This window comes from Schistocerca nitens, chromosome 2 (genome assembly GCF_023898315.1).
Source record: "Schistocerca nitens isolate TAMUIC-IGC-003100 chromosome 2, iqSchNite1.1, whole genome shotgun sequence".
Classification (NCBI taxonomy): domain Eukaryota; kingdom Metazoa; phylum Arthropoda; class Insecta; order Orthoptera; family Acrididae; genus Schistocerca; species Schistocerca nitens.
The window spans coordinates 1,120,474,979-1,120,619,157 of NC_064615.1; the positions used below are offsets into that span (position 1 = coordinate 1,120,474,979).

The 144,179-nt window shown below is 43.6% G+C and overlaps 1 protein-coding gene across 1 annotated transcript; it reads right to left on the minus strand.

The window, feature by feature from the left end:
• Positions 1–22,314: 22,314 nt before the first annotated feature.
• Positions 22,315–95,974, minus strand: LOC126235591 (uro-adherence factor A-like). The gene is made up of 3 exons (XM_049944305.1): positions 95,797–95,974; positions 26,200–28,118; positions 22,315–22,323 (listed from the first exon to the last, which is right to left on the minus strand). The coding sequence occupies exons 1-3, from the start codon at positions 95,972–95,974 to the stop codon at positions 22,315–22,317; spliced, it is 2,106 nt and encodes a 701-aa protein (XP_049800262.1).
• Between the last annotated feature and the right edge of the window lie 48,205 nt (positions 95,975–144,179).

Consider the following 144,179-nt stretch of genomic DNA (forward strand, 5'->3'; position numbering starts at 1 on the left):
CGGTCGTAGGATGGCGATCACGTATCCTACAGCCGTTAAGGCGAATTCCTTTACCATCAGCGGTGTACTTCTGCCCCATATAATGCCACCCCAAAACAGCAGGGAACCTCCACCTTCCTGCACTCGTCTGGACAGTTTGTCAAAGGCGTTTAGCCTGACCGGGCTGCCTCCAAAAAAGTCTCTGATGATTGTCTGGTTCGAGGCATATGCGACACTCATCAGTGAAGAGAACGTGGTGCCAATCCTGAGCGGTCCATTCGGCATCATGTTCGGCCCATCTGCACCGCGCTGCATGGTGTCGTGGTTGCAAAGATAGACCTCGCCATGGCCGTCGGGAGTGAAGTTGCGCACCATGCCGCCTATTGGACACAGTTGGAGTGGTGACACGATGTCGTGTGGCCGCACTAAAAGCATTATTCAGCAAAGTGGCGTTGCTGTCAGGGTTCCTTCGAGCTATAATCCGTCGGTAGCTGTCATCCACTGCAGTAAGAGCCCTTCGGGTGCGTGAGCGAGGCATGTCATCGGCAGTTACTGTCCCTCTTATATCCTTCATGTCCGAACATCGCTTTGGATCACTCGGAGGTCCGTGACACTTCCCTTGTTGAGAGCCCTTCCTGGCACAAAGTAAGAATGTAGACGCGATCGAACCCCAGTATTGACTGTCTAGGCATGGTTGAACTACAGAAAACACAAGCCCTGTACCTGCTTCCTGGTGGAATGACTGGAACTGATCGGCTGTCGGACCCCCTCCATCTAATAGGCGCTGCTCATTAACGGTTGTGTACATCTTTGGCCTGGTTTAGTAACACCTCTGAACAGTCAAAGGACTGCCTTTTGTTGTGTGGTGTTTTAGGGCGCTCAACTACTAAGGTTATTAGCTCCCAGTCACAGATGTAAGTGCACATATAATCTGGTGAAACTCAAGGGAGGGGTTGGATGACACCATAAAGTTCCCCCAAATACGCAGATAAAATAATTAAGAGTTAGATGTCTTTGGACAAGTCCGTCAAAGTAATAAAACGAAGAACATAAGCAGCTGCTCGAGCGTCATCAGCTAAAATTTCCTGTAAGGTGGATGGCAGAGACAGGACAACACGAGATTGATTAAAACAGGGTCATGACAATAAAACATGGCGCACTGTCAAAGCATGGCCGCCAGGGCAATGCGGGGCGGGGTCACCTGATATCAGGTAGCGTTGGTGAACCGGCAATGCCCAATCCGCAACCTGGCCAAAATGACCTCCTTTCGTCGAGATGGTCGGAGGAGTTTGTTCAAGCTGTTGGGAATGGTTTTATGGGCCGGAGCTTATTTTCTTGAAGGGACGACCAAGTATCCGACCATAATGACACAAGCCTCTTACAAAGAACCGCACTACTGTCAGACGATGGGACACAAAGGGAGGCTGGCCGAGGCAGGAGGACTGCAGCCTTGGCAACAGCATCAGCAGCCTCATTCCCAGGCACCCCCGCATGGCTCTCCTGTTAGCTTTATATGGGTTCCAGGCCATCATCAGCAAAAGAATGGAGGGATTGCAGGATCCGTTGCACCAAGGGATGGACCAGATATGGAGCTCCAGGACTGTCTGTGATATGATATCCACAGTCAACTATCTTCAGGAGATCTGGGAACCGGGGTGATGTAAAACGTTTTTTTGACGTGTGTTAATTTACTGAATACGTATACGCATAGTTTTTAGTCAGAGTTAGAAATGATACCAACGTGTACATAGATAATACAGAATTCTCATCGCAGTACACGTGAAAGATTGTCGGTGAAACTGGACGAACAGGACAGGGCACAGCCCATACGCTAGTTCGGGAACTACGAATTGAGGATGGGCAGGAAGCCGGGACATTTCTCCGATTGACGAGAGCGAAGTGAGGTTTCTTTTACACTCCCTTCATAAAGAGACAAAAGTGAGACGAGCAGTACGATTGCATCACAGCGATTGTTGCCTTCCGCTTCACTGCAAAAGCTGGGACAACCTTACCTTAAAATATTTCATTTCACAAAAACGGTACATTTAAATTTACTGCGCTCCAATAACAATCAGCATTTTTCATGTGATTCGTGCGGCAGCCTACAGTATCCCTTTCGCGACTCTGTTGGCAGAATCGGCAGGATCATTAAAGAAGCAGCTACGGTGCTCTGAAAGCTAAGAATCTGTTTGCTTAGATGTTCACATTCCTACATGCAATCTGACTGGAAAAGAAATAAAGATCATTATTAATTATGAATTTCAACGCTGGTAATTTTTCTTGATATTTTTGAAAGCTGCGGTTATATATTTGCTTTGTCGTGTAATACGTGTTCATATTTTTTTCAAATATGCTCGAAATACAAAGAAATTCCGGCTACACATGTATAACAGATTGCTGAGAACGCAGTTATACTACGTAGAATTTCTGCAAATAGTTAAATCTTACTGACAACTCTTTCTCATCCACGTATATTTTTATTGCAAGGTAAATAATTTGATCAAAAAGCTACAAAACTGCTTTTACCTCACTCAGTGACAAAAATAAATTACATTCCGAGAAGACTGCATCTTTGTGCATCACCAGCTATACTATTCGACGAAATGATGCGTTACGCACCAAATTATGTGGTGAGAGTCTTTCACGAATGTAAACAAAGTTTGTTTCGCTGCAGTGCAGTAAAAATAAGGCGTTCATAACGTGTGCATTATTAAAAGGAAATTTGTGCTCCCTGTTTTTACGATGAGTATCACTACAGCAAGTGTAAATCTCTAACTGTACAGTAATGAAGAATTCAGTTTTTTACACGCAGTTCTCGTGTATGCCTTACAGTCCTTTCCTGGAAATTTGTTCGCAGTGCCACATTGTCCTCTGCGTTCCCTTTTCACCCCTTTTATGAAAATATTAACAAATACAATATATTGACCTATACTTCGGTCTATTTGCAGTGCAAGTGACGTAAAATTTGAAGAAAGTTGTTGCACATACGAACGCAACCCCACGAGCCTCTGATTACCGTTCTGCACTACATGGCTAGCATAACGACTCAGGAGGACAGCTCGCCGATTGGACAGCGGAGGTTCAGCAGTCTCAGCCTAAAGCCTTTCCACAGGGCTGGCGTAAAATGCTCCAGACACTAAACGTAATCCACGGTGGAGGATAGTCGAGACGCCGAAGCATAGACGACCGAGCAGAGGAGTAAACTATGCTTCCATAGTCCAATTTGGCGATAGACGCGGAGAAGGACCACGCGGTCCGCTCCCCAGGAGGTACCATTCAGGACACGGAGGGTGTTGAGGGATCGCAGACAGCGAGCAGAAAGTTACGAAATGTGGGAGGACCAGCACAGTTTCTTGTCAAACATAAGACCCAAGAATGTAGCGACGTCTGAAAACGGAAGGTTGACAGGTCCTAGATGTAAGGAAGGTGGAAGGAAAATGGAAGAAACTGCGTACGACGCCAAAAATTAACACAAACTGTCTTACTGGGAGAAGAGCGGACTCGAAAACCCCAATAGAGCAGTGTGCGGAGGATGCGTGTCCTCCAACACAAATCGTATGCTCTCTCCAGATCAAAAATTATTGCTACTGTTTGGCGTTTCCGGAGAAAATTGTTCATGATGTAAGTGGAGAGAGCAACAAGATGGTCAACTGCGGAACGATGCTTTGGGAAATCGCATTGGGCAGGTGTTAAGACTGCGGGACTCCAGCCACCAAGCTAAACGGCAATTCACCATAGTCTCACAAACCTTACATACACTACTCGTGAGAGAAATGGGACGATAGCTAGAGGGGAGAAGTTTGTCCTTTCCAGGTTTCGGAACAGGAACGACGATAGCTACCCGCCATCGTCTGGGAAAAGTACTGTCGGTCCAAATTCGATTATAAAGGCGAAGGAGGTAACGCAGACTATGATTTGATAAATGCAGCAACATTTGGATGTGGATACCATCTGTTCCTGGGGCGGAGGAACGAGAAGAGGAGAGTGCATGTTGGAGTTCCCGCAAGGAGCAAACAGTATTACAGCTTTCGCGATTTTGAGAGGAGAAAGCAAGAGGTCGTACTTCCGCTGCACGTTTCTTCGGAAGAAACGCTGGCGGGTAATTTGAAGAGCTCGAAATCTCAGCAAAGTGTTGACCGAGTGAGTTAGAAATTGCGACGGGGTCCACTAATGTGTCATGCGCGATAGTGAGCCCAGAGACCGGGGAGAAACTAGGCGCGTAAGATAACCGTCGAATCCGACTCCAAACTTCCGAGGAGGGAGTGAAGGTATTAAATGAGCTAGTAAAGAAGTCCCAGCTTGCCTTCTCGCTATCGCGGATGACGCGACGGCATCGCGCACGGAACTCGTTATAGCGGATACAGTTGGCCAAAGTAGGATGGTGCCTGAAAACGCGAAGAGCGCTTCACCGCTCACGTATTGCGTCACGGCACGCCTCGTTCCACCAATGAACTGGGGGCGCTGGGGCAATTCGGAGGTGCGAGGTATTGAACGTTCCGCAGCTGTAAGAATAATGTCTGTAATATGTGTGACCTCATCGTCGACGCTAGGAAAGTGACGATCATAGAATGTTGCTTGAGATGAAAAGTGTCCAATCGGCTTGGGCCAACTTCCAGCGTCTCGGGCGCATATATGGCAATTGTGGCTGCAATCGAAGGACATATGGAAAATGGTCACTCGAGTGTGTATCAGCAAGAGCGATCCATTGGAAGCGCCGAGCTAGCGGAACAGTACCGACCGAAAGGTCTACATGAGAGAAATTTGTCGTGAAGGCAGATAAAAATGTAGGGTCCCCAGTGTTGAGGAAAACTAGATCCGCTTGGTGGAAGACTTCTATCAACAGTGAGCCACGCCGACAAGAATGCAGAGATCCCCAAAGTGGGTGGTGTGCATTGAAGTCCCGAACCAGCAAATAGGGGGGCGGAAGCTGACCAGGAAGATGGAGATCAGCACGTGCCATTGGTGTGGACGATGGAATGTATACAGTACAAACAGAGAAGGTGTATCCAGAAAGGGAAAGACGGACAGCAACAGCTTGGAAAGAAGTGTTTAAGGGGATTGGATGATAATGGAGAGTATTATGGAGAAGAATCAGGAGTCCTCCATGTGCTGGAGTGCCTTCAACACAGGGGAGATAAAATCGGACTGACTGAAAATGGGGGAAAACAAAGGGGACATGGGGACGCTGCTTTGTTTCCTGAAGACAGAAGATGACCGGCGAGTAAGATCCCAATTGGCTCGAATGCCGCGGATATTCCAATGGATAATGGACGTAGGGTAGACAGAAAATGGAAGAATGTGACCAAGGTTGCCTTCAACTCAATGACTTCTCAGAGCTTGCCACCCACAGCGTTGAACGGCATTCAGCCGAAGGCAGAAAATCCTGATCCATGGGTTGTTCAGGAGCAGCTCCTGCCACCAGCAATCGGCCGGTTGATCGGCCACCAGCACTACGCCTCGGCGACACAGAAGACGGCTGAGGGAGGGCTACCGCCAGGTGGTGCTGTAGATGAGACACGCTGAGGCGGAGAAGGAGAGGAACTGGGTTTCTTATTAGCCTTCTTGGAAACAGGATGTTTAGATTGAGGAGGAACCGATGGTTGTGAAGTTTTGGTATGTAACAAATCTCCACAAGTAGGCTCTTTTTTGGAAGTCTGGGTGCCTGACTTGTGGGCTTGAGATTTAGCAGAACTCGATGAAGTTTGAGCCATAGAGTGAGCAGGCGAAAGTGGGGAGGATCAACGGGCGATCTTTGCGCTGGCCGATCTGACGACTGTAGCACTAAAGTGAGATCACAAGTCTGCATGGCCGCTTTCCTTTGTTGGCCGAGGAGAGGCAAGGACAGTGCTGTATTTACCTGTGTGAGGCACAGTAGGCTTTTGACTGGCGAATAATTTTAGAGCAGCAATGGTCGACACCTTTTCCTTCACTGATTACCTGAATGAGCTTTTCGTCTTAAGAAATGGGGCAATCTCGAGAGGAAGCAGCGTTGATGCAACGAGGGGATGGAGGTGGACAAGCACCCTCATGGGCATCCTTGTCACATGTAACACATTTGGCCGGATTGGAACAGGACTGGGTGGTATGATTGAACCGCTGACACCGATAGCAACACGTTGGGTTTGGGATGTAAGGGCGAACGGAAATTATCGCACAGCCCGCTTTGATGATGTTCGATGGAAGTTGAACTGTCAAATGTCAAGAAGACAGTACGGGTTGGAACGATGTTCGTGTCAACCCTTTTCATGACTCGATGAACAGCCGTGACGCCTTGGTCAGACAGGTAGTTATGAATTTCCTTGTCAGACAATCCATCGAGGGAGCGTGTATAAACGACCCCATGTGATGAATGTAAAGTGCGGTGCGCTTCCACCTGGACAGGGAACGTGTGTAGCAGTGAAGTACGCAGCAATTTTTGTGCCTGGAGGGCACTGACTGTTTCTAACAACAAGGTGCCATTCCGTAATCTGGAACAAGACTTTACAGGACCTGCAACTGCATCGACACCTTCCTGAATAATGAAAGGGTTGACCGTGGAGAAGTCCTGACCTTCGTCAGACCGAGGAACAACAAGGAACTGTGGCTGAGATTCATGGAACTTACACTTGAGAGCAGACATAGTGGAAGATGAGAAAACCATTGCGGAAGAATCCCCCATGATTACTGGCGTCTCCGATGGCGCGCTCCTCCCTTGTGGGGGCCCTCTGAGGGCACTCCCGCCTTAGGCGATTGTTCACACCTCAGGTCACACCTCCCGACAAACGGACGGAGGGACCAATCTGCACTTTCGGAAGGTATCAGCTCGGGTAATCACCCCTCCCTGGGCCTGGCCGTTACCAGGGGGTACGTACGTGTCCTACATGTCTACCCGGGGTGAGGAATTATGCATTACCCCATCACCCACTATGCATGAAAATGCGTGGGTCGGCCTTCAGAGGGAGGAGGGAAAAACAAAGGGAAAGGAAAGAAGGGAGGTCTCAAACGCCACAGTGGAGGAAAGGGTAAAGAGGATAGGTAAGGAAAGGAGAAGTTGAAGACGTGCAAGCAGAGAAAGCGAAGATTGTGTTTGATTTTCGAGCGTCTGTCTCCGCACGTAGGCACAAAAGATACACCCAGAGGGGGAGAAAGGGAAGGAAAGAGACGGTGGTGCGGGGGGGGGGGGGCGAAAATGGGGGATGCAGAAGAATGCAGAAAAGGAAGGTATGCAGCCGGGCATGGACGGGGGCCACATTAGCTCGAGGTCCGTGCTCGCTATGTGCGTATCCACAAAAGAGTTGCAGACCCCTTGGGGGGTTATTTACATCTGTTATGACATCGTACAAATAAAGAGGGTATGCGTTAAAAATAAAGGACATAAATTTCTCTGGAACACCCTAATGGGCAGTTTCGGAAAATTCTTCAACCGTCTGCCCACCCACGCCGTTGCATTACAACTCTGTAATTCTCATATGAACATTGCAGTACCCTACAGGCGTCGCTCAGATGACAGGCTAAATTAATAACACAGTGCGCAGATGCTATATGGAATTTCGGCACCACGCTCTGCTTTGTGAACCAGTTATTTCGAGTTCCTCTTTCTTAAGCCTACTGCAACTTGAAAAGCTCTTCAAAACAAACGCTTTCCGCTTGTACTGACAAAGCATAAAAAGTAGTACTACTGTAATTATATGAGCATTTTCATTCTTTCGGTATTTATATACGAAATAAGTTTTGCTTAAGAATGTCTTATTCTATACGTTTGAGTCAATGTGCTGTGTTCCTTGTTTAATTTCTGCTGACGACTGCTTCTCTTTTCGTATAACTAATTCAGTTTTCTCCATTCGTTTTCGAGACCGCTGGTTTGGACATGGCCATGGTTTTCGTGAACAGTAGACCACTTCTGCAACTTAGTTAGCCATAGCTTGAAGTCTGTGTTTCAGTTCACGTTCTGCAATCAATTCTGTGTTATATTTTCAAATGAATTAATCTGTTTTGGAGATAGTGCCAATGTAAGTGATCTTTAGAAAATATTTTGAAAGTAAATAATGTTAAAGAAAGCTGCGAGAGGGCTGTACAAGCAATGATCACACGCACGGCACAGCGGACACACCAGGAACCGCGGTGTTGGCCGTCGAATGGCGCTAGCTGCGCAGCATTTGTGCACCGCCGCCGTCAGTGTCAGCCAGTTTGCCGTGGCATACGGAGCTCCATCGCAGTCTTCAACACTGGTAGCATGCCGCGACAGCGTGGACGTGAACCGTATGTGCAGTTGACGGACTTTGAGCGAGGGCGTATAGTGGGCATGCGGGAGGCCGGGTGGACGTACCGCCGAATTGCTCAACACCTGGGGCGTGAGGTCTCCACAGTACATCGATGTTGTCGCCAGTGGTCGGCGGAAGGTGCACGTGCCCGTCGACCTGGGACCGGACCGCAGCGACGCACGGATGCACGCCAAGACCGTAGGATCCTACGCAGTGCCGTAGGGGACCGCACCGCCACTTCCCAGCAAATTAGGGACACTGTTGCTCCTGGGGTATCGGCGAGGACCATTCGCAACCGTCTCCATGAAGCTGGGCTACGGTCCCGCACACCGTTAGGCCGTCTTCCGCTCACGCCCCAACATCGTGCCGCCCGCCTCCAGTGGTGTCGCGACAGGCGTGAATGGAGGGGCGAATGGAGACGTGTCGTCTTCAGCGATGAGAGTCGCTTCTGCCTTGGTGCCAATGATGGTCGTATGCGTGTTTGGCGCCGTGCAGGTGAGCGCCACAATCAGGACTGCATACGACCGAGGCACACAGGGCCAACACTCGGCATCATGGTGTGGGGAGCGATCTCCTACACTGGCCGTACACCACTGGTGATCGTCGAGGGGACACTGAATAGTGCACGGTACATCCAAACCGTCATCGAACCCATCGTTCAACCATTCCTAGACCGGCAAAGGAACTTGCTGTTCCAACAGGACAATGCACGTCCGCATGTATCCCGTGCCACCCAACGTGCTCTAGAAGGTGTAAGTCAACTACCCTGGCCAGCAAGATCTCCGGATCTGTCCCCCATTGAGCATGTTTGGGACTGGATGAAGCGTCGTCTCACGCGGTCTGCACGTCCAGCACGAACGCTGGTCCAACTGAGGCGCCAGGTGGAAATGGCATGGCAGTCCGTTCCACAGGACTACATCCAGCATCTCTACGATCGTCTCCATGGGAGAATAGCAGCCTGCATTGCTGCGAAAGGTGGATATACACTGTACTAGTGCCGACATTGTGCATGCTCTGTTGCCTGTGTCTATGTGCCTGTGGTTCTGTCAGTGTGACCATGTGATGTATCTGACCCCAGGAATGTGTCAATAAAGTTTCCCCTTCCTGGGACAATGAATTCACGGTGTTCTTATTTCAATTTCCAGGAGTGTATTTGTGTCATCAGGTCACCCCGTCGGAGGTTAAACAACTGTTATATTTATTTAATGCGTTTAATTTCTGTTGGTGCACTTAAGTATTATAAATAAATACGCTACTTGGAAATTACAAAATTGATGGACATATGCTTTTGATATTGAGACCACAGGGAGCGACGTCTTTGAGATGCGAGCTGTGATCACTTCTGAAATTCCTTAAGGCACACATCAGCTGGTATTTTTCCTGCTGGAAGTATAAACGAATCTTGGGGACAACATACAAGAAGCACATAAGTAGTTTGGGAACTGTGAGCGACGAGTTACTTTCTGGTCGACAGAGAACTATACCGCTAAATTCACTTTATTTAATGGTAATGACACGTGAAATAATCATTGAGATTTTCACATAAGGTTATCGACCATGGTTTTCAGCCCAGGAAGGTCATTCCAGGTGGAGATTGTAATTAATATCTTCTTTCACAATGCGATATACCTCTCCTAGCCACAACATTATTTCAAACTATCTGACAATGCTGAGGTACTTTACCAATTCCACGCCTGTAGAGACCTACTGGTTCTAACTTAAGGATGTTGTCAAACCAGGTCCGAAGCGCATTTTAGTCTGGAAACGAATTTTCTTATCGGTTGTTTGATAAAGAGTGGGAAAGATAAACATTTGACGGTATAAAAACAGAAAAATAAGTGCGTGAGGTATGATTTTCCAAACAACCTCCTGGATAGTTTTGTTTTTCAAATCAGCAGTATGCGTTATGTTGTAGCAAAAGTGTAAGTAAGCTGTTTAGGTTTTTATATTGGTAACGCCATGTAGCGCTCTATATGAAAATCACTGTCTGTGCTGTGTGCAGTCTGCGGCTGGGTGGCATTGTTGTAATATTCGCCATTGTAGTGTTGGGCTGTTGTCTGTTAACAGCGCATAGCGTTGGCAGTTGGAGGTGAGCCGCCAGCAGTGGTGGATGTGAGGAGAGAAATTGCGGAGTTTTGAAATTTGTAAGACTGGATATCATGAACTGCTATTTATATTATGATTTTTCAACACTAGTAAGGTTTGTTCTCCATCAAAATCTTTCATTTGCTAACTACGCCTGTTAGTAGTTAGTGCCTTCAGTACTTTGAATCTTCTATTTAGCTGGCAGTAGTGGCGCTCGCGATATTGCAGTAGTTCGAGTAACGAAGATTTTTGTGAGGTAAGTGATTTATGAAAGTTACAGGTTAATGTTAGTCAGGGCCATTCTTTTGTAGGGATTATTGAAAGTCAGATTGCGTTGCGCTAAAAATATTGTGTGACAGTTTAAGCACAGTCATGAATAATTTTTATAAGGGGACTTTGCAAAAGTTACGTAATTCTGTCTGTGGTTTTTCTTACACTGAGACCGAAAGGTGTCTGTTATTGGAAACTAATACACGCTGCGATGGGAAGGAGCTCCTAGTGCACAGCACTCCCCCCCCCCCGCCCACCCACCCACAATAGATACAAAATATGTTGACAGTACTCTGTAAGAATGCTGAATGTATTTATCGATTGCGTTCGGGTAAAAGAATTGCTTTCAATTTGAACATGCACTAATCCTATGCCAAGCATTTGATCCTGTGGGAAATCTTTGACAGAAAATCCTTTTCTGGTATCTTTTGCCCAAAGATAGCCGGCCAAACGCGATACAATGATTCAGTGCTGTCCATGCTGCATTCATCCCTCTGTTAAATCCAAAGTGAATAATGTGTCGCAAATGTTCGAACGTTTTCCACTTCATAATATTTTACAACTCTCGAACAACATTCTCAACCCATTTTTAGTACTCAAATATTATATTTATTTCTACATAATCAATGAAACTTTCAGCCTTGGTTGCTCTATAATAGCTGAACACTGAAACAATAAACCTTTCCTTTCTGGAAAGAGATTAGTTTTCCTATTATTCAGTTTCGCACTTGACTGAACTGTATGCTTGCTGGTAGTTTCTGCACAACAATCAAGTGTGATTTAGTTGCCCGGGTATGTTATGGATGCCCTTCTAACATTCCGCATATTCCAGATTTCCTGAGGTAACTGCAATATCGGTTCATCTTACCAGCCTAATAATAGAACGAAGTGTTACATTAGCATTACTAGGTTGATGTGGCGTACACATGTCTTACACAGAAAAATTAGAAAATGAGGGATGTCCTGAGGTCGATATGAAAAAAGGTGAAGGAAAATGAGATCTATAGCTACACGCCTGACAAAGAGAATGAAGTTATGAGAGTGAGATTTTTGGATACAAACCGGTATGTGTATTCACAAACTACAGTACTGCTTTTGCTTTGAGCTCTGCTGCAAGATACTAACGGGCAAAGAGAAAGGAATCATCTGTTGCAATGCCACATCTCTTTGAAGAATAAAACGCCTGTATGTGTGGTACTGATCTACTGGAAAAGCAGATTCCACTTTACAGGACGATAAGATAAAAAAAAGGTGGTGGCCACTATGCACTGAAATGACAGATTTGGTATGTGCACCGTGTGTTTACCATGCAGATATCAAAGCCAAATGAAAAGGTCTCACTGAAGGGGAGTAGTGGTGTTGCGCATTTTAAACAACATATCATCAACACCGAAATGGAGAGGACCACATGGACGAAAATGGACGAGAGGACAGGTGAGCACAGATGTGAAACTAGAGCCGGGAAATTACTTTAGCTGCTAAGTAAAACATAGATGTTCATACTGCAAGAAGATGGCATGTACACCAACAGAGTAGCTGTGACACAGTTGTCAAGTGTTTTGTTTCATTACACACTGAATAGACACAGCGTAATATTACAGTGTGTATATTTAGTTCATGGTGTTTCTTGTTTTCTGCTTTGGCGGTAATATCGCACCTTTTGATGGCTAATTTTGCCAACGTCCCAGAAATGGGACGGCCTAGAGTTTGTTCTATTCTCATCTATTAAATATTTTCATAACAGGTTTTTCTATCATTTATCACGAAGGTGTCACTTTAATGTGAAAAAAATTGAAGAATAAAAACATTTTGGCATTATGGGTCAAGTTTCAAACATGCAAAATTCAATACATAACTTCAAGAGAAACACTAGAACTTCAAGTAAGGAAGTGGCAGTTGATAAATACACTCGCAGCCTCGCGCAGCGTTAACCTGGCGGGCGGCGCCTGGAACGCGTCCGGTAGTCGATATAGGGCCGAAAGTCTAGAGTGATCTGTTCCGACGTTGACGCAGCCAGCAGCTGTTTGGGACGAATTGTTTCTGCTGTCACCAGAGTTTTGACTGTGCTATTACTGGTTGGTTATGTAGTAAAGCGAATTATCTTCGAGTCTCCATCAGACGTAACATCAGCAGACGCGAATATTATTTCAAAGTAAAACATCGAGGAGTCTATCTCGCGACATTGTATCTACATTGCGCGACGTTTACTACTAGACGACGAACACACACACCCCTGGAACGGCTGGCGAAGAATGATAGAAATTACTCCATACACTTCCGCATCCGGCAGTATTGCCAGACTGTGCATACGGCCATATAGGATTCTAAGGTTCTGTGGGTTTTACTGGGCACCTTCAGTGAACGACTCCGACTAACTCTCTACGGCAGCCGCCCGGCCGCCGGGTTTTATGTCTGACTGTACTGTTACCCACTCAAAATCCATTCCACCTAGGACGAGAATGTAACACGTGGTACTGTATACGAAATTTAACAACTTAAATGGCAATAAAATTTACAATATGTCATTTCTAAAAGATTTCCAGTTTCTCTTAATTGCAATGGCCATAAACAAACATGGTCTGCTCTACCTTACTTTCGTCACTTCTTGTCCTCTCCCCTAAATGTACATTTGTTTCCATTCCAGGCTAATTATCGTGAGACCAGAGAAATTATGGGGATTTAAAAACGGGTCGAGATAAAAGAGCATCAGGAACTACAGCACACGTACATACATAACCCTATTTTCCGAAATGGAAGTACGCCTGTATACATTAGTCGCCCTTACCGGTACCCGTACAAACGAAACGATACAAGAACAGACGAAGAGATCACGCGAGGGTGGTCTGCGAGCTGCTACGCCGCACCGCGCTGCGTTGAATCTTCCGGAAAATGGCGCACACATGTTTAACTCGTATGCAGGTATCAATGTAATCCAGATTTTCCGCTTTATACTGAACTATTCTTTTTTCCGCAGTCGGTGAATTGCTACTGTAAAATATCGGAGGTAGGTAAACTCTCGCCAACTCGGATGGCATGGCTTTTCTTTCGTGTGCCAAGAGGCTCACACAGCCCTCGACCCCAAATCTGTGGTACGGAGAAACCCCTATATTATTTTAAACCATAACTGTATTAACAAATTTTCTTTGCTATTCTGGAAGGTAATAACATAACTTTCCATTTTTCAGTTTTTGTCTTCTCTCAGTTCGTTTATTATCTTAGCATTTTTTCCCTTGTTAATATCTCTAATTCCGAAGAAAGTGCGTGCCCTTACGAAACATTACAGGAAAGATCTGAGAAAAGGTAACGCTTTATAAGATAGGCAACGTAAATTCGCATCCTATGCAATATATTCAAGTGACTAGTTAGTACGCTGTCCTTCCATAAACAGTTGTTGATGCAGAAATAATCCTGAATCACCTTTTTAACATGTTCCAATTTCCGTACCTCAGTGCTATATCCTGTATTCTTATGTCTGAAGATCCTTTGTTTCTATTTTCATAATTTCCAACTGTTTACATAGACACGCATTGACAGCACTGCGTTTTCGTGGTTAACGTTTTGTCTAGAAGCAATTTCCTCGTTAGTCGTTCATTTACTTCTATTTTCCTGTAAAATATTTTCTACTTCCTTGCGATAGCTCTATTTTCGTGCCCGAATATCTCTCTCATTATTACGCTCATTACTACGGCCTGAATCAGCAGTGGATAGATTTAGAATTCGAACAGCATCACTCTACCAGCATTTAGAACGAGTAGTCAACAGTTCTTTTCAAATCTCTTTCGTAATCGCAGCCCATAAGAACATTTTCAACTGGAAGCGAATCTGCAAGTTTCAAGCAGTTATCCTTTTTCTTTTGTCTCAGCGCTTCTAGGGAGCGTAGCAAACCATTATTTTTCACTTAAGAACTTACTCTAAAAATCCCTCAACACACCGATAGTTACGCCGTAACTCTGTATTCAATCACCAGTCAGTAATAAAAATTCACAGTGACGCAAGCAACCTTGTTTCCGCTCGGAAACGCAACTACAACACAGTGCACTATGGCGGTCCCGGGCTGCTGAGCGCTGTCCGGGTCCGCTTCGACGCCGGCGGTGATGCTCGCTACTGTGAACACACCTCGTGATCCCTGCCGTGCATTCTGGTATCCATGCATTCACCCTACTGACAGCGAAATATTAATAGGTAATTAATATTCGCCGTTTCACCTACATATTCCCCAAGACGTTTTGCAACTTCAGAACCCTTTAAAAGAACACGAAGCTGCGGGAATATCAGCGCCTATTTTGTTGCCACATCAACCAACAATTTTCTTTCCATGCGTAAGTGAAACCTCAGTCTGCTCCACAAATTTGGTTAAAAATAATATCATTTACTCCTACTAATAAGATTATAGCAACAATGTAACAGTCGAGCCTCTGAAGGGAATCCAGTTGTCACACTTTTCCAGAAAACGTATGAACAGACAAATGAAAAATTCTGCATTAAATGTCGATGCTTCTGCAGCTCGTTCCAAATTTTATGCCTGAATGTTCAGAGTTCAACAGTCTACTCAAAACCATTTTTTTTTTTGTGGTTTTAGGGCGCACAACGTCAACGGTCATTAGCGCCCAGACTACTTTAGGAATGCACCGCGGGTCACAAGTTTAAAACAGCAACGAAACGGAAAACACGATGAAGGACATACTGACAGGCATAGGATTGAAAAAGAAAACAGCAGAATCAAATGTCCTTTGAGAGGGTTGTCAAATTGATAAAATGAAGAACGCGAGCAGCTGCTCGTGGGTCATCCGCTAAAATGGCTTCTACAGTACATGGCAGGCCAATATCGAGACGCAGGGTGTTAAAATTCGGACACGACGTTAAAATGTGGCGGACCGTCAGCAATTGTCCACATGGGCAGAACGGCGCCGGCGCAGCCGTCAGCAGATGGCGATGGCTGAACCGGCAGTGGCCAATTCGCAACCGGGCCAAAACTACCTCCTCCCGCCGACAAGGGCGTGAGGAGGACGTCCAAGCCACGGGTAGAGCTTTCAAGGCCCGAAGCTTGTTGTCTGGAAGTGCAGCCCAATCGGCATGCCACAGCGAGACAATGCGCCGACAAATTACCCTGCTACCATCTGACGAAGGGACACAACAAGAAGCTGTCCGAGGCTGGAGGACCGCAGCCTTGGCCGCGGCATCTGCAGCTTCGTTCCCAGGGATACCGACATGGCCAGGAACCCACATAAAGCTAACCGGAGAACCGACGTCCACCAGCTGCTGAAGAGAGCGTTGGATCCGGTGCACGAAAGGGTGAACCGGGTACGGATCACCGAGGCTCTGGATAGCGCTCAGGGAATCGGAGCAGATGACATATGCAGAATGTCGGTGGCGGCAGATGTAAAGGACAGCCTGGTAGAGGGCAAAGAGCTCAGCTGTGAAGACCGAACAATGGCCATGGAGCCGATATTGGAAACTTTGTGCCCCAACAATAAACGAACACCCGACCCCGTCATTGGTCTTTGAGCCATCTGTATAAATGAAGGTCGTATTAATGAACTTCGAACGAAGTTCGACAAAACGGGAGTGGTAGACTGAATCGGGGGTAACCTCCTTCGGGAGCGAGCAGAGGTCAAGGTGGACGCGAACCTGAGCCTGGAGCCAAGGTGGCGTGTGGCTCTCGCCCACTCGAAAGGTGGCAGGGAGTGAAAAATGAAGGTGTTGAAGGAGGCGACGAAAGCGAACTCCAGGGGGTAGCAGGGCGGAGACATACAACCCGTATTGACTGTCGAGAGAGTCATCAAAAAAGGAACGATAAGATGGGTGGTCGGGCAATGCCAGTAGCCGACAGGCATACCGACAAAGCAGTATATCGCGCCGGTAGGTGAGTGGCAACTCACCAGCGTCAGCATGAAGACTCTCGACGGGACTACGATAAAACGCTCCGATCGCAAGTCGTAAACCCCGATGTTGTATGGAGTTGAGGCGGCGTATGATGGATGGCCGTGCAGAGGAGTATACGAAGCTCCCATAATCCAGCTTGGAGCGGACGATCGACCGATACAGGCGAAGTAGGACGGTTCGATCCGCTCCCCACGACATACCACTGAGAACACGGAGGACATTGAGAGAACGGGTACAACGGGCAGCCAAATAAGACACATGTGGAGACCAACTAAGTTTCCTGTCAAATGTAAGACCTAAAAATTTTGTTGTCTCCACGAATGGGAGAGCAACGGGACCGAGTCGTAAGGACGGTGGGAGAAATTCTTTGTAGCGCCAGAAGTTAATACAGACCGTCTTCTCGGCAGAAAAACAGAAGCCATTGGCGACACTCCACGACTAAAGACGGTCAAGAGAACGCTGAAGACAGCGCTCCAGGAAACACGTACGCTGCGCGCTGCAATAGATGGTTAAATCGTCCACGAAAAGGGAGCCTGATACATCAGCTGGGAGGCAATCCATTATTGGGTTGATCGCTATGGCGAAGAGAGCGACGCTCAAAACTGAGCCCTGTGGCACCCCATTCTCCTGGCGAAAGGTGTCTGACAGGACAGAACCCACACGTACCCTGAACTGTCGATCCGTTAAAAAGGAACGAATAAAAAGAGGGAGGCGACCGCGAAGGCCCCATGTATGCATGGTGCGGAGAATGCCCGCCCTCCAACAGATGTCGTAAGCCTTCTCCAAATCAAAGAACACAGCCGCGGTCGGGCGCTTCCGCAAGAAGTTATTCATAATGAAGGTCGACAAGGTAACCAGATGGTCAACAGCAGACCGGCGCCTACGAAATCCACATTGTACATTGGTAAGGAGGCGTCGAGACTCAAGCAGCCAAACCAATCGAGAGTTAACCATTCGCTACATCACTTTACAGACACAGCTGGTAAGTGAGATGGGTCGATAACTGGAAGGCAAGTGCTTGTCCTTCCCCGGCTTAGGAATCGGGACAACAATAGACTCGCGCCAGCATGCGGGAACATGTCCCTCAATCCAGATGCGATTGTAAGTACGAAGAAGAAAACCTTTACCCGCAGGAGAAAGGTTCTTCAGCATCTGAATATGAATAGAATCCGGCCCTGGAGCAGAGGACCGTGATCGGCCAAGTGCGTTTTCGAGTTCCCGCATGGTGAATGGGGCATTATAACTTTCACAATTCGAGGAGCGGAAGTTAGGTGGCCTAGCCTCCTCTGCCTGTTTGCGGGGGAGGAAGGCAGGGTGGTAATGAGCGGAGCCCGAAACCTCTGCGAAAAAGCGGCCGAAGGCATTGGAGACAGCCTCAGGGGCCACAAGGACGTCATTCCCGACCGTCAAGCCAGAAACTGGTGAGTGGACCGTAGTGCCAGATAGCCGGCGCAGGCTACCCCAGACAACAGAAGGAGTAAAACTGTTGAAGGTGCTTGTGAAAGCAGCCCAGCTGGCTTTCTTGCTTTCTTTAATAATACGACGACACTGTGCACGTAGTCGTTTATAATTGATACAATTCGCCACTGTAGGGTGGCGGTGAAAGGTGCGTAAAGCACGTCGACGAGCACGTAAAGCGTCTCTACATGCTGCGGTCCACCAGGGGACCGGTACGCGACATGGAGAAGAAGTAGGGTGAGGGATGGAATATTCAGCAGCAGTGAGAATGACTTCCGTGAGGTGTGCGACCTGATTATCGCAGCTTGTGAATGTTTGATCGTGAAAGGTCGCCCTGGAAGAGAAGAGCCCCCAGTCTGCTTTGGAGATGTTCCAACTAGATGAGCACGGAGAGGGGGTATGCTGCAGGAGATGGATAACACACGGGAAGTGGTCGCTCGAATATGTATCAGAAAGTGCATACCACTCGAACCGGCGTGCAAGTTGGGGAGTACATATAGAGAGATCTAAATGGGAATAGGTGTGAGATGTGTCCGAAAGAAAAGTAGGGGCGCCAGTATTGAGGCAGACGAGATTGAGCTGGTTCAAAAGGTCTGCTAACAGGGAGCCCCTCGGGCAGGATGCTGGAGAGCCCCAAAGGGGATGGTGGGCATTGAAGTTCAGTTAACAAAAATGGTGCAGGTAGCTGAGCAATAAGTTGCATCATGTCTGCCCTGGTAACGGCAGACGACGATGGAGTGTAAACGGTACAAATGGAAAATGTAAAAGTGGGGAGAGTAATTCGGATGGCAACTGCCTGCAGGCGGGTGTGCAACGTGATGGGATCGTAGTAAATATCATCCCGGACCAGCAACATAACCCCTTCATGAGCTGGGATACCTACCACAGGGGTTAGGTAAAAACGCACAGAGGTGTAGTGTGCCAAGGCAATTTGATCGCAAGGGCGTAACTTATTTTCCTGGAGGGCTACGACGAGCGGACGGTGCAAGCGGAGCAGCAACGTAAAGTCCTCTCGGTAGGAGCGAATGCTGAGAATATTCCAGTGAATAAGTGCCATCGTAAGAAAAGAAAAAGGAAGATGAAAGAAGGGGTCACCTCGAAGGCCGCTGAGGGCCTGGCTTCGAGCGAGCACTGCCGCCGCTATCAGTAGGCGGACAGTCATCGTCCATTGGGTCTATAAGTTCATCGGCCATCTTGGAAAGATGGCCGGGAGGGGGAGCTTCCTCCGCCGGTGAACGGCCAGATGTTCGGCCACCAGCGGTGCGGCCAGGCAAAATGGATGACGGCCTGGGGCGGCAACCGCTGGGTGGCGCAGGAGAAGAAATGCGCCGTGGCGGAGAAGGAGAACTGTGCTTCCTATTAGCCTTCTTGGAAGGTCGTTTGGTGGAAGTACCGGACGAAGGCTGGGAGGTCGAGGTACGTAGGAAGTCTGCACGGGACGGTTCCTTCTTGAAGGCCCGTGCATCTGACTTCTGGGTCTTCGTCTTAGGAGAAGCTGATGCAGGGGCTGGTGTCTGTGGGGTGATGGGACGAAGAGGAGACGTCGACCGCGCGATCTTAGCACTGGCCGAATGGACGACCGTGGTGCTGAAGGTCAGATCGCATGTCTGGGTTGCCACCTCCCTGGTAGTCCGAGGAGAGGCGAGGACAGTACTGTATTTCCCCGCTGGGAGCAGCGTGGGCTTCCTACTAGCCAATAGCTTGCGAGCAGCCGAGGTGGACACTTTCTCTTTGACCCGAATTTCTTGGATACAGCGTTCTTCCTTATAGACAGGACAGTCGCGGGAGGATGCGGCATGGTCACCCTGACAGTTCACACAACGAGGAGACGGAGGTGGACAGTCACCCTCATGGGCATCCCTGCCACAAGTGACACATTTAGCCGCATTGGAACAAGACTGTCGAGTGTGATTGAAACGCTGACACTGGTAGCAGCGCGTAGGTGTCGGGACATAGGGGCGAACAGAAATAACCTCGTAGCCCGCTTTGATGCGCGATGGCAGCTGAACACTATCGAAGGTCAAGAAAAGTGTCCGGGTCGGTACAAGGTCATTGTTGACCTTTTTCATGACCCTATGGACAGCCGTCACGCCCTGCTCAGCGAGGAAAGATTGAATCTCCTCGCCAGTTAAACCGTCGAGGGATCTAGTATTGACCACACCACGAGACGAATTCAAAGTTCGGTGAGCCTCCACCCGGACAGGGAATGTGTACAGGAGTGTGGCCCGAAGCAGTTTTTGTGCCTGAAAGGCGCTCTCAGTTTCGAGTAATAAGGTACCGTTACGCAACCTGGTACAGGATTTGACAGATCCGGCTATGGCATCAATGGCCTTCTGGATAACGAAAGGGTTGATAGAGGAAAAATCCTTTCCGTCCTCAGATCGAGAAACGACGAGGAACTGTGGGGCAGGCGGTAGTACTTTTGTCACTGGTAGCTGGTCACGTTTCCGTTTTTGGGCAGAAGTCGAGAGAGATGGAGTGAAATCCATTGCGGAGGAATCCCCCATGATTGCCAGCGTCTTCGATGGCGCGCTCCTTCCTTGTGGGGACCCTCTCAGAGGGCACTCCCGCCTTAGGTGAATGTTTACACCTCAGGTCACACCTCCCGAGAAACAGACGGAGGGACCAATCGGCATGGTCAGAAGGTATCAGCTCAGGCAATCACCCCTCCCCGGGCCTGGCCTTTACCAGGGGCTACGCGCGTGCCTTACATGCCTACCCAGGGCAGGGAATTACACGTTACCCCGTCACCGGCTACGCGTGCGAACGCGTGGGTCGGCCTTCAGGCGCGCACAGGGAGGAAGGAAGAAGAGGAAAAAGGAGAGAGAGAGAGAGAGAGAGGGGGAGAGAGGGGAGAGAGAGAGAGAGAGAGAGAGAGAGAGAGAGAGAGAGAGAGAGAAGACAGTGTCTCAAACGCCGAGGCGGAGACCAGAGAAGGCAAGGAGAAGAAGGCAATGAGAAGGCAAGGAGATTATGCAGGGGAAAGAGTAAGGAAGACAGTGAGGTGGAGAAGAGCAAAGAAAGGAACCAACCAAAGGAAGGAAGAAACGAGAAGTGAAAAAGCAAAATGACCGCAAATAGAGGTCGTGGAACCGTCCGTCTCCGGACGCAGGCGCTAACTACCCCCTTGAGGGGGAGGGACTCCTTTTAGTCGCCTCTTACGACAGGCAGGAATACCTCGGGCCTATTCTTACACCGGACCCGCAGGGGAAAACTATTTCGTGAACCATACTGACAGACTTATTTAGTGTCACTTTCTACGTTGTATTTCAGAAATCTACATTCTCATTTGTGAATCAAAAATTAAATGCCCTGCCGAATCACTCGTAAAAACAGTACTGCAGTGTCAAATATCTATAGCCGACTTAGTCTCGGTATGCTGACACGTAGAGGGATTAAGTTATGGTTCATACATAGGGCAGGGAGGGCTCCAGAGGCGCTGTGCACCCAGCTTCCCAAGCCAGACAACCCCGACAGAAAATCAAGCAAGAGGTGGCAGCCCCATCACCTGACTTAACGTGCGCAGATTGTCTTTGGCAATGTGGAATGTTAGAGGACTGACCACAAGAGAAAAGGAGTTGATCCAAGTATGCAAGGAGATGGAAAAACTAAGAAAAACAAAAGATCTGACTGACTACTCGGTAGCTTATAGTTGTCTCACAAAGAAATCGAGCTGGTGTTGGTGTGGCAATTTCAGTCAATGTAAATGGAGAGGACAGATTCGTGAATTCAACCTCATAAATAAAGAATGACAGATGATCTCTTGGAATTTGATATCTAACAGTAAAAGCTGTTTACGGCCCATGAGGAGGAAAGGAAGAGTGATCCTGATACCTTTTACGATGACCATCAGAAAGTGAATAAAAATCAACAAGACTGACCATGTTGTCATCGCTGGTGATTTTAATGCAAGAGTTGGAAATCTACCAACACCTGTAATATCAGGCTTATTTGGAGGAAAGACCCTCGATAATAATGGAAATGAACTATGCACAGTTGTCTCCAACAATTTTAAATTTATTACCACATTTTACCGACAAAGACAGTAACAAGTTTACATGGATTGCACGAAGATTAATGTCTTTGATTGACTACACACTCATTAATGATAAAATGAAGAATCTTATGAAGATATACATGTTTGTAGAGGAAGAGACATAGGTAGTGACCACTTCCTTCTACGCAGTAAGGTAAGGCTAAAGAAACCACAATAAGAATAGTTAAAAATACATCTTCTGCCGGAATACAGTATTAGGAAACTTCATCAATACTGACTCCAAGGAAAGTTTGCTTTATTACCAGTCAATACACACATCGATAGAGAATGTTATATCAAACCCGGGATCACTAAAGAAGCCCTAGAAGCACTTGGTAGAAGGAAGAAAACCTATGGGGAAAACTACTCAATCTGGAACACAGAAATTAAAGATACAGTTAAAGAACAACACAGAGCTTGTCTGAAGTTTCTACACGTGAAAACGTCAGAAAGTTTGCAGACGTACGAAATAAAGCGGAATACTGCCCAACAATTACTGTGCAAAGCACACCAACAGTCATGGGACCCATTAATAAGCGTCTTAGAACACGATGTACATGGCAGACAGCAATGTGCAGCCGGCCGCGGTGGTCTCGCGGTTCTAGGCGCGCAGTCCGGAACCGCGGGACTGCTACGGTTGCAGCTTCGAATCCTGCCTCGGGCATGGATGTGTGTGATGTCTTTAGGTTAGTTAGGTTTAACTAGTTCTAAGTTCTAGGGGACTGATGACCACAGCAGTTAAGTCCCATAGTGCTCAGAGCCATTTGAACCCAGCAATGTGCATACGAGGTCATGAAAGCCCTCAACAAGGAAGAAAGACGCTGAGACACTGAACATGATACTCAATAAGCAATGGATAAATTATACAGATCTGTGGTGTACACTGAAGGCTGGAAATTACACTCGAGAAAGTATGTACAATGAATCAGTAGAAGCAATGACTACGGACGAACTACAGCACGGCTTGAAAGGCATGAAATATAGGGAAAAAAATGAATAGATGGAATACATACAGAGCTAATTAAATATGGAGGGTTGCCACTAAATAAGACTTTACAATTAATAAATGAATTTTGGTTGAAACGCAAGATCCCCAGACCATTGGTATATAGCAGAAGTGATACCTCTCCAGGTAAGGGAATCACAGTGATTGTAGGAGCTATCGCGGCATAAGTCTTCGGAACACTGGCTACAAGCTAGACACACAGATCAATAACCGCATGCACAATATTACAGAAACCACTATTTCTGAAGAACATAATGGATTAGGTCGTTTATGCAAAATCATTGTGGTTGTAGGTAAAGACGTCATAGGAAAAACACACTGAATTTAATGTAGAAACCCATATTGCCTTATCGATGTGCAGAAGGCCTTTGAACGTGTGAGCCGTGATGGACTGTGGAAGATTGTCTCAACAGTGATACACGTACCACGTAACAGAGGTAGTGAAAAGTCTTCACAATAGCACATGCATTGCAATAAACACAGGTAGGAAACTGCTAGAAAAAATTGTTAACCAAGGCGTTAGGTAAGGATGTGGACTATCACCTACCCTTTTTAATACTACAATGAGATTATCACAAATGTCCAAAGTAAACAAAGGAATTAACATAACGAATGAGGAATATCTAAATGTACTTCTGACTGACCTCCACAGATCAGTGTACCAGCTAACAAAAATCAATATACCAGCTGAACGGAAGTAAATCTTCAGAATTTCTAGTGACAGAACAAAAATAATGGCAGTCTGAGGAAAACCTCCAGTCAGGTCAAAAACTGTTTAGGATAATTCAGTTTTAGAAAAAGTGTCAACTCTTATTTAGGCTGCACTGTAAGTTTTGATTTGAACGCTGATATTGAAAATAAAATGCAGAAATTTCAAGCGGTCTGTGGCATCGCTAGCACAACACTGTGCTATAAAGCACAAAAAGAAACAATCATGATATTCTGTAAAGTAACGGCGGTTCCGGTGTTATCCTAAACAATCTAAAGTTTGTTTACCACAAAAAACATGAAAATAAAATTCAAACAGCAGAGATGGGATTCCTAAGAAAGACAAAGTGCTGCACAAGAAGGTATTATTAAAAACGAAGAATTAGAAGAAAAATATTTTCAGCATGAATGAAAAAGTTAATAAAATATCGTGAAGATCGGAAGCAAACACCTCATGAGAATTCCAGGTCACAGAATTCCTCAGACGATCGTGACTACAAGCAAAATGGGAGATATTTGAAGGCCTGCAAAAAGATGTGTATGATTTTGCTTGAGAGGTCGTAAACAGGCAACAGCCTAATCACTCTTAAGTGCATCTCCATCCTGTGATTGTGCAACAAATTTAAATTACGTTTGGTGGTTTTTACTTAATGTAGACCGACGAAGAATAAGCGACCAAGTTTTTACAGGTTCGAAGCCTAGGAACATTTTGTATACGTTACTACCTAAATAGCACCGAATGACTATTTTCTCTGTTTTCGAAAATCCTTTTGACTCTTCAAATATTAGAACAAAGTACTGAGCTTTCATTTCATGTGAGACATTCTAGCATATTGCTACGGTTCTAAGAATTTTATTTGGTGTATCGTGAGGTGTTTATTTTTCCCATTTAGTTTCACCTTTTTCCCAAGACAGATCTTTCCTTGAAAGTTTCCAATGAAAGGAAAAAATGATTTGCACTATCTTTCTACTCATTATGAACTCTTCGAACAAGTCCCTTGAGAGCTGTGTATCGAAGTGAATCGGCAGTCGCTTCCATCCCTCCTCCGTTTTCTTGAACGTCTAGAACATATCTTTGATCTAGTGGAGCAGCAACCGTTTACATTCACTCCAACCTATTACTTGCAAGTTATAGAACACAATAGCGTATAATCCCTGATCTACAATTGCAAACCTTGTGCTTAGAGTAACAGGATGTAAACATATTCTGCCACGTACCAGTATAGTTTTACTGTTCATTACAACGGAATCAGAATGGAAGCAATTCATTGAGTTCAGTACATGACAAAATGCATAGCACTGTTTACAGGATTACCGAAAGTTTGCGATTCCCATCTGTCTGGTTTGACTCGTGACGTTATGAAGGTATCGGAAATCCGGCTTTCAAGCATAAAGAATACGTCCCTCATAGTGCCTCTCATTGCATCCGCGAACAAACTTACGTAACATGCGCGATAATGACTACTAAAAAGTCAAATTAATGGGCCAACCAGGAGTAGTAGAAATTCACAGTGGGGGGGCAAGAGACTAAGTATAACAACACCTTTCCAGACAATTATTAACCCAAAAATCAAGCACACGAAAATCTGCATAGTAAGCACAATCCGAATACGAAAAACCAAAACCAATGGCATTGTAACTTAGCTTGACCTGTATTGCTTGAACGAAACCCTCGATACCAGATACCCACACACATTTCCGAAAACCGATACCGCATATTTCACTTGGCCTATATAGCAGAAAAACGAAAGCCCATAATGACGAAAAAAAAGGACTAAAGCGTCAAACCAGTTACGTAAACCTTCACTTACCACATCTAACACGAAGACCAAAGTAAAACAAATGAAAACTCTCCAGACATAGTACAAAAAATATGACCAACAATGGTAAACCGATGTCGACAACACCTACCAACCACTGTCAAACAACTGCCAAATACTAACTAAAAAATGGAAAAGCTTCCGCTATTGGTCGAAACAGTTGCTGGAAGCTAATCACAGACCATTTCTTTTCCCACTGCAGTAAGCAATACTCGTAAATTTCCGTATCACAGAAAACTTATTTTATATGCATTCCCTGTCCTCTTCCCGAAAATTCTGAAAACGTATTATGTAACGATTGGTGGGTTTTCAAACTTTTTCTTTTCACAGCTTTCACCCAGAACTTATCGAGTTGAATGGGTACGAAATCGGAAGTCAGATGACGGAAGGAAAACCTCTAATGGGAAAATAAACAGTGCAGCCACTGTTGGAAAAAAAGAATAAACAATCTATCGAACCGAAACAGGCAAAATGATAATGTAAAACATCTGTTTTTGGTGTTCACTGGAAAAAACAATATTCACAGTGAGCAAGCTGTTATACAAGCATTCTCAGAGGGAAGATTTAATGAGTGAACGATATCTAAATATCGTCTATTTTCATTTTACATGCAAAACATGGTTACAAGAACATCAACTAAAAGATGAACACTGTCGTTTCCTTAAAACTTAATATACCTTTAAATACAATTTACAGGAAATAGATTTCACTTACCATGGCTCTTAACTTGGTGAAGAACAAATACTGACTCTCTGGAACAAAACACTCCGCTCCTCGCCCAACAGCGGAAACGCTCTCACTCCCAGCAGCGGAGACGCTCTCACTCCCAGCAGCGGAGACGCTCTCACTCCCAGCAGCGGAGACGCTCTCACTCCCAGCAGCGGAGACGCTCTCACTCCCAGCAGCGGAGACGCTCTCACTCCCAGCAGCGGAGACGCTCTCACTCCCAGCAGCGGAGACGCTCTCACTCCCAGCAGCGGAGACGCTCTCACTCCCAGCAGCGGAGACGCTCTCACTCCCAGCAGCGGAGACGCTCTCACTCCCAGCAGCGGAGACGCTCTCACTCCCAGCAGCGGAGACGCTCTCACTCCCAGCAGCGGAGACGCTCTCACTCCCAGCAGCGGAGACGCTCTCACTCCCAGCAGCGGAGACGCTCTCACTCCCAGCAGCGGAGACGCTCTCACTCCCAGCAGCGGAGACGCTCTCACTCCCAGCAGCGGAGACGCTCTCACTCCCAGCAGCGGAGACGCTCTCACTCCCAGCAGCGGAGACGCTCTCACTCCCAGCAGCGGAGACGCTCTCACTCCCAGCAGCGGAGACGCTCTCACTCCCAGCAGCGGAGACGCTCTCACTCCCAGCAGCGGAGACGCTCTCACTCCCAGCAGCGGAGACGCTCTCACTCCCAGCAGCGGAGACGCTCTCACTCCCAGCAGCGGAGACGCTCTCACTCCCAGCAGCGGAGACGCTCTCACTCCCAGCAGCGGAGACGCTCTCACTCCCAGCAGCGGAGACGCTCTCACTCCCAGCAGCGGAGACGCTCTCACTCCCAGCAGCGGAGACGCTCTCACTCCCAGCAGCGGAGACGCTCTCACTCCCAGCAGCGGAGACGCTCTCACTCCCAGCAGCGGAGACGCTCTCACTCCCAGCAGCGGAGACGCTCTCACTCCCAGCAGCGGAGACGCTCTCACTCCCAGCAGCGGAGACGCTCTCACTCCCAGCAGCGGAGACGCTCTCACTCCCAGCAGCGGAGACGCTCTCACTCCCAGCAGCGGAGACGCTCTCACTCCCAGCAGCGGAGACGCTCTCACTCCCAGCAGCGGAGACGCTCTCACTCCCAGCAGCGGAGACGCTCTCACTCCCAGCAGCGGAGACGCTCTCACTCCCAGCAGCGGAGACGCTCTCACTCCCAGCAGCGGAGACGCTCTCACTCCCAGCAGCGGAGACGCTCTCACTCCCAGCAGCGGAGACGCTCTCACTCCCAGCAGCGGAGACGCTCTCACTCCCAGCAGCGGAGACGCTCTCACTCCCAGCAGCGGAGACGCTCTCACTCCCAGCAGCGGAGACGCTCTCACTCCCAGCAGCGGAGACGCTCTCACTCCCAGCAGCGGAGACGCTCTCACTCCCAGCAGCGGAGACGCTCTCACTCCCAGCAGCGGAGACGCTCTCACTCCCAGCAGCGGAGACGCTCTCACTCCCAGCAGCGGAGACGCTCTCACTCCCAGCAGCGGAGACGCTCTCACTCCCAGCAGCGGAGACGCTCTCACTCCCAGCAGCGGAGACGCTCTCACTCCCAGCAGCGGAGACGCTCTCACTCCCAGCAGCGGAGACGCTCTCACTCCCAGCAGCGGAGACGCTCTCACTCCCAGCAGCGGAGACGCTCTCACTCCCAGCAGCGGAGACGCTCTCACTCCCAGCAGCGGAGACGCTCTCACTCCCAGCAGCGGAGACGCTCTCACTCCCAGCAGCGGAGACGCTCTCACTCCCAGCAGCGGAGACGCTCTCACTCCCAGCAGCGGAGACGCTCTCACTCCCAGCAGCGGAGACGCTCTCACTCCCAGCAGCGGAGACGCTCTCACTCCCAGCAGCGGAGAGGCTCTCACTCCCAGCAGTAAAACAGCAAAATAACTCTCCCTCTCCAAAAAGCAAAAGACTCCCAACAGCAAGAAAACTCCACTCCTAACTCTCTGCAAACAACTCTGGAATATCCGATCTTCACCAGCGTAACCAAGTAAGACGAATAACCCACAGCTGTTCGTGTCGTCCGCTGCAGCCGTCAGGCAGATCACGTGACTCGGCAGCAGCGCCTCTCGTGGCGCCCCACCAACCGACCGTCTGACAAATTGTCTGTGTGTCAGTGTTTTGATTGACCGACCGCCGAACTTTCATTGTCGGGACGTCGGGCGTGTGCGACCAGTAGACAGCCGAACCAAGAAACTGTGTCGTGTGTAGCGTGATCGTGCCAACCGCCTGCGTAAAACTCCTGTTTTGACACAGCTCCCAGAATTAAACACTATTATAATACACATTTTGACGTCCGAGGCGGATGAAACTTTAAGGACAGAGTTTTTAGAGAAATTCAAATACTGCAGATGTTTTCGCGACACGTCGTGCGAGGAGTATAACAATAGAGATGCAAAAAATGAGGCACTTATTTAATTTTGTAACGAATCCATAATGGTTTCTCTATGTGCAACACGAGATTAAGTCTGCCGATCTTCTTTATTTCTGTTCTTAGATTTTATTTCCACGTAAAGAAAAGTTGCTAAATGTTTCATTTCTTACGTATGTGTTGTTTACTAGATGATGAGCGCCGCCCTCTTGTTCAAATATGAAATGAGTTTTTGGAATTTACAGGTCATCTTTTGTACTACATCCATAAATAAATTAATAACGTTTTCATGAAAGTCTTTTGTTTTGTTTATTTTACTTTGTCATGATTTATTTCCTCTGTCAATTATAGATCACGTTGCACGTTTCAGGAATAATTTTAGTTAATAATTGTAGCGGAATGACAGTATTGAATTTTAGGTCTGCTGCCAATGGTGAGAAATCGTAATACAGCTAACAACCTCTCCTCAGAGTTTAACACCTCTCTCAGGACTGCATTACTTTTACTGTAAGAATGGTTCTATTACGTCCAGCATCTTTGAAATGCATGATTCACCCCTTCTTAAATAATCAGGAAAATTATAAGCTCCCAGCCTGAACATGGGTGAAGTTCTTCCCCTGAATTTGCCATTTCTTTGCCCACAGCTTTGTCTCTGCTTTTTTTCACTTCTTACCTTCTTCCTGAAAAACCAGGCGCGATCTCGTAGAACAAAAACGAAATAAACTTAAGATAAAACAAACAGGGCGGCACTATAATCACCGAGTACAGTCGGTTCAGACGTGTGTAGGCTGCGACCAAGTTGGTCATTCTGCATCCGATAAATTGGTGTGTGTAGGAGCCTTATATACGCAAATATTGTTCATTTAGATCCTAAACGGATGACAAATCCGTATTTCCTGCTTCCCGACGCTGAGCTGCCTCTGTTTCCTTTGCCTGGTCTTTGATGCTAGCCAGCGCAGCTGGATAAATGGTTTCGTTCTGGCGCAAATTTTAGTTACTTCCGGATGAAAAGTGGAGAATCGTTTCTAAGGTATGGCGCACAGGTTCTTAGTGACAACAATTTCCGTGGACAAATTGTGGTTCCATAGATCTGGGCAAAAATTAATTCCAATTTCGTAGCTGGAGGAGGGGGGGGGGGGGGAGGAGGTTAGTTCAACGTGCTCTAGACAGCGAGGCCATTAGAGACGGAGCACAAGCTCGGACTACGGAAGTGTGGACTAGGAAGTCGGCCGTGCCCTTTCACAGAACCCATCCCGGCAGTTTCAGTAAGCAATTTAGGGACACCACGGAAATCCTATACCTAAATGGCCGGACGCACGTTTGCACTGTCAACCTCCCGATTGCGAGTCTGGTGTGCTAACCACTGCGTTACCTCACTCGATAATTTCATAGTAGTTTGAAGGAACGATTCTGAGGTTACAAGGAAACCTCCGCCTGAAATTGTGGTCAGCCACCCAACGGAACTTTCCTCAAGCATTTCCAGTAACTCCCCAACGTGTGTCGCCAGTGATGTGTCGTAATGTTTGCATCGGTATACTACATAGCTGGCAAGGTGTAGTATTGAAATCCTTCAACACTAAAGTCAGAAGCCTGTTATGAGACATCGGAATCTGCTACTGCGAAATCTAGATTTTCGAGCTCCATCTCTCCTTCAGTTACTGTCAGTCTCACTGTCAGTAAAGGACCCTACCCTACACATGCGCCGCTTTATCGACCGGCCGATATATTGTGCGTGTGTAGCCTGTTGACCGACCGACCGACTAACAGCAGGCCTGTAGGTTTGTTGGCCGAAAGACCGATTTTTCTTTGCGGTGGCTTGGTTAGGTAAGACTAGCAAACAGCCGCACCCTATTCGCCGTACAAATTGTGTAGACTGTCCTGCAAGCCGCCCGACAACAGTTCCTTTTGAGTCACTACGCGCGGGGTTCAATGCACTCCAAATTTGGCTAACATGGCAGTGTGCGAGGTAGACAAAATTTTGAGGACGGAGTTTCTGGAAAGTTTTCGAGTCTTCAGATGTCTGTGGGACATGCCGTGCGAGCAGTACAGCAATAGAGGGGTAAGAAATGAAATGATTCTTTCATTTTTAACGAATCTATAGTAGTATCGTGTGGCAAACAGAGAAAATAAAAGACACACTTTTGTGAATAACTGTTATTCATCTGTCTGTTTCTCGGTTTTATTTGCAATACTCATCGGAAATGAAGTCAGATAACCTTAGAGACAGATTGGATTTTATTTCATTTCCGATACGTATCGAAAATAAGAACTAAAAACCGAATTATAGACAGTAGTTGGACTTTTATTCATGAAATACATTTAGTTCATTATTAGAAGTGTTACAAAAATTCAACCTATCGGCACCCCTTCTGCTATGAAGAGCAAAGTGAAGAGCCTTTCTTAAATTCTAACAACTGTTACGTGCTTCTTTTCTTATGAATATGTTGCTGAATTTATTACATAATACGCGCCGCCGCCATTTTCAGTCATCCTTCTAATCTGAAATCAGTTTCTTGAACTTACAGGGGATATTATTATTACATACGAACATAAATTCATACAGTTACATTAATGTAATTTAATATTAGTTTCGCTTCTGCTTTATCACGAATATTTCCTCAAGCAGCTATGAATCATCTTGCAGATTTCAAGAATCATTTTAGATAATAATATTGGGGATTAATTGCGCTGAATCTGAGGTCCTCGTAAATTCCGCCAGTGGCTAGAACCTACGAAAAGCAATTTTCATCAATTCTTAAATAATTCCGAAAATCTTCGGGTCTCAGCTCCGTAAGTAACAAAGCGTAGGTGCATTTGATCCATTGCATTAGCCATTTCTTCACCCACAGCTTTATCACGGCTTTTTCTGGCCTTGTTAGTTCGAACAGCCAAGCCAAATCCCAGTTCGTTTCCTTTGGAACGCTAAATGATATCTCGTCGAACACATCGTCACAACAAGCTCTAGGAGCAGGGCGGCGCTGAAGTTTGTCGGTGGGTCAATAAATTGTGTGTGTGTGTGTGTGTGTGTGTGTGTGTGTGTGTGTGTGTGTGTGTGTGTGTGTAAGGTCCTTGACGAAATGGCTCTGGAGGAAAACGTGAAGTACTGTGGCTCGTGTTTAAAAGAAAAGTTGAGCATGCATTTGACAGATAGGTACATAGTAGAGGATTTGATGTTGGGGTGGGCTAGTCCTCCATGACGGAGTAATCGAGCACAACATGCGAGGTGTCCTGAGCACAGCCTATATGGACAGCCTGCCCGCTCCAGTCAACAGTGGCCGAGCGTGGAGGCCATGGCCGAGTCCTGGGTAATGTTTGACTCCAAAAACGTTGAACGTGCCTTCATCCCTGCGCAACTACATCCAGCACAGGCTTCTCATTCGTGGTGTATTTGTAATTACGCCGAGTGAGGAAGCATTTGCAGTAACAAGTAAAACTGAAACCAATGCGTAAACGTAGAGGAAACGGGAGAGTCCAAAAAGCGAAGTAAGGAATAAATATTTGTTGTAAACTAAAACAAATTCTGCAGCATTTGCGTCACTCGTAAACTGATCGTTAGTGTGTTTCCAGTCGGGAATAACTAATTTAAAGAAATAGAGTTGTAAGAAATCCCATACTGATACCACCTTCAGAAATGTAGGTTGTAATAAAAAAAAACGAAGTTTGTTGCAATGTGTGCTGAAGAGGTGACACCTTTTAACGGTGGAGGTGTTTCTGATGACAGTGTCAAAAAAAGGCTAAGAATTAATTTATCTAGGTGCAAATTATCGAGAAGTTAGCGTTTCAGATGTTATCTCAAATATTTCTACTGTAATTAGGCATGTCAAAGAAGAGGCTTCTTGCAGTCCGAAACCGTATAAGACCTTCTGTTACTAAGTAAGTTATTAATAAAAAATTATCTAAGACATTTGACATACGTGGACTGATTCGTATAAAAGGTGCATTATCTGACACAGCACATTACATAAGCACAGACTGGTGTCTTGTGAATAACGTTCTATTTCAGGGTGTATACACGGACAAGGAAAAAAAATGCCCAGTTTTTTCCCCGGATCTCTCGGTTAAAATTTTCTTCCGGGTGAAAATACACTTGTGTGTAAAGTGACAGTATACTTTCCCTCGGAACTGTAAAACGTATCCCGCAATGGATATGGTTTTATACAGCAGCGTAGAATTTCCCTGCACTTTAGAAAGCGAAACTCGGAGTGAAAAAAACGCGTTTTGGAAAGATTTGTGATGTGCAGCAACATTTACGCTGCGTATTTTCGTATCACGAAAGTATAATTTTGAATTCCAACAACAGGAAAATTTAATGGTTTAAATTAATATACATAGTGTTGCAACAAGAAAAGCAAAGCTTTAGCATATAATTTTTTTGTATCGAAGACTAATAAGCGACAAGAGAAACTAAACTTTCACATGTAATGTTGATTTGTTTAGCGCATGTTACACTTTGATACATCACACAAATACGCCAGTAAAATTTTTAATACCGACATAAATCTCTGATCTTCTGGGCTAGAAATTCTTCTAAATCGCTCGTCATCAAAGAGCTGATTTTTAAAAGAGAGCAAACGTTCTATTATATAGGAAATTCATAGTACATTTTCGCACATAGTTCATCTTCCGTAAAAGGAAATTTACTTTAAAAACAACGCTTTTCGAATAACTGTTCGCAATATTGTCCCGCAACTTGTTAGAAATATTCATTTCAGCAGTTGCCAGACAGCGCAGCTATAGTGACGTAGGAAGCCCTTAAGTTCGTACGTGTGAAACATTAAAAGATCTTACTTCTTGTCATAAAAGAAACAAGACGTGAGAGGATACTCCAAGAGCGTCGGAACTTCGTGAATCGTACTAAAATCCATAGTTCGCCTTACAGTGCACATTCGTATGTCCACATTCCCAATGACTTAGGCCTCGACCTGATATGAAGCTACTCAGTGTGGTTTTCGGGACGTAAATTTTCTTAGAGTGCCAGTACTGTATTATCTCATGCTTGGTTCTTTGTTATGGTATAATGCAATAAGCGCTTGAAGATGAAGACGTGCACGTGCACGTGCGAACAGTTCAAACCAGCCGATAGTGTGGAGTTAAACATTCCGTTCGAATGCCTTCAATGCCTCAGCAGGAAACCCTAATAAAAGCCAATTTCTTTAACTAACCGACAAAAATAACTATTGTTCTGCAAGGCGATTAATGCTTCACTGTAAGAAAGGTGGAAATAAAATAAAATCTGATACTAGTAACATGTTTTAGCCTTCCGTAATTTCGTGAATATATTTTAATTCACTTAATAGCTCCCAGCCACAGGAACCCGTCTTGTTTCCATTTGACGTGAGAGCAGTAAACGAAGGGCAAACAGAAAAATCACTAAATGTAAACACGAGTCACGTGGAGACTACCCTCTTCCCCCTATAACTCAGACTGCTCTGCGCACCAGAACGACAAAAATTAAAAAAAAAGAATTTTCAAAACTAAGTTTATTTTGTAGCGCACAACTTCCTGAAGAGTGTGATACATAAAACATATATCTTCGAGGAAATGTAAGAGACGTTATTTGGTATTAAGTGTGCAGTGCAGTGCCACGCCTCTTCAAACAACATTTCTATAGCGCACGCCACTGTATTTCGCTCTGTGGAACTCAAACGTATATGTTTTGTAATGGATGCCATCAAACTATTTCAGGACAGTGGAAATAGAAATGTCCTGAGTGCCTATTCTGCTCCCAGTCGGCCGGTTTGACATTCTGCACAACCCCTCGCAATTAATACTGGATAGGATTATTTGTAACCAGGAGAACAAGATCACAAAATCTCGACTCTTCATTGCCTATTAGCTAATAACTTGCTGTTCTGTGTAACATAATATTAAATATAGGATACCTAAGACCAGTGAAGACAAGAGACAGGCAAGACAGTACACATTTCTTCAATTCTTATGTCCTAGCGATTTTTATCTCTGATAAGGTAATAGTTCTTTCGCAGAAATGAAAGAACGCGATGTAAAGTTATACCAAGATTAAAGTTCGTTAAACATTCTGCTACATGAAAAATGTAAATGTCGTTGTCTAATACTGAAAAAGCATTTAATACAATTAGTACCCAAGACTGGTGTGGTTTCTCGATCTGATTACGTCTATTTTGTCACTGTGTTCCGGATGAAACACAATAGGCCTTTCTAATATTGCAGCAGTTGTAACACACACCAAATAAGCGACACTGTTTTGGCAATAATGATATTTTTATAATACGACAATAAATTCACGAAGTACCAATACGAAATACCTATTTGGCCTACTACAAGCAAAAAGCTTTACGTTAGGAAATACTTTGACATTTCATTCATGCGCTCCAGTTTCTCATGCACGAGACCGAAAAGTAGTAGAATGAAATTTTTGTGTAAATTTGGAATTCTTCCATAATTTATGTGATGTCCCCGTTTCTTCTCCTTCCTCGTTATAACAAAGTCTTGTTGTTGTGGTGGTGGTGGTGGTTGTGGTGGTGGTGGTTGTGGTGGTGGTAGTCTTCAGTCCTGAGACTGGTTTGATGCAGCTCTCCATCCTACTCTATCCTGTACAAGCCTCTTCATCTCCCAGTACCTACTGCAACCTACATCCTTCTGAATCTGCTTAGTGCAGGGGCGGGCAAACGTTGCACGCGGCTCATGAGCACACAGCGCGGCAGTGTAGTGCCAGGCTAAGCTGCGGACGTTGATACGAAGCGACCGCTAAGTAGTGAACGTTGTATTTCAAGAACCGGAAAATGCAGAGTGAAACAAGGAAACGGAGAAGTGGAGATTTGCTATCTTTTAAAAAGTAAAGGGAGAATAATTTGTTATTTGGGCAAAAAGGTGAAAATTCGGAATGTTTAGTATGTGGCAGTATTCTCGCTGGTCAGCGGAAGTTTAGTATAGAAGGCCATTATAACAAATTTCACAAGGGCGAGTACAGTTTATTGTCGGATTCAGAGCGGATGGGGAAACTGACTGAGCTTAAGAAGAGCGATGTTACGATACTAAATGAATCTGTCGTAGTTGCTGTGGTCACGAGAGATCTGCAACTTTCTTTCGTCATGTCTCTCATCTGATTTAACATTTTATGGAGCACTAATTTTTCAGGACGACAACAATAATAGCCCAGCAGTGCGTGCAAGTTACTAGATTGCGCTTAATATAGCGAGAGCTCGAAAACCATTTGCTGAATTAGTAAGTCTCTGTTAAGAGCAGATATCAGTCATGAAAATTTAACTGTTTGCGTTTGTCTGTATGTAGAAAATTTGTTCCACTCCACCTACGATAATTAAATAAAACGTATCGTGGGTAATAGGTACTCCTTCAAACCACGATATCTTCAAAGCACTCCTACTAACCTTATTCCTTCATTCAATAAAGCAAGATAGGAAACAAAACGCATTGCAGACGAAGGGGCGGACAGAAGTTATGGTGGGGAGGGGAGATAAGCGGGTGGCCAGCTTGCCCCTGTGTGCACGCAGAACACCTGTTAACTGCACGCCTGCAAGTGCACCGCACACGTGCAGGATTACTGCCCGCCCCTGGCTTAGTGTATTCATCTCTTGGTCTCCCTCTACGATTTTTACCCTCCACGCTGCCCTCCAATACTAAATTGGTGATCCCTCGATGTCTCAGAACATGTCCTACCAACCGATCCCTTCTTCTAGTCAAGTTGTGCCACAAGTTCCTCTTCTCCCCAATTCTATTCCATACCGCCTCATTAGTTATGTGATCAACCCATCTAATCTTCAGCATTCTTCTGTAGCACCACATTTCGAAAGCTTCTATTCTCTTCTTGTCTAACCTATTTATCGTCCACGTTTCACTTTCACACATGGCTACACTCCATACAAATACTTTGAGAAACGACATCCTGACAATTAAATCAATACTCGATGTTAACAAATTTCTCTTCTTCAGAAACACTTTTCTTGCCATTGCCAGTCTACTTTTTATATCCTCTCTACTTCGACCATCATCAGTTATTTTGCTCCCCAAATAGCATAACTCCTTTACTACTTTAAGTGTCTCATTTCCTAATCTAATACCCTGAGCATCTCCCGACTTAATTAGACTACATTCCATTATCCTCATTTTGCTTTTGTTGATGTTCAACTTACATCCTCCTTTCAAGACACTATCCATTCCGTTCAACTGCTCTTCCAAGTCCTTAGCTGTCTCTGACAGAATTAAATGTCATCGGCGAACCTCAATGTTTTTATTTCTTCTCCATAGATTTTAATACCTACTCCGAACTTTTCTTTTGTTTCCTTTATTGCTTGCTCAATATACAGATTGAATAACATTGGGGATAGGCTTCAACCCTGTCTCACTTCCTTACCAACCACTGCTTCCCTTTCATACCCCTCGACTTTTACAACTGCCATCTGGTTTCTCTACAAATTTTAAATAGCCTTTCGATCTCTGCATTTTTCCCCTGCCACCTTCAGAATTTGAAAGAGAGTATTCCAATCAACATTGTCAAAACCTTTCTCTAAGTCTACAAATGCTAGAAACGTAGGTTTGCCTTTCCTTAATCTTTCTTCTAAGACAATTCGTAGGGTCAGTATTGCCTCACGTGTTCCAACATTTCTACTGAATCCAAACTGATCTTCCCCGAGGTCGGCTTCTATCAGTTTTTCCATTCGGCTGTAAAGAATTCGCGTTAGTATTTTGCAGCTGTGACTTATTAAACTGATAGTTCCGTAATTTTCACATCTGTCAACACCTGCTTTCTTTGGGATTGGGATTATTATATTCTTCTTGAAGTCTGAGGGTATTTCGCCTGTCTCATACGTCTTGCTCACCAGATGGTAGAGTTTTGTCCGCACTGGCTGCCCCAAGGCCGTCAGTAGTTCTAATGGAATGTTGTCTACTCCCGGTGCCTTGTTTCGAATTAGGTCTTTCAGTGCTCTGTCAAACTCTTCACGCAGTATCATATCTCCCATTTCATCTTCATCTACATCCTCTTCCATTTCCATAATATTGTCCTCCAGTACATCACCCTTGTATAGACCCTCTATATACTCCTTCCACCTTTCTGCTTTCCCTTCTTTGCTTAGAACTGCGTTTCCATCTGAACTCTTGATATTCATACAAGTGGTTCCCTTTTCTCCAAAGGTCTCTTTAATTTTCCTGTAGGCAGTATCTATCTTACCCCTAGTGAGATGTCTCTACATCCTTACATTTGTCCTCTAGCCATCCCTGCTTAGCCATTTTGCACTTCCTGTCGATCTCGTTTGTATTCGTTTTTGCCTGCTTTATTTACTGCATTTTTATATTTTCTCCTTTCATCAATTAAATTTAATATTTCTTCTGTTCTACTAGCCCTCGTCTTTTTACCTACTTGATACTCTGCTGCCTTCACTACTTCATCCCTCAAAGCTACCCATTCTTCGTCTTCTTCTGTATTTCTTTCCCCCATTCCTGTCAATTGTTCCTTTATGCTCTCCCTAAAACTCTGTACAACCTCTGGTTCCTTCAGCTTATCCAGGTCCCATCTCCTTAAATTCCCACCTTTTTGCAGTTTCTTCAGTTTTAATCTACCGTTCATAACCAATAGATTGTGGTCAGAGTCCACATCTGCCCCTGGAAATGTCTTACAATTTAAAATCTGGTTCCTAAATCTCTGTCTTACAAGCTGACCGGAGTAAATACTATGAAAGACGCACAGGAGAGGATGACTGATACAAAAATTTCGCCGGACATGTTGCATAATTTTGTCTCTGACCGGGGTTTCCAATAAAATTACATTTTTGGAATATCGCGAAAGCCTTCTCTGTGGTGATAATTGTATAACAGCTCTTGGGACGTTTGAAGAAAAGTGGCTTCTGTTCATGCTTCGAGCCGAAGTTCTGCACATGCTGGAACAGTTCGTGCACTATGCAAAACTATAAACTGTGCAACGAATTTGTTGCTTCAGTGAAGGAGGATAGTACCAGTTAAAAATTACAGAGGTATTAGAATGAAGTTGCAGGAAGAACAGTAGATTTCCTGAAGGGGGTACATATGAAAAAGAACCTACAATCCAATTAATTCTTCTTTGGTTTTACAAACTGCAGAAAATATGCAGCATCAAAGAAATGACTGTGAGGTAGCTCAATTACTGCAGTTACATGTTACGTTTCATCACGATACGAGGGAATAATACTCGCAATTAACTATTGTAGCTGATGTTTTTTGGCAGATTTGTATTTCTTAACATGAGGAACAAGGGATTAAAAGTACCGTCCTGACTTTTTACTTCCAAACATGAAATTTCTAGGTTCGTTTTGTGGTCTTTCCGTTATCCCAATATGTTTAACACAAATGAGAATGTGTTAGGCATGTGTGGAAGCAGTTCAGGTACAACAAGCAACAATTAACGTAGTCGTTTTTGTGTAGTTAGTATATTGTGTCTCATAGCAAAACGAAGTACTGGGCGCAAATTAAAGTGCAGGTAGTCACAGAGGTCCAGTGTGGGCTGCAATTATTGTATGGCAGCGAAACTTGAAACATATTCTAATGAGATAATACGGAACCGAATAACGCTGGAAAAAATTAGTACTAGGTTTGGCCACCAGGTGAAAATCTGTGTCTGTGAATGCAAGAAAGGCGTATGGAATTGCTTCTGTACGAAACGGATTAGAAACTGGACATGGGCTTAAATGTCAGACAAGTGGAGAGGCACAATCTTCATTTTATTACTAACCGCCACCTACACAATGTGTTCAATGTGAGCGCCAGAAACGTCGACAAGATGTTTCAATTTTATTGTAATTTCAACATTGACCAAGGACGCGGCAGCGTGCTTAGCAATTTCTGTATCATCACTAAACTGCCCCTCCACTACTTTGCAAGGACCATATACTTGATTCCAAATGTAGGTAAATATATTCGTTGTTAGTTCTCAAACATTTACACCGAAGTGTACCAGACAGCGATCTACATATTTCTAGCACTTCGCTCATAGTGCGTAATTTACGATCTTCCCCTATACAGATGGAGGTCACAGAGCATTCCCACATTCTTAGGATAAAGTTAGAGACTGAAAGATCTCCTCACATTGTCTTTAACCGACCCTCCCTGCAGCACTGTCACTGATTTAACATGCAGCTGAACAGAAGTAGACCGCTACATTCCGCGTGCTGTGAAGGAATAGAGCGGCCCGGGCCCATAACTATAGTTCCGCACCAATCTCGCTTACAGTACTGACAAAAGTGCACAAGATTCTTCCAGATGCACCCATGTCGAGGACGTTAGCACCCCTTATTGGTGTATGCTAGTAGATCTGAAAGCGTTGTGATGTAATAGATATGAAGGACGAAAAACTTTTGGTTTTTACGCATGATGAAACTCAAGACGTACAGATTTTGAAGCATTTTATCTAAATCAACGGAGCTATCAAATGTACTTCATTCTAGTGTCTAGCGTCAGTACCAAGAAGGTATTTGTTGTGTTGGCAGAAGAGCCAACACCGTGTTACTACAGGAGGCCGAAATGCACGCGTTTTAGCTCACGCAGGCTGGCGTGAGGAGGGAAGAACTATACTGACGTAGGTCTAGAACATGACAAGGAATTAGAATTCAGAAAGCTGATAACTAGTTTGACACTTAACTTTAATCCATTAATGATGAACGTCGCTCATGACGGTACATGATTCACAATACTGTCTGTTCAGAATTCATTCTAATTACTGAATATGGCACCTTGCTAGGTCGTAGCAAATGACGTAGCTGAAGACTATGCTAAACTGTCGTCTCTGTAAATGAGGGCGTATATAGACAGTGAACCATCGCTAGCAAAGTCGGCTATACATCTGGGGCGAGTGCTATGGAGTCTCTCTAGACGAGACCTGCCGCCTGGCGGCGCTCGGTCTGCAATCACTGATAGTGGCGACACGCGGGTCCGACGTATACTAACGGACCACGGCCAATTTAAAGGCTACCACCTAGCAAGTGTGGTGTCTGTCCGTGACACCACATTCCTCTCCCGCAAATCGGCGGACGGTTGTGGTATAAGGCCTCCGCCCTCCGTGGGGAGGACTCCATGTTGACGTATGCGACGAGGGGGTATCCCAACAACAGGCGAGGCTGTGCCACCCGCACCCTGCCATTCAGACCACGGGGAGCTAGGGAACGCCTGAAAACCTATTCCAGGGTGCACGCCAACATGCGGTGTATGCGCCGGTAGAGAGACAGGAGGGGCCGAAGGGTCGAGCTCCATTGGGCCGGAGCACCCGTCGGGCGAAGACGACATATGGTCCGGAGCGGGCAAGAGTTCCATATCGAAGGACAACTGGTCCCGGGGAGCGATCGGCGGCGCCTGAACCAGGGAGGTGCCAGACTTTTGCAGCGTCGCGTCCACTGCGGCAGCGGCGGCGCCGGCGGCGCCGGCGGCGCGGCGCCATGGGGCAAAATGGAAGGCAGCGTCGGTAACACCAGGGGCTGAGACGAGCCAGTAGATGGGGCCCCGTGGCGCTGATTGTCGTCGCACGGGATCTGCCGCTCGCCGTCTGCTTTCAGCGACGGTGCCGTCTGGAGGCGCAGCTGATTGAGATGCCGGCGCACCTCACCAGAGGCCCTCAAAACCAGATACATAGCGCGTCCGAAGCAGCGAAGAATGCGCCCTTGGAGCCAACGCCGTGAAGCTCGATAGTGGCGGTAGCAGACAACGTCGCTTGGGGCAAAAGCAGGTGTCTGCCGCTGCACAGGAACCAGATGCGGCGGATGTAGCCAAGACATAAAGGTCCGATGATGGCGACCGTGGAGCAACTCAGCCGGTGAGCGACCATCCCGGGGCTGAGAGTGATAAGAGGACAAAAAGAGCAATAACGCCTCCTCCCGAGAATGCGACTCTTTCAACTTCAACATCGGTGACTTGAAAGTCCTGAATACCATTGGCCTCGCAGAATGACTGAAATTCTGTGGACATGAATTGTGGGCCATTGGCGGAAACAATTGTCTGTGGAAGACCTTCAATGCAAAAGATAGCAGATAACGCTTGGATGGTGGCAGTGATGTCTTGGAAGACATCTGGACAACAAAAGGAAAATTACTGAATGAATCTATCACAACCAACCATCGAGCATTCCAGAATGGACCAGCAAAATCGACGTGTAAGCGTTGCCAAGGGAAAGTGGCTTTTGGCCATGCAAAGAATTTCCGCGGTGGTGCTGATTATTGTTCGGCACACACCACGCAAGAAGAGCACATATTCGTAATCGCGGCATCGATTCCGAACCAAGTACAGTGCTGAGGAGCAAGTAGTTTCGTTCTCACTGTACCCCAATGCCCTTGGTGGAGAAGCTTTAAGACAGAGGACTGTAACGAACGTGGTACCACGACCCTGGACTGATCATTGTCAGAACGCAACAGCAAAACATCAAGGCGAACAAAGTCTCTCCTTGGAAGCAAAAAATCGGCTAACAAACGGGTCCCCGATCCGTGACTTTGACAAGGGCATTTGCGTAGCAACAAAACGCAGAACGGTACCAAGAACAGGGTCGGCAGTTGTGGTTGTAGCTACGCGACGAAAATCAATCGGAAACGATTCGACCACGTCATCGGTTTCCGAATCAATGAATATGCAAGCAAGTTCGGAGGAATCGAATGCCCTATCCTCAGCAGCAGGCAAACGGGACAGCGCATCGGCGTTTCCGTGCATAGCAGTGGACCGATACAAGATATCGTAGCGGTACTGCGAGAGGAAAATAGACCAGCGAATGAATTTCTGTGCTTTACGTGGGGATACAGCCTTGTTCGGATGAAAACTTGGTTTGTGGTCTGTGATTATGGTAAAGTGACGACCATACAAGAAGTTATGAAACTTTGTAACACCAAATACGAGAGCCAATGCTTCTTTCTCGATCTGTGAATAATTTCTCTGCGCAGATGAGAGCAATTTGGACGCAAAGGCAATAGGGCGATCGTGCGATCTATCATTGTGCGCAAGCACAGCACCGATCCCGAAATCCGATTCATCCACCATCAACAAAACGGGTTTCCGGGGATCGAATGGCGTATGGCAAGTACTGGAAAGCAACGCTGATTTCAACCGGCGAAAGGCGCGTTCGCATTCTGTCGTTCAGACGAACGGAACACCTTTACGGCGTAAGCGATGAAGCGGAGCTGAAATGGAAGAGGCATGCATTATGTGTGATAATACTTGATTTTTTTTCCCAGCACACTCTCTGTAGCTGCTTCAAATTCTGCGGCGAAGGCAAGTCTTGTATGGCACGGAGGTGCGTGGGACTAGGATGTATGCCTTGGGCGTTGAGTACATGGCCCAGGTATGGCAAGTCACGAGCAAAAAACACACATTCGTCCTTCCGCAAGGGAAGACCATTATGTCACAAGACCTGAAATAATGTTCTGAGAGTGGCTAAATGTTCTTCTTCCGTCTTTCCGGAGATCACAATATCGTCCAGATAGTTTTCTGCAGTAGGGACCGACGCACAAAAAGTTTGTAGATATTGCTGAAACAATGCAGGGGCGGATGCACACCCGAATGGCAGTGGTTTGAATTGATACAAACCAAGATGCGTGTTAACCACCAAAACGCGCTGGGATACTTCGTCCACTGGTATTTGCAAGTACGCATCTGCTAGGTCCAACTTCGAAACATATTTGCCCGGGCACAGTTTGTCGAAAAGATCTTCCGGGCGGGGTAAAGGAAAATCTGCAATCACTAGTTGTGGATTCACTGTTGCCTTGAATACCACACAAAGTCTAAATTTTCCCGAAGGTTTTTGCAAAATTACTAAGGGTGATGCCCTAGAGAAGCCTGCACACGTTCAATTACTCCTTGTGATTCCAAATCGTGTAATGATTTTGCAACCTCATCACGCAATGCGTGGGGAACATTGCGCGCTCTGAAAAATTTCAGTTCCAAATGTGTGTTATATTTCTTAGCGCAACCGAGGCCCGCTGCAAAAATGTCTGCAAATTCTTCACATAGACGAGAAACACTGTCTGAAGGCACAGTCTGGTTCGTTGATAGGACCTGATTTACTATAGACAAGTTAAACAACTGAAATGAATCGAAAGAAAACAAGTTCACTGCAGATGAAGAAAGAAGGACGTAAAATGACACAAGTTTTGTTTGTCCTTTGTATGTTGCAAGAAGGCTGCACTGTCCTAACACAGGAATTTCTTGACCTGAACAGGTAGTTAACGTAACATGTGCGGCACGCAACGGAGGTGTGCCCAGCAGTTTGTGTCTTGATTGATCAATGAAACTGCAGCTCCGGTATCGAGCTGGAATGGTATCACTTTGCCGTTAATGTCCAAGTCTACAAAAAGTTTATTGTCCTGCTGACAAGAACGACCGTCTCGTGGAACGTGAACTGACACTGGTACAAAATCACTTGCGACTTGAAGGGAGTTCCGGCGATGTCGACGCACACTATTTGTGGGACGAACAGTCACTGTTAGTGGCACTGGGCGGCGTGGCATGAACTATATGAATTTCCATGGGAGAAGTGTCGCGTGCCTGAGTATCCTTGGTTCGATTTCGGCGCGAAGCAAAGGGCTAGAATGGTTGTGAGTGTCCGATCTGAGATTTTTCTGGCAAACACTCTGAACATGGCCTTTCTTATTACAGTAAAAGCAAATAGCTTGTCGTATCGAGGTAGTCCCAGCGGACTGAATTTCTTTAAGGTATTGTTTGTTTTATTGTAAATAATTTCAGTGTTGTACGTTAGCAAGAGCATTTGAAATTTCTTTAATGTTTGAATATTATTACTATCACTAACGCGTGTAGCTCGGAGGATGCTGTGCGCTTCATGACGTGTTTCTGACGTGAGAGATAGCTTTGTGGGGGCTTTGCAGAGTAGAGTGAGTGTGTTTACACTTCGTGGCATGCGGTCGCAACTGTAGTGGTTCTAAAGTACTGACAAACTTGTCTGTGAACTGTATTATGTTACTAAATTTAGTACTTCTCAACGGTGTCTCGTGCTGTTTCTCGAGAAATAAAGGATGAATAAACTTTCGGAAACATTCGATTCGCTGTGTTTAGTTTCGTTGAGTGTTGAATTTTAGTTTCTTCCTGATTTTGCTGTTAGTAGTGGTTTAGTATTAATAAGTTTTCTTTCTTAGCAGAGTGCAAAATTCGAAGTAACTTGTATTACTACTGCAGTAACTGAACTTAGGTAACATAGTAAAATTTTTACAGATACTGAAAAAAACTAAACGCCTAAGAGTTAAAAGAGTGGACTTTGTCGTAGGTTTGAAAGTAGTGGGTTCCGGTAACAGAGTTGATTAAAATATTTTACTTGGGGTGGGGGGAGGGGGAAACAGCGGGCATTCTAGCGATATGCACTCCCGGAAACGTAGACTTTGTAGCAGAAATAAATTAATGGAGAAGCAGTAGAGTAAGGTCGGTACTCTTGAGGTGCAGTTACAAAACGCAAAGGAGGAACTAGGTAGGATTAGGGAGGAGAATGGTGTTTGGGTATGGGAGCTGGCAGTTGATAAGAAGGCCGCTAGGAGGAGGAGATATTCAGACAGTTGTATTTCGGCTATCGCCAATAGATTTTATGAACCGTCGGAGTTTAATGGGAAGGAGCCTCTTGTAGCTGTATGTGTAGGAAATGTGCAGCACACTCAGTAGCTAAGGTCGCTAACACAGCTGCAGTTTCAAATAGGAGGTTCTGCTACTAGGGAGCTCACATGGCAGATGTATAGACCAGCAGGAAATGTTGGGGAGTGAGTACCAGGTCACCAGCATTGCGAAACCTAGTGCAGGATTGTCTCAACTGACAGTTAACTTAGGGAAGTTATGAAGAACTTTGTGAAAGATGAGAAGTTGGTGAATCGTGTGAGGGGGTTGGGGATAGTCTTGGTATGGAGGGGGAGTATGATTCAGGTGGTGACCTGGAAAAAGAATGTCGTTGTTAGGCGTGTCAACATGGGGCTCGAGAAGGCACTGATGCTGGAGAGCACTGTTCAGATTGTACAGGTGCCTGCAGACCCTATCGATAGATTGGGTTTCCCTAGGCGTGTTCTGCACCTCAGTAGATATGGGAAGGGGAGGTTGGCAAAGCTTATAGGTGACAGTGTAGTGGGTGGTAGTGGGATTGCTCTTGAGAAAACTACTGCAGTAGTTGGTGTTAGAGCTGCACCTGTTTTAGACTGAAGTTAAATGAGGTATCCTCTGCTTAAAGGAAGGCTCTCTGACAAAGAAACTACCTTCGAAGGTCAGTCATCTAAGTAGTGAACGAATCAACATATTTTATGAAAATATAAGAGGTATTAGAGATACAGTGAACTGCTTATACATGTGGACTCTGAAATATTGGTACATCGGAGCACCACTTAAATAGTGTGACAATTCAGAGGCTTCCTTTACCAGGATACAGATTAGCTGGCTCTTTTTCAAGGATTTCTTTGTGGAGTGGGGCCGTGGTCATGTATTCCATTTGAGTCCATAGATGTATCAAAACACTACACTGAAAGGGTATTTGAATGTTGTGCTGGAGTAATTGAATTTAGTGAAACTAAGATTTTAATTATAGTTATTTATAGGCCCCATTAACTCTGACTTCACAATATTTCTGCTCAATCTAGAGAGGTTTCATGGTCCACTTTATAGGAAGTATCCTCCATGAAATTAGTTCATGTGGTGACTTCGATATGAGTTTTGCGTATTACTGTGCAAGAAAAAGGTTATTGCGAATCTCCTACATTAATATGATCTGATGCAACCTGTATTTCTTCCAACCAGGGTGCAGGTGAACAGTAGCACAATCATAGTGAAATACACCGAAGCCGGATACCAGTGTAGGAAAGGAGGACAATTTATTTATTTGATTGATCACACGTGCACACCCACAACATAAATCCCTACATCCATTTTGGTGAGATCTGTGAAATGAATGAATGTATGGTCGTCTGCTAACTGCAGATTGTGAATGTGCAATATATGATCATCTTTGAGACGGTCCTTTGGTCACCTTTGGTCGAACCAGAGAGATGAAATTTACCTGAGCTTTGAGCGCCTGAAATGTGGCTGGCCAATATGGTAGCATGGTGCTCCCCTACCTGGACGGAGGTGCGAGCTGACCTGAAGAACGGCCATGTTTCAGGACTCGGGCGCTGGATCTTGTGTTTGTAAGACCTGTCTTAAGTGTGCTCTGTAAAGACAAAAGAGTGGAGAGAATGGTATGGATGTGAAATACTCAAGAGTGTCTCGGAATAATAATTTCTCTATTTCAGGAACTTTTGGGGGGAGAATTAAATGAGAGGCAGGTAATATTAAGGGGATCGTAGTAATCTTCGGAAGTGACCAACAGTCTCAATGAAACCACGTGTAGCAATAAGTTGAAATACTTGCGAGTGCTAGTACTAAGTTGAAATATTTCAGTGCTAAAGTTAAGCTGAGTTACTGGCGTGTGCACTAAAAGTTGGAAATATTTAAGAAATGGCGTATGGGGGACTTGAAATTAGAGATGAGTACTTCCACGTGGTGAGAACTGTGTGTGTCTCAATCTGTGTATGAGACAAAGGATAAAGAGAAGTACTCGTCCGTGGTATCAGTTGAGGACTCGCGTGTGTGACGCACATGTTCTTAATATTACTTTGCGTGATACGTTTCCGTGTGATGCTTGATTCAAACTCTAATACTCTGAGAGAGAAGCAAGGTGAGTCAGCCGTCTATCCAGCAACGCCACTTGGCTTGCATTGCACAGGGAGACGTGCGTATATCCTCGAGAGTTCGTAGTAGGAAAGAAAAGTTACGAAGTGGGGCAGTGTCGTGTGAAACTGGGATGAATACTAATTGAAGTGGGAAAGCTGAAAGTGAAGTGATTCTAACATTGTGACTATTCTTTGTGATGTATTGTATGTTGCCAGTGTGATGTACTTCATGTAATTTATGTATGTGTGATTTGCATGGGAGTGTAGCAAGATAGGTTCAGAGGCAGTGGGTTATGCATGTTCCTTTTTGTACCGCTCGGTCTGGAGTAAATTTTCGTGATGATGGGTGTGAGAGTCGAAGTGTGAGATATAACAAAACACCCACCATCCTATCCAGAAAGTGCACTGTAGTGTTAGATAATTACGAGAACATAAGATCGAGAATCACCAATGTAAAGCCATGAGCACTGGGCGGAGTTTCTCATGTGTAATTGATGTATAAAATGTAATGGTGTGTTTAGGTTATCTCTGAATCATAATAGAATTTATCGAAATAAAAAAGATAGTGAAAAGAAAAAGACTGGTGGCCTTGTTCTTCGAATAGTGTGTAGTCATGACACCCAGAATTTATGTGTGCGCCATTCATATTCAGTGCGATGGCCACGTGTTGATCAAAGCCGATGGGTAAGAAAGAAAATGTGGCATTGCCAGAGCGTGGTGAACAATCATAGTTGTGTATATTACCAATAGTCAGATGTGCGTTATCAGTTTCCGTTGCGTAAATAATTTGTAGTTTAATTGTGGGTACTAGAGCTCATAATCAGTCAGTGATGTTTCTCGATAGATAAAAATAAATCGACTCGCTTGGCAGACCACTCATCTTGCAGGCCTGACTGCTTGATGCCACAGTATGAGCAAGGCATGTGGGTGCCTCTCAATAGATATTTTTATTTATTCTTTATTACTAGATACGCGTTCTATCAATAAAATGCTGAATGGCCTTTCAGACCACTATGCACAAATTTTTGTACTCAGACAAATGTTTTATATAATTACGAACTACACAGAAAAAGTAATCTGACGATAGAAGAATATTTTAAATCTCATTAAGGAATACGAGTGACAGGACAGATACAATGTTTCCCTTCATCTATATGGCTACTCTGCAATTCACACTCCAGTGCCTGGCAAAGGGTTCATCGAACCATTTTCATACTAATTCTCTACCATTCCACTCTCGAATGGCGCGAGGGAAAAAGGAACACCAAAATCTTTCCGTTCGAGTTCTGATTTCTCTTATTTTATTATGATGATAACTTCTTCCTACGTAGGTGGGTGTCAACAAAATATTTACGTATTCGGAAGAGAAAGTTTGTGGTAAAAATTTCATAAATAGATCTCGCCACAAAGAAAACCGACTTTGTTTCGTGACTGCCACCCCCAACTCGCGTGTCATATCAGTGATACTCTCATGCCTATTGCGCGACATCACGAAACGAGCTGCCGTTCTTTGCACTTTCTCGATTTCCTCCGTCAATCCTATCTGGTAAGGATCCCATACCGCGCAGCAATATTCCAGCAGAGGACGGACAAGGGTAATGTAGGCTTTCTCTTTAATGGGGGATTTTCGCATCTTCTAAGTGTTCAGCCAACAAAGCGCAGTCTTTGTTTCGCCTTCCCCACAATATTATCAACGTGGTCTTTCCAATTTAAACTGCTTGCAATTGTAATTCCTAGGTATTTGGTCGATTTGACAGCATTTAGATTTGTGCGATTTATCGTATATCCAAAATTTATCGGCTTTCTTTTAGACCCATGTGGATGAACTCGCACTTTCCTTTGTTAAGTGTTAATTTCCACTTTTCACACCATACAGAAATTCTCTCTAGATAATTTTGTAATTGGAATTGATCGTCTGATGATTTTACTAAACGGTAAATTACAGCGTCATCTGCAAACAATGTAAGGGGGCTGCTCAGATTATCACCTAGATCATTTATATAAACCAGGAATAGCAGAGGGTCTATGTCCCTACCTTGCGGAACGCCAGATATCACTTCTGTTCTCCTCGATGAAATACTGTCCATCACTACGAACTGTGACCTCTCCGAGAGGAAATCACGAATCCACTCACTCAACTCAGACGATACTTCATATGCACGCAATTTGATTAATAGTCGCTTGTGAGGAACAGTATCAGAAGTGTTGGTTATTTATCAATAAGTCATTTTCTTCAAGGTGATTCATAATGTTCGGTACAATATATGCTCCAAAATTCTACTGCAAGTTGGTCACTGATATGGGTCTGTAATTCATAGGTTACTCCTATTTCCATTCTTGAATATTGGTGTGACCTGTGCTACTTTCCAGTCCTTAGGTACAGACCTTTCGTCAAGTGAGCGGTTGTATATGATTGCTAAGAAAAGCGCTACTGTGCCTGCATACTCTGAAAGAAACCTGATTGGTATACCATCTGGACCGGAAGACTTGCCTTTCTTAAGCGATTTGAGTTATTTCGCAACATCTAAGATATCAACTTTTGTGTCACTCATGCTAACAGCTGTTCTGGTTTCGAATTTTGGAATATTTATTTCGTCTTCGTTCGTGAAGGAATTACAGAAAACTGTATTTAGTAACTCCGCTTTAGTGGCACCATCATCGGTAACATTTCCATTGCTATCGCGCAGTGACGGTATGGATTGTTTTTTGCCACTTACGTACTTTACATACGACCAGAATCTGTTGGGGTTTATACCATATTTTGAGACAATTTCATTGCGGAAACTATTAAAAGCATCTCGCATTGACGTCCGTACTAAATTTCGAGCCTCCGTGAAACTTTGTTGCCGAAGCAACGAAAAAAGCATGTCAAATTCAGGAGAACGCAAAATCCCCAAGACTGGCAGAGTTCCGACGTGTTTTGTGTACCATGGTGGATCAGTCCCGTCTCTTATTAACTTATGCGCTGTGAATATATCTATTGCTGTCGATACTGTATCTTTGAATTTCTAGTCTATACTTACATAATTAACTTGGAAGGAATGGAGACTCTCTCTCTTAGGAAGTCATCAAGCGAATTTTTATCTGCTCTTTTAAATAGATATATGTTGCGTTTATTTTTAGTAGTTTTGGTTGATATGGTTTTGAGCCTCGCTACAATGACCTTGTGTTCACTAATCCCTGTATCCGACAAGACCTCTTAGCCACAAGTAATCCTGATCTAACAGAGAACGTCAAGTGTGCTTCCGCAACCATTTACAATCCGTGTGGGCTCATGAACTAATTGTTTAAAGTAATTTTCAGAGAAAGCATTTAGTACAATTTCAGAAGATGTTTTCTGTCTACCACCGGCTCTGAACATGTATTTTCGCCAACACATTTATCATTCTCTTTGAATGTTGCTTTCCATTAGAACGTTCAAAACTGGTTACTAGCAGTAAAAGGCAGCCTCAGTGGCTGACTAGTGGGATAAGAATATGATACAGAACAAAGAGGGAATTGCATCAAAATGTAATAAGTAGTCGGAATCGAGCGCATTACAAACAATACTGTAGGTGCTTAAAAATGTTGTCAGGAAGGCAAAGAGTACGTGGTACGCAAAAAGAATAGCTAATTCAAAGGGAAAAATTAAAACCATACGGTCAGTCGTGAAGGAAGCGTGTGTTCAGCAGCATAAAGTGGAGGATATGAAGTCAGTACGTAGTAAAAATGTTTTTATTACTGATAAGTCAGGTATAGCTACAGTATTTACCAGTCAGTTTCTGAACATAGTTGACGAATTAAATAAAAACTTAATTTCCACAGAGAATCATACAAATCTTTTGGAAAATGGCTTTCCGAGACTGATATCTGAAATACTCCTCCGTGATACTGACGATGGTGATACTGAGTCAATAATTAAGTCACTGAAGACCAAGGACTTCAATGGGCATGACGAAGTATCTAGCAGAATACCGAAGTATTGTGCTGCACACGCTAGCCTTGTACTAAGCCATATTTGTAATTTTTCCTTTAGGAATGGCCAGTTGCCTGAACGATTAAAGTACTCAGTAGTAAGGCCGCCTTATAAAAAGGGAGGAAGAGATAATGTAGGACAATCTTAGACCTGTTTATATGCCACTAGTGTTCGCTGAAGTTATTGAAAAGGCTGTGTGTATAAAGATATTTCATCATTTATTTTCACATAATTTGCTGCCAAATGTTCAGTTTGGGGTTAGAAGTGGTTCAACAACTGTGAATGCTATATTCTCGTTTCTTTGCGAGGTACTGGATGGATTAAACAAACGGAGAGGAGTGGCTCACAATAGCGTCACATCTTACTGTAAGAACAGACAGCAACAGGTCATTCTCCACAGTACTGAGAATGGCTGTGATGTGGGGTCTGAGAGGGGCATGGCTAAATGTGGGGTGCCCCAGGGATCAGTGGATGCGCCACTCCTGTTCCTCATTTCTATAAATGATGCACCTTCTAAAATATTTCTGTTTGCTGATGGCACAACTTGGTAGTAACGGATGTTGTGGGCAACATAGTTTATTTTCTACGAACCTTGAACTTTTATCTCGAACTGTACTATTTGAAAAAGTGCCTAACACTGAATGACAATAAGACTCATTATTGCACTTTCTAACACACAATTCAACAAATCTCGACGTCCTAATTACACAGTGAGAAAGAACTGTCGTGCATCTTGTTCAAAGATTTAATGCTGCCTTTCTTACTATCAGAACAGTATCTGAAGTAAGTGTAGTTCGGCACTCACAGTAGTCTACTTCAGTTACTTCCACTCACGATGTATGGTATTATATTTTGGGATAACTTTTCCCATTCTCAAAGGGTATTTTTTGGCTCAGAAACGGGCGGTTCGGACAAAAAGTGGTGCAAGTTCGCGAACTTCTTGCCGACTCCTTTTCATTATGTTGGATATTCTGACACTGTTGTCTCAGTATACACTGAAGAGCCGAAATACTTTGACCAATTCCCACCGCGACGCTGGATGTAGCCTAATGCCGTTGTGGGCATGTGAAGTGGTAACAAAAGTACCTAAGGGGAACGGACGCGAACGGGAGATGACGCTAGCAAAGATACGGGCAGCAAATAGGGAAATCCATTGAGGTAAGTGACAAACGTCAGATTATCATTACACAAAGGCTGTGAACGAGTGTTTGGAAAATGGCGAAGCTGGTCGAATGTTCAGGTGCTACTGTAGTGAACATCTACGGAACGAGTTAAGACAGTGAACCTACCAGTAGGCACTAAATGATTGGACGTCCACGACACTTCATAGGCGGTGGGTTTCGGAGGCTTGTGTTATCTGTAAAGTAGATAGAGGGTGACCTGTGGCATCTCTGTCGGAAGACCAGAGTGCTGGTGCACGCACAAGTGTTTCGGAGCACACTGTTCATCGTTGAACACAGCGCACCGCATCAGACCACCCTGCGTGATCATATGTTAACCAAATGACATTGTCAATTACGACTGCAGTTGGCACGGGACAATCGGGATTCGACCGTCGGAAATGGAACGTGTCGGCTCTTCTGGTGAATCATATATGTGCTACACTACGTCGATGGTCGCTTCCACAAACACAGTCATCGAGGTGAACGGCAACTCGAAATGCGCGGCGCGGACACTTGCCGGTGGGAGCAGTATTATGCTATGGAAGACATTCTCCAGCGCTTGCATGCGACCTTTGGTAGTAACCGAAGACACGCTGACAGCTGCGAACAACCTGCATCCCTTCATGCTTAACGTCATCCCCGACGGCGATGCAATCTTTCTATAACTGTCCGTCTCGGAAGCAGAACCGTGCTACGGTGTTTTGAGAAGCATTATAACGAATTTACGTTGATGTCTCGGTGATCAAATTCGCCTGATGTATTCCTATGGAACGCATCTGGGTCGCTATCGGGTGCCATCACAGCGTACGCAAATCAGTGGCCCGTTATTCACGCGAATTACATGACCTGTGCTTAGATATCCAATGCCACACACCTCCACCAACCTACCAACAAACTGTCGGATCTCTGATACGCACAATCAGTGATTTATCATAAAGACGGACAGACAAGCTATTAAGCAGGTGGTCATAATGTTTTGGCTCACTAATTATATTCTTAAATGTCGTTTCTTGTTAACAGTATCAACCTACTCCCAAGAGCTAGCAGCTTTCATTCAAGTAATACTAGCAGAAATTCAATCTTCATTTGAATCGCAACTCCTTGATCTTGTGCAGAAAGGCGTACAATATTCTGCTACATCCATTTTGAAAACGCTATCTCAAGAATTCGAAATCGTAGCAGTAATCCACGCTCTTTCAAATTTAAACTTAAGAGCTTCCTAATGGGTCACTACTCCTGTTCTATCGAGGAGTTCCTTGAAAAGTGAATTCTGTGTTACATTGTTGACTGTGTTTATATCAACTTACAGCTTACCGTCTTTTCAGAAATAATATTTATTTTGGGTCATCTATTTCCTTTGTAATTTCATATACTGAAGCGTTTCATGAGCATGGAGATTCGCTTCTAAGTTTCGTCCTGGCGAAGTACACGTGTAGACACCATAGATAGACCTTTCTCTAGCCTACCGTAAATTGTGCAGAAGGAATGACTGCTACCATGTCCAGCCCATCTAATGGAGAGAGAGAATAACATAACAGAATACATTTTACTCTTCTGACAGTTGATGCAACCTATACGGAAATTTACAAATCCTTTGATATATCACACAGGTCGATAGGGTTAATACTCAACGACGATGAAATTAATCCTCGATTAAGCCACATGAAACTAATTTTCCCCTGCAGTCGAATATCATCGTAGGCTTGCCTAACCAGAGGAGATATTCCTAATAACTTGAAATATGGTGAACAGCCACAAAGGTTGTTCCGGCCGTTATTCTCAATTAGAGACCACGGCTACTTCTTGGCGGATGGACAGCATTCTGTCCCCTTTCGACGAGTGCCCGCCACTCCAGGGAACCCATGCAGCCCAGAACAAATCTTAAGCGTCACTTCGGTTAGTTTGGATACGGGTACTTCTTTCTGCCGGTGGGTGCTTAGTGTGTTGCGATTCAAAACTGACGGGGGAGGCCCCGTCTTCCTCAATTGCTTCCAGTGGTTAATTGGAGCAGTCCGTGGAGTTCAGTAGCACAGAAGCTGCCCAGTTTTGTACGTCTTCGAGCTTGCCTACTGTTCTCAGTAGCAGCCGTGGACCTTAAAACACCGGTTCCAAATATTTCGCATTAAAGGTAACGCAGCCTCGATTATTTGTGATGCGTACCATCACAAAAATGCTTAAGAATTATGACGATCCTGGGAAATGAACAGCTCCTCTATAAAAATCAACATGGATTCCGCAAACAGAGATGCTATGAAACTCTGCTCGCTCTGTTCCTCCATGAGATCCGCAGCGCAGTGGACAACGGCGCTCAGGTTGATAAAGTGTTCCTTGATTTCGGTAAGGCATTTCACACCGTCCCGCATTGCCGTTAAATGAAAAGAAATACGAGGTTATGGAGTATCGGAGCAGACCTGCGATTGGATTCAAGACTTTCTTGCAGATACAACACAACACGTCGCTCCTAATGGAACTAAATCGACAGATGTAAAGATAACATCTGGAGTACCACAGGGAAGTGTGATACAACCTTTGTTGTTCATAATATAAATAAATGCTCTAGCAGAGAGCGTCGGATGCTCTTTAAGGCTACTCGCAGATGATGCAGTTCTTTAGGCCGAAGTAGCAACGCCAGAAGATAGTAAGAATTTGCAGAACGACCTGCAGAGAATTGATGAATGGCGCAGACGGTGGCAGGTGGCCATGATAATGTAACATATTGCGCATACATACGAAAAGAAATCCACTACTGTACAGCTGCACTGTTGATGACAAACAGCTGGAGACAGCGTCTGCTGTAAAATATCTAGGCGTAACTATCCAGAGCGATCATAAGTTGAATGACCATACAAAACAGTTAGTGTATAAAGAAGACACACGACTAAGATTCATCAAAAGACTTCAGGAAATGTAACTTACTCACGAAGGAAGTGGCTTATAAGCCGCTTGTTCGCCCGATTCTTGAGTATTGGTCATGTCTTTGAGATCCCTATCAGGTAAGACAGACACAGGAGATAGAGAGGATCCAAAGAAGGGTGGGGAGTTCCATCACGGGATCGTTCACCTGGCGAGAGAGCGTTTCGGGGATGATAAACTCCACTGGCAAATGTTACGAGAAACACGTTAGTAGTAGAGCAAGGTATGTGTCACCTCACTTTCCTTTGTTGCCAAATTTATTCAAGATGACGTTGCTGACATCATCCAAGGTGGCTGCCTTTGGCAGGAAGATTGGTCAATTGAGCTATGTCCACTAACCTAACCTCCAGAAAAAATGGCGGGTATTTTGAATTCTGGCGGGAAAGTAGGTCAACTGGGCTATGACCACGAACCTAGCCCTCAAGAGAAAATTGGTGCCAAATTCAAATTCCAACACGATAATGCATGGAAAACCGTACTTGTCTTTCTTATTATTATTCATTATTATTGATTATTATTTATTATTATTTATTGTTACTTATGACATGCTCATGTGTATACATTCCAACTGTGTTTGTTCATACCACTGCCACCAGAGAGCGCCGCCGTGACGTCATTCAAGATGGCGGCTTTTGGCGGAAAGATAGGTCAATTCGGCTATGACCACTAACCTAAGCCTCCAGAAAAAATTGCCATAAATTTGAATTTGCCAGCTAGGCAGCGACCAGCCCCCGGCTACCAGCATCCCAGAGCCCGCCTTACCACTCGCCTTAAGTAAACTTGTTTTGGCGAGCACTTAACGCTGCACAGGATGGAACCTGTATGTGGCTACATCACAATGGTCGGCCGTTCAATCCAGCATGCGGTGGTCAGGGAATGCACGCTCTAACTTTTGGCGCAAAGTTGTTTTTCTGGACGGGTATGAACAGGTGCATATTCACGTCAGACACCCACTGATTGGTCCGCGTTCCACCACGTGTCTCAGTTGCGGACGAAAGAACACCTTTCGCGGTAAAGTTTTTTTCGGGACACTGGATTCTTCCCTGACATCACCCAATGGCCCGAGATGTTTGCTACAAAGTTCTATCACGTGACCAGCTAAAAGCAATTCTTTATTATTATTCATTATCATTTATTATTCATTATCATTTATTATTCATTATCATTTATTATTCATTATCATTTATTATTCATTATCATTTATTATTCATTATCATTTATTATTCATTATCATTTATTATTCATTATCATTCATTATCATTTATTATTTTTATTACTATGCCACCGAGAACGCCGTGCTACATTTTGGCGCTAAAGTTTGCTCAACGGTTGAATGAGCCATGACTGTACAAGAGCACGTTTTGTCGGCACGAGACCTCTCGCTAAGCTTGCTGACTGTCCCTCTCCCACCCCTCTCGCACGCGCACGTTGAAACCTGACCCGCGCCCCGCGGACTTCAGACGGCTTATATCACACACCCTTGATCGCCCCCTCCATACACGCAACGAACATAGTCTTCTGTAAATATGCTAACACCTACATCGCGCATCTAACCTATTAATTACCTAAGTACTTAATTCAATTTCAATTTTAATCATATGAAGTAATTCAATTTACAATTTCATATGCGTAATCAAAGGTGTTAAACTACCTACTTTCAAATACTTTTAGAGGGCCACACTGCCACCTCTTCCTACGAACCCCCGCTGAGTTTGAATTCTGTCAGTAAAGAAACGTCGATTGCACTTTCCTTGCCAACGTACGAAAATTGCGCTTAAAGAAAGGACACTTGTACTAAACTCATCCACCTGACCACCACATCCTCGTAGGAACAGGCACCAAGTGTGAAATCTGCCAGTAAGAAAACGTCACTAACATCTTCGCTACCTACGTAAGGAAATTGCTGAAAACGACGCGTTCCACCACCACTATATAGGGGTTGTTGTTGTGATCTTCAGTCCTGAGACTGGTTTGATGCAGCTCTCCATGCTACTCTACCCTGCGCAAGCTTCTTCATCTCCCAGTACCTACTGCAACCTATATCCTTCTGAATCTGCTTGGTGTATTCATCTCTTGGCCTCCCTCTACGATTTTTACCCTCCACGCTGCCCTCCAATACTAAATTGGTGATCCCTTGATGCCTCAGAACATGTCCTACCAACCGATCCCTTCTTCTAGTTAAGTTATTCCACAAACTTCTCTTCTCCCCAATCCTGTTCAACACCTCATTAGTTACATGATCTACCCATCTAATCTTCAGCATTCTTCTCTAGCCGCACAGTTCGAAAGCCCCCCCAGGGGGTCCACAACTATTTTGTGGATACGTGCGTAGCGTGTACGGGACCCCGAGCTAACGTGGCCCTCCTTCCTTTCCGGGCTGCATACCCTCCCTTTCCGCATCCTTCCCTGTCCCCCACCTTCGCCCCCCCCCCTCACCACTGGCTCTTTCCATCCCTTTCTCCCCCTCTGGGAGTATGGTTTGTGCCTACGTCCGGAGACGGACGCCCAAAACTGTTACAAATTCCTTGCTTTCTATACTTGAGTCTTCGTCCTTCCTGTCCTTCTCTTTTCCTTCCCTCTTCTCTTTGCCCTTTTCTCTGCTGCGCCGTTTGAGACCCCTCTTCTTTCCTTTCCCTTTCTCTTTTTTCCTCCCTGTGCGTGTCTGAAGGCCGACCCACGCACTTCCATGCATAGCCGGTGACGGGGTAATGCGTAATTCCCCACCCCGGGTAGACAGGTAGGACACATACGTACCCCTGGTAACGGCCAGGCCCAGGGAGGGGTGATTACCCGAGCTGATACCTTCCGAAAGTGCCGATTGGTCCCTCCGTCCGTTTGTCGGGAGGTGTGACCTGAGGTGTGAACAATCACCTAAGGCGGGAGTGCCCTCAGAGAGGGTCCCCAAAAGTGAGGAGCGCGCCATCGGAGACGCCGGTAATCATGGGGATCCTTCCGCAATGGTTTCCTCACCTTCCACTATGTCTGCTCACAAGCCTAAATTCACTGAGTCTCAGCCACAGACAGTTCTTCCATCGTTGCCACAGTTCCTTGTTGTTTCTTGGTCTGACGAAGGTCACGACTTCTCCACGGTCGACGCAATTGCAGGTCCTGTAAAATCAAGTTCCAGATTACGGAATGGCACCCTGTTGTTAGAACATTCAGTGCACTCCAGGCACAAAAATTGCTGCGTACCTCACTACTACACACGTTCCCTGTCCGGGTGGAACCGCACCGCACTTTAAATTCCTCGCGTGGAGTCGTTTATACACGCTCCCTCGATGGATCGTCTGACGAAGAAATTCAGCCCTACCTGTCCGACCAATGCGTAACGGCTGTTCATAGGGTTATGAAAGGGGTTCACACAAACATCATTCCAACCTGTACTGTCTTCTTGACATTGACAAATTCAACTCCCATCGAAAATCAAAGCAGGCTATGAGATAATTTCCGTTCGCCCTTATGTCCCAAACCCTACGCGTTGCTATCGTTGTCCGCGGTTCAATCACACCAGCCAGTCCTGTTCCAATCTGGCCAAATGTGTTACGTGTGGCAAGGATGCCCATGTGGGTGCTTGTCCACCTCCATCCCCTCGCTGCATCAACTGTATGGGTGACCACGCTGCATCCTCTCGATATTGCCCCGTTTTTAAGGACGAAAAGCTCATCCAGGAAATTAGTGAAGAAAATGTGTCGACCATTGCTGCTCGAAAATTATTCGCCAGTCGACAGCCCACCATGCTTCAGAGGAAAATACAGCACTGTCCTTGCTTCTGCTGGGCCAACAAAGGAGGTGGCCACGCAGACTTGCGACCTCACCTTTAGTACCATGGTCATCAGATCGGCCAGCGCAGTGATCGGCCGTTCAACCTCACCACTTTCGCCTGCCCATTCTCTGGCTCACCCTTCATCGGGTTCTGCAAAATCTCGAACCCAAAAGTGAGACACCAAGACTTCGAAGAAAGAGCATACTCGTGAAGAGTTTTTACGTACCGCAACTTCCCAACCATCGGTTCCTCCTTCATCTAAACATCATACTTCCAAGAAGGCTACAAAGAAACCCAGTTCCTCTCCTCCTCCGCCAAGGCGTGTCCCATCTACAGCACCACCTGGCGGGAATCGCCCTCGGCCGTCTTCTGTGTCGCCGAGGCGCACTGCTGGCGGCCGACCAACCGGCCGATCGCTGGTGGCGGGAGCTGCTCCTGACCAACCTATGGTTCAGGATCTTCTGCCTTCGGCTGAATGCCATTCCATGCTTTCGGTCGCAAGCTCTGAGCAGTCGTTCAGTTGACAGCGACCTTGGTCACATTCCTCCATTTTCTGTTCACCCTATGTCCATTATCCACTGGAATATCCGCGGTATTCGAGCCAATCGGGGTGAATTGTCGATCCTCTTGCGATCCTACTCGCCGGTCATCTTCTGTCTTCAGGAAACAAAGCTGCGTCCCCATGACCGCTTTGTTCTCCCTCATTTTCAGTCCGTCTGATATGATCTCCCCTCTGTTGAAGGCACTCCAGCACATGGAGGACTCATGATTCTTCTCCATGATACTCTCCATTATCACCCAATCTACTTAAACACTTCCTTCCAAGCTGTCGCCGTCCGTCTTTCCCTTTCTGGGTACACGTTCTCTCTTTGTACTGTATACATTCCATCGTCCACACCTATGGCATGAGCTGATCTCCTTCATCTTCTTGGTCAGCTTCCACCCATCTATTTGCTGGTTGGGGACTTCAATGCCCACCACCCGCTTTGGGGATCTCCACATCCTTGTCCACGTGGCTCACTATTGCTAGACGTCTTCCACCAAGCGGATCTAGTTTGCCTCAACACTGGGGTCGCTACATTTTTGTCTGCCTCCACGACAAATTTATCTCATTTGGACCTTGCGATCGGTACTGTTCCGCTAGCTCGGCGCTTCGAATGGTTCGCCCTTGATGATACACACTCGAGTGACCACTTTCCATGTGTCCTTAGACTGCAGCCTCAACTGCCATATATGCGGCCGCGACGCTGTAATTTTCCCAAGCCGATTGGACACTTTTTTCGTCTCTAGCGACATTCCATGACTGTCGCTTTCCCAGCGACGACGATGAGGTCACACATATTACCAACGTTATTCTTACAGCTGCGGAACGTTCAATACCACGCACCTCCGAATTGCCCCGGCGCCCCCGAGTTCCTTGGTGGAACGAGGCATGCCGTGATGCAATACGTGAGCGGCGACGTACTCTCCGCGTTTTCCGCCACCATCCTACTTTGGCCAACTGTATCCCTTATAAGAAGTTCCGAGCGCGATGCCGTCGTGTCATCCGCGATAGCAAGAAGGCAAGCTGGAAATTCTTTATTAGCTCATTTAACACCTTCACTCCCTCCTCGGAAGTTTGGAGTCGGCATCGACGGTTCTCAGGCGCGCCTAGTTTCTCCCCGGTCTCTGGGCTCACTGTTGCGCATGACACATTAGTGGACCCCGTCGCAATTTCTAACTCGTTGGGTCAGCACTTTGCTGAGATTTCGAGCTCTTCAAATTACCCGCCAGCGATTCTCCCCAAGAAACGTGCAGCGGAAGTACGGCCTCTTGCTTTCTCCTCTCAAAATCGCGAAAGCTACAATACTGTTTACTCCATGTGGGAACTCCATCATGCACTCTCTTCTTCTCGCTCCTCCGCCCCAGGACCAGATGGTATCCACGTCCAAATGTTGCTGCATTTATCAACCCATAGTCTGCGTTACCTCCTTCGCCTTTATAATCGAATTTGGACCGACAGTACTTTTCCCAGACGATGGCGGGAAGCTGTCCTTTCCAGGTTTCGGAACAGGAACGACGATAAACAACTCCCCTCTAGCTATCGTCCCATCTCACGAGTAGTGTATGTAAGGTTTGTGAGCCTATGGTGAATTGCCGTTTAGCTTGGTGGCTGGAGTCCCGCAGTCTTTTAACACCAGCCCACTGCGATTTCCCAAAGCATCGTTCCGCAGTTGACCATCTTGTTGCTCTCTCCACTTACATCATTTATGGCAGAGCGCACATTTAGGGTGCGGGTGAACACTACTATCTCCCGTACTTTCTCCCAAGAAAACGGGGTACCCTAGGGCTCCGTGCTGAGTGTTGTACTGTTTGCCATTGCCATAAATCCAATTATGGATTGTCTCCTTCCTGATGTCTCGGGCTCCCTCTTTGTGGACGATTTTGCGATCTACTACAGCTCTCAACTGACCAGCCTTCTTGAACAACGTCTTCAAGGCTCTCTCGATCGCCTCCCCTCTTGGAGCATCGAAACCGGCTTCCGTTTTTCTCCCAGTAAGACCGTTTGTGTTAATTTTTGGCGACGTAAGGAGTTCCTTCCGCCCTTCTTACATCTAGGTCCTGTCAACCTTCCGTTTTCAAACGTCGCTACATTCTTGGGTCTTATGTTTGACAGAAAACTGTGCTGGTCCTCCCACGATTCCTATCTTTCGGCTCGCTGTCTGCGATCCCTGAACACCCTCCATGTCCTGAATGGTACCTCCTGGGGAGCGGACCGAGTGGTCCTTCTACGCCTCTATCGCGCCTTAGTGCGCTCAAAATTGGACTATGGAAACATAGTCTACTCCTCTGCTCGGCCGTCTATTCTTCGGCGTCTCGACTCTATCCACCACCGTGGATTACGTTTAGTGTCTGGAGCTTTTTACACCAGCCCTGTGGAAAGCCTTTATCCTGAGACTGCTGAGCCTCCGCTGTCCAATCGGCGAGCAGTCCTTCTGAGTCGTTATGCTAGCCATCTGTCTTCCATCTGTCTTCTAATCCAGCCCATGACCTTTTTTTCGACGCCTCATTTGATGTAGGGTATGCAGGCCGCCCCTCCTCCCTACTTCCACCGAGAGTCCGCTTTCGTCAACTGCTCCATTCTCTTTCCTTCCGCTTTCCAAAACCTTCTTGACAACTTGGGATACAGCACCGCCTTGGCTTGTAACGACAACTGTATCTATAATAATTTTTTCCTTTATGAATTTAGATAAGTTAATGTTGGCAGGGTTTTGAACTTCTTTTTCGGCTCGTATAGTGATGTTAAAGAAACTGCGAATAACTTTTGTAATGAATATTATTATTTATGTTAGATTTCAGAGAATGTGATAATCAAAAGAAAGTGTACTTAATGTTAAAAATATTGTAAAATGTGGAAATTGTAATTTAAACACTTGGTCCATACGTAGGTAATGCATTAGAATATGTGTAATAGAAAACCTGTGGTGAATACCCTACCTGTAGGGGAGCGGGAAAAGGTGGAGGCAGGCGAGCGCGGGAAAACGCACACTGGGCGCGGTTCGGCGCAACGGGCACAGTCAGTCAGTCGGAGGCGAGAGTCAGTAAGAGTCGGAGTGGTAAATTGATCTGAGGAACAAGTACTGTACCGAGGAGGCTACCTAGGAAAAGTGGATTACAGTGAGCCTCGGGTACACCGATTCCGACGACTACCTGGCATGGCTATATTCTGAGGCACAATATTGGAAAGATTACGACGCTAAGATGGAAAGTGCCTATGTAGCGTGAGCCTTAGCCGCGCTTGTATGTGTGCCGTGCTGCCCGCTATCTCGCTGCCCGCCAACCGCCGCACCGACTTGCACAGGTCAAACCTTTATTTCATCTTTAGAAGTGTAAATGTGTGGACCAGTGTCGAAACTGTTTCTAATTGTGTAATAATAACGTGAATTTTATCAGAATTGCTTTAGCCATGACTTATCCTGATCACTGACCTAGACAGGATCCTTACCTCGTATTGTGCAACCCGAGTATCCTGAACTGAAAGTTTATAATTAGTGCAAATGAGAATTATCAGCAATCAAACTTTTGCTATAAAGAAATGCAATAGTTCTGTGAACTATCGCAAATGTTGGTAGAAGTATAAATAAACTGAAAGATAGTCTTTTGAATTGAGTTATCGATGCTATTTAATTAACTTGAGACAGAACTAATGGCAGTTAAATTATTCAGAAGTAAAACAAAAGATTGGTTATCCATTGATTGAGAAATTTGAGTGTTAATTTGACTTTTAGTAATTAACAGTTTCAGTATAACGACCATAACAGTTTCAGGGCCCCCCCCCTTTTCTTGTTCATTCTTTCAAACCTTGAAATGTGTTGATCAGATTTGACCAGTAAAGTTAAGTTCTACATTAATCCTAAGTGCATTAGTGTTGTTTTTCCATTTTAATAGTGACATTGTATGTGGCTTTCAAAACTGTTTATCCTAGGGCAATCTATGCCCGATTTCAGTCTGATCAATATACTAAATGCAGTTCGTAGTAATCATTGCAGTGTGGTGTTGTGTGAATTTAGCTCGTCCAAATTAGTACAAAAAGAGAAAGCTTTAGTTCAGTGGATTTTTCTGGTTCCAAACTTTGCCATATAACGCATCATTACTACAGGTTACTATGCTTGTACATGCACTCAATTGTACAAGGAAAAACTCACTCATTGCCTAAGTAGGCTGGCGACCGAATTATTAATTAACGGTAGCATCTACTGTGTGTACTTCTTGTCCATGCGAACGCGCAATTATACTTTACATTTGCTAGATGCATCACTGTAGTTATTTCTGATTACAAGTCCGATCTTGCTTCTATTAGGTACACGCGGTCAATTTATGTACTAAAATCCTTGTTGATAAGGTGAAGCCCGTGAACTTATTACAGTACAGGCTTTATACAGCTAACGTACGTCCGTAAAGGGCGGTAGTGTTACAGGCTCCGTCCCCGGATTTGCCTGCTCCGTGACCTTTGTCGATTTCCCAAGGATGGTACCCCTTCACATGTTTATCGTCGGGCATTTGCTGCTCTATGTGCACAAACGACGGACGCCACATTTTTTTTACACTGACGGCTCGATAACATCGTTAGGTGTAGGGAATGCCTATATTGTTGGCGATATCCCAAATCAATTTCGGCTTCCCGACCAGTGTTCGGTGTATACTGCGGAGCTTTACGCTGTTCTCCAGGCTGTCCTATACATCCGCCGCCATCAGCGGATACAGTACGTTATCTGCTCAGATTCTCTCAGCTCTCTCCTCAGTCTCCAAGCTCTTTATCCTGTGCACCCTCTGGTCCACCGAATTCAGGACTGTCTACGCTTGCTCCACCTGGGGGGCGTCTCGGTGGCGGTCCTCTGGCTCCTGGGACACGTTGGTATCTGTGGAAATGAGGCGGCCGATATTGCAGCCAAGCTGCAGTCTCTCTTCTTCGGCCAGCTATTCAATCGATTCCCTTCGCCGATCTACGGAGCGTTTTATGTTGTCGTGTTGTTCATTTATTGCACGCGCATTGGTCGACACTTCGCCATAATAAATTGCGGGAAGTGAAAGCTCTTCCTTGTGCTTGGACCTCTTCCTCCCCAACGCGTCGTCGGGAGGAGGTAAATTTAACTAGACTCCGGTTAGGGCACTGTCTTTTTAGCCATCGACATCTTTTAAACGGCGATCTTCCCCCACTCTGTCCCCACTGCTCTCAGCTGTGAACGGTAAGACACGTTTTAATTGAGTGCCCCTATTTTAATCCGTTACGCTCCCGTCTACAGCTATCGCCTGATATATCGTCGATTTTAGCAGATTACACGCGCTCAGCCGACCGCGTTCTCAAGTTTATTAGTGCCAGTGAAATGACGTCAGTCATTTGAAGCTTTTTTTTGGGGACAACCAACCCCTTTCTGTAGTGAATTTTTAAGCCTTCCTTCTGCTTTTAGTTTCTCCAATTTTATGACTTTCGTTCCCATTGCTGCTGGTTTTCAATTTCGGTTTTTTACTGTTTTCTAAGTCACGGACCGGGCGCTAATGACCATAGCAGTTTTGCGCCCTAAAAAAAAAAAAGTTCGAAAGCTTCTATTCTCTTCTTCTCTAAACTACTTATCGTCCATGTATCACTTAAATACATGGCTACACTCCATACAAATACTTCCAGAAACGACTTCCTGACACTTAAATCTATACTCGATGTTAACAAATTTCTCTTCTTCAGAAACGATTTCCTTGCCATTGCCAGTCTACATTTTATATTCTCTCTACTTCGACCATCATCAGTTATTTTACTCCCTAAATAGCAAAACTCCTTTACTACTTTAAGTGTCTCATTTCCTAATCTAATCCCCTCAGCATCACCCGATTTAATTTGACTACAATCCATTATCCTCGTTTTGCTTTAGTTGATGTTCATCTTATATCCTCCTTTCAAGACACTGTGAAAGGTCTCTGTTGGATTCCTTTCATGTTTGATTTCTTAAATCTGTTGTCATTTATGGAATAAATTCCTCTTCTAAATTTACTGTGGCGTTTCTGACTATCTGGGAGGAGACTGAGTAGTGGAACGTGTTACTTTTACACGTAAACAAGAACGATCTGTCACACTACTACACTTTAAAGCACAGTTTATATGTAATTCATGTCACACAGTCTCATACGGAACCTACATCCGCTTTCGGTTAAATACTGTATATGATAAGATACTGTCATTCCCCTTCCCTTCTGTGTGAGAGGATGAATGATCAAATGTGTTTGTAGTTGCATGCTTGAGGGTAGCAGACAAAGCTGTCTGCTAGAGAACAGTAGGACCAACGTCGGAACAGGTAGCTACGCTTTCTTAAAGCAGAGAGGTTTCTATCCTTAGTATGGTCCTGTCCGTCCGTTGTCATGTTGGTATAGGAAGCTGCCCCTCTGGCCCCTTCCGTTTGTCTTTGTGAGCCACCCTGAGGAAGCACGCTCGGTAGTAGGGAGTTGCAGTCTGGCGGTGGCGAGCGTCTGAAATGGTAAGATCTCCGGCTAAGCGCGTGTCTGCTAAGTCCGTAGGACAATGGATTTGTTAAGTTCAGCCTAACTGAGAATTTAATCACCTTTATTTCGGGTTAGCTCTAAAATATCTAAGGTTATCTTAAATTGCAGCGTAGTGTAATTCTCGTGTGAAGTTCATATTATTTTCCGGTAGTTGCTTTGTCACTACTTTATGAGTAAAGTGGAACCACGTGTTGGTCAGTAACTCTAACTAAGATCAATCTTAAATGCGAATGCTTGTGTGATTATAACGTCTCGTCTTGACAATATTTTCAATATAGCAACTTTTCTTTATGTTCAACCCACGTGGGGTGTACTTTGTGAGACCAGTACCACGTGCTTATATAACTGTTTGAACCGTCAGGTTAACAGTAAGACTTTAGTAACAAGTTCGAGGTTTTTCTTTTGTAATTTGCTTTTCGATCTAATTTATTTTAATTATCAAAATTATTGTGGGGTTATACGCTTTGTGTAAACCAAGTTGACCACGTGAAGCATGTGGTGTAATCATCAAAGTAGCCCTCAGCTATTCTTTTCGCGAAGATTTCACAAAGAGTTAATATGAATTTAGTATACCAGTGTGTGGTAATTACATGACGGACAGGATTGTGCTTCGAACGTAATTTCTTTGGGAAAAAAAAATTGAATCTGTTTGTAGTGGTTAACTTTCTCTTGCATGCGTTTCAAAGTTCTTTGTGTGTTGTTTTATGAACGCAGTGTTGTATGCAGACTCCCAATCTTGGCTCCATAATTGATGTGTTCCGTAAGATTTTCACCATCCTAAATAAGGCACCAGCTTGTTTCGAATAGAATTTAATATGCTGAAATTTCAATGACCAATCTTAAAAATAAATTTCCAAATATAAACTGATTTCTTTCTTTTTATTTAAATTCCCCTTTTTATATATATATTACCGGTTGTTGTATGACAATTAAAAGATTATCATTAATGTTAGTCTGTTTGGGAATTTGGTAAACCTGGACTAGATACCTGATGAAACAGTTGCTTAGTAATGCAAGATTAACTTCCCCAGACAGCTCACAGCTTTCAACCCGCTTTTATTGGTTAGCAGTAACGTCTTCATACCAAATTAAAGTACAACATTACAACTGTCCATTCCGTTCAACTGCTCTTCCAAGTCCTTTGCTGTCTCTGACAGAATTACAATGTCATCGGCGAACCTCAAAGTTTTTACTTCTTCTCCATGAATTTTAATACCTACTCCGAATTTTTCTTTGGTTTCCTTTACTGCTTGCTCAATATACAGATTGAATAACATTGGGGTGAGGCTACAACCCTGTCTCACTCCCTTCCCAACCAATGCTTTCCTTTCACGCCCCCTCGACTCTTATAACTGCCATTTGGTTTCTATACAAATTGTAAATAGCCTTTCGCGCACTCTGTTTTACCCCTGCCACCTTCAGAATTTGAAAGAGAGTACTCCAGTCAACATTGTCAAAAGCTTTCTCTAAGTCTCCAAATGCTAGAAACGTAGGTTTGCCTCTCCTCAATTTATTTTCTAAGATAAGTCGTAGGGTCAGTATTTCCTCACGTGTTCCAACATTTCTACGGAATCCAAACTGATCTTCCCCGAGGTCAGCTTCTAGCAGTTTTTCCATTCGTCTGTAAAGAATTCGCGTTAGTATATTGCAGCCGTAACTTATTAAACTGATAGTTCGGTAATTTTCACATCTGTCAACACCTGCTTTATTTGGGATTGGAATAATTATATTCTTCTTGAGGTCTGATGGTATTTCGCCTGTCTCATACATCTTGCTCACCAGATGGTATAGTTTTGTCAGGACTGGCTCTCCCAAGACTGTCAGTAGTTCTAATGGAATGTTGACAACTCCCGGGTCCTTGTTTCGACTCAGGTCTTTCAGTGCTCTGTCAAACTCTTCACGCAGTATCATATTTCCCATTTCATCTTCACCTTCATCTACATCCTCTTCCATTTCCATAATACTGTCCTCGAGTACATCGCCCTTGTATAGACCCTCTATATACTCCTTCCACCTTTCTGCTTTTAGCCGGCCGCGGTGGTCTCGCGGTTCTAGGCGCGCAGTCCGGAACCGCGCGACTGCTACGGTCGCAGGTTCGAATCCTGCCTCGGGCATGGATGTGTGTGATGTCCTTAGGTTAGTTAGGTGTAGGTAGTTCTAAGTTCTAGGGGACTGATGGCCACAGCTGTTGAGTCCCATAGTGCTCAGAGCCATTTGCACCATTTCTGCTTTCCCTTCTTTGCTTAGAACTGGGTTTCCATCTGAACTCTTGATATTCATACAAGTGGTTCTCTTTTCTCGAAATATCTCTTTAATTTTCCTGTAGGCAGTATCTATCTCACCCCTAGTGAGATAAGCCTCTACATCCTTACATTTGTCCTCTAGCCATCCCTGCTTAGCCATTTTGCACTTCCTGTCGATGTCGTTTGTATTCCTTTTTGCCTGCTTCATTTACTGCATTTTTTCTCCTTTCATCAATTAAATTCAATATATCTTCTGTTACCCAAGGATTTCTACTAGCCCTCGTCTTTTTACCTACTTAATCCTCTGCTGCCTTCACTATTTCACCCCTCAAAGCTACCCATTCTTCTACTGTATTGCTTTCCCCCATTCTTGTCAATTGTTCCCTCATGCTCTCCCTAAAACTCTGTACAACCTCTGGTTCTTTCAGTTCATCCAGGTCCCATCTCCTTAAATTCCCACCTTTTGCAGTTTCTTCAGTTTTAAATTACAGTTCATAACCAATAGATTGTGGTCAGAGTCCACATCTGCCCATGGAAATGTCTTACAATTTAAAACCTGGTTCCTAAATCTCGGTCTTACCTTTATATAATCTATCTGAAACCTTTAAGTATCTCCAGTGTTCTTCCACGTATACAACATTCTTTCATGATTCTTGAACCAAGTGTTAGCTATGATTAAGTTATGCTCTGTGCAACATTCTACCAGACGGCTTCCTCTTTCATTTCTTAGCCCCAATCCATATTCACCTACTACGTTTCCTTCTCCCCCTTTTCCTACTACCGAATTCCAGTCCCCCATGACTATAAAATTTTCGTCTCCCTTCACTATCTGAATAATTTCTTTTATTTCATCATACATTTCTTCAATTTCTTCGTCATCTGCAGAGATAGTTGGCATATAAACTTGTACTACTGTAGTAGGCGTGGGATTCGTGTCTATCTTGGCCAAAATAATGCGGTCACTATGCTGTTTGTAGTAGTTTACCCGCATTCCTATTTTTTTTATTCATTATTAAACCTACTCCTGCATTACCCCTATTTGACTTTGTATTTATAATCCTGTATTCGCCTGAACAAAAGTCTTGTTCCTCCTGCCGCCGAACGTCACTAATTCCCACTATAACTTTGACCTATTTATTTCCCTTTTTAAACTTTCTAACCTACCTGCCCGGTTAAGGGATCTGTTATTCCACGCTCCGATCCGTAGAACGCCAGTAGTCTTTCTCCTGATAACGACGTCCTGAGTAGTCCCCGCCCGGAGATCCGAATGGGGGACTATTTTAGCTCTGGAAAATTTTACCCAAGAGGATGCCACCATCATTAACCATATAGTAAAGCTGCATGCTCTCGCGAAAAATTACGGCTGCAGTTTCCCCTTGCTTTCAGCCGTTCGCAGTACCAGCACAGCAAGGCCGTTTTGGTTAGTGTTACAAGGCAAGGCCAGGTCAGTCAATCATCCAGACTGTTGCCCCTGCAAGTACTGAAAAGGCTACTGCCCCTCTTCAGGAACCACGTGTTTGTCTGGCCTCTCAACAGATACCCCTCCGTTGTGGTTGCACCTACGGTATGGCTATCTGTATCGCTGAGGCACGCAAGCCTTCCCACCAACGGCAAGGTCCACGGTTCATGTGGGGGACTTCCTAGGGGAGCGGGTGATAAAAGGACACAGCTTTCTCTAGGGTGATGGAAGGAGGAGTGAGTGTACTTTATTTCTTTGGAAGCAATTTATTTAGGGATGGAGTATATGTACCACAGAACACACGCTTTGACATGCCCCACAGCATACAGACCTGCAAACTACTCCTACATAACTCATGTATAATGCTCTACAGACACGCTTGCTAATTGTAAACCATCGGATAATTCACTGAACAGCCTACATACATTTGAAGCACACCTAAATAATTCAAAACATTCACGCCCATAGAAAGGAACAAATCTTAATTTCTCTAAATAATAATCCATCTAAAATATCCTCCTCCCTAATTGTCAAATTTTCAAAATCGTACACGTCTTTATTTAAACAGCTAGAGATAGATAGCACCACCAACCTCTGTATTCACCACTCAGTCCACGGTCCAGCTGACTTAGTACACAGGACTCCCCCCTCCTGACATCAGAATCTGTGAATAGTTTCACATATCTTTTTGAAACTCTTGCACCTCATAGGTTTCGATATGTAAGGTTGACCTAAGGCAGGTTCTGAACCCCAGTAGTGCACTACACTTGGCAATGCAACCACACCCATCAAGATATTGATTCCAGTCCAGGCCTGTAATTGCTCTACAGATAAATTTGTGCAGTTATTTGTTGACTCACTCACAGCCTGACCAGATTGCCCTTTTTGCGCAAAAACGACTCTGACTGCAATGTGCTGCTCGGGGAACTAAGGAAGCACTGCACTCTATTTATTTAGAGCATGCACTCTATTTATTTAGGCATGAAGTAAATTTGTCACAAAACACCCGCACTGATGTGACTGTGGTCATCTGACACAGCCCACAAACATGTAAACAACTCCTGATATCACCACACAATAGCAAACTGCTCTTATATAATGCAGTATACAATATCCGCGGAGTAGCTCTGTACTCTGACTCTCCAAATAACTGTGCAGGGGGGAGACCCCCCAAGAGGGATCATTGCCAATAAAATTTTATTAATTTTTTTTTTTCCATTCATAATGTACGGTCGTAGCCGGCTTGGTCATACTGTGGTGGAACGTTGCTGCCAGAAGACCGCGGTCGGCATATCCCTGCCACATGCTCCTCGGTCAGTCTCTAGTCCGACGGGTCGGTTGCGCTGACGAGGGTACGCTACTGGCAAGGCGCGTTGGCGGAATCGACCCTCCAATCGGAGTCTAATCTTGTATCACGTGGGGACGCGGCCGGGAGCGACGAGGGCGGCTCGGAAACAGCTCCGCCGTCTTAGCTTCAGACCTCGGCCCCGAGTAGTCGCTCCTCTAGCCTCTGCCTCTCTCCTCAAACCACCTGACGAACAGACGACAACCCCTCTTGGGGCTGCTCAGCCCTACGTAGGCACCCGTGTATCGTCTTTACATGAGTAAATAGGGTCCATTCGAACTTAATTACTTTTAATTATTGCAACGCCCACAATTTTCCGCTCCTGACGTCTATCCTGACGAACAAGTGGAGTCAGAAGTGGGATGCGACCCACCTCACGGTTGTAAAATAAACTCGTGAGTTGAGTTTGAGTAGCACAAAGGGGTCGAGGCTGAGCAAGTAAAGAAAACTATACCGAACGTGGCGAGGCTGCAGCGCGCCATTCGCATGCCACCCGGTCGCCTGCGTTGCCGCATGTGCGTGGCAGCGCGCTGACGCGCCACAAGCGCGACGCAGTTCGCCTCCAGACGCGAGCCGAGGAGGGTCCGAGATGCAGTCACTCTCGCCGCCGCCGCCGTCGCTGTCCGTGCCGCCGCCCGCCGCCTGCAGCTCCCGCGCGTGATCGACGCGCCTGCCACCGCTCGTCGACACCGCCGCCGTACGTCGTCTGTACGCCGGAAAATAATGTAAGTCGCTAGCGACGCTACGGTGGTGTAGATGCCCACACTATCGTAACATGCCGACCACCAGACAGCAATTGGAGGCAGGAGCAACTGGAGAGCATAAAGATTCCCTCTCGGCGCTGCAGACCCAGATAAATCAATTAATTTTAACTAACGCGGAGCTTAAGCTACAGATAGGTGATCGTCAAATAGCTTCTCCGCAATCTAATGTTGCTAAGCAAGTGCTAGTGGAGGAACAGCCGAAGCAGGTGATTCCAGCACTCACTAGTGCAGAATCACTTGTGGCAGTAGCCACCTCCACTTTGGTGCAGAACTTTCCAGCAGTAGCGTTTATTCCGGCGTTCGCTGGAAAGCCACACGAGAATATTCAAACGCTTGTCCAGAGTATCCGGGACATCGGAAAGCTTTGCGGTTGGCGAGATGAGTTTCTCTTAAATGTGATGAAAATGAAACTCACCGGCGAAGCGCGGAACTATGTGCAGTCGGTCGAGAGCTTGAAAAATGCCCCTACCTTCCTGTTCCTTGCAATAGGGTTGATTGAAATTTATACAGACAAACGTGGTACTAGTTACTATCGCGACTTGTTTTCCACCCTTAAGCAAAAAACTAGTGAGGATTTAGAAGCATTCGCGGACAGGATTAGAAGCATCGCATGCCACACATACGCACTAAGTGCCAATCCTGCTCGCAACGAGGTTCTGTTGGAAGAATCACAATGTCGTGCGATAGACGTGTTTATTCGTGGCATAAACCTTCAAATAGGGGGCGAAATCGAGGTAGCTTCCCCCCGCAACTTACACGAAGCCGTGCGATGGGCACTCTTGAGAGAGCAGGTGAGCCGATTTGTGGCAGTCTCCGCGTGGCAAAGCGAGCCCCGACGTGTCTTTTCGAACGACACTGCGTGTGGGCGCTATAATAGACAAGGACTTGTGGCAGAGTAATGTCGCGAGCCATATTGCCATCGGTGCAGGAACATGGGTCACCAAAGCGTGCATTGTCCAAATAGTAGGCCACAACCGCCTGCAAATTCTAGGCGAAATGCAAAACCAACCACAGGATTCGGGAAACGGCCGCTGGGCAGGAAGTGCCACCCCTACCGGCCCCCGTTAAAAATAGTGACCCCCCTAGCTTATAAGGGAATCACACAGGTGGCAAGCGTGGTTGTAGATTGTGTTAGAGGCCGCAAACCAATACGCGTGCTAATTGACACAGGCGCACAGATCAGCTTGGCATTTTAATCGAAGAGAGATAAAAGAACATTGCAACCGCCACGGTACCATATCAGTGGTATTGTTCCCGGCATAGTGAAACCTGATGGCAGCTGTTGCGTTGAGTTCATGTTGGACTCCACAGAATATGCTTTTGCGATCGAGGTTGTACGGAACAGGCGCACGGATTAAGACCTCATCCTGGGTAGTGACTTTGTGCGTCATTTCCAGGGGGGTAATGACTATAGGTTAAATACCGTCCAATTCGGCGACAACGTGCACCGTTTTGAGCGTGACTGCACGTTGCGGGCGAGTGAAGCTGGGAAAAAAGGATACGTTTCTCAAGTTTCGGAGTCTCCCATAACGATGCTAAAAGCCGATAATCCCGTGGTAGAAGGCACAGGAAAGATCCTTTGGGTGCCTGTCGGGATACGTGAATTTCAAGAGGTTCATTTCTTCGTAGATCCACTCTGCCAGAATGAAACTCTTGACCAGATGCAGGTCCACGTAAAACGTATCCTGTGCAAACCGCAGCAAGTACAGAAAGAAAACTGCGTACCGTGTGTTTAGACAGTTTTAGTCACCAGCAAGCTTTAATACCGCGTGGTACAGTATTAGCCACCTTACAGGTTATCACAGAAGATGAGCTGACAATGAAATCCCCTTCTCTGAAAAAGGAAAAGAAAAAGACTGCTGGCGCCTCTCAACATCTTTCGACAATCACGTCACATCTGACAGATAAGTTTAAGCTAAGCTTAGTCCCCTACCACTGCATGAACAAAAGTTAATAAATGAACTATTGAATGAGTATTCATGGTTGTTTGAAGACAGGAAATATTTACCAGCAACAGATCTAATCCAACATGAGATTCCAACCAGAATTGCTAGGCCAATAGCTCATAAAGGGTACCGAATTCCCTGCCTCCTTCAGTCAGTGGTAGAGGAAACTATACAACAGCAACTAGAAGCGGGAATAATACAACCGTCTTCTAGTGTTTGGTCTAGCCAAATTGTAGTCGTTCCAAAGAAATCTATAGACGGAGAAAAATCCCATCGCCTCTGTGTAGACATGCGAGCACTAAACAAGGTTTCTACTCCAGATCGTTATCTATTACCCCCGGATCGATGAAACACTCGATCTTCTGGGAAATTGCCGGTACTTTACAACATTAGACACGCGCAGTGGGTATCGTAAAATTCCAGTTGCTCCTCAAGATCGAGCTAAGGCAGCTTTTGTAGTTCCTGGTGGCTTATATGAATTCTTAAAGATGCCTTTCGGGCTTCGCAACGCGCCAGCAACCTTTCAGCGATTTGCAGATCTGCTATTACGTGGGTTGAAACCTACTGTATGCCTTGTATATCTTGATGATATAATTACATTTTCAAAATCCATGCTGAACGTCTATGCACTGTACCGTTGCGATTGCAAAATGCTAATTTAAGCTTAAAATTAGAAAAATGTTCTTTTGCCAGATCCACGATTAACTGCAGCAGTAGACACTTCCCCTATTCCAACAAATTTAAAGGAATTACAATCCTTCCTTGGTCTTGCAAATTGTTACCGCTGTTTTGTTAAAGATTATGCTAGTATTGCCAAACCTCTTTCTAAATTGTTGAAAAAGGATACTCCTTTTGTGTGGACGGATGAGTGTTCGACTGCCTTTCAAACTGTGAAAACTATTTTAACTAGTTTAACTCTACTTGTTTACCCAGACTTCGCTTAACCTTTTATTTTATCTTATGACTCATCTGATTTTGCTGTGGGATGTGTTCTAAGCCAAGTGCAAGTTGGTGAGGAAAAACCCGTTGGGTACGCCTCTCATCAACTGAATCAAGCAGAAGCTAACTACAGTACTACAGAAAAGGAATTGCTTGCCCTTCATTTTGGAATTAATTATTTTAGATGTTACCTTTATGATCGCAAGTTTACAGTTGTTGCCGATCACTCTGCTCTGCAGTGGTTATTGCATCTTAAGGATCCTAGCAGCAAACTTATGCGCTGGGCCATGAAATTGTCAGAATATGATTTTGAAGTTCGGCAGAAGCCTGGTCGGTTGCATCAAAATGCTGATGCGTTAAGTAGAAAAGTGCGTGTCATTCAATCAGATGAGGTATCAATTGAAGAGTTAAAAGAAGCACATCAGGTGGACGTTCAGTGTGAAAGATACGCCACCTTGCTAGAATTTGAAGTAATAGACGACCTTTTGTATCGAAAAACTCCCCATGGAAATCGTTTGGTAATACTGGAATGCTTGCAGCAGCGTATATTACGGCAATGCCATGATACAATCCGAGCATGTCACAGCGGAAAACGCGCTACGAATGCTCGAATTGCGACACGTTATTGGTGGCAATACCGACAACGTGACGTGGACAGGTATGTAAGATCTTGGGTGCCATTTGCACAACGAGCACAAAATATGCATCCGCGTGTGCCGCTGCAAACACTTCCTCAGGCACCTTCACCCTTCGAAATTCTTGCGTTAGGTATCCTAGGTCCTTTTCCACAGTCGCAACAAGGTATCAAATGCATTTTGTCTGTTATTGAGCACTTTTGTCGTTATTTAATTTTGGTTCACCTCGCCGACATGACAGCTGAAACTGTGGCAAGAGAGTTTGTAAATCGTATGAAACTACCTTTTGGAAGTCCTGATGCCATTTTAACGGACATGACTGCCCTTTTACATTTTCAGTCTTTTATCCTTTTATTGTTCTGACTTTCTTGAGATGTCCCATTAGCGGAATGGACCATATTTGAAACAAGGGACTGATGACCTTGTTGTTTGGTCCCTTAAACTTCAAACAACCAGCCAACCATTTTAACGGATCAAGGAACCAATTTCATGTCTGCTCTATTTGTACAAGTTTGTAAATTGCTAAGAATCAAAAAATGGCGTACAACTCCCTTCCATCCGAAAGCCAACGGTCGCACTGAACGCGTACACTGTAAAATTTGTAAAGTGTTATCCTATTATGTTGAAAAAACGCACGCTGATTGGGACATATGTTCTGCATACAACACCCGAATACATGAATCCACGGGGCATACCCCTTACGAAGCTGTGTTTGGATGGCTGGTGAATTTGCCATTCGAAATAAACTACCTCAGGGTGTAGAAATGAAGGAAGTAAAAGGTTTAGCCCACCGGCTAAAAGCGATCTGGTATAAGGTAAAGAGGAATAATATCAAACCTACTAATAACCAGTTGCACAGGCAAAAGAAAAACGCTGTTTTACTGACTTATCAAACAGGTGATTTAGTATTACTATGAAACCTGGCAATCAAAAGGGACGATCTGAAAAGTTCTCTCCCCACTTTGAAGGCCCGTATCAGATTGTACAGTTGATCTCAGCAGTCAATGCAGAACTGCAATTAACCAATCGTACGGTGATAGTGCACTTCGACCGCCTGCAACCTTACCATGGTAGGACTGTGTCACAACAACAGGTCGCAACTCCCGATCCACCTGTATCACCTCCACCTCAAGTGCCTCTCTGGGGGTCCACAACTCTTTTGTGGATACGTGTGTGGCGAGCACGGGGCCCCGAGCTAGTGCAGTTCTCCTTCCTTTCCAGGCTGCCCTACCCCATTTCCCATCCCTCCTCGATCCCCATCCTTCTCCCCCCCCTTACCTACCTCCACACTCCCTCTTCTTGGGAGTAATGTATCGAGCTTTCGTCCGGTGACGGACATTTGAACACTCCAGGATACTGTTTCCTTTGTTTTTCTCCATCCTCACGCTTTCTTCCTCTATTGGTCTTGCCCTACATTCGCTCATCTCCTTGCTTTCGTGCCCTTACTTCTATCTCTGCCTCATTCTCCTTGCCCTATTCTCCTTGTCTTTTCCTTGTCCTATTCTCCGCTTCGCCGTTTGAGACTTTCTTCTATCCTTCTCCCTGTTTCCTCTCCTCTTTCCTACTGTGCATGTCTGAAGGCCGACCCACGCGTTCGCACGTGTAGCCTGTAACGGGGTAACGCGTAATTCCCCAACCTGGGTCAACAAGTAAGGGATACAGGTACGCCCTGGTAAAGGCCAGGCCCCGGGAGGGGTGATTGCCTGAGCTGTTACCTTCCGAATGTGCCGATTGGTCTATCCGTCCGTTTCTCGGGAGGTGTGGACTATCACCTAAGGCGGGAATGCCCTCTGAGGGGGGGGGGGGGGGGCACAAGGAAGGATCGCGCCATCGAAGATGCTGGCAATCGTGGGGGATTCACCCGCAATGGATTTCTCTTATTCTTACCTGTCTTCTGTCCAAAAAAGACAGATGAAACTCCTGTTCCGAAAATTCTACCACCAGTACTGAAGTTTCTTGTTATCACAAGATCTAATGGTCATGATTTTTCAACAGTCAACCCTTTCGTTATTCAGAAGCGTGTAGATGCGATTGCAGGACCAGTGAAATCTTGTACTCGGTTGCGCAACGGTACCTTGCTCTTGAAGACAGAGAAAGCCTTCCAGGCCTTAAAATTACTTCGAGCCACTCTTACACGTATTCCCTGTATGGGTGGAGGCCCACCGCACCTTGATTTCATCGCGTGGCGTGGTGTACACCAGGTCACTCGACGCACTAACTGATGAGGAGATTCTGTCTTTCCTCTCTGATCAGGGAGTGACGGCCATCCATAGAGTCGTGAAAAGGATCGACAAGGACCTCATACTGACCCGAACAATATTCCTGACATTCGACAATGTGCAATTGCCTTCACGAATTAAAGCGGGGTATGAGATCATTTCTGTTCGGCCGTATGTACCCAGCCCTACAAGGTGTTACCAATGTCAGCGGTTTAACCATACATGGCAGTCTTGTTAAAGTGTAGCTAAATGCGTTACCTGTGGCAGGGACGCTCATAATGGTGACTGTCCACCTCCGTCCCCTCATTGCGTCAACTGCATGGGTGACCATGCTGCCTCCTCTCGCGACTGGCCCATCTACAAAGATGACAAAAGTATACAGGAAATTAGAGTGAAAGAGAAGGTGTCGACCTCGGATGCTCACAAGTTATTCAATAGCAGAAAGCCCCACTGTGCTTCCGGCAGGGAGATACAGTACCGTTCTCGCCTCTCCTCGGCCTACCAGGGAGGTAGCTACACAGACATGCGATCTAACATTTAGCGATTCGGTCGTCAGATCGGCCAGTGCCAAGATCGCCCGATCAACGTCTCCTCTTCCTCCCACCAACCCTAAGGCTCAATCATCATCATCTGCTACTGCTAAGATGAGGATCTCTAAATCAGGTGGTCGGACCTTCAAAAAAGAACTGACACGCGAAGATTTCTTGTATACACAAACTTCACAGCCATCAACTGTTCTTTTGACAAAACGTAATTCTTCAATGAAGGCTTATAGAAAAAGAGAGTTCTCCATCTCTGCAGAGGCGCAAATTGCCGTCCTCAGCCATCTTCAGTTTCGCCAGGCTGCACAGCTGGTAGCCGATCATCTGGTCTCTGACCGGCGGAGGAAGCTGCCACTCCTGACCAGCTCAGGAATGGGGCAGACGCAACTGTTGAGTTGATGGACCATGACTCACCACCTAATGATTGCAGCAGCAGTGCTCCCTCGAAGCCAGGCCCTCAGCGGCCATTGAGGTGACCCTTTCTTGTTTCCTTCTTTTTCTTTTTTTCTTTTTTCTTTTCGTTTTCATAATGGCACTTCTTCAGTGGAATATTCGCGGCATTCGCTCCAACCAAGAGGAACTAAAATTGCTCCTTCGAATGCACTGCCTGCTTGTCGTAGGTCTCCAAGAAATGAAGTTACGCCCATGTGACCGTATTGACCTGACACACTATACCTCCGTGCGTTTTGACCTACCCCCTGTGGCAGGTATTCAGGCTCACGGAGGGGTCATGTTGCTGGTACGCGATGATGTCTACTATGATCCAATCACATTGCACACAGAACTGTAGGCAGTTGCCGCCGAATTACTCTCCCCACTTTCATATTTTCCATTTGTACTGTTTACAATCCACCATCGTCTGCCTTTACTAGGGCAGACATGATACAACTGATTACTCAGCTTCCTACACCAGTTTTATTGATTGAAGACTTTAATGCCCACCAACCCTGTTGGGGCTCTCCAGCATCCTGCCCGAGAGGCTCCCTCTTGCCAGACCTTTTCAACCACCTCAATGTAGTCTGCTTAAATACCGGTGCACCTACATTCCTTTCGTACAAAACGCGTATCTATTCCCACCTTGACCTCTCAATATCCACTATCCAAATTGCACGCCGGTTCGAGTGGTATGCTCTGTCTAACACATACTCGAGCGATCATTTCCACAGCGTAATCCATCTCCTGCATGACACCTTTTCTCCACATTCCACTAGCTGGAACATCTCCAAAGCCGACTGGGGGCTTTTCACCTCCCTGGCGACCTTCCGTGATCAAGATTTCTCCTGCTGCGATAGTAAAGTCGCATACCTCACGGACGTTATTCTCACTGCGGCTGAATATTCCATCCCTCGCACTTCGTCTTCTCCACATCGAGTCCCAGTCCCCTGGCGGACTACGGCATGCAGCGATGCTATTCGTGCTTGGCGAAGTACTTTACGCAACTTCCACCGCCACCCTACAATGACGAACTGTATCAGTTTCAAACGACTCCGTGCACTATGTCGTCGTGTTATCAAAGAAAGCAAAAAGCTTGGTGGGTGGCTTTCACCAGCTCATTCAACAGTTTTACTCCTTCGGTTGTCTGGGGTGGCCTACACCAGCTATCTGGCACCAAGGTCCACTCCCCGATTTCTGGCCTGACTGTAGCGAATGACGTCCTTGTGGATCCTGAGGATGTCTCAAATACCTTCGGACGCTTTTTTTCGGAGGTTTCAAGCTTTGCCCATTACCACCCTGCCTTCCTCCCCTGAAAACAAGCAGAGGAGGCACGGCCACCTTCTTTCCAGTCTTTGAATCGTGTAAGTTACAATGCCACATTCACCGTGCGTGAACTCGAAAGTGCACTGGCCCGGTCCCGATCCTCTACTCAGAGGCCCGATGGTACCCATATTCAGATGCTGAAGAACCTTTTTGCTGCCGGTAAAGGCTTCCTTCTTTGCGCCTGTAATACCATCTGGACTGAAGGTCATGTTCCCACACGCTGGCGTGAAGCAATTGTTGTTCCCATACCCAAACCAGGAACCGGCCGCGGTGGCCGTGCGGTTCTAGGCGCTGCAGACCGGAACGGCGGAAGTGCTACGGTCACAGGTTCGAATCCCGCCTCGGGAATGGATGTGTGTGATGTCCTTAGGTTAGTTAGGTTTAAGTAGTTCTAAGTTCTAGGGGACTGATGACCTAAGATGTTAAGTCCCATAGTGCTCAGAGCTATTTGAACCCATAGAACCCAAACCAGGAAAGGACAAACACCTTCATTCCAGTTATCGCCCCCATCTCCCTTACCAGCTGCGTCTGCAAGGTGATGAAGCGCATGGTAAATTCTCGATTGGTTTGGCTCCTTGAATATCGACGCCTCCTTACTGATGTCCCATCTGGCCTTCGTAGGCGCCGCTCTGCTGTTGACCACCTAGTTACCTTGTCTACCTTCATTATGACAACTTTTTGCGTAAGCACCAGACGGTGGCTGTGTTCTTAAATTTGGAGAAAGCTTACGACACCTGTTGGAGGACGGGCATTCTCCGCACCATGCACGCTTGGGGCCTTCACGGCCGCCTCTCTCTTTCTATTAATGCATTTTTAATGGGTCGAATGTTCAGGGTATCTATTTCGTCAGATGCCTTTCGCCAGGAGAATGGGGTGCCCCAGGGCTCAGTTTCGAGCATGGCCATTTTTGCCATAGCTATCAATCCAATAATGGATTGCCTTCCAGCTGACGTTTCAGGCTCTCTTTTCGTGGACGACTTTACGATCTACTGCAGCGCTCAGAGAACATGTCTCCTGGAGCGCTGTCTTCAGCATTGTCTAGATCGTTTTCTCACCAGAAAAACGGAAACATTTAGCGACACTCCAGGAATATAAACGGTCTCTATGAACTACTGGCGTTACAAACAGTTTCTTCACCATCCTTAGATCTCGGTCCTATTGCTCTCCCATTCGTGGAGACAACAAAGTTTTTAAATCTTACATATGACAGGAAACTTTGCTGGTCTCAACATGTGTCTTAATTGGCTGCTCGTTGTACCCATTCCCTAAAAGTCCTCCGTGTTCTCAGCGGTACGTCATGTGGAGCAGATCGAATGGTCCTGCTTTACTTATATCGGTCCATTGTCAAATCAAAGCTAGATTATGGGAGCTTTGTCTACTCTTCTGCCTGGCTGTCTATCTTACGGCATCTAAACTCTGTGCACCATCGGGGGTTACGTCTGGCGACTGGAGCATTCTACACCAGCCCTGTTGCTTCTGTATGCCGAAACTGCCGCATTACCGCTAAGCTACCGGCGCGATATGTTGCTTTGTCGATACGCCTGCCGACTGATGTCAATGCTCGACCACCCGTCATACTTCTCTTTCTTTGACGACTCTCTCGACCACCAATACGGGCTGTATGTCTCTTCCCTGTTACCTCCTAGAGTTCGCTTTCGTCACCTGCTTTTCGAGTGGGTGAGAGCCAGACGCCACGTTCACCTTGAACTCAGGTCGCTCCCAAAGGAGAGGACCACAGATTCGATATGCCGCTCGGGGTTTGTCGATCTTCATTCGAGACTCGCTAATAACGTCTTCATTTACACAGATGGCTCCAAGACTGCTGGCATCGGATGTGCCTTTGTCGTTGGGATGATACCTTTCAATACCAGCTCTTTGACCAGTGTTCAAGCTCTACAGCTCAGCTTTCTGCTATCAGGCTGTTCAGTATATCCGCCGCCATCGTCATTCTCCCTATGCCATCTGCTCTGATTCTCTGAGCGCCATTCAGAGTCTCCGTGGCACATATTTGGACCTCCCTCTCGAGAAACGAATTCAATGGCCCCTTGAGTCGCTAGCTGATACCGGCGCTCGTGTCTTTTTCTTTTTTTTAAGGGTTCCGGGCCACATTGATGGGCCTAGGAATGAAGCTGCTCATGCTGCGGCCAAGGCTGCTGTCCTCCTGCCTTGAACAGCTTCCTTTCGTGTGCCATCAACTGATGTCAGCGCGTTTCATCATTGTGGCATGAGGCTTGGTCCTCTCTCCATGAAAATAAGCTTAGGGCCATCAAACCGATCCCGACGACTTGGTCGACCTCCTCACCCCCTTCCCGGCGAGTGGAGATCATTTGCGCCAGGTCGCGGATTGGGCACTGCCGATTTAGCCACTGCTACCTGCTGTCTGGTGACCCCGCCCCGCAGTGACCCAGTGGTCATCCATTGACAGTGCACCATGTTTTATTGTCCTTTCCCCGTTTTATTCACTCTCGTGGTGTCCTATGTCTGCTGTCTACCTTACAGGAACTTTTAGCTGATGACACTCGAGCAGCTGCTCGTGCCCTTCGTTATATTTCACTGACGGACTTGTCCGAAAGGATGTAACTCTTTTATTTTGTTTCTCAGCTTCCTTGTAAGTACTTTTTGATGTTGCCCCCTTGCGTTTTTCTACGATATTAGTGCACTAACGTGACTGGGCGCTAATGACCTTAGTCCACCTGAAGTGGAACAAAGACGAAAGAAAAAACGGAGGAGATTACCTCCACAGGGTTGTCCTAGATACACTTTGCGGAATCGTCACCCTTATGCTTTGAGATCACGTGATTAATCACGCCTAATTAGTGTTTTATGTTATGTTTTATTTCAGCTTAGTTTAAGTAATTTTCTCCAGGGACTTGGAAGCACGACGTGCCTGGCCACCAAGGGGTTCCCAGCCATTCTCAATTGTCAATTTCCAGTATTGTCATGTATTTTTGATCATATTTATATGTATGATTATTTTTTTTTGTTTTGCAAGCAATGGCACGCATTAGACGTCACGCAACTGACTTGATTGAAATACAAGCATTACACTTGGTGTTGGCAGTACCGCGGCTGCTAACTCCGAATAATATTCTTCAATGTTATCTATTGCCATCTATTTGGCAAACCAGTACATGTGGAGTGTATTTACTCCGCGTTTTTCTTAATACTTGTTATGTTGACGTCTAGTGTGTTGTACTATATGTCGTAGTTACGTATTTGCTGCAGCTAACTGTAAGTAATTGGAACAGAAAAAGCCAGGGCTTGAAATGCATACGCCTCGTATGCTTTGTTTACGGGACCAGCTGTTGGCGGGGCAACATATCAGCTTTCGCCTCCCCTCCTCTCTTCAGCTCTGTCTCCTCCTTGCGCCTCATTTCCCTCTCCTCGCCAAGAACTTCGCAGCGATCATCATTGTTTTTCAGCCAGTAACAGCGCTCCGCACGATGACGTATCTTATCACCATGTGCGCTGCCACATCCAGCGTCTCGCCACGCGGCGCGTCTGAGTAGTTACAAAAACAGACAGCAAATTACTGCCCTATCCTCCACGTATGACAGACTACAATGCACTTAACATTATTTTATATAACTAACAGATTTTTTAAAATTCTTATTCTAGATGATTAGCAATTTCTAATTCATCGCTGTTTCTCGTACGCGCTAAGCGCGTGATATTTCTCGTTACAGTAGCGGCCGGTCTCTTGAGGCTACATGCCGTCTGACATAACCGCTGACATGCTTACTCTGCACTTACGCGTGCGCTGCGCGCTCGTTAACAGCTCCAAGCTGGTTTCTTTCATGCAGCCGGAAGACACGGCAAACAAAATTCATTCAAACATCCCAATAAATCTTAACATAAATATTAATTAGATGTGATTGTTTAATTTCTTTTCCTCGTTTTGTTTCACATTAGCTGGATAAATTACACGAAGTTCTTGACTATTTACATTATTCTGCATCCCTTAGTCTGCAAATCGTATGAGGTGAAGTTTCATTATTGCTTTGATTCATTGTATATGCTACAATCTACAGCTCTAACCCTCTTACACATCGAACTATGAGGACATTTAACGTTATCTTCCTTGGACAAGGCCAGATATGGGCAAACCAATGCAATGCCACGGGCTTTTCACGCTACTGGCGAGGCACTAGTGACCAATCGTCTGGGCTGCCGTTAGAGATGGGCATAACTGTTCTTTTCAGAGATCGGATCAGAACTGTTCACTCATTGAAATGAACTAGCTCTTTTTCATGACTCACCACTCATTCACAATAGAAAATAAGTGGAAGGCACATTGCCCTTTAAACCTGGTTTATTCCAGTACTATACGTGTATTTTGATCCTATTTTGAAGTAACACAGATAATGAATAAGAATTTTGTATTGTTTATTGAAATTTCCACGATATGACAGTTCTTGATTGATTTATTTTGCACTATCGTGGTTTTGGCTTTGTAGCCATTATCATGGTCAAAGGTGAAATAGTCATAAAATATCTGACATGTCTGAATGATTGTAATATTGTGAGAACAATCATTCAGACATGTCAGATATGTAAGAAATATTTCACCTTTGCACGTGATAATGGCTACAAAGCTAAAATAGCATGCTGATAACGACACTTTTGAGTGCCCCGCAAAACAAACCTCCACATCTAAATAGTGATAGTGTGAAATGAAGTAATAATGACACTTTATCAAATGGTTGTATTTTCATTCATAAAGTACAGTATGACTGCAGTCCGTAATGAAGGAAAAATCACTGGTAGGTTTATATTACATCCTGAGTCACTTTGAGATAGAAAAGTTATACTTTTCATCTGGTGGAAAAAATAAAAATATTACAATAAAATTCTAAGTGTTTTTATCAGGTAGTGAAATTTTGAAAATAAGACTGATTCATATTATGTAAACAAATTTTAATTGCTTAAAAATTAACATACAAAAACTGTAACATATTTTAGTATACACAGTCGACACACACAATGAGTATATGTTATAGGAAAAACTAATCAGTGTTCTGGTTTACAAATAAAATTTGTTCAATTTTACTTGAAGTGAGTCTGTTCCTTCTGTTGTTGCATATTTGTCCTGCTTTTGAGAAGATACGCTCAGAGGGAGCTGATGTTCCCAGGATGCATAACATTTGCAGGACTAGTTCAAACAGTGTAGGGTACAGCAGCCTTCTAGTGCCCCCACCAGTTTAATCGATCGCTGTTTCTACACAAATAACATATTAAAATTTCATGAACCTGGAACAAATACATCGCAAGCCATATATTTTTAAAGTGAACGTTTCCTTCCGATGACTCCTAAAATCGGAAAATCTGTACTACAATAAGAAAAAAATATATAAATTTGACTGTAAGACCAAAGTGTAGCATATAGCCGTACACCAATATTTTCCTTGTTTTATTCTGCGTATCACATTTTGCGATAAGTGTATCGGTTCGCTCGTAATTAAAGCGTAAATTCGAGTGCTCATAATACAAAATCCTATAGTAAGAGGAGTCGTCAGGAACCTAATCTGATCAGTTTAAGCAAATAAAAATAAAATAAAAACAAATGATGTATACATAACATAATTATGTAATATACATACCGGTATTACTACGAAGAACAATATCCAGTAGAGACGAATTCCGATGCAGAGGCGCTGAGTCAAGCAGGTCGAGCCGCGAGCTGTATTACTGCGTGAGCTAAGACCGCAGAGACCAGAGTGGCACCTGAGTTGCTTTGCTCAACGCTCTGGCTAGAGTCGAGAACGGTGGGGTGAGCGTTGAGCGGACGAGTTCCGAGGGTGGGGGGAGTGGTGAACGGCCACCATTCACCTGCTCCGAGACAAATCGTCCGTTCTCTTGCGAGCAGGTTGTTGCAATTAGTTCTTATGTTCTCCGCTACGAGGCGCTCTATCCTGTTGCTCGCATCAACCGCCCAGAGGGCAGGAGGTGCGACTGAAACGATCGCCGACGGAGTGCGATGCTAAGTTAAGGTGCGCCAGACACTGCACGTGGCAGAGGAAGCACAGAGACGGCATGGCATATGTGAAACACAAAATGCAATGGGTCACTGCACAATGCAGGCAGCCAAGGCAGAGGCCGGCGCTGGCTGTGTTGTGTGGTGTGCAGTGTGCTCTGATCAGCAGAGGCCCTGCTGATCTGCTCCGACTCTCTCTCTCTCTCTCTCTCTCTCTCTCTCTCTCTCTCTCTCTCTCTCTCTCTGCTGTGGGAAACGTTTGGAGCTACCGTTCTTTTTTTTCTGAATCACTGATTGTTCACTCCTTTGAAACATTCAACTCTATGAATCAGTTCAGGAGTGGATCCCCCATCTCTAGCTGCCATATATCGGTGGGTGATTGTTCCTTGGTTGCTATGCAGTTACTTTTTGTCCTCCCCTTTTACTTTACTTCACTCTACCGCTGTGGTTATTGTTCTATCCTGCATTTCTTCTTCAGTCGATGAGGAGGTCCCTACAACATGGTAGGTACCCTCTTCCGACAGTACCGGTCTTTTGATTTTACCACCCATTACACCGAGATATCGCTTCTTACACCCATAACAAAAAATCTGTCACAAATTCAAATTCAAACATGATAATCTGTCACACCAACCAAAAAAAAGAAACCAATTCGGCCATATGCACTAGCCTAAGTCCACCTCATCCTACGAAGTTTGAATTTCTCGCTGTCACTTATTCTTTCACTCCCAAGCTATGAAAATTGCGTCAAATAATAATAATAATAATAATAAAGTGAATTTTTACTAACGTAAGTCACCTCCTGTGAATTCGTGGGAAAAGGACTGAAGTCTTTATTTCAAACAGTACCATCACTTGTTCTCCAACATTACATCTTCGAGATCGCAGCAGCATTTACCGTGCTCGCTATGAGGTCTGGAATCCAACTGTATGTTAGTTCGTGTCTAAGCCACCTGAGGACGTCGCCATGGCGTCATTTAAGATGGCGGGAAGAAAGCCAATTGGGCCACGTCTACCAAGTTTGAATTTCCTCGGTTACTTATGCTTCCGCTGCTAAATTATTAAAATCTCGTCACTTGTACTACGCTAAGTCACAAGGTGGGAAAATGACTCTTTATTTCAGGCATTACGGTCATGCGGGTATACCCCAACTGACTTCTCAATTCTCACACACCGAGCGAGGTGGCGCAGTGGTTAGACACTGGACTCGCATTCGGGAGGACGACGGTTCAATCCCGCGTCCGGCCGTCCAGATTTAGGTTTTCCGTGATTTCCCTAAATCACTCCAGGTAAATGCCGGGATGGTTCCTCTGAAAGGGCACGGCCGACTTCCTTCCCCATCCTTCCCTAATCCGATGAGACCGATGCCCACGCTGTCTGGTCTCCTTCCCCAAACCAACCAACCAACCAACCAATTCTCACACAGCGAACTCCAGAGCGCAGCTGACGTACGCACGGCCAGCTGAGCACGATCCATCGGCTGCTCCCTGGCCGGCTGACATCAAGCGACCAGCGGCGCCCGCACAGCCCCCGGCCAGCGCACCAGGTAGGTGGGGAGCGGCGCCTCAGAGTCCAGCCACAAACGGCCAGCCGCGCTCGCCTCAGAGTCCGGCTACATAAACATCTTTTCGCGCCCGTGAGCACTTAACGCTGGACAAGATGAAACCTGTCACCCACGTGCTGAACAAAGGACACGTTCCACCCCAAATCTATTTTTCTGAACAGGTTCGAACCTGCTGATACCTACATCACACAACCGCCTGAGATGTTTGGAAAGTTCTGTCATGTGACACACTAAAAGCTATATCGGTCCTAAAGTTAGCAAATTCCCAGCACCGATGGACAGGAACAGACATGCTTGCATTCTCCAAACCACCCTCACGCCACATACCACCCCACCAGCACGTGTGATGGAGCACAAAGGACGCTCTCACCCCCTTAAACTTTGCAATTCAAGACCGATAGAGACGAACAGACACTATCAAACTGGAATGTTTTTTCTACCGAGTAGGAAACTTCCTTGTCCTCACAACACGCGCTCGACCACGTGACTCTGTCAGACAAAGAATACTCTCACTAAGTTAACTGATCACCTGATTCTCATTATTCAGCCCACATGCTTCGATTATCTAATCCAAGATCTTCGCTAAAACACACGTCTGTACACATGAGCCATCGCGCGCACCTAGCTTAGTACCTCCGCAAGTGAATGTAACAAAGTTTGCATGACTATCTAGTTAATCTGATCAATTAATTAACCTCTCAGATGTGGTAAACTGCCACGCCCACCTGGACTTGAAGTGAAATAGTTAGTCCCTACCGACCACTATGTCCTTTTACCGACCCATGTTCGTTGGCTAACATGCACTAATGCTTCCTTCCGTTTACTAACGTGTACTAACCTACATTCTTATATCACGTTCTGTCTATACAAATGAACCACCCTTCAATTCTGATGGTCAGTTCGTGTTTCGCTACCAATACATGAAAATTGTGGCAAACTAAGCCACTGACCTAAGTCACCTGTGATGACTCAAAATCGTCTGTTTTGCCTCTCTCACACACCACGAGCGCGAGACCGCCCATATCACAGTCTGGGCTTTTATACTCGCGTCAGACATATTCCTCTGTAAATATTATGGCTAAACTATGACCCTAATACTGTTGTTCAATCCACACGGTCTATCACATGGCAAGAGCACACCCCCAGTACCTAAGCCGAGAACATTGCTCGCTCCATCTTTAGTTAACCGCTGAGAGACGGATATTTTCTGCAATCACATCCCTCGCGCTCTCGTAGCTACTCGCCTCAACAATTCGATCTAACAAACCCTCTAAGTAGAAAAATAACAACCAACTCGAACTCTCTCATATTCTATATCGTCCCACAAATACTTAACCTACATTTTATTTACACAACGAGTATACCTATCACTCTCATACAAAAAACACTCGCCCTGATGTACCTGGTGTCGTGTTGCACAGTCGGCAGACACGCATACAGCTCCTAATTTCAGCGCACAATATCAAACTGATCCTAAATAATGCAGTACACATAACTGTAAACACCATCAGTACTCGTTTTTTTTGTCATCAGTCTACTGACTGGTTTGATGCGGCCCGCCACAAATTCCTTTCCTGCGCTAACCTCTTCATCTCAGAGTAGCACTTGCAACCTACGTCCTCAATTATTTGCTTGACGTATTCCAATCTGTGTCTTCCTCTACAGTTTTTGCCCTCTACAGCTCCCTCTAGTACCATGGAAGTCATTCCCTCATGTCTTAGCAGATGTCCTATCATCCTGTCCCTTCTCCTTATCAGTATTTTCCACATATTCCTTTCCTCTCCGATTCTGCGTAGAACCTCCTCATTCCTTACCTTATCAGTCCACCTAATTTTCAACATTCGTCTATAGCACCACATCTCAAATGCTTAGATTCTCTTCTGTTCCGGTTTTCCCACAGTCCATGTTTCACTACCATACAATGCTGTACTCCAGACGTACATCCTCAGAAATTTCTTCCTCAAATTAAGGCCGGTATTTGATATTAGTAGACTTCTCTTGGCCCGAAATGCCTTTTTTGCCATAGCGAGTCTGCTTTTGATGTCCTCCTTGCTCCGTCCGTCATTGGTTATTTTACTGCCTAGGTAGCAGAATTCCTTAACTTCATCGACTTCGTGACCATCTAACCTCTAACTCATTTCTACTACTCCTCATTACCTTCGTCTTTCTCCGATTTACTCTCAAACCATACTGTGTACTCATTAGACTGTTCATTCCGTTCAGCAGATCATTTAATTCTTCTTCACTTTCACTCAGGATAGCAATGTCATCAGCAAATCGTAACATTGATATCCTTTCACCTTGTATTTTAATTCCCCTCCTGAACCTTTCTTTTATTTCCATCATTGCTTCCTCGATGTACAGATTGAAGAGTAGGGGCGAAAGGCTATAGCCTTGTCTTACACCCTTCTTAATACGAGCACTTCGTTCTTGATCGTCCACTCTTATTATTCCCTCTTGGTTGTTGTACGTATTGTATATGATCCATCTCTCCCTATAGCTTAACCCTACTTTTTTCAGAATCTCGAACAGCTTGCACCATTTTATATTGTCGATCGCTTTTTCCAGGTCGACAAATCCCATGAAAGTGTCTTGATTTTTCGTTAGCCTTACTTCCATTATTAGCCGTAATGTCAGAATTGCCTCTCTCGTCCCTTTACTTTTCCTAAAGCCAAACTGATCGTCACCTAGCGCATTCTCAATTTTCTTCTGTATATTATTCTTGTAAACAGCTTCGATGCATGAGCTGTTAAGCTGATTGTGCGATAATTCTAGCACTTGTCAGCTTTTGCCATCTTCGGAATTGTGTGGATGATGCTTTTCTGAAAGTCAGATGGTATGTCGCCAGACATATTCTACACACCAACGTGAATAGTCGTTTTGTTGGCACTTCCCCCAATGATTTTAGAAATTCTGATGGAATGTTATCTATCCCTTCTGCCTTATTTGACCATAAGTCCTCCAAAGCTCTTTTAAATTCCGATTCTAATACTGGATCCTCTATCTCTTCTAAATCGACTCCTGTTTCTTCTTCTATCACATCTGACAAATCTTCACCCTCATAGAGGCTTTCAATGTATTCTTTCCACCCATCTGCTCTCTCCTCTGCATTTAACAGTGGAATTGCTGTTGCACTCTTAATGTTACCACCGTTGCTTTTAATGTCACCAAAGGTTGTTTTGACTTTCCTGTATGCTGAGTCTGTCCTTCCGACAATCATATCTTTTTCGATGTCTTCACATTTTTCCTGCAGCCATTTCGTCTTAGCTTCCCTGCACTTCCTATTTATTCCATTCCTCAGCGACTTGTACTTCTGTATTCCTGATTTTCCCGGAAAATATTTGTACTTCCTCCTTTCATCAATCAACTGAAGTATTTCTTCTGTTACCCATGGTTTCTTCGCTGCTACCTTCTTTGTACCTATGTTTTCCTTCCTAACTTCTGTGATGGCCCTTTTTAGAGATGTCCATTCCTCTTCAACTGTGCTGCCTACTGCGCTATTCCTTATTGCTGTATCTATAGCGTTAGACAACTTCAAACGTATCTCGTCATTCCTTAGTACTTCCGTATCCCACTTCTTTGCGTATTGATTCTTCCTGACTGTCTTGAACTTCAGCCTACTCTTCATCACTACTATATTGTGATCTGAGTCTGTATCTGCTCCTGGGTACGCCTTACAATCCAGTATCTGATTTCGGAATCTCTGTCTGACCATGATGTAATCTAATTGAAATCTTCCCGTATCTCCCGGCCTTTTCCAAGTATACCACCTCCTCTTGTGATTCTTGAACAGGGTATTCGCTATTACTAGCTGAAACTTGTTACAGAACTCAGTCGTTCTCCACTTTCATTCCTTGTCCCTAGCCCATATTCTCCTGTAACCTTTTCTTTTACTCCTTCCCCGACAACTGCATTCCAGTCGCCCATGACTATTACATTTTCGTCCCCCATTACATACTGCATTACCCTTTCAATATCCTCATACACTTTCTCTATCTGTTCATCTTCAGTTTGCGACGTCGGCATGTATACCTGAACTATCGTTGTCGATATTGGTCTGCTGTCGATTCTGATTAGAACAACCCGGTCACTGAACTGTTCACAGTAACACACCCTCTGCCCTACCTTCCTATTCATGGTATAACCTGTTATACCATTTTCTGCTGCTGTTGATATTACCCGATACTCATCTGACCAGAAATCCTTGTCTTCGTTCCACTTCACTTCACTGACCCCTACTATATCTAGATTGAGCCGTTGCATTCCCCTTTTCTGATTTTCTAGTTTCCCTACCACGTTCAAGCTTTTGACATTCCACGCCCCGACTCGTTGAACGTTATCCTTTCGTAGATTATTCAATCTTTTTCTCATGGTAACCTCCCCCTTGGCAGTCCCCTCCCGGATATCCGAATGGGGGGACTATTCCGGAATCTTTTGCCAATGGAGAGATGATCATGACACTTCAATTACAGGCCACATGTCCTGTGCATACACGTTACGTGTCTTTAATGCAGTGGTTTCCATTGCCTTCTGCATCCTCATGTCGTTGATCACTGCTGATTCTTCCGTCTTTAGGGGCAATTTCCCACCCCTCGGACAAGAGAGTGCCCTGAACCTCTATCCGCTCCTCCGCCCTCTTCGACAAGGCAGAATGAGGCTGACTTCTTATGCCGGAAGTCTTCGGCCGCCAATGCTGATTATTTATCAAAATTTAGGCAGTGGCGGGGATCGAACCCGGGACCGAAGGCGTTTTGATTATGAATCAAAGACGCTACCCCTAGACCACGGGTGAGAGACCAGTCAGATACTAAACTTTAAAGTAATAAAGATGATTACACCATCAGAATCGTCGTGCAAATAATGGTAATGTACATGTTTCTTTCTAAGGTATCATGATTCCTCTGGCTATTATTAATTTCTACATCAACTGTGAAATGTCTGCAATTATCGTTTCACAAAGTCCACCATCTTTGGCACTCCCAGTATACAATTCTCCTTAGACAAAAAACCCAGTCCTTGGCACTGCGTCAGCATGGAGTTACCAGCCACGCGGTAGGCCCGGACCACGCAGTTTGGCTACCCCTCTTGCTCTGGCCAATGTTCGGCACGACCCAGCTGCTGACGAGCTCCGGCTGGCCGTGTGGCCCATGCGGCCATGCCAACTCCGAACTTTGAATATTTTCGGGCGTCACAACTAACCCATTGCTTTACAACATCTGAAACATACCTGTTCAGGTTTCGCTCTATTCCCGTAACAGCCACTAGTAGCTCCACTGTAAGGATACGTATCAGGTATGCTTCAAATAGACGCTGTAACGGTCGTTAACTTTGGCTACTTAAGAGATCGGATGTGATACGCTGACGTTAGTGCGTCTTTATTGCCTGAAAGGCATTCTCTACTGAGTTCGAGGGAACACATGCAGTAGGGTTACAAGAAAATGGATATTCCTTTTGCGAGATTGCAGAAAAACTTAGAAGGAATGTGGCCACTGTCCATGAATGCTAGTAGGTGGTCATGGGGATGTATGGTCACAATACCACGCTTCGGACGACCATGTAGCGCTACCGAGAAGAAAGACCATCGTGTTCGACGTACAGCTTTGTTGCATGGTAGTGCATGTGCTGCAGCAGTTGGAGCAGCTGTTGGTACCACAGTGACACGAGGATCTGGTCCAAATTGATTACTTAAAGAGCAGAGCCAGACGCCTTGTAGCGTGTGTTTCACTCACACCAAACCATCCATGCCTGCAACTTCAGTGGTGTCAAGGGAGAGCTCATGAGAGGGCAGGGTGGACGTCACTTACGTTCCCTGATGAAATGTCTCTACCCTGGTGCCAGCGATGGCCGTGGTGGTTGAGAGGTCAGCTGAGAGCCGGCGACCAGCCTGTCTGTGTGCTACACACACTGGACCGAAACCTGCAGTTTTCGTCTAGGGTGAAATTTCGTATGACAGCAGGACGACTGGCGTGACTGCCCCCCCCCCCCCCCCCCCCGCACCCTGACAGCAGATTTGTGCATTCGTCTGAAGACTCTACCTGCTGACTGCCATTCACGAATAGCATTATAGAGGGTGGTTTCAAACAGGACAATGCTGGGCCACATGCCGCTGTTGTAACCCAACATGCTCTATAGAGTATAGATACATTGCCTTTCCCTGGGCGATCACCATATGCCTTCTACTGATTAAATACTGGACATCATCCGAAGGCTGATAGTCACCCACAACCAGCGTTAACCTTCCCTGTATTGACTAAGTGCAACAGGCGTGGAACTCCGTCCTACACACTGGCATTAGATACGTCTGAAACACAATGCATGCACGTTTGCATGCTTAGATTCAACATTCTGGCAGTTACACGGGTTGTTAATGTAACAGCAGTTCACATTTGCAATGGCTTGTTTAGCGCTGACGTTAACCTGTGATTCTGCCATGTTAGTCACTTAAATACGTCACCTAGACAAATGAATTCCTGAAATTTCATTAGTGTAGTTTCTGGTGTTTCCTTTACGTCAGTGTGTATGTCCATTGCATCTGGTGCAGGATGTCAGTATGTTTCAAGAAGATGGATTGGCAAGGGAAAACATGGCGTTTTGCAGATACTACATATGGCTAATTCTCCAATTCCGATTCAGAGTTGATGAATATTGTTTATGAAATCGGGTGGGCAAGTGAGCATTCACGGTTTTACTCTGGACACGTGACTGCTACGTAGACATAGTGATACGTTCCACTGACGATATCATATCCCAGTATTTAGGACAGGGATGTAGACGATGGGCTTAAACAGTACCTCATGTAAACTTGGGCATTTGGTTCTAGTAATGCTCTCAATGTTCTGTTGACATATTTTAAGAGGATACCACTTCTGCAGATGGTTGACCCTGGAAAAGAGCTTCTGATTTGCTGAGTCATTCCTCTTCTGATTGGTGTCCTTACCCTTATAACACAGTCGCTGTGCACAGTGATTCCTTATGGAATCAAAGTTGGTTACTTCTCATATATCTGAAGAGATCCTCTCGCAGTCAGTTCCGTTGCTTTCTTAGCAGCACCCAAACATCTGCAGGGCACGTATAGGTTGTCACCTAGGGATGTGAAAGTACATCGATCCCTTGAATACTTATAGAAGAATGCAGCTAAACAGTTTAACAATTGACGGTTACCTTCGGTAAGCTGTCTACTCCAGTGTTGCTCACAAGAACGGGATGAGTCACTTAAGAGAAACTGGTGTGCATTTGATTTGAAAAGATTTACTATTCATGCATTTTGCACGCTAATGGGAAGAAGTTAGTAAAATCCTACAGTAGCATACTTAACGTCTTTCAACAGCAGGGACAGATTAAGTTAAAAATGTGATACTATTTTTGTCTCACACGGAACTAGTCGCGTTCAAAGAGTATGGTGACCGTGACGACAGATGAGAGGAAGAAAATTTAGAGAATCGCTGGTAAATATTCTCAGCTTGCTCAATAATTTGAAACAGGAGATTCTTGGACTACATCTACATATCACTCCCATCATTCTACTAAGCAACGAAAATATTATGAGCAAGAGAGAAACTCCCTCAGTGAGTACCCAGAAGCCGAAAAAAGCAGCCTTTGTGACTGTTTCGTATCTAATACGAGAGGGCATTCTGGATCCGAAAGCTGCTGAGCCAAATCTGTTGTCAGACTGGGACGTTCCCAGTGTAGTTTTCAGTCTGTGAATGCCCAGGAATATCGTGCTCAAATTAGTTTCTTAGGCGCGCAGGTAGGGAGGTACCAGGAAAACAATTAATAACCTTTCAATAAAATGTAGTTACTGACTGTTGACGGGTGACACCAGTATTACAACGGAACATCTGTCAGACAAGGCAAAACTCGTCTAGGAATGCCTTCCTAATATCGTCATAAGAGTGACAGTTGCGCATAAAAACTCGCATTCATACCGCTGCCTCATTTCGGAGATGCCCACAAACAAAGTTTATCTTGAGCGCACAGCTCCAGGAAGACAGGAACACGCCCTGAAATTGATCTATAAGCGTCCGAGGGTACATCTCGACGGCCGGATCAGGAAACGTGCTGTATCCTTGCACGGAAAACCGCGCAGGATTAGTCGAGCGGTCTAAGGCGCTGCAGTCATGGACAGTGCGGTTGGTCCCGGCGGAGTTTAGAGTCCTCCCTTGGGCATGGGTATGTGTGTTTGTCCTTGCGATAATTTAGGTTAAGTAGTGTGTAAGCTTAGGGACTGATGACCTTAGCAGTTAAGTCGCATAAGATTTCACAGACATTTGAAAATTTTTTTGCACGGAAAGGAACTGTTTTCTATTTTCATCTTCGTCATCATTTAGAAAAACTTCGCGCGTCGAGTTGTTTGCATTATCCCACCTACGTAACCAGCACAGTCTATCTTTAACTGTGTCCGCGACGACCGCGCGCCTAGGGAAGTCAGTGGCAGTGACGCGAGGGCTCTTGAAGTTCACTGCATCGTCGGCTCTTCCCTGTGCCGCATTCTCGCGCCCAGCGGGCGAGTGCAAAACAGGTGCCCGCTCTGGACAGGCTCGGTTCATTGCTGCGTGACTCTCCATCACATAGGAGTGGGAGGGGGCCGATGCTCCAGCTGGCTCTACCGCAGGCTGTGTTTGATCTGAGGCAATGCTGTTCCTCGCCGACAATTGCTCTATGGCAGTGGCTAAAGATCCTAGTTGCTCATTCACGCGGTTGACTCCTTCCTCGCTGCGTGGCACTCGTTCACATACGTTTTGTACTGCTGACACTTGCTCCTTGTTGGCATCACTAGCGACATCGCGAATCTGTTCCAGACTGAACGGTGCTCCCTCAAAGCCACCGTATGTACTACCTCCCAACGAGCTCAGTCGTTCCTCTACTCGTACGTGCACGTCTTTCCATCTGTGACATTATATCTGCCAACTACATCTAAACACGTGTTTGTAACTCTTTGTTTATGTAAGTTATTCTCGAAGTTTACTGTTCACTGAAAGCTATGTGTGATGTTTAACATGTATGAGACTGCACAAATGAACCATAAGAAAATAGTAAGTACGAATTCTTCCAAATTTCGCCACTAACTACATATAAAAATCAAGAAGTAACCATATATATTGCGCTTAAGCCAGAAAAACAAAACAGAACCTAACACATCGAAAACATTACATCAAAATTGGATAGCACAAAGAGAGAAAAAAACGCATGAAAATGGCAATAATTTCGCGAAAGGCGTCATTTAAAATATGAATGAAAGGAAATCGTGACTGAAAACAATGGGTTTGTTTATAAATAACTTTAATGCTACCAGAGTCGCTGGCTTTCAACCATTTGTAGTGGACAACATCAAATGTGAACCTACTTTAACATCAACTTATTACTTTGCTTCTTTACACATTACGTTTGTTCTGAACATACCAGCTGAACTCTGCAGGAGATACAGAGATCTGGTAGCAAATCCTTGTGTGGTTGTCGGCATCACTCCACACAAAAGGAGGCAAAAACCCGTCAGTAATTATGTGGGCATTTCTGTTCCGTACAAGATCCTCTCTAAACCACTGCAGAACAGAATTAAAGATCATATTGATAAACAGACTTGAAGAACATCGTCAGATACAAAACGATTGAGAGGAACGACTATGTGGTGGTATGGTGGTATTCGTTGATTTTGAAGAAGCGCATTACTCAGTTGACAGTGAGTCATTATTAAATATTCTGGAAGAAATTTGATATGGACAACACATCCATACTCTGATTAAACAGCCTTTGATCGAAACGGCGTCAAAGTTAATTCAGTCGGCGAGATCTCGGGCCCATTTCAAACCCGAACTGGAGTCAGACAGAAATGGTTCAAATGGCTCTGAGCACTATGGGACTTAACATCTGAGGTCATCAGTTCCCTAGATCTTAGAAGTACTTAAACCTAACTAACCTAAGGACATGACACACATCCATGCCCGAGGCAGTATTCGAACCTGCGACCGTAGCGTTCGCGCGGTTCCACACTGAAGCGCCTAAAACCTCTCGTCCACAACCGGCCCGCGGAGTCAGATAGAGTGATGGATCTTGTCTAATACTTTCTGTCTTGCGAAAAAGGTCATTCAAGAATGGAGGAAGAGACTGAGGCAAGAAGAAGGAAATAAAGAATGCTTCAAACTAGAACATAAACTAAACAGTTGAAAGTTGATTTTCTGACCACTGTTGATGACATAGACATTTACTTACAACAATAGTAACTCATCAGTCACAAAGATTTATCGACTGACGGGGATAGCTGAGAAAGTAGTGCTACAGGTCTACTTTGAGAAGACAAAATATATGACATATAGTGATGGGCCAGAATAGATTATTTTAAACCAAGGGAATATTAATCGCATAAAGAAATGTAGACATCTTCAAAATCTATTTTCTCACTAGCAAACCCGGCAATAGTTCCCAATTGCTAAACATGTATGGGAATCTAATGTTTAACCTAATCTAATCTAATCTTTGATTAACTTATTTTATTTATTTTGGGCTCTCTCTTACATCGGATCAGTATTTCACACATACAGTACCTTTTACATAATAGTTCCCTAAGAAATAACAGTTTCAATATGATAAATACTACAAACTGATGTGAGCGTCCATAATCACAATGTAAGTAACACAGGCTACAGGCTAATAAAGTTAATACTGGCAGTACTTGTACTACTACTGCTGTACTACCACTAATAGTGATAATAATAGTAATCATAGTGACAATAATAATGATAGAATAATGGTAGGTCAGGTATAAAAAGAATTTACGTGTAAAAAATAGATGTTTTCTGATACGAGTTCTGGGGAGAAGAAGTTTGAGCAGACTGCACAAGTTAAGAATACTGGGCAATGAGGAAGATCTGGTTGCAAAGAAGGAAGTACAACGGTAACGAGTGTGTACAGCGACAACCGTAATAATTGTTGTTACTTTAGTAGTTACATCATTAACTGTCTTCTACAGCAGGAGAAGTTCTTCAGTTCTCAAGTATGCTACGAGAGGTTACTCCAGACTAGGATTGCTGCTACAGGAAGTATTTCGAGAAAGTGCGTGAACGATGGAGCGGGACGGATATGTGTTTCTGCTATGATGTTCAAACAAGAGCGTTAAGTTCGAAGAGAGGTATGGGAAACAGTGTACGTTGATAAAACAGTAGAGAAGACAGAGGATATGAGAATCTCTTCGCTTGTCTGCATGCAACCAACATAGCAGTGCAGATGATGGAGAAGTATGATCAAAGAGTGTAACATCACATATATAGCACACACAGGCATTCATAACCAGACCCAAGCGCCGTGAACATTCCTGAGAAATGCCGTACAGGACAACACTGTAATCAATAACTGCAAGTATAAGTGTTTCTACAAGTTTCTTTTCAAGGTCAAGAGGGAACAGCTGCCTATATTTTTCTATGGAGAGATACCGATGTCTTCTTGCACACTGCGGTTACACCCTCTGTCCAATTTAGAATGTCATGTGCTATTGCTCCTAGACTCTTTGTTGAAGGAGAGAAGTTGCTATTCATCCCATTTAGGATTAAAGACGACAGGGATTCCCATTAACGCAGGTTAATGAGCCTAGAAGGACCAACTAGTAGCTCTTACGTTTTTTATGGTTTGAGCTTTAACCGTGCATCATGCGCCTATCTTTGTAGTGCACACAGGTCGGTATTCTCGACTGCTGACTTCAGATTTATTAGTTTTGTACTTAGATACAACTGGATGTTATCAGCGTGCACGTGGCATTTTCCCGTGAGACAAAAGTGATGACTCATAAGTCCTATACAATGAAAATTTACAAACAATGAAATAACTACCGCCGAACTCTAGGGTATGCTAATGTTACCTGCGTCCAATCTGAATTTATGGTTACCGGCAAGACGTATTGCTGGCGAGACGTCAGGTAAGAACAAACCGTTGTAGTCCACAAGGCGAGAAATTTAGGTTGATAAGCTTCGCAAGTGAAATATCGGAGTCGACAGCGTTAAAGGCTTACTGAAGTGTAATAAATAAATGCCAATCATTTTTTGTGCATTCATGGCAAGCTTCAGGTCATCTGGTCAGCTTTATTAAGGCAGAAGTTGTGTTGTGATATTTACGGAAACCTGATTGGTATCCGTCTAGCAGGTTGTTTGCGGTTAGGTAGTTTGTCAGCTGGTCGTGGACTATACATTACATGGCCTTGGAGCAGTGCAGGAAGAACGCATCATGTCGGCAATCAGTGTTTGCCTTGGCAAAGTGAATTTTAAGTAGTGGGTTAACTATTCCCTGTTTCCAGGGCACAGGGAAAATATTTGTAGTTAAAGAGTGGTCCAATACGTCTGTTATAGTGGGCAGTAGTGGCTCAATAATAAGCTTCACCATTGGACTGCGATGCCATCGTGTCCGGTAGACAATGATCTGATACTCTTGATAGCATTTTTTACCGAACTGCAAGTAACATGCTATAGATACAAATTTTCGTGGCTAGAGTCGTTTACTCCCTTGAGATAATCAGTGAGTCTCTGTTTTGTTTGTAGTTCAATTGTGTTCCGAGGTAATGTGAAATATCGATTAATTTTTTCGGGTGGGACAGTTGTAACAACTGCAGCTTTCACGTTGCCTACACCAAGACCACGCAGCTTTTACTGTAGGTCAACTGGTCTATTTCTGTTGTACGTTAATTTCTGGCCATGCCTGCGTTTTACATCTGTCGCCTCTTGGCCGACTCTTTTCTGCTTCTGCTTGTAAGCGGATTGATTTTCACCTGTGGGGCACTGTTTGTATGCCCGATATGCAGCTTCTCTAGTTCCTCAGTTAGCCAGGGTACAGCCTTCCTGCTTACATTTCCTATCTTTAGGGGAGTATATTTGTTGTAGAGTTGAATAGCTTTGTTAGTAAATCGATGAAGTTTTCGTTTATGTCCGAGAAGGGAACAGGAGACGTCCCCTAAACTATTTATAGCGCCTCAGTTGAGTTTCAGATAAATTAACGAGTTTGAAGCGTCGGTATGTAGTCAGTTATGATTTCTTTCGGGACCATTCTACCGATTACGTCATGAAAATTACGTACGGGGAGACAAACCGGGTACAGATATTTGAGAGGTATGAATTACTCTGTTTGGGGATTTTGTTGAAAAATTATTTATGAGATTGTGACTACTGTTCATATGATGGTTAGGAGCAAGCCGAAATAGCGGCGCATTTGAAGAAGAAAGCATCCTCTTAAATTTCACACAGAGTGTGCAAGGGCGAATTCCCTGCAGTCGTGCTGTTCGTCTTTGTCCTCCGTGGCTCAGATAGATAGAGCGTCTGCCATGTAAGCAGGAGAGGCCGGGTTCGAATCCTGGTCGTGGTACACATTTTCAGCTGTCCCCATCGAGGTATATCAACAACACCTGTCGGCAGCTGGGGGTTTCAATTAATTATCATTTATTACGAAGAAAATACACGGTCATTAATGGTAGCTGTTCTTTCGAGAACAGTTACTATGTTCATATATATAATTTTTGATCTTCCTAGGCACTTAGCACCTCAACGAAAAAAGAGGAAATCACCAACTCGGAGAAATGTGCAAGAAGCGTCGTCTAATTCGGAAAAAGTTATATAAGTTGCATTTTGTTTGTACTTTCATCGAAACGATTGCAACGAAAGTTGCTGTGCACAAGTCTGACTGATTTACACGTATAATTTGATTCCATCTGAAACTGCATTTAGCTCAAGATTGGTTTAGTTTGTATAAAAAGCTGAATAGTATCGTTGAGGAAAATTTGTTCTTAACAGACAATTGGAAGGTTACTCAGATCAAAATGTTTCATTTATTTATTTATCTTTGTTTCCATATCATTTCATTATCTACAGTGTGTTTACTTGTAATATAGGACAAGTCAGTTTAATCTAATACTTAAAATACATAGTCTCTATCACCAAATTTATGTTCTATATTTTAATATGATGATAGTAGGCTGCATAGATTTTTCTCTCGATTAATATTTAGGTCTTAGAGCTATTCGTATATTCCTTAACGACAGATCATACATCCAAAACTATGTGATCCATAAAATTTGTTTCCATTGAATAATCCTTTAGCTCTTTCCGGAATACCTTTTTAACCATCCTGCCCTGTATACTCTTAGGAAGTAAAGTTTAACAACCGAGTACCAAAGAGCTTTCTCAGTAGTTCACAGGTTGTGTGGCATACTTCTACGTTGGCCTTTATTTGTTGTCATGTCAATGAACACATGGTTTTTTTCCTGGCAATACACTGGCAACGATTTACGAAATTGTTCTGTACATGTAAATGGATGGTAACGTTAAAACTTTTAGATTATGGTAGGCAGTTCTGCATGGCTCAGTTTTTTATTGAAGATGGTCTTAGTTTCCTTCTTCTGCAAAGAATAAATTATTTTAGTATTATTGCAGCTGGAGTTTTCCCACGCAGAAATTCTCTAATTTAAGTGTGGTTCAAAAGGAGCAAGATATACTGTACACAGAAATAGTCGGTTAGCATAATGTGCAAACTGTTTCATGATAACATAATTAGCTGATTGTGTAATACGTTGTATAACTGTAGTTGCTAGCAGTAAAATGTTAAATTTGTGTTCAAAATCAGTGCAGGAAATTTTGTCATCATATTGCTTCTTTTTAGTCCTGTCACAGATCTTCATCAACTAAAATGGCCAACAACTTTCATAAAATCGTATATAGGGGAGTATACATAGGAACCAGTAACTTTATTTCCAAATAAACCGACTAATTATGCGGAATTTGCGACATGTAGACTTAAAGTGACGAAGAAAATATTACGTTTAGAGAGACAGAATCGCCGTCATTTAACAAACAAAATCGATACTGTTCCAGTCACTACTGTCAGAATTAAAACAGCTGACATGGCGGAGGTAAACTAATACTTGCAAATGCTTTGTCTTATTACCCGTATATCGTTGCAAAGATATGTTTACTGTTTTGTATGTTGTACATTTAATCTTTCAAACACAAGTGTTGGAACTTAAGGGCAGTAGTATACACCTGCCGTACTCTTACTAAAATTACTCTAAATGCACATTTTACTACTAATAAGTTGTCCACTTGTCTAATTTTAGGCAAATTTGTTATTCAGTTGTTATCACAAGTTGTTCCTTTTCTGTTTGTAGAATATTTTCCCACCAGTTGTTGTCCATCTATTGAGTAGCTTTAAAGGAGAACATGGAAAGGACTACGCTAAAGAGCTATGTAAATTTGTACCCACTTTTACCTTTTTTCAAGCCTAGCCTATGACAACGTTAGAGAAATTTTTGAAAATACGTTACCATATCCTAACGAAAATGGCACCAAGGAGTAGATGGTAAATTATAGTTCAGTGCAGAAGAAAAAACTGCACTTATCTTGAAATCAGGCTGTAGTGACTTGACAAGACAGCCAAGTCACGCGGAGGTAGCCGAAAGGCACGCGTTTAAGCTCACGCAGACTGGCGTGAGGTCTGCAACAAGACAATGTCTTGAGAATTGCAAATAAAGTATGAAGATCTTGGAATACTTAACTTTAATCCATAATTGGTGTACATCGCTCTTGATGATACATAAAACAATCTCAATATCAATAGGTAATGGCGCCTTGCTAGGTCGTAGCCAATGACGTAGCTGAAGGCTATGCAAACTATCATCTCGGCAAATGAGAGCGTATTGGTCAGTGTAGCATCGCTAGCAAAGTCGTCTGTACAACTGGGGCGAGTGCTAGGAAGTCTCTCTATACCTGCCGTGAGGTGGCGCTCGGTCTGCAATCACTGCCAGTGGCGACACGCGGGTCCGACGTATACTAATGCACCGCGGCCGATTTAAAGGCTACCACCTACCAAGTGTGGTGTCTGGCGGTGACACCACACAAGCCATATTAAAACTAAGGGCAAATAAAGTTCTGATGTCTCTCATGATGAAATAAATGCCCATCAGGAAGCACACAGAATTTGATGGTCGTTTGTTGGAAATGCAGACTGTGATGCTGAAGTTAGGTGTGATGATTTATCCGAGGTAAAAGATGGCTTGGTCTTCGTGGCTGTTGCACTGAAAGACTACTGCAAAATTCCAGTGGGGTATTTTCTGTCATGTGGTTTGAGTGGTAGTGAAAGTAACAATTTAGTTCTGACTTGTCTTGATTTCCTGAAACACATAGATATTATCGTGCTCTTCCTAAGATTTGATGTATCGCTGTTAACTTGGCGATGGCTCATTATTTGGGGGATGAACTTAGTGCAGACGATGTGAAACCAAGGTTCATAAATCTATCAACAGATACAAAAGAACATATTCCGTTGGATGCTTGCCACATCACACAACTGGTGAGAGACTGTCTTGCCACAAAGGGGATACTTTTCATAAAATTGACTGAATATAATGCAGTTATTTTGTGGAATTATGGAACTTACAGAGGCAAGAGGGATTGCATTTGGGGACAGAACTAAAAAGAAGCCGTATTAATTGGCACAAAGAACCCATGAAGGTTAAACTTGCTGAAAAGACATTTAGTGGAAGTGTAGCCAATGCTAATGAATACTGTGACAAAAATTTGGGAATGTCCCAGTTTCAGGGCTGTGAGGCAACAGCACACAATTTATTTCACATATTAAGCGGTAGGAACCTATATTGCAGGGGATACAAAAGACCTCTAGCCCCAACTACGTACAGTGATGTACGCACATAAGTAAAGGATGCGAAATATTGACTGTTTACATTACAAGAATTTGTTGGGGCAACATTACTGGTGCATTCCACAAGATGAATTGGGTTTATATGCATGATCATTTGTGTTCATCGCTAGTTGTGTATCACAACATTACAAGTAGATTTGCACAAGGAATTAGATTTTTATTGGCACAGAAACTTAGTCAGATCACTTGGAAGTACCGGGTGATCAAAAAGCCAGTATAAATTTGAAAACTGAATAAATCACGGAATAATGTAGATAGAGGTCTGGGGACCTGGGAGGCCAAGCATGACGAGAGTGGCGGCTGAGCACACGATCATGCGTCTAGAAATATGGGGTGGTGCTAATAAAACCCTATGTCATTCCAAGCATGTGTGTCAGTTTTTACCTCTCTATCTACATTACTCCGTGGTTTATTAAGTTTTCAAATCTATACTGACTTTTTGATTACCTGGTATTTAGTGGTGGGGGAGTTGGGGGGTTCAGAATTATACACCCACAGCTCAGCAATTTGAAGCTACTTTAAAGAGACTTCTGGTCCATATCCAAACTGGAAATCCTACAACTGCAAATTGTTCTACCATCGATGCCATCCTCAGCGTAACATGAACTAATCTTTAAATGAGGAAGTTGAATGCAATCAGTTGCCATCTGTTCCAGGGATGGCATTAATAAATTGTGACCATGGTTATATAACGCATCTAGCTGTCTCACCTGATATCTGAATAATGTTGTCGGATACATTGCTGGATTTGTGGCCAGGAAATTCGTCAAAAAGTTAAGTGCAGTATTTTCCAATTGGTACCATGTCCAGTGTCCCACAGGCAGCGGTCTTGAACATTAGAACACAGGTACCTTATCTATTCCATCGAATAACGTTGTTTATATCTGTAAAATGGGTGAGAGAGTATTAAAGCAAACATCAAATATAAATGTGAAAAACCCCTTGAAAAAATTGTTCACAGCAGCTCTACAGAACTTAAGCAATGAAGTTTTCCTTAGTTGAATTAACATATCACAAACTGTCCTCCCTTCGCCGGTTAAACAAAGTTGTACTAACTGATTATTTTAACATTAGGATGCATTATGAAGCGACACTCTGCAGTGAGAGACCTCATGACACTAGCATTAGGAGTTTCTACACCAAAAGGTACTGTTTGACTATCAGTGATCGTGTGTTTTGAAAATATGTGTATGTGCTGGTATTGATAGAAGTCCGGATTCCTACAGATAAATTGTAGTTGTATTACTTTCACATATGAGCTGTTGATGTTCGCTTACATCACGACAACAATGAGGCCATAGTTTTGACTAAGTCATGTACATTTTCATTTTTGTGGGGATTTACATTTGCCTCTTATGCAAGAGCTTTTTCAATCTAAGTGTTTTGCACAGCTTTTATTATTAATTGTAAATAATGTAACTCATATTGCAGTCATGCCTTCGACATGGGTAACATCCTTCAAGTATCGTTCCTAGAAACTTCTTATATTGTACTAAATGAGTGTTACATGTATAAAATTATTGCTAATGTTGTTACTCAAGAGCATAGAATACAATTGCTCTCACAGACATTGATGATAATTACAGGATGAACACGTAGAAATTTGTCAAGACTATTTATCAAACAAATTAACTACTATATAGTGGATAATGAAATATTTTAATTCTAATTGTACTTGCGAATAAGTACGATTTACTAGAGGTAGAGGTTGTGAAAAGCGATCAGTTTGGAATATGTTCTTATTTTTACCTTGATAAAAAAGTTTGAACATGCTCTCCAGTTTTAAGAGCGTCTGATGAAAGTTGTTCATTATATTTGGATATTTGCCAAATCCTATAGATTCGGTTTGTTTCATCTCAGTTATCTACAAGGGATTTTTTCTCTCGCCTTTGAACCCACAGATTGACTTTTCTTATGTGATCTGCTGTGACAGTGTACATGATAAGATTAACAAGCGCAGGAGTGCCCCAGCCAACCAGGTAATCAACTTCAAAGTCATTGGCGATATAAAAGCAGAACAATAATGAAGGCTTCTTATTCATCTGCCCATGACTATGGTATGGATATGATGTTCTATCATATAGCGTGAAATAATGTGTTGTTGCAAGTGCCTGCATTTACACATGCTGAGGAATATATGACACATGGAAATTATTGCTGCTTTCACATGCACACAGGAACAGGTTTGTGTCTTTATACACACACACACACACACACACACACACACACACACACACACACACACACACACACACACACACACCTACCACGTGTGTGTGTGTGTGTGTGTGTGTGTGTGTGTGTGTGTGTGTGTGAATCGGCAATAGTTGGTAGGTGTCAGAAACTTTATTAAGTACAAAGATCTCCTGGGCATATCTAACCATAATGCACTACAAAACGCTGGCAGTGTGCAGGCCATGTTGGTTGGTGCAAATTTGTCTGTCTGAGGACAGAGTGACTCTCAATGAATTCGATTCTTTGAAATAGCCTGCGTTCTGTTTATGAAATGGCTTTATCTTGCGGTTGGCCTTAGCAAGTCGGTATTTCATTCACCGAATAAGCTGTACCTGACATCACTTCTAATATCCGTCGAAAAACTGATTTTTGTAAGGGGGTGCTAAGGAGAACATGTGATACATGTTACTTTAGGTGGTGTCACTATGGGGAATTTTGTGTATATGAGGCACAACAATCGTCCAAGTAATAAATCTTATACGTTTTTATTTCAAATCCATACCAATGTTAAATGAAGCACAGTGTTTGTGAGTCAACATGCGTTGCTAAACAAGCTTTCTTCGAAGCCTTGAGTGGAAGTGTTAAATACTCTCGGGGTCAATTCAATTTATATTTCATTCAGAACTAGTTGCCCATAATGAATATTCAGAAATGCGATACTTTTTGTTTTATTAAGCTACTTTATTGAGAGGGCAGCTGCATCAATCTCATTACACGTTTTGTGGTATTACAAGCTCCCTAGAGATGGATAATCATATTATGTATTAACGCACAACTCCTACTCATATCTTACTAATGAGAGGAAAGCTAGATCCTAGGAACATTCAATCTGTTTCAGTAAAGGGAAAGTTAAGCAGCACTAAATATTTTAAATCTCTCCCTTTGTCAGAAAAATTCTAGGACAAGGTTTTTTGTTTCTGAGTTTGCAATACTAAAAAGGACAAATGTTGTTTTTATGTTACCTGGCATGTGTCCATTCCTGAAATGACCTCGGCCATGTTACCGTACAAACTAACGATGTGACAGTGGTGTGCTTAGCAACACACTGTTTGGGTTTTGGCACATTATTTACGCTAACACAATGGATACTGATCACAAGCAAAGAGTGAGTGTAAAGTTCTGCATCAAGCTCAGGAAAACCTCTAGCGAAACTGGGCAATAAATGCAGGCGAGGCACTTTCAAGAACACAAAGGGTTTCGTGAAGACAGAGATTCGAATCAAGACGAACACGATCTGGTCGCCCGTCTACAGCACATAGCGATGCAAACGAGGAGCGTGTAAGGCTTTTATTCCAAGCGACTTGCAGCTCAGCTGTGCGTGGGACATCAGGAGAACTCAATTTGATTCTTGATGTGTCTTGAGATTTTATGCGAAGATTTAGGCAAACGGAAAAATACTGCAAACTCGTCCCTCAAACACTAACAGACGAACAGAAAGAGGGAAGGCGAAGAGATTCTGCTAAAGTACTGGATAGAGTCATTCCACATGTGGGTCAAAAATTATTGTTAGTGATTAAGTTTGGTGCTACCGGTAGCAAACGACAATCTTCGAGAACAAAGACAATGTTGAACACATTCTTTGATACTAAAGGATTAGTTCGCCTCTGGTATGCTCCTCCAGGTCAAACAGTGAACAAAACTCCTTACATCGAAGTCTTGAAAGGTTTGCGACAAGCAATTCGACATCGCCGCCCTAATTTGCGGCATTCACAAGACTGCTTCTTACTGCATGACAACGCAAGACACCTCACTGCTTCATCTGTTATCGAGTATCTGTTCAGTCATTCTATTATTGACATCCCACATCCACCATATTCTCCCGATCTCTCGACTTCAAATTTTTTCCTTGTTTCCGCGAATGAAGAGGTGACTGAATGGAAAGTTGCATCAAGATATCGCAGACATCCTATAAGCTTTGAGAAATGAACTTAGAAGCACCACAACTGAAAATTTCCCTGCTTGCTTCCAAGACCTCCAGCAACGTTAGTAACCGTTAGTAGGTAGCCAAGGGGACTACTTAGTTCGGAGCTAGGATCATGACTTGCCAAGCGCAGTTTTCTATTCATTAAAAACCCTGTCCTAAGCATTTCTGACAAACTGACTATTTTAAACATCAAATATAAAGTACACTGCTCGTTTTTAGTGTCGGGGTCTGAGAATCGTCACTGAGAGTAGCCCGACCTCATTATAATAATTGAGAATTATTCATTTTCGCAGGAGGGCAAACTTTATGCAGGACTTAACCAACACCAACTGTTGCAATTTTTAAGTACAAGAAAAATATTGACTATACAGAAATCATACAGTCTCTAATAACACGAGAACAACATTTAATTGCAAGACAGATCTTTGTTTCAGTGAATATAAAAATATATCAGCTCAACAATTGTTCTTTTGGATAACATTCCCTAACCTTCAAAGTCTTTTAAATGTCTCTAACTATAATTAACGTCTGCACAAAAGATGTGTTGAGGAACACTCTTCAAATAATGTTTGCTTTGGTCATCATTACAGGTAATTTTTTAATAGACAGTAAATTCTCAGACCAAATTCTATAAACATGGTAGGCCGCTAAACAGTCACTTTTCACAACACCATCCACATTAGTATTGACGTTCATAGTTTTCCCTCAATGAAAATAAAGCTGATAACTATTCAGTGTACTCAGCCTCGGCAAATTCACTGTACGCTAGCGTTCTGTGATGACTGCTAGTTCTTCTCACACTTCTGATGGCTTGATTTTTCTTTTCTCATGCATTTATTCACTGTCAAATTTTACAGTCTTGAATCGCCTTTTTTGATATTTTTTCTTTCTATCTTTTTGCTTGAAATATTCTTGTGTTGCATATCCTCTTCTTCGTTTATACCGTTAACATCGGTGTCTATTTTTAAAACTCTATTCGTCTCTGCATGGTCAAACAGCATTCTTCTACTCGTTACGATAATTCTAAGCTCTACATAAAATCTAGTGACTTTCGCCACAAAGAAACTCCCTCACTTTCGTCGAAACTATCACTCTTTCTCACTGGGTTGAATTTCTTGTCCTGTCTGTTCGTCATTAGGTCACCGAGCCCCATCAGCGACTGACCCCTACCATTTTTCGATTCCTCCTTATCAAAATTTTGCACAGATAATTTTCCTGCTAGACGAAAGCGATCTCTATACTTGTAAACTGCATACAGTCCAAAGTGCTTGTAACATTAGAATATCTAAAATACTTCAATTAAATTTACACTTAAATACAAAATAACAAAAAAACTAGTGGTATAACTTATATCACATTATCGTTACATATTTAATGAATCACTGAAAATGCACTTCGTTATTTGGCGGAGAAAATGTCCATTACAGTATCACCATGGAATAAGGAAAGAAGCAATCAGCGGGAATTTGTAGTTAACAGAGGAGATATAAAGCAAACAGAAAATACATACATACCCAACTGACTGGCAAATATTTCTTTACGCACTGCCTTGCTTCTTGAACGTCTTTTACACAAGAAGAATCTATTTGATGATTTGTGTAAGGGATGTCTGACACGATAACTGTTTGCTTCCTCACTATACTCACATTCACTGCCAGAGTTTCAAATGTCTGTTTCAGTTTTTTCCTGTAAACCTCATACGCATCACCAAGTATTGGAATCTATTGACTTTTTGATGCATTGCGTTTCATTAAAATTTCGCGCATACAACCACCATGATTTGCTTGTAATGTTTGTCATTCTCTTTGCGTGGTTGTCTGAACATAGGGTGTTTTATTATGATTCATAACAGAAGGCTTTATTTCGGTTCCAATATATTGGCTAATTGCAGGCACTTACTGAAGCACATTTCACTGTAAGACAAATAGACTGCCTCATGACATAATTGGAGCTGTTGGTTTTTTCTCTGAAGTAGGGCATTAATATTTACTGTGAGATAGAGACTGATTTCTTGTGATATTTGTTCTTTTATTTATTTACTGCGGTTATTTATACATTGCGAAGTGTCAGAAGCGCTTGTTATTCGTTGAATTACTCGAGAATGGCATTCAAATTGAATCGACGAATAATTTAAGAAAGCATTTAACTACCGTACTTTTTCTTGTACTTTCAAACACATGCGGACCGACGAAACGGACGACTCCTTACAATTTTATCTTATGTAGCGTATTTATTTCTGTCTTCTATTCCACCAGGAAAATTATTCTTACACCACATAGCTATGTAGTCTGTGTTTTGATAGCTTAGTAGTTTGTCTGCTGGATTAGTTTCCCATCAGGAATATACCGAAATAGTTTTTACATTCACTCTATGCATTTCGTGTATTTTGAGTAGCAAAAGTGAGACGTGTCTATCAACAAACCAATAGTTCAAAGAACGTTCATCGCAGTCTTCCTCCAAATTTTATTTTCTATTTTTATTTCAGCGACAGAGATACTTTTGTGAACTTTGCGCTCTGCTATGGTCCATTCATACGTTCCACCGCAGTGCGGACGAAACATATCGGCTCAAGAGGCGTTGGCCCTTTCATCTCTCTATTAGGTTGCCAGTTTTCGGATGTCATATATGCCGAGCGACATTACCTCTCCTCCGCAGGTTCTGATCGCATTCAATTGATGCTGTATAAGTAGGGTGAGGATAGCAGAACAGGTTTACGAAAATGACCTCACTCAAAGTTATGAATAAGGTGAGATCAGTGCAGCTGGCGTACACAACGAATAACAAAGATCAAGCAGAGCCAGGACTAACAGAGCTAAAATCATTTTGTGCCGACCTATGAACCAGTTCTGCACTAGGGGATATCCATGGCTGCATAAACAGGATAAAATCGCAATTTTGGTATGATCTTGGCAAGATGCAGTACAATTAATTAAACTGACGTTAAAGAGCGAACACTTTCCATGACTATGGGCAATAAAAATTGTACTCTTACATTAACGCGTATGTATTATGCACACTGAACCATACAGCTATCCATACCTGAAAATAATGGGAGACAAACCTCTTCCCTGAGAGCTTGCCATTTATTAACAGTTTAACGTGTTCTAAATGCCTTTCCTGAAGTAGCTAACCCGTGTATCAACGGAAGATGGAGGTGAGAAATTCGTATAGAGCATGTATACAATATTCCTAAACAAACTACGAGTAGAAAGGTACGGTACTTTTGGAAGGCGTAAGGGGAATCACAGAAAGTACATTACAAATCTCCCAAACATCAAACTGAAGGCGCCGATTTATATCGGTACGAACGCGCAATCTTCAGATATGTACGCATCTGCTACATGGAAGTAATCTTCGTAGGAGAAAGTAGATTATGAGAGTTTGTAACGTCTAGTAGAAAAACAATATATTATGTAGGAATTAGAAAATTAGATGTATCATATTGTGTCATTGTATAAAATTATGTATTTTTTTTATTTATATTTGAGAATATCTGCGTCGGCGAATAATGAAAACGCCACAGACAATAAATGTTGAACAAAGATTAAAAAAGTATCTAGTATATAATACGTGATAAACTTTAATTTCTTTGTCTTCTTAATCTGAGAGTCGTGCGAGTAAGATCTCCTGTATTGTAGTAGCGAACGCTAATGTAGCTTTCTTTTGTCGAGGCTAAGAGATGTACGCCATTACGTGTGAATTCATAAAGGTCTGTAATCATTGAGATATTTAAATGTTTTAATAGAGTTGTTTAAATGAAAACTTGCATTATTAATTGTTAAAGCTTGCTTGCCTATTATCCCATCCTGTTGAGACATTTTTTCAGTTATATATAAATATTATCTGTGGTGCTGGGCTGCGCGACGAACGAAAGAGCCGCTGCCGCGGCGTATTCAACTTACTTCCAATATTATTTCTTTTAGCTTCCAGACTTGCAGTGAAGATAAGCAGATTTTACGATGTGTTGCAGGTTGACGCGGGCTGCTGATAGCATATAATTCACAGTACAAATAAGTTAATGTACCTCCAAAATTTAATAAGAATCTTGCTGTGCTCTGTTCTGGTCTGGCAAACTTTATAGTGAAAACGTATTATTTTAATAAGAGTCTCATTTTCTTGTGCTAGTCGTGGTATTGAATGGTGTTTTACCGAGAAACAAAATCCACTGCAAACTTTTGTTGTTGAACGATCATACGAACTGTAACATCAGTGTTCATGACAAAGTAATTTCAATTTTCAATAGCTATAAAGTAGGGAAGATATATTGAGTTTTATTATGAGTTACAGTTACGAAAAAACGTTCCTTTAAGTGTAGGCCAGATACAGAACAATAAGATCTCAATATATATATAATTTTTTTTTTTAAAGGTAATGACGATAAAGAATTTCAAAGCACAGCATTAATAAAAGTATTTCACGTAACTCTTTTCATACATGCGTTACTACGCGAGCAATAACAAAAACAAAACCAAAATAAATAAATAAAGAGCAATAATTTATACAATTCACGAGAGTTACGTGAAACTGGCGCCCAACGTGGGGCCCGAATTTGCAGTGGCCACAAATATAAAACTTTATGTATTTTTCTTTCAGTGTTGGTTGTTATGTATGTATATATATATATATATATATATATATATATATATATATATATATATATATATATATATATATATATTTAGTGATAAATGTATGTATGTATATCATGATTAATGCCATGTATTAATGAATGTGCAACCACTCTTTCATGACAAAACGTACTACTGCAAGCGAATCAGAGAAGACGATCCTGATAGTACTGAGAAACTGTAACGACTACGTAATCCGGGGGCAGCCGAACCCCGAGATCAGATAAAATAAAGGTAAGACTACAGTGTAGTTGTCCTGTCTGTAGAAGCTGAGCTCCAGTGAAGTGATCTCATATCGCTAGTGGTGTGCATATTGTGCGTAGTTTGATGTTAGTGTTTGTGACAGGACAAAGTTGAATGGTAGATAGTAATTTTTAGTGTGCAGTGTAGTGTAGATAAATTAACGTATTTTGTGTGCAAGTGGCAAAACTGTCAGATTTTGTGTTCAAATAAGCAATTTAGGAATATGGTTAAGTTGCGTAGTCAACGTCCGAGCAATATGGATACTGAGGAACAACAATTAGTGCAGGAAATGTAGAACCGGGTACTTCAAGCAGTACGAGTACTAACTATCTTTGAGGATATAACATGCGAAAATGTGGGGGCAGGGGCACAGGAAGTGGTGCCACCGCCCACTAGTGATCAAGGAGATGCAGATAAAGAAATTGCACCACCACCAGAAAAGCAGGAACCAGAGAGTGGTAATCTGCCTGGTGGGCATTCACTTCAGGCTATATTAGAGCGTGTGCTAAATTACCAGGCAGAATTTGCACGACAGCAAGTCGAGCGAGATCGCCAGCAAGCTGAGCGATATCGTAAGCTAGCAGAAAATTTACTTGCCCAGCAAGCTGAGCGAGATCGCCAGTTAACAGAAAGTTTCCTTGCCCAGCAAGCTGAGCGAGATCGCCAGTTAACAGAAAGTTTCCTTGCCCAACAAGCTGAGCGAGATCGCCAGCAAGCCGAGCGGGACCAGCAACTTGTGCAATCGTTAGAAAATATGAAAAAAGAGATTGCCTGTATGAAACAGAGTTATGAGTCGATACCTAGGGCCGTGCAGGAGTTGACTGAACAGGTCAACAACCTGCAAGTAGCAAACACTAACAGGGTAGACGAAATAGGTGTATTAGCCAACCGAGTAGAAAAGCTAGAAATAGATTCCACACAGCTTGTAGAGCAGAAGTGGAACGAACAAGCAACTAAAATTGAAACAGAATTCAACTCATGGCTAGAAGTGAAGGAGAGTGAGATTGACAAAAATATTAATTCTAAAGTACAAGCAGCCATAGCAGATAGAAATTCCGAATCGTTCAGTGCCGCGGTAAATAGTCAGGTACAGAACGACGTGCAAACCATCAAACAAATACTCAGTGAGGATATTCCGCAGTGGCAAGTGAATATTAACAAACGGATATCCGACCTGGAGAAAGGTTTAGCACAAGGCAGAAAACATCTGGAACAGGAACCTATGTCGCCAACAGCCCAAGGTTTTGGCAATGCACAAACTTATACCCGATACAACAATGGGGAATCGGTAGTCGATAATGCGAAGAGCTGTAGCTTCGGTTCGGAGCACACAGCATATGTCCCAGGAGCAAACCCATGTAGTTCAAAAATATTAGTTGAAGAAAGTCTAATCAAAAATAGGCAGTTCCAAATGTTTACTACTGAACGGAAGTCAGTACACCCAGTAGTATTCATAAAGAGCTTTAAAAATATCTTGCCTAGTGTGTGGAATGAAACACAGAAAATTCAATACGTCATGTCATACATTCAAGGTGACGCAGCGTTGTGGGCTACAGAAGTAGCAGACAGCTGCATGACATATGAACAATTTGAAAGGGCATTTCTGTCGAAATATTGGTCGCCTTGTATACAAGAGCGGCTAAGAAAAGAAGTATATAATCCCGAACCGTACTCACCCCGTCTTGGGAATTTGAGACGGTATTTTGAAAAGTATATACACAAAACGCGCTACTGGGACGAGCCTATATCACCAAGAGACATAATAAGACTACTAAAATCACATTTACCCCTTCATATCAAAGAAAAATTAATACACGTACCAGAAAGCGACATGGAAAACTTCCTGTCTGTGCTAGATTCAATACACTTGATCCAGGAAGACGCAAAATCAGCGTGCGATCACTCGCGGAATAATGGATCAGGGTGTAAACATGACAGAAACAATAGTACACAAAACCACAACCATGGAAATGGTGGGGGTAGTAACAAGCGGCAAGAACATTCACAAAATTGTAGTAATGGTAGAAACCAGAACGGGTATGGACAACCAACTTATAACAAAATGCGTCGATTTGACGACCGGTACGAATCCGGAATGTCAGGGACCAACCGCTGGAAAAATGCGCGAGGTCAGTGGCAGAGCAATTATAGTGATAGTAATCGAAATTGGCAGCAGAATCAGCGAACAAGCCCAGAGCGACAGGGTAATGACCGGTATGACAACAATAGACCACCACCGCAAAACGCGCCTATTGCGCAGCCGTGGCGGCCTACAAATCAGAATGTACATATAGTGGAGGTCGCGGACAATAGCCGTCCAAGTACCTCACAAGTAAGCAATTCAACAAACTAGAATCGGCCTCGATACGCTCTCCATCGATGTCCGAGGGGTGGAGTGAGAGCAACACGAGTGATAATGTACCTGGAATATGTATGCTGCGATACAACGACGGTGTCAGTATGGATAAAGATCTACTGAACGAACCTCACGAATGTAAGAAAGATAATAACGAAAATGTGCAAGCCTTAATAGAAGCGAAAATCAATGATGTTGCAGTGAATATAATCATCGACACAGGTGCCTCAGTAAGTGTAATAAGTATGGAGTTGTTTAAAGCACTGGGGAAAGGACGTAGCATTCCGACTTTCCCGGTTAATAATTGTAAGGTGTCTGGAGCCATTAGTGCACAGAGCCAATTAGTTAGGTACCAGGTGCAGGTGGAGATTTGTAAGGAGGGCGAAGCCATAGTGAGCTCGTTCCTCGTTGTCAAAGGATTAAAGGTGGCCTGCATTCTGGGAGTAGATTTTCTCCGTGAGAGGGACGCAGTGATCGACGTCTCCTTGGGGAAATTAAGCATAGTTAATAGAGGTAGGAGGATTGAGTTATCTATGATGAAATCGAAGGAGGTACTTGTGCCGTGTTGTAATCGAATTAATATCAAAGGTAGGAACCCTTGGGTACTACAACTCGATGATTTTTCACATGTAGCAGACCTCTATTACCCGAATTTAGAGGATCGAAATTTTGAAACAAATGTTCAGGCATTTCTAACCAAAGTGCAGGAATCCGAAGGTTTAAACGATACACAAAAGCAACAGTTGACGCAGCTGCTATCGGAATATACTATGGTATTTACCGACCGACCAGGAATAGTCAAAGGGTACCACTATCACATAGAGGTGATGCCCCACAAAACATACTGTCGCGCAACGTACTCCATCCCTTGGTCGAGGAGAGAAGTAGTGGCCAAAGAGAAAAAAGATGTACGATCGAGGCATAATAACGAACAGGAATATAATGTAGGAGACCTAGTACTTATTCGGAACCACCCTAAATCCTCAGCCACCTTAAAACAGAATAGTAAGTGGCAATTGCTATATTCAGGACCCTTTGAAGTAATAAGCGTGCCACACGAATGTAGCTATTTGTTAGCACATCCCCATACGGGGAAGATCAAAGGATTGTATCCACGTAAAGATGTGAAGTTATTTATTCAGTGACATCTCACATATAAAGAGTAATAGTTGTAAGAAGATGTTAATTATGTTTTAGAGTATAAGTATGTTAGTATTAAGAAAGAAATTTGTGTGTAATTAAACTTGGAGGAAGTGGAATCAGAAAGTGAACAATAGCTTACACAGGAAAGATTTTGTTTAAAGACAATTAGAGCCATTAAAATATTATATGCTCATCAAGCAACGAACAATCTTCTTGTTGATAAAGTGAGGATTAATTTCTTGAATCATTTTACAAAGGATTAATTTCTTGAATCATTTTTATGTGTAGTATGTAAGTACAATTAATGATGCAATCTTATATAGTAAGGTAACAGTTGTAATTGTATTAGAATAAGGAACCCTGAGAGAGAGAGTCTTTACTAGCCAAAAATTGACTTTGTAATATGGAACAATTATGTGATGTGATGTTTGCTGCCAGTAGTGATTTGAGAACGACACTGGAGCAGAAGCTAATTAAAAACAAGCCTGTTCCGAGTAAACTCCGCTTTGTATGTAGCAATGCTTCAATTGAAGCCTGTGTACTTGGTGCACGCCCTTGAATATTCATTACGCGATACGCGAATTAAGTCAACCAATGCGGAACCTACACTGTAGTCATGTAGGAAAAATCATTAAAAATACTGCTAGTGCTAAATAAAGTATTTATTGAGCAATATGCCCAAGTCAAACTGTCATGCACATGGTAAAATCTGTTTGCTAGATGGGTGATAACCAGGCAAGCTACACTGAAAGAATGAAAGGAAAACTATGTACAAAAAAATCACACACCTTTAAAAAATTTACAAAAGGGCCATATACGCCTAGTAACAATATTAAAAGTGTGTTGTGACAAGGTAAAAACAAATAGACGCAATGGAGATGAGAGTGATTATGCGAAGAACAGTTAAAAGGTATGAACAATAAACTGTGTGCATAAATAATTGAGGAAAGGACGGAATATTGTGTGTAGTAGGGACAGAAAATGACTGTTGTATCTGCACCAATATATACGTCGATAAGTCAAGTGTTGAGTGACAGACTGTCCTAGTGCAGTGCTCAACGAACGATAGACAGTGTATAAAAACAGTAGTTATTGATCCGTTCGGAGTCGATTTAAATAAACATCGCTCGACGGAGACATTTGGTATGTGTGTACCGAAACATTTTCGCGGGTTGAAAGACGCTATGGCAGTGTATCAACCGTGAGAGTGAGTGAAAGTGTGTAGTACAATGTGCGTGTGACGAACCCTGAATACCAGTGTCACAATGCCACAAGAAACCTGTTATCACGCCAAAACATCCTGTGCATACCAGTGAAGCGACGGCTTACTGAACAATAAACGCTTTTAATAAATTGCACTTTCTTCCACAGCGAGTAATCTGTGTCCTTAAAGACAGTACACCGGTGTGGAATGTTTGTTTCATGCACTACGACGGGGAGCCATGCGGAGAAGCAGAGACGAGTGCAGTGCCGCAAGCCAGCCGGTCGCGGTAAACCACTGCAACTCGCCGACACCAGCGAATGGATCGGCGCGGTTCGCGACTGCTTGGGCGCCACGTCAGCACTACGTCGCTGTTACTGAGAGTCGGTCGTCGAACCCAGCGGCCGTCGGCACGCCGCGTTCCAGACGACGCTACTCAACAATTGCTTCGCGCCGCCAGCTCCGTACAACATTGTTGTCATTCAAATGAACTATCAACTATGTGTTTAATGCACTAATATGAATAGGGTTTATTGGACACGAAATGATGTGGCAAACATTTGTTTTTTTCTTGAGTTACTCAATGCAGACTCAAAGTATTCATTGGTTCAGTGATGTATAGACATAATATGTTTCCGTCATGTTAATGAAGTATACTTGCACGAATGCTAGAACATTTTAAAACAATTGTCGTGAGTAAGTGCAGAGACGATTCATTATACTACTGTAAAAATGTGTAATAAGTGACTTTCATTACAATACAGAACACAAATAGGAAAAAGGGTAGAAAGTATATTGGTAATAAAGAGACTAAAGGTTTAACATGCTCTCACAAATAGCCTTTGTTATATGTGAACATTGGATAGAGTCTGAACTTTTTGTGATCAAACTGGGTATTAAAACAAACCAGGCGAGATGACCATGGCTCCGGCGCAGTTTTCCCAGGTTTTCTGATCGCACGTAGCCCGAATGGGGGAGCCAGATAAATGTAATGACCCTGGGACTAGGTTTACGGTCACCTCGCAAAGTGTAAAAATAATATAAAAAGTGTAATTAAACCTACAGTGTAAAAGAACTAAGAAATGTAAAGTGAATGTTCCAACCAATGTAACAGACAATAACCAAACAGACGTTAGTGGCAGCATATTGCCGAACATTTTAACGTCAGTCAATTGCTGCCAGGGGGCATTGTAACGTCTAGTAGAAAAACAATATATTATGTAGGAATTAGAAAATTAGATGTATCATATTGTGTCATTGTATAAAATTATGTATTTTTTTTATTTATATTTGAGAATATCTGCGTCGGCGAATAATGAAAACGCCACAGACAATAAATGTTGAACAAAGATTAAAAAAGTATCTAGTATATAATACGTGATAAACTTTAATTTCTTTGTCTTCTTAATCTGAGAGTCGTGCGAGTAAGATCTCTTGTATTGTAGTAGCGAACGCTAATGTAGCTTTCTTTTGTCGAGGCTAAGAGATGTACGCCATTACGTGTGAATTCATAAAGGTCTGTAATCATTGAGATATTTAAATGTTTTAATAGAGTTGTTTAAATGAAAACTTGCATTATTAATTGTTAAAGCTTGCTTGCCTATTATCCCATCCTGTTGAGACATTTTTCAGTTATATATAAATATTATCTGTGGTGCTGGGCTGCGCGACGAACGAAAGAGCCGCTGCCGCGGCGTATTCAAACTACTTCCAATATTATTTCTTTTAGCTTCCAGACTTGCAGTGAAGATAAGCAGATTTTACGATGTGTTGCAGGTTGACGCTGGCTGCTGATAGCATATAATTCACAGTACAAATAAGTTAATGTACCTCCAAAATTTAATAAGAATCTTGCTGTGCTCTGTTCTGGTCTGGCAAACTTTATAGTGAAAACGTATTATTTTAATAAGAGTCTCATTTTCTTGTGCTAGTCGTGGTATTGAATGGTGTTTTACCGAGAAACAAAATCCACTGCAAACTTTTGTTGTTGAACGATCATACGAACTGTAACATCAGTGTTCATGACAAAGTAATTTCAATTTTCAATAGCTATAAAGTAGGGAAGATATATTGAGTTTTATTATGAGTTACAGTTACGAAAAAACGTTCCTTTAAGTGTAGGCCAGATACAGAACAATAAGATCTCAATATATATATATATATCATTTTTTTTAAAGGTAATGACGATAAAGAATTTCAAAAAAAAAAAAAAAAAAAGCTCCGTCTTTAGGCCACAAGTGGCCCTTCCGGGACCGTCCGGCCGCCGTGTCATCTTCCGAGGAGGATGCGGATAAGGAGGGGCGCGTGGTCAGCACACCGCACTCCCGACCGTTAGGACGGTATTCTTTGACCGAAGCCGCTACTAATCGGTCGAGTAGCTCCTCAATTGGCATCACGAGGCTGAGTGCACCCCGAAAAATGGCAACAGCACATGGCGGCAGGATGGTGACCCATCCAAGCGGCTGCCACGCCCGACAGCGCTTAACTTCGGTGATCTCACGGGAACCGGTGTAGCCACTGCGGCAAGGCCGTTGCCAAAAATTTCAAAGCACAGCATTAATAAAAGTATTTCACGTAACTCTTTTTATTTCACGTAACTCTTTTCATACATGCGTTACTACGCGAGCAATAACAAAAACAAAACCAAAATAAATAAATAAAGAGCAATAATTTATACAATTCACGAGAGTTACGTGAAAAGTTCTTCGCAAAGTTCCATCAATGTTTTATCCAACGGAGTCCTAAACATCTTATGGCTGGTATATACCCCCATATAAGTTGTTCACAAGTGTGGACAAATTTCCAGGCCATGATTTTACCCATAGTCATTGGAGAAATGTGCTACATCTCATTACATACACTTATAGAACCCACTCTAAAAATTATAAAATTAAATTGAGCTTCTCAGCATCTTATGAAGTGTGTCATTGTGAAGTGAATGTACTATAGTAAAGTAAGCTAAAATATGCGCCACTGTCGGAGGTACATGTTTACCCTATTTATGGCACTGTACTCAGGTTTTCAAGTGTCTTAGACTGTCTTGAACGCACATCGTAGTGGTTGGTGGTAATACAGCTGCATATGGTGATCAATTACAAGTAATGTATCCTGTGGCAACAAGGATACATATATCTATATATATATTATTTCTCTGAATGGCATCTGGCTGTGTACGAAATGAGAAGTGCACTATACCCACGTCTATAAGACTACATAAAATAGGTCAGCCGTGAGGTGACAATGTATTTGGTGCTGTGGACGAGGGGCTTACGTGTTTGGCATTCGGTTGACAGCAGGCTGTGTTGTTTTATTTTAAATAGCTATCTTTGATCAGTTTCCAGGATGTAAAGCGTCTACAATTGCTTGCTATTAAATACAGGAAAATGAACTTCTTAGAAACTATGTTCGTGAACTCTCATTTTACAGCAACACACTTAAAGAACTAGACAACAGTTGACGAAAAACAAAAGATTTAAATTTTCATTACCAATCTTTTTCTCATTTACATACAAAAAATAAAACTCAACAAAAATAAAACTCGAACACAAGAACAAAGAACAAAACTGAACAAATAACTCGAAGAGAACAAAAAACTCGAAACAAACAAGAACTATTGGAACAAATAAATCTTTTCTTCAGTTGCTGGAAGCAGCAACCGAAGCATGGCTGCTGAGATCCTCGGCTGCCACTTCCTCCACTTCCTTACGAGGTTTTTCATTATCAGCAGCGTCCACCTAGGCAAACAGCATAACTATAGTTGTGACAAAATCAGTCTTCACCTAGGACTTACGTAATAAAATAATAGTAGCAAAGTATAACCAGACACTGTGACGAACAAACAGTTAATATGGAATACCATTCTTGTTATTACGCGTGTATTGCAAAGAAGAGAAGAAATAAAAAGAAGCTTTAACGATATTCATAACAGCTGATAGCTAATAAATAATACACTTTTACATGTCGTCTCCGGTCTGTTACAATTTATAAACTTGTAATTGGGGTATTTAGCAAACGATGTTGAGGCAGAGTGAATGCAGCCATAGGCCGCCTTTAGAGGCATCTGACTGTCACAGAGCAGCGGACAAAATATAACATGGAGCGTCTAAGTGCCGATAAGAAACGCTTAGTCCTGTTCTCCACAAGAAGACCAGACCTGAGGGGCCGACTGAAAATCAATAACACAAAGATACAGGGAACCAACCACGTCAAATACCCAGGTGTATTATTAGACAATAAATTTATATTCAACTTACACATACAAGTTAAGAAAGGGAAGACGATCAGATTAATTGATGCCCTACATGACTTACTAGACAGCGAAAACGTGATCGTCAGTATAAAAATTTGACGTTATAAGGCACTTACGATTAAGGCCATGACATACAGAAGTTCGTTTTGAGGCACAGTACACCAGACAAATATAATTTTTTTTTTAAAATCATATGAAAGAAATGCTTGAGACTCATTTTCAAAGAACTCCGATGGTCTAGAGCCAGAGACTTACATAATGAACTTAATGAAGTCATTCATGATAGGCTAGTTGGTTGAACAAAACAGCATTAAACTGCTTGAGAACATTGAAAATCTTAGACCAATCTCACAACATTTATAATATACGAGCACATTCAATCGCCAAAGATGGCCTCATGTACGAGTTCCACGAGCAATGATAGAAGATTTCGAGTTGTAGCTGCAGAGTATAATCAAATCCAGGAAAGGAGCACAAACAACGTCCTGTAAACGTCAGAGAAGCGCTAAAATGACACTAAGAAGTCCAGTCTTCAGAGAATACCGTACGGCTGCTAACCGTTAAAAAATATAAAAGAGAAGTAAATTGTTTACAAATAAGTCTCTTAGTCTATCGCACAATGTTCAATGGGATACCGCTGAAGATCTCTCTATTAGCAACGGGACTTTAAGTAGATACACACTGATACGATTTCTGGCAGGTTATTAATTAAGTTGTCCTTTCAATGTAATTCCTTGCTTGTAAGTCAGTCTGATGTGGGTGTTGTTACTGTTATCGAATTATCTGTTCTGAATTTGTTGATGTTAATCTAAAACGGATAGTTCAACTGCTTGCGAGCAGTCTTGTAACTGGGAATTACCCAACTCGGTGGTTTACTTTTCTTCAATGAAGATCTGTGTGTCAGTTATAAGCATAGTTTGATTTCAGCTGTTACGAGTCCTCCAAAATTACCCATTTCCTCTCCTTCCCCTAGTGCACATTTGCTTATTCAGTGAATTTTGCGGTTTCTGGACACCCAACATAACTTTTAAAGTAAATACGGAAATATGTGATATTGTGCTGGGCGTCAGGGTATGAGGGAATCTGTTGCAATGAAATGATGGAATCGCAAACGAAAAGACAACTCACTGCCTGGCGGCGTATAGTGTAAAGTGTCAGTGTATGCAGCTGTCTCACTGGTGAAGCCTGCTACCTGGCTGAGGCGAGCCTCATTACAGCCAGCGGGACGAAGTAAGGTGCTCGTTGGCGTCCTGATTAGGCACTTCCCTCTGATACACGTATTCCTGCTAAAGGGAGCTAATTAGGTCAGTGAGGTTGGATTTGTTGTGTGCGTACTTCCTACAGCTGAAAGCAAAAGGAAATTTCTCAGGAGATGATTTATTTATGAACAAGAAAATAGGAATGCGGCCGAACAACTTACTAGCCAGATGAACATGAGTAGCCAGATAAACATCAGTCCTACACTTACATGAGGTTAGTACCATAGGCTGCTAGCTTGTACATAATTATAAGGTGGAAATAAATAAAGTATAAATAGAAAAACATATTCATCGCATGTAAGGAGAAAACAAGTAATTGTGATGCAAGGCAGGAATTCGAGAGCAAGACAATATAAAATAAAACAGAGTACCATGAGCTGTGGGCAAGTAATTGTAAAGAAAGGTGCCTGGAAAAATGTGCACAGAAATCAGTTTAATTTGTTTTTTTTTTTTAAGTGAAAGGAAGCTATGTATCTTTTGGAAACCTGGAGATACCAGAAGACTTCAGAAGACTTTCGAGTGTTTCAAAGGGAGGTTTAGGCAACTGCTGATTCAGAAAGGGATATGTATTGCAAAAGATGACGAACGGTTGGTTTCAAGAGATGTGATAATGAAAGATGCATAGGATCAAATGGAGGGAAAGACAACTCATCAGTAAATAATTTTATTCACGAAAGAAGAAAATACCTAAATACAGAAAATTAAGCCAGCAGATGTGAATAGACAAGTTTAAAAATAATGGAGAAGAAACTCTAAACTTGACTGTGGGAATAATAGACACAGGAAAATTTAAGAAAACTTTGGAAAAAACTCAATCACATAAATCAATACCTAGGGCTCAGATTGGAAGACAGTATGAAGCAACAAAGGAAAAACTGCAACTGGGATACAGTGCACGGACAGGTTCAACAAAGAGCACCAGCTTGAAGTAATTATTATCGAAAGGAAAGAGGAATTAGACGAAGGTAAGAAGTAACACATTATACTGTGAAACGAATTTCACAGACCACTGAAAAGCATATGTCCAAGAAGGACACCTAGAGTAGACAAAACTTCCTTACTGTTATTGGGATCATTGTGAGAAGCAAGAAAAAAAGAGTTCACCAGACATGTAACACGTGCAAGGTTGGATACATACTCAGTCTTCAAACACATGTAATGATCCCACTTCGAAAGTGGGAAAATTCCAAAGGAGTGTGAATGTTAATGGATTGATTGGAAAAGAACTAACACGAAATTATGATTAGACTGGCAAAATATGAATTTAGGTTCAAGAGGGATGTAGAGATGCACGAACCATTACTGACTCAATTCTACGACTTGGGAGATACACTGAAACAAAGCAAACCGACGTTCATACCTGCTGCACTTCTGAAGGTAACAAGGATGAAATGCGAGTCACGAATTAGACAGGCTTTAAGCCTATTCGACATGTTATTCAGTGTAGACATTCAGCAAGCAATACGCAAAGGAAACCGAAACTTGGAATGAATATTTTAGTTCTGGAAGAAAAGAAATAAAACTTTAGTTTAGTCGATGACAGTGGAATTATATCAGAGACGGTACTTTACTTGAATTATCAGCTGAACGAAATGGGTAACCTAACCTATTGAAAATATGTTGTTAGTCGAACGTTAAAAAAGTGAAAGTAAGGTAGTAAAATGCAGTAGAATAAAATCGAAATTGTGAGCTACGGAGGGAAATGGATTAGGAAATGACATTGAAAGTATCAAATGAGTTTCGCTACTTGGGTGGAAAAATTTCAGATGGATGCTGAAGTGCAGAAGATGTAAAACTGCGAACGCTTATAGCAAAATTTTTTAACATAGAAGACAAAGTCCAATGTCACATGGTCTTTTCTGAAGGTATTTGTCTGTATTCTAGCCTTGTACATGAATGAAACGTGAACTGTAAGCAGTTCAGGGCAGAAAACAGCAGATGGTTTTTAAGGGGAGTGTTCCATGAGAGTTCTGAAGACGAAGTGGACCTAGGGCGTGCCTTACATGTGGCAACTCAATCGAGCTGGGGAGAAATATATTTCTATGACAGAAATTGAATAAAAGATGGAATCTGTTGATAGGATGCATCATAAAGCCTGAGGGGGTTATCAGGTTGGTGAAAAAGGACTGAGGGAGTGTGTGTGGTCGTGGAACGTGGGATGTTTGTAAAATTATGCTGATAGATGAAGAATTGAACATGTAAAGTGGACTCATGAATCACGCTTGCCATAGTTATGAAGAAACCAAGAGGCTCTCACTCGATGGACTACTGTGGCGAGCTGCATAATGCCATTCTTCAGACAGGAGACAACAAGAGCAACGGTTGTGCGTCAGGTTGATATTCTAATAGTTGCCTGTTCCGTGCGTACAAAGGGTTATAGCTGTACTGATGCTATTCACAGCAAAATAGTGGGTGAGGCTAAACAGACGGATCCTTACACGAAAAACATTCTGCCATGGTATATTCTGGTAGCAGTGGCGACTGAGCTTATGTAACATAGTAGTGGTCCTTGTACCTTCACATGCAGTAGCTTTATTAATCTCCTGACATTCAACACACTTCATCATACCATTCTCCTTTAAACTCGTCGTTGTTCATTATTATTGTCATATCACATGATAAAACGTTCACCGTTATTTTGTGTGTTAGGTTATCCGCATTCTTTGGTGTAACATTCAGTGAATTATCACTCTGACACAGCAGAAAGGCTCAGTATCATTGTTCGTCATAAATATTTCAATGAATCTTACATCTGTTCCCGACATGTCCTTAGATGTAACTTTGGATGAAACGAAAGTCCTCGTTATCAAACTTACTGCCTTAATGTCATAATTCCGTCGGTTCCTAAAAGCTGCGTTACATGGGACGTCAAATTCTCGTGGGTATCACTCACTGTAGTAATGTAATTGTTTTTCACTGCTATATCGATGATATTATACTTCATAACATGTTCATCTGTGGTATTCAGGCGACATCTCATTCTGCCTCCCGGTTTCATATCCTATTACACTAGCATACCCTACTATGGCGCCCAGTTCAGGTAATAGGTTTTCTTACGTCGTTTAGACATGTGGGTACATCGCAATCTTTTCCTTTGATAATGATACGTCTTCGCTTTAATATTTCTGTTTGGTGCGAAATCGAGCAGACGAACCGATGCTACTGCGGTCAATGTTTACGTTACTGTCCAGCAGGTAGGTAATTTCCTCTGTTCTTTCCAGAAAGAAGCTAAGGATGCAATCTCGTTGAAGCAAGAGGTACTTGAGATCAGTTGAAACTAGTGGAACAGTTCATCTCTGAAGGTGTCGACTTCGGCGAAGTCTTACATCTCCGGAAGAATCAAGCCAGATAGAGACGATATTCCAAAGAAAACTACAATGTGTAGAAGTTGTGGGTTGGCTAAGACACAGTACTGCAAATCAGTACGTGCCCTTTTAAATGTTCACCGACTATCCAGAGTTAAATTCTTCACATTCCCATAAATTACGTAAAACATTGATCTTCATAGATGCGTTGAAAGTGAGTCAATCGATTTGAGTATCCGTCATTTCCAATCAGAAATCACGCTACGTAAATAACGTCTTTGTCGCGGAATAAAAGTTAAATGCTTATCTTACACCACTACCTCGAACCTGCCATGTAGACGGAAGGAGGTGACTCCAGCCAGCAGTGACATACCGTCACTTGTGATTCGCAAGAACTATGGCCTACAACTGGCACGACTCAAGTCGTTGCAGGGTGCCATGTAACCATACCGAACCCGAGACAATTGTGCAGTGGGAGCTTATAATCTCTAGTTATACCATCGCGTTGGACCTTGGATTCAGTTTAGTGTCTAGTAATTGAAGGACGTGAGTACACTCTAAATAACTAAGTGATGTACATATATAGAGAAACAAATTACTACAGTTTCAGTTAAACTGAATTATTTATGTAAGAGAAAGGGCTTCACAAATTGAGGGAGTCAACGATGCGCTGTTCCTCCTCTGGGCTTTATACCAGCAGTTTTTCGACGCGGCACAGATTACTGCAGTTACTGGATGTCCTGCTGGCATCGTGGCATATTCTGCCAATCGGAGTGTTAGAGCATCAAAATCTCTAACTGGACGGAGGAGCCTACGCATAACACTCCGAACGCTCTGAATTGCGGAGAGATCCAACGAACTGAACGGCCATGGTAGGATCTGACAAGCAAGAAAGGAGGCAGTATAAACTCTCGCCTTGCTGAAATATAAGCCCTGGATAGCAACAAAGCGTTGCATGGAATATCGTCGACGTACTGCTGTACTGTAAAGGTGCCGCGAATGGAATCCAAGTGGTTCCAGTTGTGAAAAATAATGGCGCCCCAGACCGTCACTCCTGGCTGTCAGACTGTACGGAGGGCGGCGCCCAGGGGCTTCCTGAGACACGTCTTCTTTGGTCACCGGTGCTCAACTCGAAGAGAGCTTCTTCGCTGAAGACAATTCTACTCGTGTCAAAGAGATACATAGCTGAAAACGCATATATACACCCCAGACATCGGTGAGATACCAATTTGAATGTCGCCCGACGTATGGACCGACAACCAGAAATAATGCTTAGTGCGCCTTTTCCTTTCATAGCAGGACTCGGTTGGTTGTCATCCGTGGCAATCTTACAGCACAGTGGTGCGTCGAACGTATTCTGCACCCCGTTTTATTGCCCTTTATGACAAACCATCCTCGAATTAAATTTCAGCAAGATAGTGCTTTTCCGCACAGGACGAGAGTTTCTGCTGATTGTCTTCGTTCTTTCCGAACCTTAACTTGACCATAAAAGTCGCCGGAATTCTTCTCAATTGAAAACGTCTGCAGCATCGTGGAAGGGAACCTTCAACCAACTGAGGATTTTGACCATCTAACGCGCCAACTGTACAGAATGTGGCAGGATATCTCAGGAGGACATCCAACAATGATGTCAATCAATGTCAAGGCCACCAACTGCTTGGAGAAGGTCCAGAGGTGTACCAACGCGTTTGTCACTTGCTCAGTTTGTTAAGATCATCCAATTTTTTTGAAAGCATAGTCATTTGTTTGTCTGTACCTGTACATCACGTCTACCGATATCCTTCCCATTCTCATAATTCGTTTGTGGTGCGTCGTTCTTTTGTCTTAGAGTGTAATATAGGATTTAATGTAGTGAATCTCTCGTGTAGTCCTTCATGTAAACGAGACAGTCGACTGCATTTTACATTCGTGAAAGGTAACCGGTTTGTGAGGGGTTCGCGAAAATTATCGTCCGGCAGGGTGGCTGTTTCTGCAATACAGACAGTCTGAGATGTATTTGTCTTTTCGTCGCTCCAAACAGAGTGGCTATTTATTCCTGCTAGCTCTTCATTGTACTAATAACACTAACTTACCTCAGCGGGATCCTCCTTCGGAAGATCAACGAATTCCACCTCTGCTTTCTTGCAAATAGTCTCGGCGTTCACAGTCAGTTTACAGGCGTCGTCTTCGAGCGGTGGAATATCTTCTAGGACATTGGTCACGTCGAAACGCCCAATGACGCGGACCTGTGGATTGTTTGACTTCATCATCACTGACTCTGCTGTAAAGGCAAGCGTCTAACCTACAGAGAACCTTACACACTGACTTAACTTTCTAAAATGGGTTATACGAGATCTCTATGTGTAGGTTGTAATAAAGCTGAAGAACAGTGCTACAGATGCCTGTTAAAAAGTAAGATAGAGGTAGAGAACTGACAGGTACAGGAATGTAATGGAGGGGGAACACTTTTATGCGCTAGACTGATGAGAAAGGCTAACGTGAATACTGGTAAGGCAAGGAGGAATAATTAATCGGGCGCTTGAAAGTAAGAATTGTTAAGATACGTTCAGGTTCGAACATAAGAAGCAGGTTATTGCCCATGCAGTGCTTCGTGCAATCCATAATACAAAATGATCACGCAGAAGAATGAAACTTGCTAAGAGAATGATGATCTAAGAACTTCAGACATTCTCTGTGGTCTACATGGCATGTAATTTATGTGATTGTTTTTGTTTACTTCTTACAATAGGGCACATAAAGACGTACAGCAACTACGTAGCAAAACATGCACTCAACTCTAAAGAAGAGAGCTAGCTAAAGAAAATGTCAATATATGTCTTTTATTACTAGTCTGAATCATGTATAAAGCTAAGTAATACATCCAATAATCGTGATATCGTTGGAGTTAAAAGGAAGCATATTTCTCAGTTGTCCAGATAATTAATTTCATTTACAATAAAAGTGTTTAGTCAAGTATAAAACGTTCACACGTCTTTCACGTTCATCTGTCATATACCAGAACTTGTATGATTGCTCTGATGTTGTTAAAGATTTATGTTTTAATTCACTCCAATAAAGTTACAGCCGCTTCCCCCCAACAGATGTTGTTCTTCTACATAACTGATGTCTGTTATACGTATGATTTCATATTTCTAACCTCCAATAAATAGAATTACTTCCTAATGCATTACTAGTAATCGTCTTGTTGAGTAATATATTTCTCATTAATGTTTTCTGTTTCGTTACGTATCACACATTTGTATTCATGCAGTGGTAACAATTTTATATCTAGAATTATTACTGTGTTATCACGTGGAACTATTTTGCGTGCATTTATGTGCGTCACTCTCTTCGGTCAAATCATCCCAGCTAATAAGTGTGAGGAGCGTTTTTAGCAGTATATAATCTGTCCCAGCTCGTGTCATTCAATAAAGTATTCGACTTCCTTAGGATTTCAGATAACCAGTGCAACACCATCAACCACACAGTAGTAAATTACAAAAAGATATTATCCGACGTATCCCTAACAGCACAGCTGTGGCGAGGCAACATAACATGTAGAAAGTACGTGCAGTGGCAGCCGCAATGACGGGAGTATGCTGATTGAGACGTAACGTACCATCGTTGACGAGGTCATTAGAAAACTGTGTCTAGATATGGGAAAGGATGATGGGTGAAAGAGCATGTGTTCTTTTCCATTCGATGCATCTCAACTATGTTTTATAACAGGACCAGCGGAACCCGTAACACAGTTTGCACAAATTTCCATTTCCTACTAAATTATTCATTTACTCTAAGTACCTGAAGTAAAAATTGGTCAGAGGTAATCCTCTTTTGTGACTAAGAAGCGCAGTCTTTTGGTAAATACTACTATGTAAGACGTATTTCGCACATTCGTTGTCTTCTGATTACATGGTTATGACGTTTGAAGTGGGAAACACTTGCAGATAGACGACGAGCTAAACGGAAGGGGCTGCTCACTAAATTCCAAAAATCCTATCTTCGCCGAGGATGTAGAGCATATATTATTACGACCAACTTTCAAATTCCGCAATGATCACCATTCAAAGATAAGGGAATTTACAGCTCGTACTGAGGCGTTCAGACAGTCGATTTTCCTTCGTGCGATTCGCGAGTGGAAAAGAGAGTGTGTGTGTGTGTGTGTGTGTGTGTGTGTGTGTGTGTGTGTGTGTGTGTGTGTGTGTGTGTGTGTGATGGTGGGGGGGTAAATATGACTATAGCGCGAGTAGTGCCCTCCGCCACACACCGCATGGTGGCGAGCGGAGTATATATGTAGATATAGAGTTTGCCTCAATAAGATGTTGCTCAGCCTGTGGCGGAAGGTGATCCAAAACACTGTTTCATTTAAATAATGTAGCCTCGAAGGCAGCCGACTACTGACTGTACAAATGAAAATTCTTGTCATATTTCTTTTTATGAATTGCTATTCAACAAAGACGTCGTAATACTATAGTAATTATCTATAACTTCGACATCAAATCCGATAGATACCGGTGTGGACGAACAGATGGGATGGCACTGTTTCAGTTCTCGTGGTACGTCTGTCAGAAGCTGTACCGAATATGCCTCGGCCACCCTTCATTCGCCCTTTCCTTACGGCTTGTGCCGTTCATTCCATGTGGTCTCTGCCAACTGCTCGTATGCTCTTACAATTTTTATACTCTTACAGTCTACTTATCCAGATAGTTTTCATCAAGAACGTAATTAAAAGATCACGTGAGCTTCAGCATTAGAATAACCGTTGGCAGTATCACAATAAGACAAAACAGACGCCACTAAAGTTTAGCTGGAGCAATTAGGTGTGAACTATTTTAGAAGGTACATAAAAGAGTCCCAGTAGAGCTCCTTTGTGGATGTTATAGAATATTCCATAAGTTCACCATCTAGTCGGCTACAATCATTGAGATGTTGTGATTCCTTCTGTCTTCTTTATCTATCCCCTACTGCCACACAACATGTTAATTAGTGGCGTTCATAGTCATTTATTTCCAGCTCTTGGTTTCAAATCCCCTAACATCTGGATGTCGGATTCGAGACATTATTTCAACTAATAGGTCTGCCTAATGTCACACAATTACAGAACTGCATCGCAGCTTTTCCGTTTACTACTGATACGTCTTCGCAATGATACCTCTGTTAAGTGTGTGTTGATGAGACAAGTTGTGCAACTGCGGTCTACATTTACAGTACAGTGAGGCCTGTAGCCGACCTCGTCTGTTTCTCCCACAAAATGGCTGAGGACGCAATCTACTGGCAGCCACTGGTCAACTTAAGCTTAGTGGCAAGAATCAGAACAGTCCAGCTTTGATACGGTCGTATGCTTCAGTAAAGTATTATATCTTTCTTAAAGACACAAGGTAAACAAGAATTTATTTCCGCAAGAAGTATGTTCTGTGATAATTTCACTTTTGCGCGGAATTTATGTACTCCACGTTTCCATAAATCGCTCAACACTATCCTCGTCGTAGTTGCGTTAATAATGAGGCAACCGATTTCAATCTGGCTCGGCCCACAATTCCAAATCGCACTGCGTGTATAACGCGATCGTCGCAAACTGAAAGCCAGCTTCTAATCCTACACGTTTGCCTCGAGCTTACGACACCGATGGACAGATGAGAGTCTGGCCAGCAGTAGAGCTCGACCAGCTGAGACTCTACAAGGCTGTCGTCTATAATCGGTGCATCCCAACTCCTTTTAGACCGACATGGGTCACGCTAGTGGCATTCCGAACTCATGGAAATTTTACAACTGAAGCTTACTGTATCTCAACAGTAGTATTGAGTTCGATCTGAAGTTTACCTTAACAGCTTGTAACCAATGGACTTTAGTATTACTGAATTATAATAAAATGAATCCTTTGTACAGTCCTTCATGTAAACTTGATTTTCGACTGCATTTTACTGTCATGTAGGAATGTCTGGAGCGTGAGACACTCCAAATAAATAAACAAATTTCGCAGAGAGGGTGATTCTGCAATGCATGCAGTCAGACGTGTAATTGGATTTTCTCCGCTGTAACCCTGTCAGGCCATTTCTTCCTACTAACTATTCATGGTAGTAATGCTACTGACTTACCTCAGTACGGAACTCCTGCGGAGCATCGAGCAACTCTGGTTTCTGCGGTAAAATTTCAGGTTGAGCACTCAGTTCGGAAGTTTCGCCCTCAAAACGTGGAATCTCTTCAGCCATCTCTTCCTCACCGAAGTCCCAAGTAAAATTGACCTGTGGGAGGTTTATCATTAGTGACTGAGCTAGAATAGCATGTGTCTAAAGGACAGAAATCTTTAGACGTCTGTCACAGCATTCATAAATGGATTAAATATTAAATAACTAAGGCTTAACTGTAGGCTGTAATAAACGTGAAATACAGTGTTTTTAATGTATGTTAAAATTGCGAAGATATGGGCACGTTAGAAAAAAAGAATCAGACCATCGCGTATACAGTGGGATAGGGCGTGTCATGACGTAAAATGATTAGACCATGCTAAAGAGTGAAACCAAGAAAGACTATGATGATGTAAACACAGGACGCATCCTTTTATAACCGTATGATATGTAACGTCTTCGATGGTTTTTGGTGGTTACTACTTGCGATCTTACAGTAACTGTGCCGGTAGATTTAAAAAAGGAAATTACTAACGAAAATATAAATATATTTTGATATTGCTACTCTGTATCTTTCGCCAGATTGAAATACTGCGCCTGATTAACAATACTTCATGTAGAGTTATTTACTATATGTTTATCAGTGTCTCAATATATTGTTTTTTACATATTTTAAATTCATACTCCTTCCACACTGTCCTGCTATATTATAAGATGATGCATAATTCCTCCGAACATATTAATATCGTATTCTTTGATTAATTTACACCAATTATACTAGAGCCACGTCTCCCTATGTGTATTGTTCTTCATCTTCCTTCTTCTTCAGTTTCATAGCCTAGCATTCCTTTTAAAATTTATATTCTTGCATGCAACCTTAGTTTTACCTTAGGGCCTTGTACAAGATGAGGATAATAATATTGGTCTATAGTAGAGTGAATGTCTCTCTCTGCTCTTCTTGTAAATCTGAGAGTTAGCTGCGGTCTCTCATGCTCTGAAAGCACGTATGGAGCTTGAGCGATTCCCAATAATACATTGAAGCGCCAAAGAAAGTGCTATAGGCATGAGTTTTGAAATACAGAGATATGTAAACAGGCAGAATACACCGCTGGAGTCCGCAACGCCTGTATAAGACAATAACTGTCTGGCGCAGTTGTTACATAGGTTACTGCTGCTACAACGGCGGGTTATCAAGATTTAACTTAGTTTGAATGTGATGTTATATCCGGCAAACGAGTGATGGGACGTGGCATCTTTTTTTTTTTCTCGTACGATCATTTCATGAGTGTACCGTGAATATCAGAAGTACGGTAAAATATCAAATCCCAGACATGGATGTGGCCGGGAAAACATCCTGCAAGAACGAGAACAACGACGACTGAAGAGAATCGTCCAACGTGACAGAAGAGCAACCTCTCCGCAAATTAATGAAGATTTCAATGCTGAGCCATCAACAATTGTCAGAGTGCGAACGGTTCAACGAAACATCATCGATATGGGCTTTCGGAGCCGAAGGCCCCTTGTATATCCTTCGTGAGTGCACTACAGAAAGCTTTAAGCCTCGCCTGGGCGCGTCAACACCGACATTGGACTGTTGATGAGTGGAAACATATTTCCAGGAAGGACGAGTCTCTATATTTAAACTGTATTATGCGGTTGGACGTGTACGGGTATGGTGACAACCTCATGAATCCATGGACCCTACATGTCAACAGGGGACTGGTGGAGGCTCAGTAATGGTGTGAGGCGTGTGCAGCTGGAGACAGACATGATCATTATTGAGACTTACAATGTCTTGTTCAGCAGGGATATCCATCCCCTCGAACTCTTACGGATTTATATACAGGCCTGCAGGATTCATGCTGTCAGTTCCCTCCAACACTACGTCAGCCGTCACTCGAGTCCGTGCCACGTTGTGTTGCGGTACTCTGGGTGCTTTGCAGGGGCCCTACATGATATCAGGCAGGTGTACCAATTTCTTTGGCTTTTCAGTGTATTACCTGGCAGAGTGGCGGATTCCGCAGTGCATACCATCTGAAATACTATCTGTGCATTCTTCCCCCTCACCCTGTCTGGCCGTTCCATCCTGCTTATTTATCACGGTAGTAATAATATTGACTTACGTCAATGGGATTCTCCTGTTTCTTCTCTCGTCTCTTCCGGCGGTTGCGAGGTTCTACAGGAAGCTTGAAATCGTGGGAAACAGACGGAGGAATTTCTTCGTCCACATTTATCACCTTGAAGCGCCCAAATATACGAACCTGGGGGAGTTTTATTTTTACCATCACTAATTTAGACAAGACGTCATGTATGCAGCAGATATAAAGGTTTAGACATCTTAATTGTAATAATTAAACAGACTATATTTTCAATAAGTAGCCTATAATTGTAGTCTTAAAAGTATTTTGGTACGGTGCTATTGATGTGTGCTGAAAGTTAAGATAGCGAATAAGGTAGAGAACTAAGAGATACAAGGGGAAAAGACAAAGGAAGATAGTTATGGAGCACATTTAGTAAATTATGTGTAGTTTGTTGCTACTAGTGCTAAGGCATCAACAAACAGTTAACGTATGACTCAACATCAAATAAAATTGAAGTGCCAGTACACAATTAAATACGCAGGGAATTGCAAGTGAGAGTGCTTACTAACGAAAACGTAAATTAATGTTTATAATTATCTTTGTTATCACACTAGTTTTTCTTAGCTTATTTTTACCATCGTCATTTGAATTTGTTTTGTGTTCCTTGACACTGCCTAATCATTCTCGAATTTCGATTCTGGAACATTACATGGGATCTCTACGACAGCACTGTTATCTTTTGTTTAAGAATCCCCACGCTCTAATACCTTCTCTAACGCGTCTGTATTCTCTGTTCCGGTTATTTATTTTCTTATCAACTATTCTTCAAGTTTCTAAACTTTCTCCTGCATGAGCTCTTGGTAAGCGTCACAGGCACTGGAACTGTAACATACGTTATATCGTTGTGCCCTTGTGTACATTTTTCTACAGTGGATACGTACTACTTCCTGAAATTACTGCACACAAATTAAAGTCATCTTTCGTCTTCTTTTTAAACTGAAGGTATACGCTTTTACCTATGTACGGAAGTGCTTAGTTTTATGCACAGGTATCCAAACTAACACTACCTATGTCCATATCTTGCCTACTGGAGACTGAGGTAGCACGTCGAAAGCTCTTGCCAGATTTTGGTGCACTGAGTCACTGTTAACCTTTGTTTCTTATTTGGTGAAGGTGGAGTGCGGAAGAACACTATTGCGTGTGACACGAGTGATACATTCCGAAGCCCTGACAGTTTTACAGACGAAGCTAAGTGCACAAGTACTATTGCTCCTTTGCACCTTAGAATTACCTTAGGTTCTTGTAACCAGTTCACGAAACTAATATTGGATTGTAATCAAATGCAATTCTTATTTAGTCCTTCATGTACAGATGAAAGTTATCCGGCAGAGTAACAGATTCTGCAAAGCATACAATTTGATTCTGTATTTGGTTATTCTTCGCTCTCGTTCTTTCTTACCCTTTCTTCGAGTTTACTTCACACGGCTGTACTGATATTGACTTACCTCTGCATAGCCGCCCTTCAGCGTACAGTCCACACTATTATCTCCATTCCTGATGTGACTGGCTGATTCTGGGGTCCATTGGCAGGGAAATATCTCAAACACAGAAGGCACTTGTGACACCCTCCTCTTTTTCAAGCGGCTATAAACCTGGAAGAGTGTGTTGCATATTTTTCTAACAGATGCGAACATTCTAAACATTGACTTACAATACTGAAACAGATTTTATACAACATATGCAGTCCATAACTGTACCGTTTAAGAGATGTGAAGTACGGTGCTACAGATGGCGGTTATAAATTAATACATCAAATAAGGCAGAGAACTAAAAGCTGCAAGAATGAAAACGTGAGGTTTGTAATGGAAAACACTAGACAAACTGTGGCACGGTAATATGGCTACTGCTAAGGCATCCTGTAATAGTTAACCTGGCGCTTTAAAGGAGAAAAATTGTATGTACAATGAAGGTTTAGAATATGTGAAGCAAATGTGGACAGATATATACAGTACACACGTAGTGAAATATGAAGGCCGGAATATTCCGGACTGGAACTCGAGTACGAGACCTTTGCCTTTCTGTGAAGTTTGGAAGTCGGGAAATGAGGCACTGGTGGAAGTACACTTGTGAGGACAGGTCGTGTGTCGTTCTTGGTTAGTATAGTCGATGGAGCGCGTGCCCGCAGAAGGCAAATTCATTCTGCTGCCATCGTCCCACTGTGATCTCTATACTACTGACGAATGAGACGAATTTGAAAATTCGTTAAGAACATAAAGATTGGAAGCCTCTTTAGGTTGGAGAATAAGCCTGCTACATAACATATTATTTCAGGAACACACATCTGTGTACAGCCGGCCGGTGTGGACGAGCGGTTCTAGGCGCTTCTGTCTGGAACCGCGCGACCGCGATGGTCGCAGGTTCGAATCCTGTCTCGGGCATGGATGTGTATGATGTCCTTAAGTTAGTTAGGTTTAAGTAGTTCTAAGTTCTAGGGGACAGATGACCTCAGATGTTAAGTCCCATAGTTCTCAGAGCCATTTGAACCATCTGTGTACACTAAACGGATATCCTTACTGATGGCATCATGAAAATAATGCTCTGTCATATAGCTCTGGTTAAGATCATGATTTCAGAAATGGGAAACATGTGACATTCCTCGCAGTAGCACGCTGGGAAGAGTATTGATGACGTAAATAATTGTAGACGTATTACAATCTACTGTGCACCTATTTTAATACCGCGTGGTTTGCGATGGTGTGACATGTCTGGGTTACATCTACCAAGGGAAATGAACTTATCCATTAAAAGATATAAAGTTTTCCTAAATATTTGAACCATTCATCACTTGCTACTCATGAATATTCTCAGAAGGAACGATGTTTAATCCTACCAAGCATGTTTTTACGGTTTGACCCACAAATCTGTAACAATATCGACTGAATGTAATTTTCGGTTGCCTTCATGCGTACTTCACTTTACTATTTATTAAAGACAGGATATTGCTGTCCGCAGCGTTGCGACTGATTGCCACATTATGTATAGAAATTGCCTCCTAGTTGGAAGAAGGTAAGTACGCGGTCTTCTTTTCTCAAACCGTTAATGACTGCATGCTTGACTGAAGGAAATTGTAATGTACTCGTAATATACAGACATCGTATAAACACAGACTGCGTGATGGTTGTAATAATTAGTCTCTCCATCCGCATGCACAACAAAATGCGAACATAGAAAATATGGGCAATATGCGACATATGGAAGTTTTGGTCGGTCCGGGATGCGTACGCGTATAGCCGAAATGTTTTCTACGGTTCAGTTTACTAGCTTAATTCCAACCATTAGTGTTGTCACCGTTCTCACCAGTTATTACGAGTCCTTTTGTAAGCAGGTATAGATATTACGCTGATCCGAAGATCATAGGAAAGTGAGCGGCTAGTGTTAAGGGGGTGATGGATACGAAGGCGTGTGGCTGCAATTGGGTTACGTGGCTCGATCCACACTTATTTCACTGTCGCTGAAAATGCACTTATAAAACGGTGGGGTCAGTGTGCACTGTAGGAGGAGCTGTCGTTTGGTGATGTCTTGTTTATAACGAGTAGGTGAGAGAGCTTAGCCGAGTCCAGAAGCTGATACAGTGAGATGCTGTATGGTGCTGTATCAGTGACTATATTAACTGTAATGTAACTGGTCGTTGGCTTCATTGTGGAATTTTTCACACACCTTAGACTTGCTCAGTGCTTACCTTACCCATGTCCACATTTCTGTAATCATAGACTTCCGTCGAACGTACTTTCTTTGATTTCTGCCCCAAATCACGTGTCTTCTTCCTGCAGGGAAGACACAGACAGCACAAAATGCTGTAAAGCACCTGCGAAGACAAAAGAACATTAGAACACGTGTGATTCAGAGTTTATGTATTCAGACAGCAAAATGACACCGCCTCAAACTCTTGATGCAGAGCAGTCAGTAAGGTACGAATTTTTTGTGGAATAGCTCTCACATGGTCTTGACCCTTTCCTCAATTTGTTTGAAAAATACCCTAAAACTACCAAATATCACATGAAGAGTGCCGGAAACTCACAGACTATCCCTCTGCCTTCTCTATCCCAGGAAAGGACGACATGTCATGAAGCACGCACGCAAGTAACCTTCACGACGTTCACGACGAATGGCAGCCACTATCAGTACACGCGTAATACCAGCAGCATCACATTAACAACCGAGGTACTCTTCCCCACCAAAGTAGAGGTACACATGAGAGATTTAGGAAATGGAATTGTAAGTGCTATCACGTATCACGGTTTTCGGGGTCGTTCAGTGGAGCGTTCGGTCTGCCAAAGAAAATGAGGAAAGTCTTCCGAGAGATTTCATATCCAATTATATCTGCAGCTTGCGTTTCCGAAACCTTTTTGGCACAAGGCAGACGTATCATTTCTAGAGAGATCTTTATTATCAGGTCGAGCAGACCAGAGTGCAAAGGCGGTGTCCCTGTCCTGCTGTGATAAGAAGATACTTTTTTGGAAGCACAGATCAGTTCCCCTAATATAAAACTGGAGATATCTGTAGCATAGATATGATTACGTTTTGTATTATTCACTCTGATATCGGTACGTTTCTCCCCGTAAAGCAATGTAAGCGAAATGGAGTGGAATGCACTGTTGGTAAAAGTTGAACAACCTCTGGTGCTCTGTGGGGATCTCAACGCTAACATCGCAAGATAGGTAAATTCGTTTCAGAGAAAAAGCCCCTATCGGAGCACAAAATTCGAATATTCTCCTTTTTCAAATGACTCTGACTGAAGTATGGTCTACCAGCTGCCTCATTATAGTTCCCTCAGCGCCTTTAAAATTTTCCCAAATGTTTTTGCACGCGAACATATTCGCACTCTATTTAACCCGCAACTCATCTCTCATTCCGACAGACCCCCCTAACTATAACTGACACCCCTACTGCTACTGTATCCCCTCACTGTCATTGCCTCCCTCTTGCTCTCTCTTACTGCTACTATTTCATTCACCCCTTCAAACTGCCGCCGCCTTCTCACTGTCGCTCTCTCTTTCGTCCTCGATGTCACTGTCGTAGACGCTGTCTATCTTTATCACTGGCTGTCATTCACTTTCAACTGCACCTTCCCTTTACTCTTGTATCACTAGCACAGTCTCTTTCACTCATTCCCTACCACTGTCAACTACGAAACAATGCCACTGTACACTCTCTTTCTCTCGCAATCCTTATGTCTCCTTCGATCTTTCTATGCCACAACCAACTTTTACTATGTTCCAGTATATCTGCGTCTTTTCCTCTGCTGTTTTAACATTCTCTCTCTGCATAAAAAAGCGCGCGAATGTGCCTGCATACCAACATTTTTGGGAAATTTTTTAAAGGTGCTGAGGAAAGTAAGATGGGGCAGCTGGTACTCCACTTTTCTGTCAGAGTCTTGTAAACAACAGCGTGTTCGCCGTTTTCGTCCTCCGGTAGGAGCATTTTTCCGCTACTTCACCACTTTTGCCAGCCACAGTAGGGCAAGTCACTCTTATGGAGAGAATTTTATGGGTCAGTAAAATTTTGATACATTACTTGTATGAAACTGAAATATTGCGCGACTAATTTTACACCTCACAGAGGATTTAACGCGCACAAAACTTTCCCTGTGCTTCAATACTACAACGTGGGCTTCCCAGAACTCTTCTGATGTCAGTGAAGACACTTTACAACTTGTTCATCGGTGCCATGCCACTTCATAAACTACGTTTTCGGCTCACAACGTATTACGCTTCTTCGTTACACGCTAACACCCCTGTGATATCATGGAATACGGAATCTTCACAAATGATTGCGTAGCGTTGGTTAGCACGTAAGTAACATAAGATCTCCATATCTTAAAAAGACAGCCTGCAATGCTGGAAGACAGATGCTACAGGTTGTAAAAATAAAAAAAAAGTCAGGAGCATCTGAAACAAATAGTTATTGTGAAACGTTGAATAGTGTTATTAAGCTGTCCAATGTGTTGAATACAGTATGAAAACTCAGAAATCGCAAATGGAGCCCGGACCAAATGTTTGTCTTACGACTGCAGTCCCGTTATTCCACCAGTAGCCGTAGAATCTGGCCATATCCTGTGATCACCTTTTCAGCTAAAAGAGCTGAAGGAAATGCTGCAGTCCTCGGCGAACTCTGTCCTTGTAGTGGATCATGTTCACCATCCTTCGCTGTGTAATCCGCCAATTAGTGCATTGACAAAGTTTCTACGGACTTTCAACGGTTTTTGGATGACACACTTCTCTTCACTGAACAGCTCAAATAATTATTCCAGCTCCGTGACCTAATGCAATGGCCGGAAGTACAACGTCGTCTTGAGCCAGAAGGACCCTTAGATAGTTTATTAAGACCCACTCAGAGTGGTAGCTGCGACAGAAGTATTTGCTTTCAGAAAACCAGGTGGGTTTCCGAAGGGTAACGGGAACTATGCGTTCTTCGTATTATAGAATTTGAAATTTTTCGAACGTTCTACACTAGGCAACATTTTTGCATTAGCGTTTATCGACGTAAAAGTGCTCACGACAATGTTTAAAATTCACTTCTACTACAAAAATTGAGGGATATGTGTATTCCAGAGACGTTTTAGTTTGGTATTCAAACCTTCCTAAGATACAGTGCTCTGCCTGCAGAACAAATTGCTCGTACAACCTAGAGAAGACTGCCTCAGTGCTCCATGCCCAGCCCTTATATGTTTTAAACGTACACACGAGATACGGACCACGGACAACATCATTTCACCCGGCACTGAAACTCTCCGGGTTGCAGATGATTTATAACTTTCTCCTATACACCACGGTCTTGAAGCCAATTCATTGTCTTGAATCCTGTACAGCATGATCTTGAATATCTTTGTATGGCTTTAGACAGAGTCGTTTACGCATTAACACGCTATTACAATGTCAACGACCTAACAATTTCAACTCAGAAATGTTCGATAGTTCTCTTCAACCGGAGATGGTTGCGACGGTGTAATTCATCCATTTTATTACATAGTGTCTCCTTCCCACAGGTAACTGTAGCCCGTGGTGTTTGGAACGCGCTTCAGATGGGATGATCACATATCTATTGTAATCAGGAAACAGCATTAACATTACGATATCTGTAGATGTAACTTGGTAGGGTGTGGAGCCCACCATTCTCTTGAGCGTACCCTAGGGCTTCCTCCGCTCAGTCATCGATTATGGATACCAAAGGTGCACCTCATAAACTTGAAGCAGTACATTTCGGTTGCCAGCGACTTTGCCTTGCAAGAATACGATCAACTTCGACAAATACATTACCAGTAGAAACGCTTGAATCTCCGCCGTATAAACTACTATTTCGCCTCACACCCCGTTACACATGCATATCTTACTTGTTCAAGTAGGGTAACTTTCGACCTTCGTCTCACGGAAACGGATAAAGATATGAAAACAATTTTCAAGGTTATCTGGACTCGGTATTGTAGGAGTATATCGTAGGAACTCCAGTCATATGCTATTAAAATCCGTCTTGGAATCCGCGGCTCGGTATTGGTAGAAAGAATACATGAAAAAAGTTTTGGGTGTTTTCTGAGAACCGCCCATAAATTAATGGTGCCTCCACAAGTCTCTTAAGACACACCATACACCATATCAAACGCGAAAAACACCAAACGATTGTGTCCGTTTGCCACAGCAAGACATATTGTGAAATGTTCATATTTAGAGCCTGCACTGTGGGACAGTGACACTAAGACGATGCTCCTTTTGGGTATACAATATAGAAGAGCAATCTGTTCGTTAACTGCCATGTTCTTCTATATTGATCCCAACTTGGCCGGCCGTGGTGGCCGAGCGGTTCTAGGTGCTTCAGTCTGGAACCGCGCGACCGCTACATTCGCGGGTTCGAATCCTGCCTCGGGCATGGATGTGTGTGATGTCCTTAGGTTAGTTAGGTTTAAGTAGTTCTAAGTTCTAGGGGACTGATGACCTCATATGTTGAGGCCCATAGTGCTCAGAGGCATTTGATCCCAACTTGAAGTGGTAATATTTGCTATTATTACGTGGGTCTCCAAGACTTTAATATTTGCACTGAAGGTGGTTACTCGGTGACTAAAATCGATTTTCTGTAGTAAATGCTTTCACAGCCTTTACGACGGGTGCTACCGATTTCGTTGTTTAGATACTGTCAATTGTCAACGATGGCTGTCCTCTCCTGATGTGTCTTCCCCATAAAGGCAGCTCTGTTGACGATATCACGTTATGTTCGTTACCAGATGATAATGTTTCTACTTAATATGGCATGACCCATTAGGATCAGATCATTTCCCTAATGATCTGATGACAAACCGACAGCAAGATTCTTCCCTAACACTCCTTGGCACTCTTTCAAACAATCGTGGAGAATACAGTAGCTGTTGTGCCAGAAACGGATCCACAGCACGTATCCTGCTACACATTGTTCAATGTGTTAAATGTGACAGATCTCTCTATCCCAAAAACGACATGCTACTTCGTAATAGATTAACAGCTCTGTGACATGGGATACGGAATCCTCACAATTACTGAGCAACGTGGAGTAGCATTTAAGCAATATAAGCTCTCCTTATCTTCAGCAGTCAATCTGCACTGCTAGAAGACGGATGCGAAACCAACGGTTTGCAAAAAAGAACTAAAAACGTCTTATCTGGATAAAATATTGTGAAACGATGAATAGAGATATTAAGATATCTGATGTCTGGAGTACAACAAGGAAACTCAGAAATCGTAACTGGAATTCAGACCAGAGAGAATTCGTTAGATTTTGTGCATGACGACTAAGTACTCGGCGAGAATATTTATTGGTCTAGAGGGACAGCAGTCCGACAGTAGCTCAATCACCCTCCTACGGGATGTAAGATAAGTTCTTCCGCACATAAGATCCAAATCGGAAATGTAGCGTCTTAATTACTGACTAGTTAAAACATTAGATCCGGTGTGTAACACCTACGGTTGAATTCAATCTCATATCTACATAGGCCCATTTCGTACTCCAATACTACATATGTTTGTAAACCTCAAAATTCTCTACTACAGCTCAACTGTCGTATTCGACGAACATTGTTCATGTTTATACTAATGGCTTGTGATTGCAAGAGATTTCAGCAGTACGACGTGTATTTCTTGTTCAGAAACTGAAATATTCCAAGCAATTTCGTCTTCCACCACATTTCTCATTTTCTACAGCAGAAGCTATAGCGATTCGAGAGACTCTCAGATCTGGTCGTCCCGCGGTGCTCCAGAACGTTCTGTAGCGTAACAATCCAAATGTGTATACGAATGTGTTCAGCAATGTCCATGGATCAGTA

What these genes read in the sequence shown, in the direction of transcription:
- LOC126235591 (XM_049944305.1), bottom strand. Translation starts at nt 95,974, where the DNA reads ATGAACCGAGCCTGTCCAGAGCGGGCACCTGTTTTGCACTCGCCCGCT. An exon ending in AGATAGACTGTGCTGGTTAC is followed by an intron (nt 28,119 to 95,796) that starts GTAGGTGGGATA and finishes TGCTTTTTGGAG; the next exon opens with AGGGAGAGTTATTTTGCTGT.